Source organism: Salmo salar, chromosome 09 (genome assembly GCF_965601325.2).
Source record: "Salmo salar chromosome 09, fSalSal1, whole genome shotgun sequence".
NCBI lineage: Eukaryota > Metazoa > Chordata > Actinopteri > Salmoniformes > Salmonidae > Salmo > Salmo salar.
The window spans coordinates 76,794,460-76,938,638 of NC_138299.1; the positions used below are offsets into that span (position 1 = coordinate 76,794,460).

General features: G+C 42.5%; 5 protein-coding genes, 1 long non-coding RNA gene and 1 other non-coding gene across 12 annotated transcripts in view; 4 read left to right on the forward strand and 3 right to left on the reverse strand.

The window, feature by feature from the left end:
* The first annotated feature begins 8,455 nt into the window (after nt 1-8,455).
* Nucleotides 8,456-18,779, forward strand: LOC106611714 (endoplasmic reticulum membrane adapter protein XK). The gene is made up of 3 exons (XM_014212212.3): nt 8,456-9,544; nt 15,743-16,002; nt 16,088-18,779. The coding sequence occupies exons 1-3, from the start codon at nt 9,198-9,200 to the stop codon at nt 16,924-16,926; spliced, it is 1,446 nt and encodes a 481-aa protein (XP_014067687.1). The 5' UTR covers nt 8,456-9,197; the 3' UTR covers nt 16,927-18,779.
* A 1,600-nt stretch (nt 18,780-20,379) lies between these two features.
* LOC106611713 (NADPH oxidase 2) lies at nt 20,380-31,898 on the forward strand. The gene is made up of 13 exons (XM_014212211.3): nt 20,380-20,646; nt 20,946-21,041; nt 21,296-21,406; nt 21,675-21,759; nt 23,452-23,597; nt 26,674-26,855; nt 26,946-27,072; nt 27,187-27,279; nt 27,387-27,628; nt 27,868-28,030; nt 28,294-28,440; nt 28,550-28,674; nt 28,847-31,898. The coding sequence occupies exons 1-13, from the start codon at nt 20,602-20,604 to the stop codon at nt 28,971-28,973; spliced, it is 1,689 nt and encodes a 562-aa protein (XP_014067686.1). The 5' UTR covers nt 20,380-20,601; the 3' UTR covers nt 28,974-31,898.
* Nucleotides 31,897-44,197, reverse strand: LOC106611711 (cleavage stimulation factor subunit 2). 2 transcript variants are annotated; one of them, XM_014212207.3, is made up of 14 exons: nt 44,064-44,197; nt 42,544-42,622; nt 41,823-41,992; nt 41,301-41,437; nt 40,994-41,113; nt 40,656-40,778; nt 40,319-40,418; nt 39,494-39,553; nt 36,323-36,422; nt 33,491-33,987; nt 33,166-33,290; nt 33,012-33,086; nt 32,556-32,701; nt 31,897-32,219 (listed from the first exon to the last, which is right to left on the reverse strand). In XM_014212207.3, the coding sequence occupies exons 1-13, from the start codon at nt 44,143-44,145 to the stop codon at nt 32,579-32,581; spliced, it is 1,791 nt and encodes a 596-aa protein (XP_014067682.2). In that variant the 5' UTR covers nt 44,146-44,197; the 3' UTR covers nt 31,897-32,219; nt 32,556-32,578. The 2 variants fall into 2 exon arrangements, with proteins under 2 accessions (XP_014067682.2, XP_014067684.2); XM_014212209.3 differs by lacking the exon at nt 39,494-39,553.
* Nucleotides 44,198-47,674: 3,477 nt separating this feature from the next.
* On the forward strand, nt 47,675-75,840 carry LOC106611712 (BCL-6 corepressor-like protein 1). 5 transcript variants are annotated; one of them, XM_082955917.1, is made up of 13 exons: nt 47,675-47,764; nt 48,267-48,343; nt 65,656-65,743; nt 65,871-68,423; nt 68,777-68,900; nt 69,008-69,487; nt 69,893-70,101; nt 70,383-70,652; nt 72,369-72,535; nt 72,748-72,893; nt 73,016-73,093; nt 73,343-73,505; nt 73,718-75,840. In XM_082955917.1, the coding sequence occupies exons 3-13, from the start codon at nt 65,738-65,740 to the stop codon at nt 74,025-74,027; spliced, it is 4,506 nt and encodes a 1,501-aa protein (XP_082812043.1). In that variant the 5' UTR covers nt 47,675-47,764; nt 48,267-48,343; nt 65,656-65,737; the 3' UTR covers nt 74,028-75,840. The 5 variants fall into 5 exon arrangements, with proteins under 5 accessions (XP_082812043.1, XP_082812044.1, XP_014067685.3 ...); XM_082955918.1 differs by lacking the exons at nt 47,675-47,764; nt 48,267-48,343 and adding exons at nt 54,197-54,406; nt 55,810-55,848; XM_014212210.3 differs by lacking the exons at nt 47,675-47,764; nt 48,267-48,343 and adding an exon at nt 54,205-54,406.
* trnav-uac (transfer RNA valine (anticodon UAC)) lies at nt 49,996-50,068 on the reverse strand. Its single transcript has one exon. It is a non-coding gene; the product is annotated as a tRNA-Val (tRNA).
* A 28,978-nt stretch (nt 75,841-104,818) lies between the features above and the next one.
* Nucleotides 104,819-107,378, reverse strand: LOC106611710 (mid1-interacting protein 1-like). The gene is made up of 2 exons (XM_014212206.3): nt 107,201-107,378; nt 104,819-106,177 (listed from the first exon to the last, which is right to left on the reverse strand). The coding sequence occupies exon 2, from the start codon at nt 106,082-106,084 to the stop codon at nt 105,593-105,595; it is 492 nt and encodes a 163-aa protein (XP_014067681.2). The 5' UTR covers nt 106,085-106,177; nt 107,201-107,378; the 3' UTR covers nt 104,819-105,592.
* Nucleotides 107,379-143,472: 36,094 nt separating this feature from the next.
* LOC106611709 (uncharacterized) overlaps nt 143,473-144,179 on the forward strand; it is a 1,049-nt gene continuing 342 nt past the window's right edge. Inside the window, exons 1-3 of the long non-coding RNA XR_001330145.3 lie at nt 143,473-143,578; nt 143,682-143,786; nt 143,903-144,179. The exon at nt 143,903-144,179 is cut by the window's right edge and continues 342 nt beyond it. This is a non-coding gene — a long non-coding RNA (uncharacterized LOC106611709). The remainder of the gene's footprint in view (nt 143,579-143,681; nt 143,787-143,902) is intronic.

A 144,179-nucleotide genomic window follows, 5' to 3' on the forward strand; every position in this document is an offset into this window, starting at 1 on the left:
CATAGCAGACTTCCACATAGCAGGGTTCCACATAGCAGCGTTCCACATAGCAGCGTTCCACATAGCAGGGTTCAACATAGCAGCGCTCCACATAGCAGGATTCCACATACCAGCGCTCCACATAGCAGACTTCCACATAGCAGGGTTCCACATAGCAGACTTCCACATAGCAGGGTTCCACATAGCAGAGTTCCACATAGCAGGGTTCAACATAGCAGCGCTCCACATAGCAGCGCTCCACATAGCAGACTTCCACATAGCAGCGCTCCACATAGCAGACTTCCACATAGCAGGGTTCCACATAGCAGGGTTCCACATAGCAGCGCTCCACATAGCAGACTTCCACATAGCAGGGTTCCACATAGCAGACTTCCACATAGCAGCGCTCCACATAGCAGGGCTCCACATAGCAGACTTCCACAAAGCAGGGTTCCACATAGCAGACTTCCACATAGCAGCGCTCCACATAGCAGCGCTCCACATAGCAGCGCTCCACATAGCAGACTTCCACATAGCAGGGTTCCACATAGCAGACTTCCACATAGCAGCACTCCACATAGCAGACTTCCACATAGCAGGGTTTCACATAGCAGACTTCCACATAGCAGCGCTCCACATAGCAGACTTCCACATAGCAGCGCTCCACATAGCAGCGCTCCACATAGCAGACTTCCACATAGCAGCGCTCCACATAGCAGGATTCCACATAGCAGCGTTCCACATAGCAGGGTTCCACATAGCAGGGTTCAACATAGCAGGGTTCCACATAGCAGACTTCCACATAGCAGCGCTCCACATAGCAGACTTCCACATAGCAGCGCTCCACATAGCAGGATTCCACATAGCAGCGTTCCACATAGCAGGGTTCCACATAGCAGGGTTCAACATAGCAGGGTTCCACATAGCAGACTTCCACATAGCAGGGTTCCACATAGCAGACTTCCACATAGCAGCGCTCCACATAGAAGGGCTCCACATAGCACACTTCCACATAGCAGGGTTCCACATAGCAGGGTTCAACATAGCAGGGTTCCACATAGCAGACTTCCACATAGCAGGGTTCCACATAGCAGCGTTCCACATAGCAGCGTTCCACATAGCAGGGTTCAACATAGCAGCGCTCCACATAGCAGGATTCCACATACCAGCGCTCCACATAGCAGACTTCCACATAGCAGGGTTCCACATAGCAGACTTCCACATAGCAGGGTTCCACATAGCAGAGTTCCACATAGCAGGGTTCAACATAACAGCGCTCCACATAGCAGGATTCCACATAGCAGCGCTCCACATAGCAGACTTCCACATAGCAGGGTTCCACATAGCAGCGCTCCACATAGCAGACTTCCACATAGCAGGGTTCCACATAGCAGACTTCCACATAGCAGGGTTCAACATAGCAGGGCTCCACATAGCAGGGTTCCACATAGCAGGGTTCCACATAGCAGCGCTCCACATAGCAGACTTCCACATAGCAGGGTTCAACATAGCAGACTTCCACATAGCAGGGCTCCACATAGCAGGGCTCCACATAGCAGCGCTCCACATAGCAGCGTTCCACATAGCAGGATTCCACATAGCAGCGTTCCACATAGCAGGGTTCCACATAGCAGGATTCCACATAGCAGGGTTCCACATAGCAGGCTTCCACATAGCAGGGTGCCACATAGCAGGGTTCCACATAGCAGGGTTCCACATAGCAGCGCTCCACATAGCAGCGCTCCACATAGCAGACTTCCACATAGCAGGGTTCCACATAGCAGCGCTCCACATAGCAGACTTCCACATAGCAGGGTTCCACATAGCAGACTTCCACATAGCAGGGTTCAACATAGCAGGGCTCCACATAGCAGGGTTCCACATAGCAGACTTCCACATAGCAGCGCTCCACATAGCAGACTTCCACATAGCAGGGTTCAACATAGCAGACTTCCACATAGCAGGGCTCCACATAGCAGGGCTCCACATAGCAGCGCTCCACATAGCAGCGTTCCACATAGCAGGATTCCACATAGCAGCGTTCCACATAGCAGGGTTCCACATAGCAGGATTCCACATAGCAGGGTTCCACATAGCAGGCTTCCACATAGCAGGGTGCCACATAGCAGGGTTCCACATAGCAGGGTTCCACATAGCAGCGCTCCACATAGCAGCGCTCCACATAGCAGACTTCCACATAGCAGAGCTCCACATAGCAGACTTCCACATAGCAGGGTTCCACATAGCAGGATTCCAAATAGCAGACTTCCACATAGCAGCGTTCCACATAGCAGGATTCCACATAGCAGACTTCCACATAGCAGGGTTCCACATAGCAGGATTCCACAGAGCAGACTTCCACATAACAGACTTCCACATAGCAGGGCTCCACATAGCAGCGCTCCACATAGCAGAATTCCACATAGCAGACTTCCACATAGCAGCGTTCCACATAGCAGGATTCCACAGAGCAGACTTCCACATAACAGACTTCCACATAGCAGCGCTCCACATAGCAGCGCTCCACATAGCAGACTTCCACATAGCAGGGTTCCACATAGCAGACTTCCACATAGCAGCGCTCCACATAGCAGACTTCCACATAGCAGGGTTCCACATAGCAGACTTCCACATAGCAGGGCTCCACATAGCAGACTTCCACATAGCAGCGCTCCACATAGCAGGGCTCCACATAGCAGACTTCCACATAGCAGCGCTCCACATAGCAGACTTCCACATAGCAGGGTTCCACATAGCAGACTTCCACATAGCAGCGCTCCACATAGCAGACTTCCACATAGCAGCGCTCCACATAGCAGGATTCCACATAGCAGCGTTCCACATAGCAGGGTTCCACATAGCAGGTTTCAACATAGCAGGGTTCCACATAGCAGACTTCCACATAGCAGGGTTCCACATAGCAGACTTCCACATAGCAGCGCTCCACATAGCAGGGCTCCACATAGCACACTTCCACATAGCAGGGTTCCACATAGCAGGGTTCAACATAGCAGGGTTCCACATAGCAGACTTCCACATAGCAGGGTTCCACATAGCAGCGTTCCACATAGCAGCGTTCCACATAGCAGGGTTCCACATAGCAGGGTTCCACATAGCAGACTTCCACATAGCAGCGCTCCACATAGCAGCGTTCCACATAGCAGGGCTCCACATAGCAGGATTCCACATAGCAGGGTTCCACATAGCAGTGCTCCACATAGCAGGGTTCCACATAGCAGGGTTCCACAAAGCAGGGCTCCACATAGCAGCGCTCCACATAGCAGCGCTCCACATAGCAGGGTTCCACATAGCAGCGCTCCACATAGCAGCGCTCCACATAGCAGGGTTCCACATAGCAGGGTTCCACATAGCAGTGCTCCACATAGCAGGGCTCCACATAGCAGGGTTCCACATAGCAGCGCTCCACATAGCAGGGTTACACATAACAGGGTTCCACATAGCAGGGTTCCACATAGCAGACTTCCACATAGCAGGGCTCCACATAGCAGGGCTCCACATAGCAGGGCTCCACATAGCAGACTTCCACATAGCAGGGTTCCACATAGCAGCGCTCCACATAGCAGCGCTCCACATAGCAGGGTTCCACATAGCAGCGCTCCACATAGCAGGGCTCCACATAGCAGGGTTCCACATAGCAGGGTTCAACATAGCAGCGTTCCACATAGCAGGGTTCCACATAGCAGCGCTCCACATAGCAGGGTTCCACATAGCAGGGTTCCACATAGCAGCGCTCCACATAGCAGGGTTCCACATAGCAGCGCTCCACATAGCAGCGCTCCACATAGCAGCGCTCCACATAGCAGGGTTCCACATAGCAGCGTTCCACATAGCAGGGTTCCACATAGCAGCGTTCCACATAGCAGGGTTCCACATAGCAGTGCTCCACATAGCAGGGTTCCACATAGCAGGGTTCCACATAGCAGCGCTCCACATAGCAGCGCTCCACATAGCAGCGTTCCACATTGCTCTGGTGCTGTAACAGGCCAAGTCTGTCCTAGTAGTTGTAGTGGAGCCTAAAAAGAGAAACCGAGGACAACACATCTCTCTGTGCTCCTGCCCTGTACAACACACAGGCACTGTGAAAGAGAAGAACCAAAAAACTGTCTAGTTAATAATGGTTTGCACACAAGCATTCAGTTAATCATGCCTTTCCTGTTCCAGCATGACAATGTCCCCGTGCACAAAGGTCCATACAGAAATAGTTTGACGAGTACGTTGTGGAAGAACTTGACTGGCCTGCACAGAGCCCTGACCTCAATCCCATCGAACACCTTTGGGATGAATTGGACCGCCGACAGCAAACCAGCAATGTTCCAACATCTAGTGGAAAGCCTTCCCAGAAGAGTGGAGGCTGTTATAGAAGCGAAGAGGGGACCAACTCTATCTTAGTGCCCAAGATTTTGGAATGAGATGTTCAATGAGCAGGTGTCCACATACTTTTGGTCATGTAGTGTAGGATTTGTAGTAGCCTCACCTGCTTCAACAACCCTCTGAAATTAATTGCCCAAGAGTTCTACTCTTTTCTATTTATTTTATTTAATCTTTATTTAACTAGGCAAGTCAGTTAAGAACAAATTCTTATTTACAATGACAGCCTAGTGCCTTGTTCAGGGGCAGAACGACAGATTTTTACCTTGTCAGCTCGGGGATTCGATCTAGCAACCTTTCGGTTACTGGCCCAACGCTCTAACCACGAGGCTGCCTGTCGCCCCGCTATCCTGTGATATCCTCTCATTGCCACTGAGTTTTCTATAATCCAAAACAGTGACAAGTATGACACTCTTATTGAAAATAGTGAAGTAAATTGGCTATAAGAATGCACTCTCGATGACATAGGTTTATTAGGCTACATACAGCTGCAACCATTTTCTAACAGTCCTTCCACAACTGTTGAACAAATATTGTGTACTGACAATTACTGTAGTTAACGTTAGCAGCCAGCCTAGTACTGCATGACACATACGAAAAAGGTTTTTTTACAGTCTATGAATGAACCAGTTCCTAGGTTTATTGTACTACATGACATGTACAGTGCATTCGGAAAGTATTCAGACCCCTTGACAGTGAAGAGGCAACTCCGGGATGTTGGCCTTCTAGGCAGAGTTGCAAAGAAAAATACATTTCTCAGACTGGCCAATAAAAAGAAAAGATTAAGATGGGCAAAAGAACACAGACACTGGACAGAGGAACTCTGCCTAGAAGGCCAGCATCCTGGAGTCGCCTCTTCACTGTTGACGTTGAGACTGGTGTTTTGCGGGTACTATTTAATGAAGCTGCCAGTTGAGGACTTGTGAGGCGCCTGTTTCTCAAACTAGAAACTCTAATGTACTTGTCCTCTTGCTCAGTTGTGCACCGGGGTCTCCCACTCCTCTTTCTATTCTGGTTAGAGCCAGTTTGCGCTGTTCTGTGAAGGGAGTAGTACACAGCCATTTTGAGCCTATAATCGAACCTACAAATGATGATTTTCCAAATACTCAACCAGTCTAAAGAAGGCCAGTTTTATTGCTTTTTTAATCAGAACAACAGTTTTCAGCTGTGCTAACATAATTGCAAAAGGGGTTTCTAATGATCAATTAGCCTTTTAAAATTATAAACTTGGATTAGCTAACACAACGTGTCATTGGAACACAGGAGTGATGGTTGCTGATAATGGGCCTCTGTACGCCTGTGTAGATATTCTGTTCAAAATCAGCCGTTTCCAGCTACAATAGTCATTTACAACATTAACAATGTCTACACTGTATTTCTGATCAACTTGATGTTATTTTAATGGACAAAAAAGTTGCTTTTCTTTCAAAAACAATGACATTTCTAAGTGACCCCAAACTTTTGAACGGTAGTGTATGTCCACAGATGATATTAAAGAAAATATGATGGGAGGCAGAGTGATTGAGGCCAAAGGGTTCATCAGTAGGAAAGAGGGTCAAAGAAGTGAAAGCTTATCAGTGATGCTGAGGTAGGAAAAAGTCTTGCTGGGAAAAGTACAGATACAATTCCTTAGTTTCAATGTGAGAGAATTTGTCCCATATGCACTACAATATTTTAAATGTCAGAGAATGGGACATGTACTGTAGTTGCTCAGTGTAAAGGAAAGAAAAGATGTGCCAAGTGTTGATGGGAACATGATGATGGTGAATGTAGAAGCAATGTGAAGGTTAAGTGCTGTACATGTTGGGGATAACAGAGTGCAGCATTTGGTGGATGCCAGGTACAGAGAGAGGCTAGAGAAGCTCAGGGATATAGGATCAGTCATGATGTATCATATGCAGAGGCCGTGAAACAGATTGGTAGAACTACAGTGGTGACTGATGGAGATTACATGGATGTACCTGTAGTTAGTGGACCTACTGTCAGGGCTTCTCATGTGTACCTGTAGTTAGTGGACCTACTGTCAGGGCTTCTCATGTGTACCTGTAGTTAGTGGACCTACTGTCAGGGCTTCTCATGTGTACCTGTAGTTAGTGGACCTACTGTCAGAGCTTCTCATGTGTACCTGTAGTTAGTGGACCTACTGTCAGGGCTTCTCATGTGTACCTGTACTTAGTGGACCTACTGTCAGGGCTGATGCTTCTCATGGTCCTGGCAGGGTTTTGAGGCCTGTTCAGAAATGATGTGCTCATGAATGTGCGGCGTCAAAGGACACTTTAATAATTCATAAAGTTGATTTAATAGCTTCTATTGGTAAGGTTATCAATATCAAAATGCCAGGTTGAAGGTTATTGTGGAGACGGCAAAATAGATATTGGGGGTAACAGATGTTACTGTTGAAATGGTTGTTTATATGCTGAACAATCCTAAGGGTGGAGTGTTTCAGTATCATATAGATAAAGTTTAATGGGGTTGGGGTGGTAGAAGTTAGGGATTTATTTGGGTTTGAATTATTATTATTTATTATTATATACGCTACTGGTCAAAAGTTTTAGAACACCTACTCATTCAAAGGTTTTTCTTTATTTATACTATGTTCTACATTGTAGAATAATAGTGAAGACATTACAACTATGAAATAACACATATGGAATCATGTAGTGACAAAAAAAGTGTTAAACAAATCAAAATATGTTTTATATTTGAGATTCTTCAAAGTAGCCACCCTTTGCCTTGATGACAGCTTTGCACATGCTTGGCATTCTCTCAACCAGCTTCACCTGGAATGCTTTTCCAACAGTCTTGAAGTGCTGAGCACTTGTTGGCTGCTTTTCCTTCACTCTGCAGTCCGACTCATCCCAAACCATCTCAATTGGTTGAGGACGGGGGATTGTGGAGGCCAGGTCATCTAATGCAGCACTCACTGCAAAATGCTGTGATGGCCATGCTGGTTAAGTGTGCCTTGAATTCTAAATAAATCACAGACAATGTCACCAGAAAAGCACCCACACACCATAACACCTCCACCTCCATGCTTTACTGTGGGAAATACACATTCGAAATCATCCGTTCACCCACACCGCATCTCACAAAGACACGGCGGTTGGAACCATAAATCTACAATTTGGACTCCAGACTAAAGAACACATTTCTCGTGTTTCTTGGCCCAAGCAAGTCTCTTCTTCTTCTTGGTGTCCTTTAGTAGGGGTTTCTTTGCAGCAATTTGACCATGAAGGTCTGATTCACACAGTCTCCTCTGAACAGTTGATGTTGAGATGTGTCTGTTACTTGAACTCCGTGAAGCATTTATTTGGGCTGCAATCGGAGGTGCAGTTAACTCTAATGAACTTATCTTATGTAGCAGAGGGAACTCTTGGTCTTCCTTTCCTGTGGCGGTCCTCATGAGAGCCAGTTTCATCATAGCGCTTGATGGTTTTTGCGACTGCACTTGAAGAAACCTTCAAAGCTCTTGAAATTGTCCGTATTCACTGACTTTCATGTCTTAAAGTAATGATGGACTGTCGTTTCTCTTTGCTCAATTGAGCTGTTCTTGCCATAATATCGACTTGGTATTTTACCAAATAAGGCTATCTTCTGTATACCACCCCTACCTTGTCACAACACAACTGATTGGCTCAAACGCATTAATAAGGAAAGAAATTCCACAAATGAACTTTTAAGAAGGCACACCTGTTAATTGAAATGCATTCCAGGTGACTACCTCATGAAGCTGGTTGAGAGAATGCCAAGAGTGTGCACAGCTGTCATCAAGGCAAAGTGTGGCTATTTGAAGAATCTAAAATATAACATATTTTCATTTGTTTAACACTTTTTGGTTATTACATGATTCCATGTGTTATTTCATAATTTTGATGTCTTCACTATTATTATACAATGTAGAAAATAGTCAAACTAAAGAAAAACCCTTGAATGATTAGGTGTTCTAAAAGTTTTTTTAAAATAATTTTGGTTGTGGAGAATTGGGCAGATCATGATTGATCGTACATTTCAGCACAGTAGGTGGCGACATGCACTTACACGATTGTTTGGGGACCGCCATTATATCATAGAAGAAGGAGCTAACGGAGCCTAGGACCCAGGAGCTGTGGTGGGCAGCACTGCCCCTACCATACAAACACGTCCATAGACCAAAAAATAATAATAGGAGAACTGTTCAGACACATGCTTTGCTTTCTTGACCACTAGCGGAGCTAACGAAAACATTCAAATTTGCAATGGGACACTACAGTGGATGGATTGTTTCGGTGTTGATAAGGATACAACATTTGACGTCGCTTTGGGGGTAAATGGGGGGCACTGAGCACAACATTTGCAGGCGGACATCAGCGGCATGCATGTCTTTGGCAAAGAAAGTTTCGAGCGCAATGCAAATCTTTGACATTGACTGGTGTTTACACGCACAACCACCCGGTCTTGACTTGGAAGGCTACCGGAGAGATACGATGCTGTTTTTATTTTATAGTGGCCACGGTGTCGAAACTGTCTGTAAACGGAATGAAAATAAGCACAAGAGAGCGCGTCATGCTGAACTGTAACGAGTTATTGTTGTGTGTTGAAATTTAACGAAAGCACAGGACCTACCGAAGCAAACATTTCACGAGGAAACAATTGTAAACGTTGTTTAACAAACTTGGTATGTTCATGAATGATAAAACTGACCTGCTTTGTTTGAAGAAAAGTATACATTATTTCTGAATAAGGATACAATGTGACACTGCAATCTATCGCCTACTTTCCTGCCTAAAACTGAGCCATCCATCCGCCCTACAGTTCTCAATTGTCTGACGTTGTTTTGTTCAGTGAGAGCCATGGAAGAGGGCGACCAAGTCGAAAATATCTCTGAAGTCGAGCAATCCCATCATGAATCCGCCTCTGAAAACGGAGTCGTGTTGGTTGTCAACCACAGTAACATCCAGCCCCCATTCAGCGTGGTGTTGGCCACATTGTTGTATTGTGCTGAGTTTGTCTGCGCCGCGGTGCTTTGCAACGTTTACCACAAGAGCGATGACGACATCTGGATGGGGTCAACCATCACCTTCATGTTGGTGCCCGCTGTATTGACTCAATTGGCGCTGACATTCATTCATAGAGACTTAGGAAGAGACCGCCCCCTCGTCCTCTTCTTGCATCTACTACTCCTGGGCCCACTCATTAGGTAGGTATAGTACCACAAGTAATCACAGTGCTGAGTAGCTTCGGACCGCAACTAGGATGACTTGAAGCATAGTGCTGAGTTGTACTGTAATGTGAGTTGTCTACTTCCGCCCAGGCTTTCGTGGTACAGGCAGTAGAGCGCTCACCTCTGCACAGCAGAATCTTGCCCCCAATCAGCTGTTCTTTCTCCGGCTCCATTGGTGAGATCATTCCAATCTGGTGGTCTCGGGCGGGGTGTTGGGGAAGCGTACCTGTTGTCAGGTGGGACTGTGCGGGAAGATGCTTCTCGAAGGAGAGAGGGTAATGTGTAAAATGTAAAATGGCTTATATATGAGCGTTCTACTGCCTGACATAGTGTAGAACACTATACCCCCGCCTTACAAAAAGTATTTCAGTTTTGACACTGCAGTAAAAGTGCAGTAACTGCAGTTGACTGTGGTGTTTTGGATGCAGTAATTTAAACAATAACTGCAGTGTACTGCAAAATTACTGCAGTAAAAAAATACTTAATTTGGATGCAGTATTTGCAACATACTGCACTCTGACTGCCTATCTTTTTTCGTAAGTGCCATATAATTGAGCCCTCACGGCATACTAAGAAACGCTCTACAATGTTTACTCAGTTATCCTATAAATTAGGCAGTGTGTTTTCTTGCCTCTTCAAACCTGTTTGACCAGATGTGAAGTTTGCTCAATGTTCAGATGGACCCTCTCATTTACACCTTTGTCAGACATGCGAGTCATGTAGTCTACTGTTGATACAGCTGCTTCTTTGTGTCAACCCACTTCCAATTGGGTTTGAACTGTCACTGCCAAGTGACAAGTTATAAGGAGTGGGACCCCATTTGAGGTCAATGCCATTGGTATACAGAAATGTATGGGCATGTCTTAGTTTTGATCAGACACTTTTTATTTAATTTGTTTCACATATCTAATTGGCTGAAATTAGAGAACCTTATCTCTCATTTTGCTTTGGTGTGAAATACCCACACTTTGAAGGCTTCCATTGCTGCTGAAACACTGAAAGTCCCGTCACTTAATTATTTAAATACAAATCACTCTTAACTAGACCTGTTGAACAAACTGTGAGCCATTTGTCACTTGCAAAATAAAGTTAAAGGGGAGTCTTTGGTATCTGTTTAGAAACTGGGCATATCTTGAGTGACACTGTTGGTGAACTTTGGTTTGTCAACCGTACCTTGGATTTTAATATTTGATCCATTGTAGTAGAGCTGGACGAAATGGGCAAAAACCCATATCACTGTGAATTTATGTGTTAACGATAAGTATATAACATTAATGTGCAAAGATTGTATTTATCTTTTAAACTACTAGTAGTTTGATGGTTGTAGCCATAACTTGTCACATTAATAATCACCCATATAGCAAACTTATTTAATTTCAAACGTCATGTTTCTCTACTTATTGCAATAAACAATATCAGCAAAATGTCTGCGATAAGTGGTCGGTGTTGATAAATGTCAGTTTATCGTCCCAGCTCTACACTGTAGGCCCTGTAGATAGCTGAGGGTGTGGCCCTTTAACACTGCAAGAAGTAGGCCTTTGGCATGTTGGCTTTAGCTCTGCGTGGCTTACCATTCCATATGGTGTACAATGGATAACATTACAGATAACAAAAGACCTAGAAAAGCAGAATAATAGTGTTTCCTATAATTCATTATTGTCGTTCTGCAGCGAATATTTTCCACAACAAGGAACTGCCTTGAATCTGTGAGGTGAATGTGATCCATTTAGTGAAGTGTGACCATCAGCCATGTGTGGAAGAAATCACTGTGTCAAGTATTCAAATTTCTAGTGGAGTCTCTGACTGGGATGTGGAAGCAGTGACCTGTGTCATATTCCTCTAGAGTAGCAGATTTACTGCATGAAAACACACTGTCAATGTTTTTTTAAATTGTTAAATGTTTTAAAGATTTTATATATCCTAAGATTAGAATACATCCCAGAATACCTTACTTTTACAGTGCAAATCTTGTCAATTCAAAGGTCATTTTTGGCATGATCTCTTTGGCTGTACTGGCTGCACCATTTATGGCCCCCATACTCAACTGGTGGACTGGACCCAGAATGGGGTCAATAAGGACCGCGTGTCCCGAGATAGGGGAAAAAAAAAAAAAAAGTAATAATATGACAAGGAAGATTGTGTAATTTTTAATTTTTTTTACTTGGTTGTGCTTCGACCCATGGTATCATATAAGACATGGAAGAATGCATTGAATTCCAGGAAATTAACTTTAAAACTGCAACATTTTCTCTCTTCCAGCTAAAGGGGTGTGAACAGTTTGAGGTTACAAGGTTTGTTGCTATGTCGATAAATTACATTATCCATCCGGACCTTTAATACCTAGGAAATGTGTGACCGGACCTCCTCAAATAGTACTTGAGCACCCCTGCTTTATGACAAATCAAGTGACTGACTTGCAGGCATTTGCCAAGCCAGCACATGACATGACATTGGCACACTGTTAACAGCCCTGCTCCCCCACTCCCTCACTGTAGCAGTGCTAACCAGTGAGAAGCAGCCCTTCAGTTTCCAGTAGAACCAGATCAAGGTTTGGTTTCAGGGTTGTTGTGCTACAGCTACACAGTTCTATAGTTAGGTTGGCTTGTCTGGAGATGTGGTTCCCTTGGGCAGGAAGCTTCATATCATTAACTTCCTGCCTCAAACCCTATTTTATTTCTAAGTGGATGTTTAACTGTGTCAAACAGAGAGGCACTACATTAGCGGTCTCCAACCTTTTGTGGTATGAGAGCTACTTTAAAAAAATTATTTTTTTATATAGCTTTCAAATGGGCACATTCTTCTGCTTGCAGTGTCTGATAGCCTACTTGGGAGATTTGTTTATGTCAGTTTGCAGTAGAACGTGAAAATTGCATATACTTCAGAATTGTTTGGCGAGCTACTCCTAGGTGGGCTGCGAGGTACTGGTAACTCGCGATCGACCTGTTGGAGACCCCTGCACTAGAGAAACAGCTGTGCATTAATTACAGTTACTCCCACTGTCCCCTCAGAGCTTTGCGCTGATCTTGGGGCGGCAGGTAGCCTAGCAGTTAGTGTTGGGTCAGTAACCGAAAGGTCGCTAGTTTGAATACCTGAGCTGACAAAGTGAAAATAATCTCTGTGCCCTTGAGCAAGGCACTTAACCCTAATTTTCTCCGGGGGCGGGGTAGCACTATGGCTGACCCTGTAAAACAGCACATTTCACTGCACCTCTCTTGTGTATGTGACAATAACACTTTTTTTTTTTTTTTTTTATCAGCTGTGCACTTCCTGTGAAGTTTGATGGATGATAAAATCACAGATCATTATCGGTGTTGACGCAGTTCGATATAGCAGGTTTCTTAGCAACTCTAACCAAGGGTTGACATGCTGCTGGCTGCATGGCTTGCTTTACTTTGTAATAGGCAAGGACTCTACCTCACAGGGTAGTGTTTGTCTTGTTACTCGCATATCTGTAAATTAACACAAAGTACAGTTTCACTATATGAATGTGTCTTGCAATCTATATCTTAGATAATCTGTTGACAAGATGTTGTGAAACATGGCCAACTGGGAATCTCTGTGGTGTCAGGTTGGTAAGTTGCTTGAGTGGACCTTGTCACAGCTTGTCTCTGAGAGAATATATTCCTCCCCTGAGGCAGAAGTAGCTACATGCTTACAGTTGATAGCAATCTCCCTTTCCCAGCATGCAGCACTGAAACAATGTTTACAGACAATGAAGAAAGGTTGGTATCTGTATGTCCTTAGGCCCAATGCATCTTGTGGGTCTTATGCCAAATCACGGTTGTTAACCAGAACGAGGTGAGAATCTCTACTGTCTCTCAAGGAGCATGCTGAGAGGATTTCCTGATGATGAAACTACCCTTGTGGCTTTTTTGATGAAAGACCACTGCAACGGTTGCTTGAACTGCATGCAATCAGCAGATGAAACAAAGCAAGCAATCTCACCGCCACTGTTTTGCTAAAAAGCTGAGGAATGAGGCTGGAGAAATGTAACCACTCAAATTCATAGACAGAGCTATGGATGCCAGGACTTGACCATCCATGATATAAAATTATAAAGCTAAACAATGTTTATTTACATTGGAGTAAAACAGGCTTATATTTTGGGTTCTGATGGGGTATGTCAGTTGAACTAAGCTCATGAGGCATTTGTAAGTTATATTCTTCAAGAATCACTGGGTAGGCTACATATCATTAATTTATAGCTACTACAGATTTAAGGTAGTTCCTTATTGCATGTGTGTTTTACTTTGTACTCTTTACAAGTACTGGTAGCCTAAGCAGAGAGCAAAGTGATTTTTATGGCCAGGGAGTAATTACCCGGCAGTAGGCACTTTTTGCTTCACTTGATGGTACCGTTTAGATGCTGCTGTGGACATCAGGCATATTGATTCTGTCAACCAAACTTTTCCCAAGCTGTGCTTTTTCCTCAAAGTGAAATACATTGTTTCTTAGTTATTCAGAACCTGAATTTCTGGCTGGCTGGACTGACTCCAGCACGCATTCTTAGCCGCATTATAATGCCAAGCTTCCCTGGAAATCAATCAGTAAATCATAGTCTTGTCACCGCTACCGCCTCCCATCTGTAGACCAGTCGTAAAACTCTGACAGTTTTTTGCATAGGCTACCAGTAGTACCACTGGAGAGATGAGGGGTGGCTTGTGCCCCTCCCTAATGTCTCTCGGCTCCGAGAGAATTGACGTCAAAGACGAGAGGCTCTTGTTTTGGTTGTGCACTGTAAGGTCACAGCGAACGTGATTCCACCAGCACCACAACAGCCACCGTCTGTAAATGGCTGACGGCTGAATGTGGTGTCCTGTAGCAGCCCACAGCTGAGCTAGCAGGAAGAGAATCCTAGTAGCTAGCCTGTCTGTGTTCTCTCCCCTAAGCCCATGTCCAAAGTAGATGTTTTGGTCTGAAAGACAAGGCAAACACTGTGATTTTACTTGGTTTAGTGTGAATACCTTAGACCAGGGTTCCCCAACTGGTGGCCCGTAGGCCGAATTTGGTTTGCGGGTGGTTTTATTTGGCCTCCCTAGTTTTCTGAACAAAAAATTTAAAATATTGTGTGTAATTTTCATTGTTGTAAAAAAAAAAAAAAAAAAAAAAACACCAGGAAATCAGCTCCAAGTGATTTTCATTTAAGAAATCTCTTACGAAGTATTCCCATGCATAATAGAGACACAACGTGATCGTATGCAAAGTTTGAAAAGTTTGGGCTTCTTACAATCAATTTGCAGTCTACAAAGTATTAGTAATTATGTTCCGGCCCCACCGACCATCCACTCAAGAACAAAACGGCCACGGCTGAAACTAGTTGATGATCCCTGGTTTAGAAGTTATGGATTGCCTTGTATACAGCTATCCACTGCACTGGTACTGCTCAACATAAGCAGGTTAAAGTAGTGCTAAACAACATGTTGGTGCTAATTGTGTGCGGTGTTAATGTCTTTCTGTCGTTTATCTCTGTGAAAGGGAAGGGAACACACTTCTTAGGTTTCAGTACTGAATACACTGAGTGTACAAACCATTAGGAACACCTTCCTAATATTGAGTTGCAACTCCTAATTTTGCCCTCAGAACAGCCTCTTTGTTGGGGCATGGACTACAAGGTGTCGAAGGCGTTCTACAGGAGTGCTGGCCCATGTGGACTCCAAGGCTTCCCATAGTTGGCTGGATGTCTGGACCTACTACCACCATACCTTTTCAAAGGCACTTTAAATATTTTGTCTTGCCCATTCACCCTCTGAATGGCACACATTTGACATGCATAATCTATGTCTCAATTGTCTCAAGGCTTAAAAATCTTTCTTTAACCTGTCTCCTACCCTTTATCTACACTGATTGAAGTGGATCTAACAAGTGACATCAGTAGCTTTCATAGCTTTCTCCTGGTCAGTCTGTCATGGAAAGAGCAGGTGTTCCTAATGTTTTGTACATGCAGTGTCAAAGGCTGTCAGTTTATTTTTTGCCCTCTGGTGGAGCCATATAGCAATGTTGCATTTTTTTACATTTTAAATATGAAGCAAAATGTAATATTTATTGATGAAAATATTGAATGATAATGCAAATCATGTGATTGTTTCTTTACTTTCAATCTTAGTTTTTTTGTTGTCAGCCTGTACTGCCCTCCGGTGGCAGTGGTATTACTCCATTCTGTCCTTTCCTCCTCAGGTGTTTCGAGGCTCTGGTGGTTTTCTTCAAAGCGGGTAAAGAGGAGGAGCCGTATGTGACCATCTCCAGGAAGATCAAGCTGAAGAAGGACCAGGCCACGCCCATGGAGTGGGAGATCGGCCACTCGGAACGCAAGCTGGCCACCCACCGGAACGCCTTCAAACGCACCGCCGTCATCCAGGCCTTCCTGGGATCCACCCCCCAGCTCACCCTGCAGCTGTACGCCAACATCCAGGAGAAGTACTTCCTCCCTGTCAGACGTAAGAGTCCTCTTGATGGCATTCATGGTGAATGCTGTTGTTTTTGGAGGGTCTAACGAGTGCTTTGTCTCTGTGTTCATTCCAGTGACTTTGATGGTCATCTGCCTCATCTCCATCACCTACGGGGCCCTGGTGTGCAGCGTGCTAGCCATCAACATCCGCTACGACGACTACAAGGTGCGGCTGCGCCCAGCCGCCTACCTCTGCATGATCTTGTGGCGGGGCCTGGAGATCGCCACGCGCATCACCTCCCTGGTGTTGTTCAGCTCCGCGCTCACCTATTGGGTGATCCTCGTGGGCCTGGGCAACCTGCTCTTCTTCTTCCTGCAGCCCTGGGCTGAGTTTTGGGCTCGACGCGCCTCGCTGCCCGACAATGTGGAGAAGAACTTCAGCAAGCTGGGCACCACGGTGGTGCTGTCGCTGGTCACCTTCCTGTACGCCTGCATCAACGTCTTCTGCTGGTCGGCCGTGCAGCTAGACCTGGGCCACCGCGACCTCATCGAGATGAAGCAGCACTGGGGCCGCCTGGCTGCATACTACGGCGGACGCTTCCTGGAGAACAGCACGCTCATCGCCCTCTGGTACTTCTACAAGTCAGACTTCTACTCGTACGTGTGCGCCCCGCTGCTGGTGGCCCAGCTGCTCATCTGCTACAGCCTGGCCGTGCTCTTCATGCTACTCTTCTACCAGTTCTGCCACCCATGTCGGCGCCTCTTCAGGCATAACGTGCACGACTGCCTGGCCTGCGTCTGCTGCTGTCGGAGGGGTGTGGGGGGAGCGGGGGAGGGGCATCCCCACTCCTATTCCACCGCTGCCACCATGGTGCTGGTGCCACTGGAGCCGCCAGACCTGCAACCCCCTGACCTCACCAGCCAGCTGGGGGAGCACGAGACGGCAATCGTTGAAGACACGGAGGCGGCTTGAGAAGGCCCCACATGGTGATTTGATGATATGGGGCCACTGCTTGGTGCAGCTACTGAACTAATGGCTATGTACACTCAGGACTGTTATACTGTGAGTGGTGCAGATTAGGAGATGGACAGAGCAGCTCGTTCTGCACTGCGGTGCACAGAGGACAATTTGGTCTCAAGTGGTTAGCTAAGCACATTTCAAATTGGTGCTATGATTTTATCGATGCTTCTTGTTTTAGAATAACACGTGCACACAGAGCCTTGGACTTTAAAAGATAAGCCATGATATAGACAATGTTACATCACTGTTGTTGAATGGGAAATGGGTTACTGACGAGTGCACCGTTTGTACTGGACATCTACTGTACAGGTAGAGAGACAGTGGGTCAAGGGAGTCCAAAGAATGTACTCTGTTAAGATATGCCGGTGTGATGCACAAAGGCAGCCTTGAGAGAGCAGCACAGGGTCAGATACAGTGGGGCCAGGTGTGTGGGAAGCATGCCAAGTGTCTCCGGCCCAAGAGGCCCGACTCGCCCTTTAAACTGGGACTTCCCCTGCTTACGTTCTCGGGGGTTTACTTAATGAACAAACTCCAGATGTTGCATTAGGGCCCTTTTTTCATCTGCACGCCCATATGTAAGATGGGGGAAATAAAAGGTTAGATGAAATCCGAGCTACCTTCCTCATACTCCACTCCACCCACTGTAATGAATGGTTTGTATTATACTGAACAAAAATGTAAACGCAACAGTTTCAACGATTTTACTGAGTTACAGTTCATGTAAGGAAATCAGTCAATTTAACTAAATTAATTAGACTGTAATCTATGGATTTCACATGACTGGGCAGGGGCACAGCCAGGGGTGGTCCTGGGAGGGCATAGGCCCACCCACTGGGAGCCAGTCCCAGCCAATCAGAATTAGTTTTTCCTCACAAAAGGACTTTATTACAGACCAGAAATACTCCTCAGTTTCGTCCCCTGTCCTGGTGGCTGGTCTCAGACGATCCAACAGGTGAAGAAGCCGGATGTGGAGGTCCTGAGCTGACGTGGTTCCACATGGTCTGTGGTTGTGAGGCCGGTTGGACGTACTGCCAAATTCTCTAAAATGACATTGGAGGTGGCTTATGGTAGAGAAATGAACATTAAATTCTCTGGCAACAGCTTTGATAGACATTCCCGCAGTTAGCATGCCAATTGCATACTCCCTCGACATCTGTGGCATTGCGTTGTGACAACTGCACATTTTAGAGGCCGTTTGTCTTCAGCACAAGGTGCACCGGTGTTATGATCATGCTGTTTAATCAGCTTCTTGATATGCCACACCTGTCAGGTGGATGGATTATATCTTGGCAAAGGAGAAATGCTCATTAACAGGGATGTAAACAAATCCGTGCACTTTTTTTAATGAGAAATATGGAACATTTCTGGGATATTTTATTTCAGCTCATGAAACATGGGACCAACGCATTACATGTTGCGTTTATATTTTTGTTCAGTGTCGTATCTGGCTGCTCAGTTTGCCCTTCTTTTTTTCCTTTGCAAACAGTGGTTAAAAGGCAAATTGAGTCTGACAGTGATCCTTTTGAAGTGGGTTAAAGCGCCAATAGATCTTATGTAATCACACTGTCCTTGTAAATATATTGTAATTTAAATGCAATTCAGAACATATCTTTTTACTTTCAATGATGACTTAATATAAAGAACTTGATGCCTTATTGGTACCTTATGTCTGTAGCATTGAAGTGCATTTAATCCCTGCTTTTGTTTTGTATGGTCTGTTTCAATAGTATGTTTAAGTGTATTATCTTTTGCATTGTTACTTGAATGTAAATTTTTTGAATAAAAAATGCTGTTATATATATATATATATCATAATTTGTCTTTAATTATTTTAATAGTAGCCTATGGTATAGCTTTCTGAAAAACCTTATAGATAGGAAGGTAAACATGAAAGGAAAGGGGGATACCTAGTCAGTTGTACAACTGAATGCATTCAACTGAAATATACAGATTTTTACCTTGTCAGTTCAGGGATTCGATCCAGCAACCCTTCGGTTACTGGCCCAATGCTCTGAGGTGTTCATCAGAGCTGGCACCACAGGTCCCAGAATGGTGGGGACATTTTCTTTCTCCTGATTGTAACTTGGCAAAACTCCTGAACCAAGTTGTAGCGGGGACCTTAAGGGTTGCACTATTGCCTGGGGCAAGTGAACTGAGCCGTCGGACAAGTTGAGCCTGCTCTAAAGATGCCCAGCTGAGAGAGAGAGTTGTTTTGTTTTGTTGGTGGAAAAACTGGAAGGAATTCCAGTAGACCTAGCCTGGAACTTATCTTTCTGGTTCATCCCCATTGTTTAAGAGAAAGACGGACAATTTATGGCAGATGGGCTTTTAAAACTGAAAACCACTGCAAATCAATCATACTGTATTTATAGCCTAAGCCAATTGATCTGTGTTAAGATAAAATGTGAATGTGATAAAATGTGGTTTATATTTAAACTTCGGTTGGCTAGGATACCTAGGCCTTTTAAATTCAAAATGATTGACCAATAAATCAAATCAACAAATAGTAATGACAGGCTAGACTATATAGGCCTACACAGGGATGCAAATTAAGGGTTTTGGGCACAGGCCATTCCCATTCCTGGGCCTACATGATGCAACCCTGCTTAAAGCAAGCACAGCCCTGTTAGTTCTATTGACTAATCACAGTTGCCTGTGTAATGGAAAGTCCCCTGTTAGTCTAGTTTTAAAATATAATTCATATAAAAAAGTTCATGGTTTATGCAGTTTTACAGGGTTTACATCCTCTCTACAGGGCAAGGTGTTTTTCCAGGACTTTAAAACTCTGTTTTCATCATAGCCCATATTAAACCGTTTCGCAACTGATTTATCACTTTGGCTGCGTTTACACAGGCAGCCCAGTGTACAGTATCTCGGCTGGAGCAATAGGATAAAGTGGCTCGCGCTCTGCTCACCCTGACCAAAAGTTACTATTCCAGTGTAACAGGTAAAAAACGTATTAAAAAAATCCCCTGCCTAATGGGACAACCACAGAGCAACTTGCTCGGCTGACATAAATTGTCCGTCTTTCACTAAAACAATTGGGATAAACCAGACCTGGCTGGGCCCGCGAAACTGCGGTACTCCACTGTTTTCGAAAGTAGGCCTATATTATAGAATATATGAAGATAGTGCCTTAACCACTGCGTTGTTACATTACTTTAAAATGATGTAATATAAATCATATTTTGTCTTTAAAAAATGTACTAGTACCCTTGATATTGCTTTCCAAAAAACATATGAAAGTTTCCATGGGAAAGTTAACGTGAGGCCTATAGATGCAGACAGAGATGGATATAGTCGGGCGGACTGGCTCTTTCTCAATTGTCCAAAAAACCGCCCTCTTCTTGGAGCCCAAGAGCCAGCTACATTCAGTCAAAAAAATTAAATTCTTCCTCATTCCACAGACGTGAGGAATGGCAGGCTAACATTTCGCTTTCAACAAACACAAAGGATTACTTTACTCCTTGAGTAATGCAATTTTATGGACTGTACTTTTCCTCATGTCATAACTTGGACTAGTGGCTGACTTTAAATAGGCGGGGTGTGAACATACGCTGTATAAAAACAACAGGTAACGATGTAAAGACCAGTAGCGTCACTGGTGGAGGGCGAAAGTCCTTCAAAATGGGCAACTGGATCATTAACCATGGACTGTCATCCTTCATACTGGTAAGAACATGATTATTACCTTAATCATCTTCGACAATGTAGGCTATAGTTGTTGTATAATGTAAATGAATGAGATACATTTATTTGGGCTGTTATCTGGACTGCCAAACAAAGCCCATCTGAGTGATGACCCAGATGCGCAATATCTCTCCAAATGCGCAAAATAATATAACTAGGTTTAGCCTTACTGAAACGCTAAAATATATGTTATTTTTAAGAGTAATAAATACAATTAAATAACATACAATAGTCACGATCCTGCTGTTTGGGTTATGACCTCCTCCTCGCTGGATTTACAGGTGGTCTGGATGGCCATCAACATATTCCTGTTCCTTTGGTTCTATTTCTTCTACGACCTGGGGGATCAGTTTTTCTACACACGCCACATCTTAGGGGTGAGTCTTACCATATTATTTAGGCCTTAGGTAGTATAAACATAGTATGTGCTCAATGATCCATGCATTTGACTTAAATAGGACAAGTATCCAATTTTCTGATGTCCGTTGAGTTTTTTAATACTATATAATTGCAGTTTTAATTGAGTTCTACCTTTAGCTTACACCATTCCTAATGATAGGACATATGTCAACGAGAGTATGTATAGGATAACACATTACACAGGTTGACATGGGTGTCTTTGGGCTTTCAGTCTGCATTGGCCTGGGCCAGAGCCCCTGCAGCCGTCCTCAACTTCAACTGCCTGCTGATTCTGCTGCCCGTGTGTCGTAACCTGCTGTCTCTCATTCGCGGCTCCTTCATGGTAAGACTTTCTAGTGCCAAGGGCTGGGCCGAGGGTGGGGACATTCATTGTGCAAGTGTCTAATTTGTCATCAGAGAATATTGTGGCTGTAATTCCCTGTGTTCTGTAAATGACTGTGTAGTCATATTGTCTGATGAAACCTATAATGGAACAGACTTGTATAGTTGAATTGTTTTCTAATAGATAATAAAGGTTCATGGCCTTTAATTGACTTTGATTCTAATCTTCATTATGATTTTTCTTCAACTTTCTTGTGTTGCTGTTTTAGTGCTGTGGGCGAACTATGAGAAAACAACTGGACAAAAATATCAGTTTCCACAAGCTGGTGGCCTACATGATTGGGCTGATGACAGGTATGGAACACTTGCTTGCTGGTCAGATAACCAGCTGAAAACCCCTAACCTGAAGCCTTTTGCACAGATAAATACTTTACTCAATTTTAGTCAACAGTACTTATGAAACATGCAAGATTTACCAGTTTTATTTAGTCACCACAAAATATGACACTTTCTCATTGTGATGAAGGCATATGCAATAATAAATCTATCTTTGTCTTTTTGACCCATTGACTTATGCTAGATAAAGGGATACTGAAGCTAAATATTGACTTAGGGTGTATTGTATTATATGGGAAAATCCTGGCCAGGAAGAGACTAGAGCCCTCACAAGGTCTGTCTCAAGAAGGACAAAGGAAACAGGCAAGCCTTTAGAAAACATACAGTGCCGTGAAAAAGTATTTGCCCCCTCTCTGATTCTCTACTTTTGCATATTTTTTTATACTGAATGTTAGCAGATCTTCAACCAAAACCTAGTATTAAATAAAGGGAACTTGAGTTTACATATAACAAAAAAGATATATCTATTTTATTTATTTAATTAACAAAGTTATGAAACACTCAATGCCTCTACGTGAAAAGTAATTGCCACCGTACACTCAATAATTGGTTGTGCTACCTTTAGTGGCAATGACTCCAACCAAACACTTCCTGTAGTTGTTGATCAGTCTCTCATATCGCTGTGGAGGAATTTTGTCCCACTCTTGCATGCAGAACTGCTTTAACTCAGTGACATTTGTCGGTTTTCAAGCAAGTCCTGCCACAACATCTCAATTGGGATTAGTTCTGGACTGTGACTAGGCCATTCCAAAACATATATATTGTTGTTGCTTTTTAACCATTTTCATGTAAACTTGATTGTGTATTTTGAATCATTGTCTTGCTGCATGACCCAGCTGCCCTTTAGCTTCAGCTCACAGACAGATGGCCTGACATTTTCCTGTAGAATTATCTGATACAGAGCAGAATTCATGGATTCTTCTATTAAGGCAAGTCATCCAGATCCTGAGGCAGGATCATGCCTGGCGAAAATCAAACACTGCATTCCACCAACGGTCAAACATGGTGGTGGTAGTGTGATGGTTTGGGGATGCTTTGCTGTCTCAGGACCTGGATGACTTGCCTTAATTGTGTGTAAGGGGGCAATTACTTTTCACACAGGGGCAATGGGTGTTACATAACTTTGTTTATGAAATAAATGAAATAAGTATGTAATTGTTGTGTTATCAGTTCCCTCAGGTTCCCTTTATCTAATACCAGGTTTTGGTTGAAGATCTGATGACATTCAGTATCACAAATATACAAAAGTAGAGAAAATTACAAAGGTGGAAAATACTTTTTCACAGCACTGTATGTGACACTTTCGATAGAACATGGGAACATTATTCCTCCAGTATCTTTAGATGTACTATTCAAGATAAACTACATGACCAAAAGTATGTGGACACCTGCTCGTCGAACATCTCATTCCAAAATCATGGGCATTAATATGGAGTTGGTCCCCCTTTGCTGCTATAACAGCCTCCACTCTTCTGGGAAGGCTTTCCACTACATGTTGGAACATTGCTGCAGGGACCAACTAATTAACCTTCATTGTCCTAAATGGATGTCAAATTTGGGTGTGGAATTATCCTGTTGACCAACTATGATGAATCTCTATTCTATGTCCTAATGGAAATGTTGCTGTTTCTTTTCCTTGTTTTGGTGCAGCTGTTCACACCATTGCCCATTTGCTGAATGTGGAGTGGTACTATAATAGCAGGCTTGGAGAGTACGATGACCTCAGCACGGCCCTGTCCAGCCTGGATGACTCAGGAAACACCACCTTCCTGAACCCAATCCGTTCTACAACCACTGTACGGCTTAACATTTTTATTTTATTTAATTTGTATTTTACCAGGTTGGTCTCATTGAGATTAAACATTTCCTTTGCAAGAGACCTGGTCAAAAAAGCAGTACCTAAAGTTTCAAACAATTAAAACACAAAGTACTACAGTTTAAAACATCAGTTTACACATTGTTAAGGGAGGATTGGTTCAGCTAGAAGTCAAAACATTGACAGCCCCCTACATAGCTTTCCACCATAGATTTTACCCTATCAGCTATTGGCCATTGGAATATATATATACACTGCTCAAAAAAATAAAAGGAACACTTAAACAACACAATGTAACTCCAAGTCAATCACACTTCTGTGAAATCAAACTGTCCACTTAGGAAGCAACACTGATTGACAATAAATTTCACGTTGTTGTGCAAATGGAAAAGACAACAGGTGGAAATTATAGGCAATTGGCAAGACACCCCCAATAAAGGAGTGGTTCTGCAGGTGGGGACCACAGACCACTTCTCAGTTCCTATGCTTCCTGGCTGATGTTTTGGTCACTTTTGAATGCTGGCGATGCTTTCACTCTAGTGGTAGCATGAGACGGAGTCTACAACCCACACAAGTGGCTCAGATAGTGCAGCTCATCGAGGATGGCACATCAATGCGAGCTGTGGCAAGAAGGTTTGCTGTGTCTGTCAGCGTAGTGTCCAGAGCATGGAGGCGCTACCAGGAGACAGGCCAGTACATCAAGAGACGTGGAGGAGGCCGTAGGAGGGCAACAACCCAGCAGCAGGACCGCTACCTCCGCCTTTGTGCAAGGAGGAGCAGGAGAAGCACTGCCAGAGCCCTGCAAAATGACCTCCAGCAGGCCACAAATGTGCATGTGTCTGCTCAAACGGTCAGAAACAGACTCCATGAGGGTGGTATGAGGGCCCGACGTCCACAGGTGGGGGTTGTGCTTACAGCCCAACACCGTGCAGGACGTTTGGCATTTGCCAGAGAACACCAAGATTGGCAAATTCGCCACTGGCGCCCTGTGCTCTTCACAGATGAAAGCAGGTTCACACTGAGCACATGTGACAGACGTGACAGAGTCTGGAGACGCCGTGGAGAACGTTCTGCTGCCTGCAACATCCTCCAGCATGACCGGTTTGGCGGTGGGTCAGTGATGGTGTGGGGTGACATTTCTTTGGGGGGCCGCACAGCCCTCCATGTGCTCACCAGAGGTAGCCTGACTGCCATTAGGTACCGAGATGAGATCCTCAGACCCCTTGTGAGACCATATGCTGGTGCGGTTGGCCCTGGGTTCCTCCTAATGCAAGACAATGCTAGACCTCATGTGGCTGGAGTGTGTAAGCAGTTCCTGCAAGAGGAAGGCATTGATGCTATGGACTGGCCCGCCCATTCCCCAGACCTGAATCCAATTGAGCACATCTGGGACATCATGTCTCGCTCCATCCACCAACGCCACGTTGCACCACAGACTGTCCAGGAGTTGGCGGATGCTTTAGTCCAGGTCTGGGAGGAGATCCCTCAGGAGACCATCCGCCACCTCATCAGGAGCATGCCCAGGCGTTGTAGGGAGATCATACAGGCACGTGGAGGCCACACACACTACTGAGCCTCATTTTGACTTGTTTTAACCTCTTACATCTAGACGTTCCGCTAGCGGAACACCTGCTCCAATATCCAATGATAGGCGTGGCGCGAATTACAAATTCCTCTAAAATACAAAAACTTCAATTTTTCAAACATATGACTATTTCACAGCATTTTAAAGACAAGACTCTCCTTTATCTAACCACACTGTCCGATTTCAAAAAGGCTTTACAGCGAAAGCAAAACATTAGATTATGTCAGCAGAGTACCCAGCCAGAAATAATCAGACACCCATTTTTCAAGCTAGCATATAATGTCACAAAAAACAAAACCACAGCTAAATGCAGCACTAACCTTTGATGATCTTCATCAGATGACACACCTAGGACATTATGTTATACAATACATGCATGTTTTGTTCAATCAAGTTCATATTTATATCAAAACTATCAGAACTAGCATACCCCCCGCAAACCTCCGGTGAATTTACTAAATTACTCACGATAAACGTTCACAAAAAACATATTAATTATATTAAGAATTATAGATACAGAACTCCTTTGTGCAATCGAGCATGTCAACCGCTGTTTAAAATCCATTTTTATGCCATTTTTCTCGTAAAAAAGCGATAATATTCCGACCGGGAATGTCCATTTAGCTAAACAGAGGAAAGAAAACAAAGCTTTCGGTCGACGCGGGCACGAGCCTGAGTCTCACAGTACTGTAACCAGCCACTACCCAAACGCGCTACTTTGTTTCAGCCAGAGCCTGCAAAGCCACGATTCAGCATTTTGCCGCCTTCTGAGAGCCTATGGCAGCCGTAGGAAGTGTCACGGGACAGCTAAGATCCTCACTCTTCAATAAACAGAGACAAGAAGAACGACACCTTGTCAGACAGGCCACTTCCTGCATGAAATCTTCTCAGGTTTTTGCCTGCCATATGAGTTCTGTTATACTCACAGACACCATTCAAACAGTTTTAGAAACTTTAGGGTGTTTTCTATCCAAAGCCAATAATTATATGCATATTCTAGTTACTGGGCAGGAGTAGTAACCAGATTAAATCGGGTACGTTTTTTATCCAGCCGTGAAAATACTGCCCCCTAGCCATAACAGGTTAAGGACATTACATCAAAGTTGGATCAGCCTGTAGTGTGGTTTTCCACTTTAATTTTGAGTGTGACTCCAAATCCAGACCTCCATGGGTTGATAAATTGGATTTCCATTGATTATTTTCGTGTGATTTTGTTGTCAGCACATTCAACTATGTAAAGAAAAAAGTATTTAATAAGATTATTTCTTTCATTCAGATCTAGGATGTGTTGTTTAAGTGTTCCCTTTATTTTTTTGAGCAGTATATATAGACATCTAAAATTACTCTGTGCCAGGAGTTTCAGAAGAAATCAGAAGAAACTCCTGGCACAGAGTAATTTTAGATGCCTTATATAGGCATAGAGGTCATGTGACTGACTTGGGTGTATTCTGATTGGCTCCTTCTGTCTCAGACGCCGACCCTCCTGGTGTTCACCACCATTGCGGGGATCACAGGCGTAATCATCACGCTGTCACTCATCCTCATGATCACCTCATCCATGGAGGTCATCAGGCGCAGCTACTTCGAGGTCTTCTGGTTCACACACCACCTTTTCATCGTCTTCTTCGCTGGGCTGGTCATCCATGGAGCTGGGTAAGACTCTCTCAGTCCCAGCTCCTGTTAATTTCATGTAGAAATATTTGTTTTGGATCAAGAGTAAATGGCCTTGTCCTTTGTCTACAGACGCATCGTGCGAAGTCAGACCACCACCAATCCACCACATAATGCCACCTTCTGTAAAGATCGAATAGATGACTGGGGGAAGATTCAGGAGTGTCCCATTCCCCAGTTTGCAGGGGGGTTCCCACAGGTAAGAGATTCCTCATTGACACCTACAACCAAAAATAACTTCTGTGAATCCCAGGCCTCATGGTAAGAGAATTGTCTCTGAAACTGTATATCCTGTGTTCCCTTGTCCCTACAGACCTGGATGTGGGTGATCGGTCCCATGATCCTCTATGTGTGCGAGCGCTTGCTGCGCTTCATCCGCTACATGCAGACCGTCAAATACAGAAAGGTGTGCACTGTAGTAACAAGTAACTTTTCTTTGTAATTGACAATAATTGTGTTTTCCATTCCATTAACAGATAATCAACATCTGTCTCTACAACTCTCCTCTCTTAGATAGTTATACGACCATCCAAAGTGTTGGAGCTGCAGCTGGTGAAGAACGGTTTCAAGATGGACGTGGGTCAGTATGTCTTCCTCAACTGCCCAGCCATCTCCCAGCTGGAGTGGCACCCCTTCACCATGACCTCGGCCCCCGAGGAGGACTTCTTCAGTGTGCACATCCGCTCCGTGGGCGACTGGACCCAGAAACTCATCAGCATTGTGGAGCAGCTTCCTGAGGGGGCTGAGGGACCCAAGTAATTTACTCCTCTTTATAGAAAAGCAGACAATGGCTTATACTGTAGCAGCAAGATCCTCAGCTCAGTGGATAAGGATAAGGCGCATCAATGCAGGATTTCTGTGATAAATCGAAGTTACAGGCACAGATTTTAAATTGGAAACCATTCCTGAATGCATAGGAATTAGGCTTAGCTGGTCAAATCTTTCTGCCCTACCTTCCTGTTTGCCAGTGCTTGACCTTTGACCTGTCCCTCAGAATGGGTGTGGATGGACCGTTTGGTACGGCCAGTGAGGATGTGTTTGACTACGAGGTCGCCATGCTGGTTGGCGCTGGCATTGGAGTCACCCCCTTCGCCTCCATCCTCAAGTCCATCTGGTACAAATTCAAAGACTCCAACCCCAAGCTACGCACCAGAAAGGTAGGGAACACATTGATACTCTATGGCTTTCCATTGAAGTGACTAACCAGACAGCTTTAACGCTGCTAACCAGTCTAGCACGTTTACAAAGTGGAAAGATTCCATGATGCACCTGAATGTTGTCTGACACCAAGCATTTTTTGTTTCTTAAGTAAAGGGTCATGTAAACCTTTGATTCTTTCTATGTGAACATGCTCATGCTCAGCATGAAATGTCATGCCTTTGTTTGAAATCACATTCTCATGTTTACTTCCTGGTTGCAGATCTACTTCTATTGGTTGTGCAGAGAGACGCATGCCTTTGAGTGGTTTGCAGATCTGCTGCAGCTGCTGGAGAGGGAGATGGAGGAAAGAGGCATGGGAAACTTCCTCACCTACAAACTCTACCTCACTGGATGGGATCAGAGCCATGTACGTGAGGCAGCATACATACACCCACCAACAATCTGTATTACCATATTCCACTGTGAGACATGCAGTTGTTGTGGTAGCGTCTGTTCACTATCTTTCTTCCCCATAGGCAAACCATGTGATGGTTCATGCCGATGCGGACACAGATGTGGTCACTGGTTTGAAGCAGAAAACAAACTATGGCAGGCCCAACTGGGATAAGGAGTTTGAACAAGTGCGCAAAGAGAATCCGACGTAAGTTTGTTTACAACACATTTTGACATGACAGTATTCCCTTTATAAATCAATTTTGGACATTGCAGTTGGTAGTTAATAGCAGTGGTATTACTTCTAAAACATATAGCTTGGTGTGTACCCTACATTGACTAAATTACTATATATTTTGGTCTCTTATCAATGTCCACAGGTCAGTGGTGGGCACATTCTTGTGTGGCCCTGCAGTCTTAGCTACTGTCTTGTCAAAGAAATGTGTCAAATACACGGATGTCGATCCCCGAAAGACCAAATTCTACTTCAACAAGGAGAACTTCTGAGCAAAACAATGTCTAATCTGCTCCTCTTGAAGGAAAAGCTGGATCTTTGGTCTTCCAAAATGTTGGCAACATAGATGTTTTTAGACCATTCATCTGAACACAATGGACGATGACCGATCGTGGTACGTTGTCTAATATTTCTTTCACATAGGATTCACAGTATATATTTTTTTATTTGACCTTTATTTAATTAGGCAAGTCAGTTAAGAACATATTCTTAACTTGGCATTTCCACGCCCAGTGGCTAGCAGTGGGAGAAGATGGAATGAGATGGATTTTGTCCGACATTCTCTCGCATTTTCACATCGATGAAACATTTGATCTCAGCACAGTTTTATGTTCCAAATCTGTTACGAACTGAGTGGACTAAGTTTTGTAGATTTTACCCTTTGCCAAAGTTGTAAAAAATTGTGTTGTTTAGAAGGAGCGCAAAGGTGAATTGAGTTATTGCACACGCGCACTTCACAGAGTAGGCGTTCCCTAACGGAAATATGCAAATGTTTGTTAGAACGCACCAATAGGATCTCGCAAGCTCGTGCTTGGCTCTGCCCACCTCCTTCCTTGTTCTGCCCACTATAACTCATTTGGTCCCATTGGAAATGACAGGCTGTGGTTCATCTTGGGTTAGTTTTAATAATCTTTGTTAAACTTCTGGTTCATTCAGTCATTCCTATGCGGAAAATTAATGGGGAAAGAATAGGGTTTTGGGATAAATGCCAGAAATTAGGTTTGAGGTTAACACAGGCTTAGAAGATCTTATACATTTTGTTCTATGATATATTATCAGTCAGTTAACATGACCTTTATGCATCTTGCAGCCTTAATGTGCTTTGTCATAATTTTTGTTATTACATAAATGCTTCAAAATTCACAAAAACTTATGTTTGCTGATGAAGGTTATCTCATTGAACAAAACGTATAAGATCTCATAAGCCTGTGTTTACCACAGACCTTATTTTCAGCATTTATCCCCCCCAAAACATTTCCCCATAGGTGTTGGCCAACGAGCCATGGTGGACTCAGCCTCTGTTAGTGCCTACAAAAGACAACACTACTATTGCGCTCTATTGATCCAAATCTAAATTTCTCCGATAGGACAAACTACAATGCACTGCTTTCATTTGATCACATTCACAAACAGCAGTACCCAATTGTCATACTTGAGTAAAAGTAAAGATAACTTAATTAATAGAAAATGGCTTAAGTAAAAGTCAAAACTTGAGTAAGTTTCAAAGTATTTGGTTTTAAATATACTTAAGTATCAAAAGTAAATGTAATTGTGAAAATATACTGAAGTATCAAAAATAATACATTTCAAATTCCTTATATTAAGCAAACCAGATGGCATTGTTTTGTTTTTTAAATTTACGGATAGCTACGGCCACGCTCCAATACTCAGACATCATTTACAAACGAAGCATGTGTTTAGTGAGTCCGCCAGATCAGAGGCAGTAGGATGACCAGGGATGTTCTCTTGATAAGTGTGTGAATTAGACCATTTTCCTGTCCTGCTAAGCATTCAAAATGTAACACGTACTTTTGGGTGTCAGGGAAAATGGAGTAAATAGTACATAATTGTCATTAGGATTGCAGTGAAGTCAAAGTAGTCAAAAATATAAATAGTAAAATAAAGATACCCTAAAAAACAACTTAAATAAAAATACTTGAAAGTACTACTTAAGTACTTTACACCACTGACAAACAGTAAGTTAGAAGCTCGCCATACTTGTAAATAATTACTTTGTAATGCGTTAATTTTCCTGTTATGGTTAATAAAAAGTTGGCTACAGTTAAACTCAAAACATCAGATATGTTCTAGTAATTATTTGAACTGGCTAGCCAGCTAGAAAAACCCCATTCGTTTCCCTACAGGCTTTGGTCAACAAGCCATGGTGGAGTTGATACCTTTCAGAAAAGTCTGCAAAAAGTTGGGGGCATAAATCTTGGACTGAAAGCTGGCTGCCTCAGTGACTATATGGGTGGGTTTCGGCACTTGAATACCTTTTTGGATTCTACCTCTTCCACAGATAACCAACAAGCCTTGCACACAGAGACAAAAGCTTTGTTATAGCAGCACTACTCAGGGATTGGCTGGCTCCTTTGCTTCCCGCTTTTCACAATGAATCATGATGTATGACGTCACTTACTGTTATTAATCGAAGACCTTTGTACAGAATAGCTCATCTTGTTAAAATGACTGCCATTAAATGACACATGGATGAGTAAGATATTCACTAAAGTGTAGGGAGTGGTTTGGTAGGTTACCTGTGATGGAATGGTGTTATACATGTGGCCCAGGCCAACCATTGGATTTTGTTTGCCCCCCCCACATTATCTAAATATTGGATATTTTGATAAGGGAAATAAGATCTCTAGATAGCAGAGAAATCAAAGTCACTCTTCTTGGGGGCAATTTCTATACTACTTTATGGGGGTGTAACAAAATGTACACTGCCAATGTACCGAAAACTGTTAATTTGCTTTTACAGAAATGGTAGCCTGGGCAAGATAACTGATACACCCACCTTAAGCGTTGTTTTATGCTTTCAAGGGGTGTGGCCACAAAAAGGAAACAATACTCCTACATTAAAGCCCTATAGTATGATCAATCTCCATTTCCTTGTAAATGACAACCTGACTGGAAGGAAAGGAAGGTGAGGCATTGCCAGTCAGCCAGTGAATGTGTTCTAGATCAGATAGGAATGATGTTATTATGAAGTGTACAAAAGATACTTCCCTTACAATTATGTAACAGGGAAAACTCCCTGTTCCCCCTGACCCTGCACAATTATTTCACATTCTTTTTTGTATTGTTTCTGTTTCTTTTATAAGCAAATAGATGACTTTGTAGTCTACAATGACACTTTAATCCTCTTCTGTACATACCAACATCTCATCTGAATAAAATACAGTAATGCAAAAATTTGTGAACAGTATCTTTTGAAATGTTTATTTAATTCAACAAATATCGACAGGCAACAGGTTCCAGCCACAAAATGAAAAGGGTTGGGCATCACGTAACATCCAGCAACACTTCTCTCAGTTGAACTGACTATGAAGTGTTCCCCTTCAAAAGAATAACAGACATTCTTCAAATCACTAACACTCACTTCAGACTTCCATTTTAAAAAAACAACATATAATACAAAAAAACAATCTACAAAATGTTTGAAGTGAGGTGACGTCTTCTGATCAATCCAACGTCGAGGTTACAGGGGGACAGGGATGTTGGGGTCCTGTGACAGTCTTGAAAACACAACCATGGAGATCACGTGTAGATTAATTAGAGGGTGTTCCACAACTGAGCCACAATGCAAAACATGCTGACATCTCCACTGAGAAGACAGACCGCTTGATCAAGGAAAACGGAATCTTGCATCACTCGTCATGGAAAGGGGGAATTACCCCACTTGAGAACCCAATGGTATATTCAGTGATGTAAAATTGTCCTGAATTGTTCAGATAGAAATGCAACGACTAGCGCTGCCACAATGCCCTGTCTATCATATATGTTCTACATCATACAGTTCCATCTGAACGTTCTGCAACGTTACATCTTTGTGAACAAACCCCATGTGTTACCTTGAGCCTATGGGTGTGGGTATTCAGGGTGCCCCGGTGGTCTTCAGGATCTGCTCTTTGAGGACGAGGATGCTCTGCCTCTGTTCTGGGGGCAGCATGGCGATCTGTTCTGGGGTCAGCTGCAGCACCTGCATGATCAAGGCGGCCTGAAGAACATCATAGACAGACTGGTGAACCACACTGCTCTCAGATCAGATAATAACAGTAATGTGAGAACAAAAGACTGCAAAAAGCATGATGCAGATGGAAAGTCCAATCTTTAAAAATAGTTATCAGCTAAAACTAGTTTACAATGAAAATGTTCAGATTTTTCCATGGAATAACTACAGAATCTAGTGCAGACCTTGTCAATCTTGAAAGTCCAGTTTCTCTAGACCGCAGACAATCAGCCATTATCTTTTACCATCTACCCAGGCATTTTGATGTCATTGTGAACCAGTGACAAGCCACACCTACCTTCTCATGGTCCTGTGAGGTCACCTGGCTTTGCCCTGGGCTGAAGCTACCGCCGGACTGTGGCACACCAGGACCCTGAACAAACAGTTATTAGAGCAGTTTTCATTGATATAGCATCTAATGTAGTAAAGACTTAGCTGTAGGTAGGCTGTACCGGTCTGGCAGGTGGAGGGGCATTAGTATTCATGGAGTGAGGGGGGGGGCCCTGCATTCCTTGTGCAGTGGGAACCCTCTGGCCCGACACTGGTCCACGGGGGTCCACCGCTCGGGGGTCCCGACCTTGAGAAACAACAGCCATTCCTCACCAGGTTACTCATTCATTGTTGATCAGACTTAACTAGTCTAAGCACAGGCGCTTGTCCACCTGTTTTGTACATACAGTTCTAAATGATGGCAAAAATGCTTCTTATAAAATGTCTGCTAAGAGAGGAAAAAAAAAAAGTTGTTAATTGGACTAGTTAATACTGCGATTTGGTTACCTCTGTTCTCCATGGGGGGTCCCCTGGGCTCCATCATGGGGGGTCCCCGCTGTTCCATCATGGGGGGTCCCCGGGGCTCTCCCATCATACCTCTGGGTTCACCCATGGGGGGTCCCCGGGGCTCTCCCATCAAGCCTCTGGGTTCGCCCATGGGGGGTCCCCGGGGCTCTCCCATCATGCCCCTGGGTTCGCCCATGGGGGGTCCCCGGGGCTCTCCCATCATGCCCCTGGGTTCGCCCATGGGGGGTCCCCGGGGCTCTCCCATCATGCCCCTGGGTTCGCCCATGGGGGGTCCCCGGGGCTCTCCCATCATGCCCCTGGGTTCGCCCATGGGGGGTCCCCTGGGCTCTCCCATCATGCCCCTGGGTTCACCCATGGGGGGTCCCCTCATGTCATGGGGCGGCCTCATGTCCAGAGGAGGCCCGCCAGCCATCTGGTTCATGTGCATGGGGGGCCCCTGGTGTGGTGGGGGGGCCCCGATGAAGCCTCCTCCTCGACTGGACACAAAAAACATGGAATAAGAGTCATTCAGACATTGAGAGGTGCTATAAGAATACAACAGATTAATTCAAATGACGATCTACACAACGGTGCTTCTGAGTCTATGGCTTTTCCCTAGGGCTGTTATGGTGACCATATTACCGCGTGGTACTCAGCGCTCTATTGTCTCTCTAATCACCGACTTCAAAACAAATTAAATTGAAAATCAAATCAAAAACACGAGAGCCCTGGCATTCAGAGTAATAGGATGACCTGTTGCACAGCGAGAGCCAGCACCTCAGCTAGTTGATGCATGGAATAAAGTGTTCCTGTTGTGCAACATTTCTATAGGCTATGCTCTGCAATGGCGTGAGAAAACAGAGTTTTGATGACCTCTATTAAAAAGAGGATCCATCAGCTTTCTATAGGCTAGACCTACTACATACAGTACCAGTCAAAAGTTTCAATTGACTGATTTCCTTATATGAACTGTAAATCAGTAAAATCATAGAAATTGTTACATGTTGCATTTACATTTTTGTTTGGTATACAAAGTATTGACTCAGGGGAGTGAATACTTACAGTACCAGTCAAAAGTTTGGACACCTACTCATTCAAGGATTTTTCTTTATTTTTATATTTTCTACATTGTAGAATAATAGTGAAGATATCAAAACTATGAAATAACACATATGGAATCATGTAGTAACAAAAAAAAGTGTTAAATCAAAATATATTTTATACTTGAGATTCTTAAAAAATAGCCACCCTTTGCCTTAAAGACAGCTTTGCACACGCTTGACATTCGCTCAACCAACTTCATGATGTCACCTGGAATGCATTTCAATTAACAGGTGTGCCTTGTTAAAAGTTAATTTGTGGTATTTATTTCCTTCTTAATGCATTTGAGCCAATCAGTTGTGTTGTGACGAGGTAGGGGTGGTATACAGAAGATAGCCCTATTTGGTAAAAGACCAAGTCCATATTATGGCAAGAACAGCTCAAATAAGCAAAGAGAACAGTCCATCATTACTTTAAGACATGAACTTTGAATGTTTCCTTCAAGTGCAGTCGCAAAAACCAAGCGCTATGATGAAATTAGCTCTCGAGGCTTGCTTGGGTCAAGAAACACGAGCAATGGACATTAGGCTGCTTTCAAAACAACTAGGAAATCTCAGACTTCAGTGCGTTCAAGACAACTGGGGTCATCCAACTCGGAATTTCAACTTGGGAACTCGGCCACTTTCTATAGCTCCGACCTGAAGATCACAGACGTCAGGGTTTGACCTCTTATTTTCCCCAGAGTTCCACATTTACATTTTAGTCATTTAGCAGACGCTCTTATCCAGAGTGACTTACAGTAGTGAATACAGTTCATTTCATGCATTTTTTTTGTACTGTTCCCAGATGTCTTGAACACACCAGTAGCCTATAGGCCCAAGATCCCAATTGAGAGCCCATAGCCTACAGAGCCTAGTGAAATGTGTGCTTATAAGCCAATCATTGCACAAACGCATGTGAAAACAGTTTTGAATAGCCACTAATATAATAAGTGGATCCCAGCTTTCTCATGCTGCTATATTTATTACATTCAGAATGACAAAACGGTGTAGCCTACCTAGCATATTGAAAAAGTAACTGCAGGTAACCTCTATTCGAGTGCAGGCTATAGACTTTTTTTTTTTAGGGGATGGCCACTAAATCTAAAATAATTCCACACAATAGTTGGCTAATGTAAAGACCAGATTAAAATTGAGAATACTGCATGGGAATATTATCAAGTGCTTGTCAGATTGTGAATGAGAGACTGATGCAGTGGGTGCAGCCTTCAAAAGAAACAGTGCGAAGTGCTTTCCTTTCATGACACTTTTTTCAAAATCACCATTCGTCGCAACATGCAGCCTTATAATGTATTAGGAATCAAAACATATCACAACTAAAGTTACATAAGTAACTATACATTTAGCATGTAGGTGGACCTGTTTCTTTGTTAACCACAGAATAGCCGCATGTGCACACTATGTTCAATTTTATTGTTGTTACTATAAAATGCCACTGGAATTCTAAGCAAATCTTGCCTGCTAAATGAACTAGTGTAGCCTACAGCCATATGGCATAGCCAGGTAGGGACTAGCATAAGGACGACTAGCATAAGGACGACTAGCATAAGGACGACTAGCATAAGGACGACTAGCATAAGGACGACTAGCATAAGGACGACTAGCATAAGGACGACTAGCATAAGGACGACTAGCATAAGGACGACTAGCATAAGGACGACTAGCATAAGGACGACTAGCATAAGGACGACTAGCATAAGGACGACTAGCATAAGGACGACTCTTCCCTCACCTGGGTTCGATGACCTCTCCTGTGACAGAGAGCAGGGTTCCTCCTCTGGGGTCGTTGGGGCCATCGCCAAGCAGGCCTCTGGGAGGGATACCACCTGGTCCTGAGGGGGGAACACACATCAGTCAAACATAGACATGTACGAGGGACACCACATCACTCACTAGACCGTAATGCTTCATTCTATGGTCATATCACATCCCTCCCATAGGTCACACTACAGACAGACACTACAGGTCACACTAACCACAGCAGCGACACCGCTCATGATCACACCACAGACAGGGAGAGGACCGAGGGACAGCGGAACAGGGTAGTACTCTACCAAAGAGGGAGGTCTCGCACAAAAGGAGCACGGCACATCTTTCAAAATTATCTGCATTCAAGTGGTTTGCCTACTTGTGTCTTGTACGTCTGGTCACGTCAACAGAAGATGCGTTAGTGACATAAGACAGACCACGGGGGTGTCCTCATGCAATTACAAAAACAGCAGGTCAACGTCTACAACACAGATACGTGCTAGAAGAAATGCATTAATCCTATTCCTCCAAATGGAAAATATATTTGTTCATACGGACCTTCTTAGGAACATTGTGCAACTACAGCAATCAATCAAATCATTAATCGCCCTTGTACCTTGTGACTAATCAGTCATAATTTGCGGTTGCACCAAACTCATCTCCCTAACTATGACATGAGAGGTTTTAATAACAATGGGTATTGTTAGCCTGAAGCAAACGCATATTTCTGTAACATGACTATGGTTGTGGCGGGTAATTAACATAATATTTAGCGTCTACACAACCTACAAGCCAGTGATACAGATCTATGGAACATCTAGATTTTAAAAAGTCTAATAAATCCATGTAATTCCAGCCTACACCTTCACAATAAATCCATTATTTATTTTAGACAGGTCTAAAGAAACATGATATGAAGAAAATGTAGTCTATTTCAGAAGAACAGAATAGCATACTCAGTTGTCCTTATGTTAGGTCCTGATCTGGCTATGCCATATGGGTGTGGACTACACTAGTTCATTTAGCAGACAAGATTTTCTTAGAATTCCATGCCATTATTTTATAGTATGAAGAACACAATTGAACAACGCTGAATAAAATAGAAAGGATATTTTCTCCAAAACGATTTGAGGGAGTGCGATGTGCTATTCTGTGTTGAGTGGTTAACAAATAAATAGGTACTCATATGCTTAATTTAAAGTTATTAATGTAACTTTAGTTGCGATACAAACGTTTAGATTGTTTATACTTTGTAAGGCTGCATGATGCGACTCATGAGGATTTGGAAAAGGTCGCTTGATAGGCATGAGCTCTACTTTGTTTTTTTGGGGCAGGGTGTACAAACATCAGTCACTCATTCACAATCTGACAAGCACTTGCCTAAAATTTCACTGCGGCATCCCCTTTGTGGCCGTAATGCACCCTAAAAAAAAAAACATGACTTTTGCCGCCAGTGGCCGTTGTGCCCTTCTCCCTGCGCTCCGAATCACCTCTCACTCACATCGCTCTCCTTCGCGTGATCGGGTCTTTCTCACAGGCAACAAATGACAGACATCCGGGACGCAACTGCGCGCGTCCTTATCCAATTCCGAGGTGCATATTGAAGATTTTGTAAGAACTGTCCACATTTACTTTGTCAGCCAACACCGGAAGGCCTAACGAACAGTAAAAGCACTAGCCTATGTCAATCTACTATCCCCATAATACAAAAAAGACGACCTATTCTATTCTGTGTGAGAAATAAATATTCCAAACAGTTGTGACAGTTGTGGGATGCAATAGATCTCAACTTGATACAACCACTAGCATCCCAAAACCTTTTTTTACGCAATGTCGCCCAGATCAAAACGTTTAGCTTAAAATGTTGATAAACTATTAGGCTATTTCTTCACACTATAAGCGCACATGGTAGTAGGCTATAAACGCGAATATTCCATTAGCAGGAAAACACTTATCAAAAGTGACCGCAAATGCAATTATGCATGTAATGCTTTTATTATAAAAAGGTGAATTTTTAAATGGTGAAAATTATCTTCCCCAAACTTTAAACTCACGCGCTGCTTATGTATGCCAGTTAATCCGCTTTACAAGGGGTGTAGAGCCTAAGGTGCTTAATTTTAAGACGTTTTTTGGCCACTTTTGTTGTGATACAAACCTTAACCAAACATAAAGGCCCATGGGTTAGGCTACATGAGGTGTGCAACTATGATTCGGAAGATTGTTTTATACATATTTTTAATCGAGAAAAAAAGGCATTGTTTCTTATGATGGGCATCATTCACAGGTGATAATATATAATTCACAAGTGATAGGCTAATATTGTCACCCATCAGACTAATCTTGATTTAATCTCACTTTACATATACAGTGTGAATTATTATAATTTTTTTAATATATTTTTTAGAATGGACCATTATGCACCTGTATCAAAACAGGGGCAGCGGAAAAAAATGTATGTCATCTATGGACTTTAATAGTGAATGGAGGATGCTTTTCCTGTGGTTCATAAATCATGATAATAAGCAATTTGCTTAATATTAGGAAAGTTAAAAAATAAATATAGTGGGCCTAGCCTATAGAAAGCTGATTGAATCCTCCTCTCTTTACTAGAGGTCATCACTCTGTTTTCTCACACAATTGCATAGCCTATAGAAATGTTGTGCAACATGAACTCTCATCAAGCGATTTTCGATCACATTTGCATTGATGTCACAGTGATTAGAGGGACAATAGAGTGCTGAGAACCAGGCAGTTAGCAAGTTTGGTATGCTACTAATGTCCAGCAGCATCAGAGCTTGGAGATGCCTAATCACCAAATTCACATGGAATTTGACTGCCTTCGTGACAGCCGGTGTGGTGGTAATACGGTCACCGCAACAGCCCTATGCATGACCAGTCAGATTAATAAAACATTTATAAATGACCTAAATGCATTTATTCTGACAGGATGCCTACTCAACTACTGCTCTTGTGAGATGTTCCTCAAGTTCGACGTGCAACTTCTGCCCTCAAAAGTTCCTTGTGTTTTACATAGCAAATATAAGACATAAGAGCGCTCCAGCCCCGGTCGTCAGGCTGTAGCCAGATCATAACAGCCCTGTTGGCCTGGCTGGAGTCTCGGGAGGCAGGCCGGAGCCTAGGGTTAGGGTGATACCTTGAGGTCGCTCGATAGCAGCCTGCCCAGATGATCCTACGGGAGAGTGCTGGAGGTTTCCTGAGCCAGCATTAAGTGAAAAGAACAGGAGACACACAACTCAGAGAGCAAAGCAGCAACACATAGGAGCACACCATCACATGTCACACTGACAGAGAGAAGACCAGACTTCATAGCAACAGTTCAGAGCATACAGAAAGCAGCGCTAAATTGTAACTGATATGGATGGCTGAAGTGGATGAGGTGCATTTAGTGGTGAAAATTTAAACAAATGTATTGCAGAAAGAAATATACCTCAGTAGTACCCCCCCCCCCCCCCGCCCAAAGTCTCATTGATATCTACATAGTTGGACAATCATATCTGATCCATTACGTTATATTTCTAATGGCAATTCTATGAGCATTTCTGACACCTGAGTTAACCCCAGGTCTGAAGCTCTTCAACCACTAGTTCCCACTGCCACCTAGTGTCAACAAAGAGCAATGGAGAAAAGGAAGACATGAAAATAAAATCAGAGGGCAAAATGTGTTTCAAAGCAAAGACTTAATTGGAAAATATTTCAATTGAAGCACTGGGACGCTGACCAGGAATGGATGGGTGGGTGGGTGGATGGCGATGCCAATTATATATATTTTTTTAAATAGCTTAATTGTAGACACAGGTATGTTAGATTACCTTGTCCCCTAACGATAAGAACGGGACCTCCCTGAGGAATTCTCATAGGTGGCTGTATCCCGCCTGGGGTGAAATGGCAAAGGGAAACACAACAGGGGTGCTCCTTTGACTTCCAGATACAGAGAGGCTGTGCGTGTGTGTCTCCTTACCTGGTGGTCCCACAGGTCCCTGTCCTGGCATGGGCCCAGGTCCCCCACCCATGGGAGGGGGCTGCATCATCTGAGGAGCTCCGTTCATGTGCATGCCCGGCTGACCAGCACACACAACCAGACATTAGCACAGGGAACAGCAGACTTGCATCATGTAACAATTATCAAAAAATAAATATTAAATGTGGATCCTAGATTTAGCTTTAGAGATTGTGTAGGTTGATCTAATAGATGTAGAAAACAGCCAGATGACTTAAGTTGATCTAAATTCTATTTAAATGACACAATTTTGCTAGCTATATGACAGTGTGTGAAGGTGTCTGCAAAGTGGATTCACCATGGGCTGTGACTGGGAGACTGGAGCATTGGCCGGGGGAATAGGCTGGTTGGCCACTGGCACAGCTCCAGCTTGACTGTTGGGAACTAATGGCTGCACCGGGGTTTGACGGTGAAGCATTTTCTGCAGCAGGGGTCAAACAAACAAAGGAACATCCAGGTTACACGTTGACACCTCTCTCGACGAGAACATGTGCGACCAATATCAGCTCTGAAGACTTCATGCTCAAAGAGAAAAGCATCTGACCAGTTATGCTCTAAAGTCAGTAAGACATCCACAACACTGATGCTTCCATCTAACCCCAAGTTGAACAATACTTCAGAATAACCAAGTCTCACCAGGGCAATCTCAGGGTCTACGATCCTCATGACAACCTGGGCCTGCAGCAAAGCAAAGGCCAGCTGGGGGTTCTGCAACAGCATGTTCCTGGCCTCCTGGGGACTGTTTTGCACACACAGCTGGAGGGGGTAATTACACCACAATGTGAGTCCAATGTATTCCAATTCATTTGTCTTTGGATTATCCACAAATGACCGTCTGAGCATTGACTGTCCTGCTATAATGTGATTATATACAATCTCAATATAAGGATACTGGGAAAACAGCAGCAGTCACTGTGCATAGAGTCAGAGAGAACAGACTCACCTTCATCTGTTTCATGAGCTCAAACATCTGCTCTGGGGGCAAACTGGCCACAGCTCTGCTAATAGACTCCGGAGCCTCGTCTGGCATGATGTTGTCCCCGTAGGGAGACTCAATAATGGGGGCTCCTGTCCCCAAACCTGGGGGATGACAACAGAAGATATGTCCTAAGAGTTATGCTGAAAGCTAACATCTCTACCAATTATTGAGAAGCAGCAAAACATGGCCCATCCGCTCTTCAAATTCTCTTTGTGGTTAATAGTGCGCTGCAGCGTGGTTAATAGTGCGCTGCAGCGTGGTTAATAGCGCGCTGCAGCGTGGTTAATAGCGCGCTGCAGCGTGGTTAATAGCGCGCTGCAGCGTGGTTAATAGCGCGCTGCAGCTTGGTTAATAGCGCGCTGCAGCGTGGTTAATAGCGCGCTGCAGCGTGGTTAATAGCGCGCTGCAGCGTGGTTAATAGCGCGCTGCAGCGTGGTTAATAGCGCGCTGCAGCGTGGTTAATAGTGCGCAGCAGTGGATACTTACTCTTGAGCTCCTCTTTGTTTTTCTCACTAGCAGCATTGTCGACACGGAGAGCTCGGCCGCTGAACTCTCTTCCGTTCAGGTTCCGCATGGCACTGAGGGCCGTCTCCTGGTCCTGATACTCACAGAAGCCATATCCCTTCGGCTTGCCTGTCTCCCTATCATACACCAACCTAGAAGAGAGCCTAGGCTTACAAACCATTTTCACAGGTATCATAAAAGCTAGCCCCTTCCCTCCGGGGGAGACCTGGGCTCATGTCGCTGAAGGCTAGGTCCTGTATCCCCAAAAACATTTACCGGCTCTTTGGTTTACCTACTTCCGATAAACTTTTCCTGTCACAGAAGGCAAATTACCATCCGGAATACCTTACCAGTTGGTACAGGTTATAACGTGTGAAAATAAGCATTTATATCCAACATTTCCAGAGTTTACAAAAATCTGAGATATCGCATTAATCTCGCCTAGCAACTACTACGGAGAACCAGGACTTGTGAGCGCCCGTTTCGTAAAATGCTGATTTGAACTTTTATTTTACCGTAGTTCACACATCATATAACTCATACCGACTGGTAAGGCCTTCCAGATTATAGAGTCTCCTTCGGTGATGGGAAGTTTCTCAGAAATAGGCCAACCAGAAGGCTGGTAAATATATTTTGGGGGCTAAATCAGGTGTTTAGTGGGGTAAAAAGGAGACAGAGTGACAATTTAAAACTGCTCACTTACCTAAAGCTGACAACGAGACCGACTTCTGAAAAAATGTCTTTCAGTTGCTCCTCTGTGGCCTCATATGGAATGTTTCCCACTGGGAAATTGAGTAAGAGTTCCAGTCAGCAATTTGACTGAGTTGTGGAGAAACTTATAGAATACAAGAATCCTTGGTACCTAGATAACAATAAATGTTAACCAAAAAAAATTGGGTACACAGCTTGGATCGCAGGACTTTGGCTAGTTAACGATTTTGGAAGCGCCAGACCTGTTAGTTCCCGTTACTGTTGTCTGTGAAACCTGGTGCAGACAGCACTGCTAGCTATGTGATATAATTATGACCAAGACTATTATGACACTATTAGCAAGATATATAACTAGCTAGCTAAGTGTAAACCTGTGTTAGCAAACTAACTATACTGAACAAAAATAAACAAAAAGTGTTGGTCCCATGTTTAATGAGCTGAAATAATATCTCAGAAATAAATGTTCCATATGCACAAAAAGCTTATTTCGCTCAAATTTGTTTACTTCCCTGTTAGTGAGCATTTCTCATTTGCAAACACACCCGATAGGTGTGTCATATCAAGAAGATGATTAAACAGCATGGTCATTACACAGGTGCACATTATGCAGGAGTCAATGAAAGGCCACTAAAATGTGCAGTTTTGTCACAACGCCAGAGATGTCTCAAGTTGAGGGCACGTGCAATTGGCATGCTGACTGCAGGAATATCCCCCAGAGCTGTTGCCACAGAATTGAATGTTCATTTCTCTACCATAAGCCATCTCCAATGTCATTTTAGAGAATTTGGCAGTATATCCAACCGGACTAAAAACCACAGACCACACCACGTGTGACCACGCCAGCCCAGGACCTCCACATCCAGCTTCTTCACCCGTGGGATCGTTTGAGACCAGCCACCAGGACAGCTGATGAAACTGAGGAGTATTTCTGTCTGTAATAAAGCCCTTGTGGGAAAAAAAACTCATTCTGATTGGCTGGGACTGGCTCCCCAGTTGGTGGACCTATGCCCTCCCAGGCCCACCCATGGCTATGCCCTCCCAGGCCCACCCATGGCTATGCTCTCCCAGGCCCACCCATGGCTATGCCCTCCCCTGCCCAGTCATGTGCAATCCTGAGATTAGGGCCTAATAAATTAATTTCAATTGACTGATTACCTTACATGTGTAGTTAGCCACAGTTTCGTGTGAACTAGATCATGGGTTTTAGAGGAATCGCCATATAATGTCAACGTCTCCCGTCAACCCTGATTCTGGCTAAGGTTTCGTGATACTGACAGAGATTAATAGTTTAGCTAACGTGAGGCATACTATAAAAATAATGTTGATACAGATCTTGGAAACATTTTAGTGAAAACGCGTTGGCTAAAGGAAGCTAGCTAACGCTACTGTAGCGCTTTTTGCAAACTAGCCAGCTCGCTAGACTAGCGGTCACACAAGTACTAACTTATTCTCCGACATATATATATATATACACTTTTGAAACAACTAGTATTACTCTATAAATAAACGTACCAAAGACAGAGCGCAATGAACGGTCAACAGCGGGATCTCTGCCAGCGGCAGCAACAACAGCAGCAGCTGCTAAAGTCGCCATTTTCGGGAATGATAACGGTGTAACAAACGGAAATTCTACACTTTAAAGTGTAACACCATCCGGTTTATGAGTGGGCCTCGTTTGAATACCTATTTTCAAACGCATCCTTCATTTCTCCTTGCAGTGAGGAGTCATTGATATAATGAATGAAAGGAGCTAAAGGTTTCCAGGGTTGTCCAGATAAAATAAACGATTTCAATAAAAGTACTGTATAAACGCAAATATCTTACTATGACATTTGCATACGTGACTTCACATTTGGCGGGAAAAACACAGCAGTCTATTTGTCCACTAGGGGGCGTCGTTTGTTGCATACGCACGAAAGCTTTAGTTCAGAGACTGGTGTCGAATATTATTTTATTAACTGCTTCATACAAGTGTTTATGTAGCTAGCTAAACAAGTCAAGTGTGCGAACACAGAATGTATACATGTTATTATTTGGTAAGTAGGTAAAGTTCAAACGAATGATATGTGTAGGCATATGTTATTTTAGCGTAGTCCTGACTAGCTAACTTGTTACAGTCCAATCACAGATGAAAGTTATTCTAATCTTTGGGGTAACGTTACCTAACTAACTTCCTAGTAGAGACAAGGAGCTTGAAGTGATAACTTAAATTCAACACTTGTGTCAACTATTCTACACCTAGCAATATGTATCTATCCCAATTTTGCAAACAAGCTAGCTAGATTAGTTTACTTTTTGAATTATTAGATGGTTCCTCCACGTGAACTGGCTAGTACATTGCGAGACTATCACTAGCTGTCAGTATCATACTAACAGTAACGTTACTGTATCAGACAGTGGCAAATATCTTATTAGCAGTTAGCAAGCTAGTTTCAGTCATTGTTTCATTTTGTAAAGGGGCAAACATGTTAACTTGGGTTGAGCTTAGTTTATGAATGGCTGGCTTTTTAAAATGATGTCCTCATAGTTTCTTTATTCCCAAAATTATTTTAAAAATGACTGGCAATGGAGAATTGGTCACTACCTGCAAGATTTATCACATTTAAACGATTTAATGTGAAGTCAGTGTTTAGTCATGTGCTATACATTTATTAGGGCGGAGAGGAGAAAGTCTTTGCGAAAGTTAGAATGTGCATTGTGGCAGCAAAATTGGGAAGTATATCATCCTGCATCAGCTAGAAGTGGGTTCTGAAATCTGTATTACAAGACAGGCCTGAGAAAGTGATGTATCCTTCTTACCTCACCTCTTGGAAAGCCCTTGGACCCTGTAAAGAACAGATTTAACAGTAGGGGGTGCTAACTAACAAGATCAAATCAAATTGTATTTGTCACATGCACTGAATAAAACAGGTGTAGACCTTACAGTGAAATGCTTATTTACAAGCACTTATCCAACAATGCAGTTTTAAGAAAATACAAAAAAAAAGGGTAAGGGATAAGAATAAGAAGTAATTCAAGAGCAGCAGTAAATAACAACAAAGGTTGTCCTTGCACCACACGGTCAGGTCTCTGACCGCCTCCCTATAGGCTGTCCCATATTTGTCAGTGATCAGGCCTACCACTGTTGTGTCATCAGCAAACTTAATGATGGTGTTGAAGTTGTGCCTGGCCTTGCAGTCATGAGTGAACAGGGAGCACAGATTGAACTGAGCACGCACCCCTGAGGGGCCCCCATGTTGAATATCAGCATGGCGGATGTGTTGTTACCTACCCTTACCACCTGGGGGCAGCCCGTCAGGAAGTCCAGGATCCAGTTGCAGAGGGAGGTGTTTAGTCCCAGGGTCCTTAGTGATGAGCTTTGAGGGCACTATGGTGTTGAATGCTGAGCTGTAGTCAATTAATAGCATTCTCACATAGGTGTTCCTTTTGTTCAGGTGTGAAAGGGCAGTGTGGAGTGCAATAGAGATTGCATCATCTGTGGATCTGTTGGTGCGGTATGCAAATTGAGTGGGTCTAGGGTTTCTGGGATAATGGTGTTGATGTGAGCCATGACCAGCCTTTCTAAGCATTTCATGGCTACAGACGTGATTGCTACGGGTCGGTAGTCATTTAGGCAGGTTACCTTAGTGCTCTTGGGCACAGGGACTATGGTGATCTGTTTGAAACATGTTGGTATTACAGACTCGGACAGGGAGAGGTTGAAAATGTCAGTGAAGACACTTGCCAGTTGGTCAACGCATGGTCGGAGTACATGTCCTGGCAATCCGTCTGGCCCTGCGGCCTTGTGAATGTTGACCTGTTTGAAAGTCTTACTCACATCGGCTGCGGAGAGCGTGATCACACAGGTGATGCTCTCGTGCATGCTTCAGTGTTACTTGCCTCGAAGCGAGCATAGAAGTTATTTAGCTCGTCTGGTAGGCTCGTGTCACTGGGAAAATCTCGGCTGTGCTTCCCTTTGTATTCTGTAATAGTTTGCAAGCCCTTCCACATCCGACGAGCGTCAGAGCCGGTGTAGTACGATTCGATCTTAGTCTGTATTGACACTTTGCCTGTTTGATGGTTCGTTGGAGGGAAAAGCGAGATTTCTTGTAAGCTTCCGGGTTAGAGTCCTGCTCCTTTAAAGCGGCAGCTCTAGCCTTTAGCTCAGTGCGGATGTTGCCTGTAATCCATGGCTTCTGGTTGGGATATGTACGTACAGTCACTGTGGGGACGATGTCCTCGATGCACTTATTGATAAAGCCAGTGACTGATGTGGTGTACTCCTCAATGCCATCGGAAGAATCCCGGAACATATTCCAGTCTGTGCTAGCAAAACAGTCTTGTAGTTCAGCATCTGCTTCTCTGACCACTTTTTTATAGACCGAGTCACTGGTGTTTCCTACTTAAATTTTAGCTTGTAAGCAGGAATCAGGAGGATAGATTTATGGTCAGATTTGCCAAATGGAGGGCGAGGGAGAGCTTTGTACACGTCTGTGTGGAGTAAAGGTGGTCTAGAATTGTTTTTCCTCTGGTTGCACGTTTAACATGCTGCTAGAAATTAGGTAAAACTGATTTTAGTTTCCCTGCATTAAAGTCCCCGGCCACTAGGAGCGCCGCCTGTGGATGAGCGTTTTCCTGTTTGCTTATGGTGGTATACAGCTCATTGAGTGTTGATTTAGTGCCAGCATCGGTCTGCGGTGGTATGTAGACAGCTACGAAAAATACAGATGAAAACTCTCTAGGTAGATAGTGTGGTCTACAGCTTATCATGAGATACTCTACCTCAGACGCAAAACCTTGAGACTTCCTTAGATATCGTGCACCAGCTGTTGTTTACATATATGCATAGGCCCCCGCCCCATGTCTTACCAGAGGCTGCTGTTCTATCTTGCCGATAGAGTGTATAACCCGTCAGCTGTATGTTCTTAATGTTTGTTATTCAGCCGCAACTCGGTGAAACATAAGATATTACAGTTTTTAATGTCCCCTTGGTAGTATATCAGTGCTTTTAGTTCATCCCATTTATTTTCCAGCGATTGTACGTTAGCTAGCAGGACAGAAGGCAAAGGCAGATTAGCCACTCGTCGCCTGATCCTCACATGGCACCCTGATCTTTTTCCGCAAAATCTCTGTTTCCTTCTCCAGTGAATGACGGGGATCTGGGCTTGGTCGGGTGTCTGTAGTATATCTCTCCCGTCCGACTCATTGAAGAATAACTCTTTGTCTAATCTGAGGTGAGTAATCGCAGTTCTGATATCCAGAAGCTCTTTTCAGTCATAAGCGACAGTAGCAGCAACATTATGTACAAAACAAGTTACGAACAACGCCAAAAAATATACCAAAAAGAGCATGGTTGGTTAAGAGCCGATAAGACGGCAGCCATCCCCTCCGGCGCCATCATTTGAAGATGAAAAACATGATGAAACAAGATGAAAAACAAACATTGCTTGATCATGACATTGGTTGTTTATTTTAGTCCACAAGGATTCAATTATTGTAACTACTGGTACTTTCTATCTATTGGAAAAACAGTTATACAACCACAATCTTAATACATTACTTGGGGTATAATGTTATTTTTGCTAAAACTTTGTAATAGGGTATTCTCCCTCTTGATATGAAATAAATTTTCAAACATATTTGAGATGACAATAATTGTGTGACAATTTGACAACTTTAATTGCTATTAATGTGGTGGTCTCTTGCGAAATAATTGACAACAGCGTTTCTGTTCAGTGCAGGTTACCTGGACTGCAGCAATGCAACAAAACACCTGGAGTGAAGAAACAAAAGTCACACTGGACAGAAGAGATGTAAGTAGGCTATCAGTTTGTTTTAAAATATCACAAGGTCAAAGCTTGACCTCATGATATTTACAGTATTATGCCATATGACAGATTTCATGTTACATTCTGAAATATGTCACCTGCCTGGACATCTTAAGTGTCATTTATCAGATAAATTGCTATGATTAACGATCTCATCCTGAATCAAGAGTTTAATACAATGCAGTTTACAATAGGCAGCTTGTTTGTTATTGAGATACACTACATGGCCAAAAGTATATGGACACCCCTTCAAATGAGTGGATTTGGCTATTTTAGCCTCACCCATTGTTGACAGGTGTATAAAATATAGCACACCGCCATGCAATCTCCATAGACAAACACTGGCAGTAGAATTGCCTTACTGAAGAGCTCAGTTACTTTCAACGTGGCACCATCATAGGATGCCACCTTTCCAACAAGTCATTTTGTCACATTTTTGCCCTGCTAGAGCTGCCCCGATCAACTGTAAATGCTGTTATTGTGAATTGGAAACGTCTAGGAGCAACAATGTCTCAGCCGCGAAGTGGTAGGCCACACAAGCTCACAGAACGGGACCACCGAGTACTGAAGCACATAGGGCATAAAAATCATCTGTCCTCGGTTGCAACACTCACTACGAGATCCAAACTGCCTCTGTAAGCAATGTTAACACAATAACTGTTTGTCGGGAGCTTCATCAAATGAGTTTCCATGGCCGAGCAGATGCCAAGCGTCGGCTGGAGTGGTGTAAAGCTCGCCACCATTGGACTTTGGAGCAGTGGAAGAGCATTCTCTGGAGTGATGGATCACACTTCACCATCTGGCAGTCCGACGGACGAATCTGGATTTGGCAGATGCCAGAGAACACTACCTGCCCCAATGCATAGTGCCAACTGTAAAGTTTGGTGGAGGAGGAATAATGGACTGTGGCTGTTTTTCATGGTTCGAGCTAGGCCCCTTAGTTCCAGTGAAGGGAAATCTTAACTCTACAGTATACAATGACATTCTAGACGATTCTGTGCTTCCAACTCTTTCTGGAAACAGTTTGGGCAAGGGCCTTTCCTGTTTAAACATGACAATGTTGAAACAAAGTGAGGTCCATACAGAAATGGTTTGTCAAGATTGGTGTGGAAGAACTTGACTGGTCTGCACAGAGCCCTGACCTCAACCCCATCAAACACCTTTGGGATGAATTGGAACGCAGACTGCAAACCAGGCCTAATCGCCCAACATCAGTGCCCGACCTCACTGATGCTCTTGTGGCTGAATGGAAGCAAGTCCCCGCAGCAATGTTGAAACATCTAGTGGAAAGCCTTCTCAGAAGAGTGGAGGCTGTTATAGCAGCAAAGTGGGGACCAACTCCATAATGCCCATGATTTTGAAATTAGATGTTTGACGAGCAGGTGTCCACATACCTTTGGTCATGTAATGTATTACATAGTAGGTTTGGTAACTGGTATGTAGACTAGTGACTGACAACTAAATCTGTAATCATCTGAGAATGTATTTTTAAATTATGTTTTAAATTGTCATTAGATAATAGATCTTAGATATTGGTTTGTGATGAGTGTATTACATTCAGCTGGCATAAAAGCTATCAGTCAAAAACTGTATCAGTATAGAGCATTGAATGTTTTCTTTGGGTCATCAAAAAGTTGTGGTTCCACTGGGGCTCGAACCCAGGACCTTCTGCGTGTAAAGCAGACGTGATAACCACTACACTATGGAACCAGCTGAATTCGTTTGTCAAATGCAAGGGTATTATAGATGAAGAAATCTTGCCCGTTTTTAATGTTTCTCATTACGATGAATATTGTTTGATCTATACTATCTGTATTTAACTGTTAGACATATTATGTGATGTTAATATATTCATTTTTAAGACAAGCGTGGAATTTCAGTCTTGTTGTAATCTATTAGCTGTATAGGCCTATAATGGCGGGGAGTGCAGTCGTGTGTGCAACTGCATTTGCAATGGCAAGATATTTGGTTTACTGCTGAGTTGTGGCATATTAGTATTATCGCTACCTTTCTGCTTTGATCCAGCTCCACCTGCGGCATAGAAAGGGATACTAGTCACCAAATGTGAACTCGATCTAAAAATGACTAAATGTAACCGTTGCATGAACGTTAAAATGCTGGCCTATAATATACCACAGTTAATTCGCACCGATGTGTCTCTCATTGAGGCGGATCCATAATTTTTTGTTTACAATGTTGTGCAAAACCAAAACTTTTAACAGACTCAACTGACATCATGTTTCCGGAATGTCTGGAATGCATTGGTTGTGATTGTGCTATGGATCTGTAGAAATAATTTGAGGCACTTGGTTATTTATTTTACTGTGAATTTACCTATAATAACGGTTTTATAAATTGGAGAACATTTGACAGGCTCTCTATACAACAGGTTCGTCGGACCAACTCGTGCTGGTACGGTATGAAAAACTGTTATCCATTTCCGTCGCCTGTTTTGTTCAAGTGAGGAAAGCAGGGCACAGTGCGACACCCTCGTGACCACAACACAGTCTATCGAAAGGGCTCGCGTTTACCGGGAGGTAAAACTGGTTGTCTACCTACATTCTACTTGACTGGCTTCTTCGATTGCCGCTCTTGTCACTTGCAGCGAGTGTAAGGTTGAGGGTCTCTAATCCAAAGTAACTAAACGAAGTGTCTGTCCTCTCTTCGCAGCACATTGTAATATCGCAATTTTGTGCAATCGCCAATTAGTGTAAACATGACAGCAACATCGAGGGCACTAGACTCCTGACATATAGGAAATAGCAATATTAACTTGACAGAAAATGAAGAAAATGGACACTCCAAATCAAATGTTATTTGTCATATGCTTCGTAGACAACAGGTGTAGACTAAGAGTAAAATGCTTACTTACGGATCATTTTCCAACAATGCAGTTAAAGATAAGATTTTAAAAAATAGAAATAGTGGCACAGTGAATAATGAATAAAAATAACGACTAAAAATAGCATGGCTATACATAGGGAGTAGAAAATAACATGGCTATATATAGTGAGTAGAAAATAACATGATTATATATAGGGAGTAGAAAATAACATGGTTATACATAGGGAGTAGAAAATAACATGGTTATATATAGGGAGTAGAAAAAACATGGTTATATATAGGGAGTAGAAAATAACATGGCTATACACAGGGAGTAAAAAAATAACATGGCTATATATAGGATGTTTAAAATAACATGGTTATATATAGGGAGTAGAAAATAACATGGTTATATATAGGATGTTGAAAATAACATGGTTATACACAGGGAGTAAAAAATAACATGGTTATACACAGGGAGTAAAAAATAACATGGCTATATATAGGGAGTAGAAAATAACATGGTTATATATAGGATGTTGAAAATAACATGGTTATACACAGGGAGTAAAAAATAACATGGCTATACACAGGGAGTAAAAAAATAACATGGCTATATATAGGATGTTGAAAATAACATGGTTATATATAGGGAGTAGAAAATAACATGGTTATATATAGGATGTTGAAAATAACATGGTTATACACAGGGAGTAAAAAATAACATGGCTATACATAGGGAGTAGAAAATAACATGGTTATATATAGGGAGTAGAAAATAACATGGTTATATATAGGGAGTAGAAAATAACATGACTATACACAGGGAGTAAAAAATAACATGGCTATATATAGGGAGTAAAAAATAACATGGCTATACACAGGGAGTAGAAAATAACATGGTTATATATAGGGAGTTGAAAATATCATGGCTATATATAGGATGTTGAAAATAACATGGTTATATATAGGGAGTAACAAAGAACATGGCTATACACAGGGAGTAGAAAATAACATGGCTATATATAGGATGTTGAAAATAACATGGTTATATATAGGATGTTGAAAATAACATGGCTATACACAGGGAGTAAAAAATAACATGGCTATACACAGGGAGTAGAAAATAACATGGCTATACACAGGGAGTAGAAAATAACATGGCTATATATAGGATGTTGAAAATAACATGGTTATATATAGGGTGTAGAAAATAACATGGTTATATATAGGATGTTGAAAATAACATGGCTATACACAGGGAGTAAAAAAATAACATGGCTATATATAGGATGTTGAAAATAACATGGTTATATATAGGGTGTAGAAAATAACATGGCTATACACAGGGAGTAAAAAATAACATGGCTATACACAGGGAGTAGAAAATAACATGGCTATACACAGGGAGTAGAAAATAACATGGCTATACACAGGGAGTAAAAAATAACATGGCTATACACAGGGAGTAAAAAATAACATGGCTATATATAGGATGTTGAAAATAACATGGTTATATATAGGGTGTAGAAAATAACATGGCTATATACAGGGAGTAAAAAAATAACATGGTTATATATAGGATGTTGAAAATAACATGGCTATACACAGGGAGTAAAAAATAACATGGCTATATACAGGGAGTAAAAAATAACATGGCTATACACAGTGAGTAAAAAGTGACATGGCTATATATAGGATGTTGAAAATAACATGGTTATATATAGGGAGTAGAAAATAACATGGTTATATATAGGATGTTGAAAATAACATGGTTATATATAGGGAGTAGAAAATAACATGGCTATATATAGGGAGTAAAAAATAACATGGTTATATATTGGATGTTGAAAATAACATGGTTATATATAGGGAGTAGAAAATAACATGGCTATACACAGGGAGTAAAAAATAACATGGCTATACACAGGGAGTAAAAAATAACATGGCTATATATATATAGGATGTTGAAAATAACATGGTTATATATAGGGAGTAAAAAATAACATGGTTATATATAGGGAGTAAAAAATAACATGGTTATATATAGGGAGTAAAAAATAACATGGTTATATATAGGATGTTGAAAATAACATGGTTATATATAGGGAGTAGAAAATAACATGGCTATTTACAGGGAGTAAAAAATACTATGGCTATACATAGGGAGTAAAAAATAACATGGCTATTTACAGGGAGTAGAAAATAACATGGCTATATATAGGATGTTGAAAATAACATGGTTATATATAGGGTGTTGAAAATAACATGGCTATACATAGGGAGTACCAGTATATAGCCATGTACAAACTCTTATTTACATTTTCGTAATTTAGCAGACGCTCTTATCCAGACGCTCTTATCCATTTCATTTCATGCATTTTTTAAAATGTAATTATTATTATTTTATTCTTTTGTACTGGCCCCCCCTGGGAATTGAACCCACAACCCTGGCGTTGCAAACACCATGCTCTACCAACTGAGCCACAGGTAATGCTCTTATGATAACGAGATAGGCCTATGCTTTTACACCAAAAATATTTTACGTCATCACCATGATGGTCATGTGTTATGCATTTAATTAGAGAAGAAAATCCCAAATTAGTGCCACAATTATTGTATTGTTATAGTTTAGTAACTTTCCTAATATACATGTCATTTTCAGGAAGAAATATCCAGTAGCCAAATATTATGATAGGAATATGATAATATGATATGACATCATATTACATTTACGATTGTCATATTTGTAATTTGACTACCACTCTGTCAGCTATCTAATGATGGTTCAGAAAAAAACACACTTGGAAGCATGCGACCAAAACACCACTTTGGCCACCAGAGTTCGGCTGTAGTGGTAGACCTATTCATTATTTGTAGACCTATTCATTATTGGAAAAGAATGATTCCAAAGATGTCCATGTTTTGAAAAGGAATTTACAATTATATAATAAAAGGCTCGACTACGGTCACCACCTGTTATGCACCTCTAGGCCTCTGTCGGCGCTAGGACCCAGTGTGCGCGATTTTCATCTCCAGCTGCTGCGTTCTGAAAACGGGCGATGAGGGAAGATCGCGAGGAGAAGTCAAAATTTCACTCCGGAATTATTCTACCAAAAATTCATATCAGTGACACCTACAGAAGTCACCAAGTCTCAAGCAATCACTTGTCGCGGTGTGAAAGGCTCTATTTGCAAGCTTTGCGAGGGCAGTTTGGAGCGCAAGGTAAGGCGGTGCGATACCATGCGATTAATAACAAAGGCGTACTGGCGAGCAGGGGGCATTAAGGGGGGCAGGGTACTACGCCATGGAGGGCAACAGTCAACTCTCCCAAACTTTGCTGTCAATAATTGTGTACAGTAAAGTTTGTAAATACATGTACAGACCATAACAACCCTGTCTAAAGGTATTCAAGGTGTGCACTTGGTAATTTAAAGACGTCTTCAAGTCTCATGATAAACATGTCACATGTTTCTTGGGGTGAAATCCTGTCTCAGTAGGCAGTGGTCCATATTCTATTTTGCTAAGGCTACTACATCCCTAAAAAAATCTAAAGTGAATTCTAGTTTCACACTGTATTTTATTATAATATTATTATCCATCTGCCATGAGTTTACACCTCAGTGGCATCCTCAACCTGCCAACTCAGAGCATCGTCTCCAACTTGTTCTCTGCCTCCATGGTATAGGCTAGGATGATTTACTCCATTATCGACGTAAACATTATACCAGGTAAAGACAACCGCGAACTCAGACGTGACAGGACATGCCTTAGGCCTACTCTGTAGGGGCAGTTCCCAGGCCTAGGTTGTTTGGATAAGGCGTTAGAATATTCCATAAATCGACCAAATTTACTCAAAGTAGCCGAAGCCCCGTTTTGAAAGGGAACGATGGTCATTTTCACAAGGCCTTCAACAAAACACTGTGGCTTCATTCACTGTGAACTTGCTGTTTTAAGTGTGATTGTTTTGATCACCAGTCAGATTTACACTGGAATACTGTAATTCACTGTATTTAAGTTGTTTGAACCTATAGCTTCAAACGTCCGCTGGTAGTGGCAGTGACTAAAACTCGTCGATAACTGGAGAAGCCCCGAGCAGCCGGTCACTACCGGGATTGCTTTCGCTCTGTCGTTGAGGTCTCTGGGTAACCCCCGCTCCGACACAATGCAATGTGAACACTGCCGACAACCTGGTTCCGCTTATAGGAAGGCACATTCAAAATCAGGCGTGTTATTATGTAGCTCGGGCGGTGTGACGTTTATATTTGTCCTATTTTGATATTTGGCTATATGTCAATATTAGGCTGACCGCCGACATGCAGCACTCACTGCTGTTCGCGAGTGAACGGTGTTGGGAAATGGGCAAATTATCCTACACACCGAAAGCTATCTTGAGATGAAGCCTGCGAAATAGTTGAAAGACGAACGTGTGTCCGTCCGATGGGGGTGCATCACTGTGCTGCAACGGCTGCGGCCGGGAGACAGTGAAGAAATAGGTCATTGTTAAACAACCAACATAAATGTTTACTTCCATCATCATTTAGACTACCTGATATTTAGACATTTGCTATAACGGAATTTATATTTACAATGTCTGTCATTCATAAGTCGGTGATATTCTTTTCCAGATGGTTACTTCGTTTTTACCTGCATAAGCTATGATGCAGGTAAGAGTCCCGCGCCGGCCTGATTCTAGATAGACGAAATTGTTATAAGCCATGTGCCAAAGGCTTTTCTCTAGATATCAACTGTAAGAGCGAGTGGGCTGCTGAATGTTTTGGGGTAGGCTATTATGTTTATTCTGCATTAAGCAAAACAACCCAGTCTTCGAGACCTGTCTCTAACCGTTTTGACCTTGCAAGGTAATATAACTTATAGGTTCTCAGCCTTATTAAATCGCCCAAGTCTCCAAAGATTCCAATGTATTTTTTAGGACAGGTGCCTGTTCAAATGAACTGTAAGATGTATCCAGATAACCTGACACTCGTTGAAACTTGCATTCAGTGTTATATTGGTTGAACCTTGATCATTCACACCTATTTTACCTCAGCATTCTTTATAACTCTATGAAAACAATTAATCAATGCTCCAAAACTTTTAGTTTACTTGATATATGTGTTGTTAATTGCTAATTACCACCTGTAAAGGCTTATATGAGTTGAGTGCTTATTAACATAATATTTTGTCATAAAAACGTGTAGGTCACTTTACATGTTGAAATAATAGTCTCTTGGCTGATACACTTCTAAAACATCAAGCATGTCTCATTCTTATTGTATGCAGATATATTGATCGGCATGATAATTCTCAGTTAAAAGGCCTTCATGCGGGACACGGTGCCAATATTATATGAGATAAAGGTAGAATTACTCAACACATTATGCACATTTAAAAAAAAAACAGTGATTCATCTCACCTTCTGTAGTATATTTCCAGAATGACACCGTCTTGCATGGCCTACAACCTACAAATTGATGTCCATGGTTGTCTAGAAATCAGTGAGACCAACAGAAGGAAATAGCCTATAGCATGATAAATGTAGGCCTATTGCACGTTTATGAAGGGTCAGATTGTCATGTGTTTCAAATGATGAAATACTGATCAGAGACTGAAATTATAAAATGTGATGCACCTCTATAGGAAATCACTCTTGTCTTATTTGAGTACTCTTGAGTGATGTAAATAAATAATTTTCCATATACACTGAGCGTACAAAACATTAAGAACACATTCCTCAGAACAGCCTCAATTCATCGGGCATGGAATCAACAAGGTGTCGAAAGCATTCCACAGGGATGCTGGCCCAAGTTGACTCGAAGGGTTCCCACAGTTGTGTCAAGTTGGCTGGATGTCCTTTGGGTGGTGGACCATTCATGATACAAGCGGCAAACTGTTGAGCGTGAAAATCCCAGCAGCGTTGCAGTTCTTGACACACTCAAACCTGTGCGCATGGCACCTATTACCATGCCCCGTTCAAAGGCACCTAAATATTTTGTCTTGCCCATTCACCCTTTGAATGGCACACACACACAATCCATGTCTCAATTGTCTCAAAGCTTAAAAATCCTCATTTAACCTGTCTTCTCCCCTTCATCTACACTGATTGAAGTGGATTTAACAGGGGACATCAATAATTCACCTGGATTCACCTGGTCTGTCTATGTCATGGAAAGAGCAGTTGTTGCTAATGTTTTGTACACACAGTGTATATTTGGAATTTTCCCTGTTTAAGTCATGAAGCACAGTGTGAATTCATTCGACCCATTCATCCTCAGAAATTAATTTTAATCTCAGAAAGTTTGTCTAACAGATAAAGCTATCCGCACAGTGATGAAGAAATGAATAACCATGCAAGACGGGTCAAAGAGGGACTGAAGGCCCTATAGGCTGTGCTGTGACTGTATGAATGAATTTGAGAAGGAAGGGACAATGGCATTAAAGAAGTGGAGGAGTTGGGAGGAGAGCAAAGGTCAATGTAAAGAGAATGGGGGAGAGACCAGGTAAATAAACATACAGGATACAGTACCAAGTCAAATAGGGGAGGGGAGACAGATGTGGGGTGTGAGATGGGGAAATTGTGCATTTCTGGATATCAGTCATTTAGGATAATGATTGGGGAGGGGATTGAAATTTAATGTGGATGCCTGGAATAGGCGAGAAAGGGGGTTGTAATTCAGGGAATTGATCAAGGTCAGTGTTTGGATGTTTGAAGTACAAGTTGGTTGGAGGCCTGGTTGTCAAAGGAGAGGCAGTGAGGGGCAATATGCACTGTTAAGTAGTGTAAGCAGGGCGTGTACAACTGGGCCTCGAGGGGTGATCATATAGTGTGGTCGTATTTTTCCTAATTCTTGTCGTCAAAATGTAATGTTTTATGCTTTATATGAAAGTCTGTCCAAATAGATTTCTGCCGCCTACAACAAGGCTATATTCTTAGACCATACATCAAATCCATAAAGGCTACAGTAAGTTGTTATGATAATGATGGGGACTCCATAACATAACTAAACCGTGAAATGTGAGTATTTCCCCTTCACACACCCGACAGGATCTCGGCCCCCTCGTGTTAATTCCTTTGAACCAATACCTCTCTCACTTTTTTTGTTGGCCCTCTTTAGTCCATAATGCAACCATCCGCAAGGGTACTTCCATTCATTGGATTATGAAAGATTGTTATTCCTGCATTCATTCATTATAAATCGGTGTCTTTATGATGAAAATGTCAATTTTCACTTTGTTACTTCGGTAAGCTTTTTCAGTTTAGCGCACCGCTGCGATCCCCCTTTCCCCTTGAGCGGCTGGAGTACCTCGTTGCATGCTGGTACTTGCAGTCCTTACTCCTCCCACCACAGGGTTTGTATAGTTTGCGGGTGGGTAACCAAACACTACAAATCCCAGACTATCAGTCCACCTTCTGCCCCTTCTCTCCCACCAGACCGTAGACCGAGAAACGGTACGGACTGTCTTGACAAAACCCCCCCGGACTTTCAGAACCGAAAACCGTCGAGATTAGTGAACAGCAACCGACAAGAACGAAAGACTTGATTCTCGCTGGAGCCGTGATATATACTGTTCATTTACACCCTGGACGAACGGGTTTGTAATTGTTTGTGCCATTTGACATCGTTATCTTGCTTGCTAAGTACCCTTCGAATTATTCAGTATCAGGGACGAGACGACTCGGTTCGGGTCGGACTCATGCATGTCTTTGAACACAGAAGCGGTTCGGTAAGGGCCGATGAAAGACAGTCAAATCAACATTCTGTGTCGCACGGCCGGAGATAAATACAGTAGCCTGTCTAAACATGCATAGCACTGTGTAATGCAGACCAATACTGGCTTCGCGGAGACTTTGCTGCGCAGCGATCTGACATTTTTTCGTGGTATTTTGAACCTGAGTTACATTTTGTTTTCCTTATTGTGTATGGTGCACGTTACAGTAGCCAACTACAAGTTCTGTGTAGATTGTTGCCCTACACTCTGTTAGTTCTGAAATACTTTTCGTCAGAAAATTAGCAAAGGAAACAGTCAGCTAAAGTGCAATGTATCCCTCATACAATCAATTTCAGTCTATTCAATACAGTCAGTCCAACATTATATCTTTACCTCGTTTCTTCAATTATGTTATTTATCAGTAAAATACGTAATGGACACTGTACCTCGTGGTCTATGGATTGATTAAATAATATGGGCATTGGAGTTTGGAATGTTTGTTCCGTGATATTTGGCTATCGATTGATGTTGGCAAGATTATGTGACGGTAGTTGTCCACATTGTGCAAGTGCGGATGAACGATGTAAGTATTTGATAAGGCAAAATAAATTATCGAGTCAGTGGTTTCGTTCTAGATATTGGAAATGCATGCTTTGTAGCCTATTATGCTGGTTGCTATCGCATCATTCTCGCTTCAAAAATCAAGGATACATTTGGTTCCATTTTGATCATGTGTAGTCTGTTTTGACTGATCACCTGAGAGGCAATAGTGTCGTCCTTTCCTTTTATGATACGACTGCTCTCCAGCTCTTTGGGCGAGTGGGATGCCCGGAGTTTTAGCGTGAATATGTTGTTTTTTATAGAGATTGAACACATTTTTCGATTAGTTGAACTAGTGGAATAAAACGACCCAGCTCGTCGACTGTCATTTCTGCATCATCAAACGCATATAGATTTGACTCACGGATGCGTCTCTTTTGTGCATGAGGGCTGTGCAGTCCATTGACCGGGAGCAGGTAACTAGTCTGGAGTCCGAGGGAGATTATTTTACTCCTCTTTTGGATGTAGCAGATTGACTCTGGGATAGCCACCTCGTTATAGTTGGGACAGATGTGACTCAGTTTTGCCAGCATGGTGTGCAGACTGACAAAATATATGTTTATCAAATACATCCATAGCATTCCAGTTGGATACTCAGCAGATGAGACGATTTAACTGTAGCACAAAGACAAACTAGCAGTATTAGCAAGTAGCAACATGATGTTATGCGATAATGAATGCAGAAGCCTCTCATATTCAGTTATGTACTTGCAACTATATCCAGCCCATGTTTGCCGACTTCAGCGGAGAGACATAGCCGACCTGGGCTGTCATTCACGTTTTACGTTACGGGTATGTTTCGGCAACTACAGTGATCTTAACACCTCGATGCATTGCCCTCATATCTACTGGTGGATAGTTATAAACGGACCCATTTGTAGTCGTCTCATTTATTGTCGGGTGGGGTGGCTCACCCTTTCCTCGCAGGGTGTGTTGACTGGATGTCTGAAAGCATTTGAAGTGTTGCTTTCTGTCAGATATTTTCATTAAGGTGCCATTATTTAGGAATACTACAAGATTCATATGATTGTGGGTGCATATGATACTTACATCCAGGGTTTGAGTTTCAGGGCGGTCCAGAAGGAGGGGTTGGGGGAGGCATTACTGTTCATTGATGTTCGAACAAACAGACATCAATGGAGCACACAGATGATCATATTATCACATTCACATGAATTGTTAGAATATTACTTACGATTCTGTATTAATATCAGTTATGTAGTGGTAAAATTGTTTTGTGTAATTTGCATAATTGCACACATAACAGAAAAAAAACCTCTGTACATGATTGCAAAGAGGCAGGCGAAATTAAAAGTCAGTCAGATCAATAATATAAGCATTATGAGCTTTGATCAACGCTGGGAGCAATATTTACATGTTGACCCGTAATAGATTTTCTTTATTGTGTACAAAATATACACTGAGTATGCAAAACATTAAAAACACCTTCGTAATATTTAGTTGCACCCTCCTTTTTGCCCTCAGAACAGCCTCAATTCATCGGGGCATTGACTCTACATGTTGTCAAGCGTTCCACAGGGATGGTTGTCTATGTTGACTCCGATGCTTCCCACAGTTGGGTCAAGTTGGCTGGATGTCCTTTGGGGGGTGGACCATTCTTGATACACACAGGAAACTGTTGAGCATGAAAAACCCAGCAGCGTTGCAGTTCTTGACACATTCAAACTGGTGCGCCTGGCACCTGCTACCATACCCCAATCAAAGGCACTTCAATCTTTTGTCTTGCCATTTACCCTCTGAATGGCACACATACACAGTCCATGTCTCAATGCTTGAAAATCATTCTTTCGCCTGTCTCCTGCCCTTCTTCTACACTGATTTGAAGTGGATTTAACAAATGACCTCAATAAGGGATCCTAGTTTCACCTGGTCAGTCTATGTCATGGAAAGAGCAGAGGTTCTTAATCTTTTGTACACTCAGTGTATGTAAACTGAACAAAAATATGAACACAACATGTAAAGTGTTGGTCCCATGTTTCATGAGCTGAAATAAAAGATCCATGACTTTTTCCAAAATGCGCAAAAAAGCATATTTTGTAGTTTTGTCACACAACACAATGCCACAGACGTCTCAAGTTTTGAGCGAGCGTGCTATTGGCTTGCTGACTGCAGGAATGTCCACCAGAGCTGTTGCCAGAGAATTTAATGTTCATTTCTCTACCATAAGCCATCTCCAACGTAATTTTAGAGAATTCGGCAGTACGTCCAACCGGCCTCACAACTGCAGACTACATGTATGGCGTTGTGCGGGTGAGCAGTTTGCTGATGTCAACGTTGTGAGTAGAGAGCCCCATGGTGGAGGTGGGGTTATGGTATGGGCACAACACAATTGCATTTTATTGATAACAATTTTAATGCACAGAGATACCGTGACGAGCTCCTGAGGCCTATTGTCGTGCCATTCATCCGCTGCCATCAACTCATGTTTCAGCATGATAATGCACAGCCCCATGCCGCAAGGATCTGTACACAATTCCTGGAAGCTGAAAATGTCCCAGTTCTTACATGACCTGCATACTCACCAGACCTGTCACCTATATACCATGTTTGGGATGCTCTGGATATCCAGCAACTTCACACAGCCATTGAAGAGGAGTGGGACAACATTCCACAGGCCACAATCAACAGCCCGATCAACTCTATGTGAAGGAGATGTGTCGTGCTGCATGAGACAAATGGTTGTTACACCAGATATTGACTGGTTTTCTGAATCATGGTATCTGGTATCTGTAATCCCAGTCTCGTGAAATCCATAGATTATGGCCCAATTCATTTTTTTCAATTGACTGATTTCCTTATTCATATAAGGAAATCAGTCAATTGAAAAAAATGAATTAGGCCATAATCTATGGATTTCACGAGACTGGGAATACAGATACCTGGACCGCCCTGTAACTTAGTAAAATCGTTGAAATTGTTGCATGTTGAGTAAATATTTTTGTTCAGTATACAAGTATTAACTCAAGTGGGAATACTTACAGTACCAGTCAAAAGTTTGGACACACCTACTCATTCAAGGGTTTTTCTTTATTTGTACTATTTTCTACATTGTAGAATAATAGTGAAGACATCAAAACTATGAAATAACACATATGGCATCATGTAGTAACCAAAAAAGTGTTAAACAAATCAAAATATATTTTAGATTTTAGGTTCTTCAAAGTAGCCACCCTTTGCCTTGATGACAGCTTTGCACACTCTTGGCATACTCTCAACCAGTTTCATGATGTAGTCACCTGGAATGCATTTCAATTAACAAGTGTGCCTTGTTAAAAGTAAAATTGTGGAATTTCTTTCCTTCGTAATGCGTTTGAGCCAATCAGTTGTGTTGTTTTAAGGTAGGGGTGGTATACAGAAGATAGCCCAATTTGGTAAAATACCAAGTCCATATTATGGCAAGAACAGCTCAAATAAGCAAAGAGAAACGACAGTCCATCATTGCTTTGAGACATGGTCAGTCAATCTGGAAAATTTCAAGAGCTTTGAAAGTTTCTTCAAGTGCAGTCGCAAAAACCATCAAGCGCAATGATGAAACTGACTCTCATGAGGACCACAACAGGAAAAGGAAGATCCAGAGTTACCTCTCCTGCAAAGGATAAATTAATTACAGTTACCAGCCTCTGAAATTGCAGCCCAAATAAATGCTTCACAGAGTTCAAGTAACAGACACATCTGAACATCAACTGTTCAGATGAGACTGCATGAATCAGGCCTTCATGGTTGAATTGCTGCAAAGAAACCCCTACTAAAGGACACCAATAAGAAGAAGATACTTGCTCGGGCCAAGAAACACAAGCCATGGACATTAGACCGGTGCAAATCTGTCCTTTGGTCTGATGAGTCCAAATGTGAGATTTTTGGTTCCAACTGCCGTGTCTTTCTGAGACGCAGAGTAGGTGAACGGATTATCTCTGCATGTGTGGTTCCCACCGTGAAGAATGGAGGAAGAGGTGTGGGGGTGCTTTGCTAGTGATTTATTTAGAATTCAAGGCACACTCAACCAGCATGGCTACCACAGCATTCTGCAACAATACGCCATCCCATCTGGTTTGCGCTTAGTGGGGCTATCATTTGTTTTTCAACAGGACAATGACCCAACACACCTCCAGGCTGTGTAAGGGCATTTTGACCAAGAAGGAGAGTGATGAAGTGCTGCATCAGATGACCTGGCCTCCACAATCACCCGACCTCAACCCAATTGAGATGGTTTGTGATGAGTTGGACTGCAGAGTGAAGGAAAAACTGCCAACAAGTGCTCAATCCTTCAAGACTGTTGGAAAAACATTCCAGCTGAAGTTGGTTGAGAGAATGCCAAGAGTGTGCAAAGCTGTTATCAAAGCGAAGGGTGGCTACTTTGAAGAATCTAAAATATATTTTGATTTGTTTAACACTTTTTTGGTTACTACATGATTCCATATGTGTTATTTCATAGTTTTGATGTCTTCACTATTATTCTACAATGTAGAAAATAGTAAAAATAAAGAAAAACCTTTGAATGAGTAGGTGTGTCCAAACTATTGACTGGTACTGTATAAATATATTTGTTTTGGGGGGGGGATCCTCATATATATCTACGGCCCTTGTTACTATCTGATGAGATGTCATTGCTAACTGCTCTCTTCACTTTGGAATGTAGGCATCATGGCAGGGAAACAAAGCTTGACGTGCATTTTGAGTCTTCTTTACTCTCCTGTGCTTTGAGATGTATCAACTGTAGGATTCATTCTTCATAATAGAGTATCTGTAGTTAAGAATTTGAATTACATTATATGGCGTTATTCCTCGGGTTCTCTTCTCCTTGACTCTTGGATTGATTTCTTAAATGAGCTGGAAATGGGTTGAGGCCGCTTGAATGAGTTTGGTATAGGGATTTCAGAATGGTACCGCCACCTGCTTCCCATGTTTCTTCATCTCTCTGTGGTCTCAGACAGTCCACTATGCTGCAGCATGCATGGCTTGGTCAGCACTGACCGAGTCCATCCGTTCAACACTAAAGAGAACTGTGAGAGATGTCATAAAATATGGTTTCCATCTTTAAAGCAATATGTGCCAATTGTCCTTGGCTCAGAGTAGGGTTGTGACGATACCAGTATCGTAATATTTTTTCCATGGAATTAAAAAAAATAAAAACCACTGTATGTAAAATGGTGTGTGCTGTAGCTGGGAAAACAAATACATGTGACTCTGGATGACAACATAATGATGTTTTCAACATTAGGGCTGTTCTCCTAAAGAAGTCAAATCCGCTTCGTTGTTTTGTTTCCTTGCCTCGATACTAACGACTTTTATGATACTGGTATCATCAAGGCCCGAGTTAAGAGGGAAAAACATCAATGGCAATGTTCTTTATGTCCATGCAAATAGGCCTACTCATAGCTGAACTACAAAATATAAATATAGAGTAAGTGAAAGTTATTGGCAAATATGCCTTGTACCAATATTGCATTTTTCTTTATAAGGTTAACATACCAAAGAGTGAAAATAAATAAAAATAAAGTAATAATTAACGTATATATTTTTACTTCAACATCCAAGCCTTCCTGGTGTGTGTCACTGAGGACAGTGACACTTTGGGCTGAGACACACTAATAGCGTTTGCTGGCTGAGAGTACTTAGCACCTCTGAATGTAAGTGTGGGTAGTCAGACGTCTAGAACGGGTGGTCCCTAAATGCGTTGAAGGATTGGCAGACGAACGCTACATCCACATTCGATGTGATGCGTGTGCAAGCCTTTACACATAGAAAACAATCAAGCACTTTCTCAATAAATCCTCTGAAAATCGTTAAACAATTATGTCTAGCCTAAATGTGCCAACTTAACATAAATGTGTACTACTTTTATGAATATTTGGTAGCGTTAGCAGTAGGCTGGCTAAACGGTTTCGCAACACTACAAGGTTACTAATATTTTTCTAACCTCTTCAATGACAAGACTCATGAGCTAAAAATAATCAGCCATTTTGACCAGTTTCGGTTGTATTGAGCCAATGTTACCATGATGAAAATGTATGCAATATCTGTGCAATTGTCTCTCTTCCAGAATGTTTGACATTGTTTTTTATAATCTAATGCAGTTACAGCTTTGTTTTATGTTAATGAAAATATGCTCATCACAGATCATATGTCGTCTGTTCATTCAACAGCATAGCATCCTATACAGAGGAAGACCTTGCTGCAGACCTGAGGTCAACTACACCCAAGAAATGTTGTGTTAAGGAAACGCATATGCAGGTAATTGTTGTGCCTGATCACTGACTGAGTGAACTGTAAGCTTCACAGATGATGCTATGGTGCTTTACCTGAGAGATATTTGCATGAGCAGTGAACATGGGCTTTATGTACCTTTCTTGTTATCTAGGTGGATCCCACTCCAATGAATGTAGGGGATGGAGGCACGGTGAGCCGAGAGATCGGTGCTCCCATTAAAGTGTCTGCGAGCATGGTGGGGAATCCCCCTCAGACGCTGCCCCCTGAGCTCAGAGGAGATGTGCCCTTCAGTCAGCCAAATAAGACCATCACAGCAACAGACTGTAAAACGCAGATCAACGTCTGTTCAGACCCTAGCAACTTCAACCATTGCCCAGTGGTCCATCCCCCGCAAGAACACAACAATGCTCCAACGTCAGGCCCTCCCCTCATTAGCTCTGACAAGAGAGCCGACAAGAAGAGATCAGAGGTCCCTAAACCCAAGGCTGATGGTGCTGGGGTCGTTCCCACACATCAGTGGCCGTGTGGTACAAAGAACAGCCCTGAGGACCCAGTTAACCCAAGTCACAGCAGTGTGACGTCCAATATGAAACCACATACTCAGACCCAGCCAGTGATTGGTCTTCCAGCTGGGTTTCAGTGTTCAACACTATTTAAACCAGGCCAGCCTGTTGCTTTTCTTCCCTCCACTAACTTTTCATCCCCACTCTGCAAAATCACTCTTCCACCCGCGTTGGGTCAGATCGCAGCATTGCGAGAAGACACAGGCAGTCAGTTTCAGAAGGGGAGTCAACCACAAAGCGCAGCTGCTGGCGTGGCACCACTGCTGCGGACCTATCCATATCACTTCTCAGTGGGTCGAAGTCCAGCACTTGAAAAGAAAACACCCACCGCAACACACAAACTCAAAAGTAAGTCGACGTCCAGTAGCAAGAGCTCCAAAGCTGGAGGGGAGCAGAAATCGTCCATCGCCTCAGTGGTGGCCTCTCCCACTATCACTCTCCCAGCATTAGGCTCTTCCCCACCAACCCGCTTCACGTTGTCTCCCACCGCTGCCATCTGCTGTGGCCCTTCACTGGCCAGCATCACCACTCAGGGCAGGCTGCTGAACCATGTGGAGAAAGGCCCTCCGCACCGCAGTGCAGACAAGACATCTGTAGGCTTTCTAAAACTGAAGGCTTCGTCTGCTGCTAAGGACCATGCGCTCACTTGCCCGACTGAAGAAAGGGACGTGCCCCTCGACCTGTCCGCCAAGTCGAAGCGGCCAAAAGCGGTCAAAAATCCTCAAAACACGGTTGCCACCACAGAGCATCTCCATAACGAGGCATGTCAGAAAGTTGCCCTCCATCCAAAGAGGCCATACCCAATCCTACCCGACACCCACAGAAATGGAGCTTATCAAAAGCAGAGCAGCAGGCCCCTAAATCACCAGGGTTTGGAACCCAAATCATCCTGGGTCAAAGGTTGCTCTCAAGGCCCTATTAATAACCTCCCAGGAACCTATGTAGGTGTGGCCAGCCCCATACTTGCTTCCACCCTACGTAGCAAAGATGGGAAGGGGTCCTTTGAGGACGAGTTCCAGACTTTCGCTAGACAGGAGACTATCTCTATCATTGACCAAGGGGAACACCTGGCCTCAAGGGGAAAGAAGGCATTGTTCATGACGAAGGGCAACCAGCACGTTCATGTTATCAAGCACCCTAACAGTACCAGCCCAGGTGTAACACAAAGCTGTCCCTTTAAGGGGGCTTTCTCCACAGCTCTGCCCGGCTCTACCAACTCACACTCTTATCAGAAATCTGCAAGTGTCAAAGCAGCAATCCCATACTCCCTCACTGTTGTCAAGCCATTATGGCAGCAACCACCACTTCTTCCTTACCAAGGTGCTTCTGTTCAGAGAAAGATCAGTCCAGGGTCTCCCAAGGTCAAGGGGGCCACAGGTTCAGAAGGTCCCACATTTCAGAGTGCCCATCAAAGCCTGTCCAGAATGTCCCCGCTGTCCAACCTTGAGTCCATAGTGAACCAAAAAGCTCTAGAGACCACTGCATTGACCGGCGAGGGATACTGCCATCTATCGCCTATGGCATCCAGAAAGGCCGTGGTGAGCTCCCACACAATGGTCCAGGACACATTGTTCCGTCAGACTGCTGCCTTTGGATGTCCACCTATCAGATCTGTGGAGAACAAAGAGACACTTTCCTCTAAAGGGTATTCCACACAAGTTATGAACAAACTTGAGAAAACAGGTGTCTCTGAGTGCAGAGAAAAGAGCTCTGAGAAACATGTTAAACTGGGGGAGCAGGTGGGTGGAAAAGAGATACAGGTCTTTGGAAGTAGTGGTTCAGCTAACAGAAACAGGATGGACAGCAAATTAGCCCAGGAGTTAGAGGGAGGAACGGTGAAGGAGGAGAGGAAGGCTACTGCTGGTCTCGATCCCCGTGCTAAATTGGAGGGGATTGCCCTATCCATCCTCACTGGCCAGTGTGCAGGGGTAGCCGAGGTGGAGAAGAAGACTAATGGAACTAAAGAGGAGTCTCCCACCAAACCAAAAGCTGCCTTCACCAAACAGAAGAAGCCCCCTAGTCCAAGGAAGCCGGCAAAAGAGAAGTCATCACTGGACCCTTCAAAGAAGGCTGTGGTGCCAGTGAAGAAAAAGCCAGGCCAGGAGACCACTCCAGTTAAGAAAGAACCACGTCCCAAAAAGGTAAGTTGTTATTCTGCTTTTGTAATATTTACAATCCCATCAAGGTGTGTTTTGATTACGTGTTGTACAATGACATTATTCTCTTTTGTTGGTTGAACAAAGAAAGACGGGTATAACATTCACACACTTGACACACTTGTCCGCATTTATAATGAAGCAGAATTGAAAAAAAGATGTGAAATATCAATATCAACTTACCTGTCTGTATTATGATTCAAGTATACTGATTGAAATACAAAGGCAATTCAGTGCTTATACAGTCCGTATGCTCTCTGTTACCATCAAAGCTTTACGATCAATTGCCTGAATGGCCCATTTAGTGCTCTCACTCTGTCCCTTGTGTGTTGCCACAGAAGAAACCATGTGCACCTGTACTGGAGCACAGTCTGTCGCTGGCTGAACCATCCCCACACAGGGAGGAGGGAGAGAACACTAGCAGCCCCACTGATAACAAGCAGACTGCTCACAACAAACCAGGTATTTCTATCTCTTCTGATAGATTAGAACATCACATACTACATCAGCCAAAGATCTAATCAGAAATCCTTTATTATGATTCCTCTGTCCACGTTGTTTTGGAGTAGGTTTTGAAGTAGGTTTCACAGGTAATGGGAGCAGTCCTCTCCCCAGTCCCCAGTGCTCTGAGACCCCAGTCTCCTTCAGCAGCCCTGGAAGACCCAATAAGCAGCCAGCGTGCTCAGAGAGCTCCACCCCCAGGCTGAGGAGGGGCCGACGGAGGGGTGATGAGACTTGGCTGGACGACTGGGGCTTCGCTCCTTCACCTCCCCCAAATCTCCCCCACCCCCCTACAGCCCCTCCTCTCCAGCCTGCCCGCCGGCCCAGGGGCAGACCGCGCAGCAACCCCCTGCCTGAGAAGGCTGCCCAGGGCAAGGCCAGACCCGCCCCCAGCACTGAGGGAGACGCCCTCAAACACAAGAAACGGTCCCGCTGCCGGAACAGGAAATACCAGAATGGGGAGTACATCACTGGGAAGGACCGGGATGGAGACGGAGAGGGGGAGGAGAGATCTGTCACCACCAGGCAGGGCACTCAATCTGAATCAGGTACTGTTCACCTGGAAATGGAACAAATAGAAGCAGCTGCAGGTTTGTCTGGATGTGGTTAATATAACAGTGGGCCTTACACAAGGAAAAGTTGGTACGAGTTAAATGACTGAATAGAACTGTATACAGTGTAACTGGTTTCATATGCAGTAGCTTCCCATTATTTGCAGCTTATTATGTTAAAACATCCATATATCCTTAAAGTGCTGTTAACCCACAGTTTATTTTGCATGGCATACTTCAGGAGAGATTGAAGGCATGTTTAATGTGATGGGGGCTTTGGTTCTGGTCTCATTGTTTTCTTGTCTTGTAGCTTCATATGAGCCTGTCGGTACACAACATGTTTAAATAACATCCAATACACTGCTTAGAACCATTGAGTAAATATTTGCTGTGTTTCTGTAGATTTGACGGCTGCCATGTACCCACGCCTCAGTGCCACTCTGATCTGCCGTGGCGCCAGCCCAGAGCCTGATCCCAGGAGGCCCTCGTTCACCCGCTCAGGGTCGGTGCGGCGCCCGGACAGAGAGGCCTCCCCAGAGCCCAACGACAAACCCTCTGGGAAGAGGAAGTTCAAGAGCAAGCACTTGAGTGACACAGATGAGCCCAAGAAGGTAGGAAGTTCAGCGGCATCCATCGCAGAGGCCATAGGTCTGGACTTTGTGTTTCCTGCCAAACAGATCCTTGTTGTGAGATACAGCGTGCTGTGATAAGCCTAAAAGCTTAGCTCATGGTTCCCCCTTGTGGCGCAAATCACTACTACAACATATTTTAAAAAAAATTGTGCTCTGGCAGCTGATTTCCTCCAGCGCAGTGTGAGGCCGTTCGTCCTTGCTGTGACTCTCCGTCACACATTACTTTCTCATTACCCTGCAAAATGTTTATTTTTTTTAAGCAGCTCAAGACCAAACGTTGCAGCTTGGGAAAGCGCCCTGCCTCTGTGGCAACGGATGACGACAGCCCCGACGCTAAGAAACCAGCAGGCCTCCAGGCCACCCCTAAGTGCTCGTCCTCCCCTCCAGCCAGTAAGAAGGGGACCTCAGGGAGGGGAGGGGTACCAGAGTCTCCCCCTAGCAGACCTGTTCCTCCAGAGGTTCGCCGGCTCATTGTCAACAAGAACGCCGGGGAGACTCTGCTACAAAGAGCCGCCCGATTGGGCTACCAGGTACTGCTCTACTGCTCCACCCAATCACCTGCCTGCATTCATGCTCAGCGCTTTTCCCCCTACCATTACTCTGGTGTGGTGGGCCCCATACCAGACCCTAACCCAATGATGTTTCAGTTTATCACACATTACATTTACATTTGAATAATTTAGCAGGTGCTCTTATCTAGAGTGACTTACAGTTAGTTAGTGTACTCATCTTAAGATAGCTAGTTATATATCACGGTCATCATAGTAAAGACATTTTTCTCAATTAAATAGTTATCAGCAAAATTCAGTATGTTGTACACTGCATGGCCAAAAGAATGTGGACACCCCATCAAATTAGTGGATTTGGCTATTTCAACCACACCCGTTGCTGACAGGTGTATAAAATCGAGCACACAGCCATGCAATCTCCATAGACAAACAATGGTAGTAGAATGGCCCAAACTGAAGAGCTTAGCGACTTTCAACGTGGCACCGTCATAGGATGCCACCTTTCCAACAAGTAAGTTCATCAAATTTCTGTCCTGCTAGAACTGCCAGAGTCAACTGTAAGTGCTGTTATTGTGAATTGGAAACGTCTAGGAGCAACAGCAGCCCAGCCGCTAAGTGGTAGGCCACACAAGCTCACAGAACGGGACGGCAGAGTGATGTAGCGCTTAAAAAAAGTCTGTCCTCGGTTGCAACACTCACAACCGAGTTCCAAACTGCCTCTGGATGCAACGTCAGCACAAGAACTGTTTGTTGGGAGCTTCATGAAATGGGTTTCCATAGCCAAACAGCCGCACACAAACCTAAGATAACCATGCACAATGCCAAGCGTCGGCTGGAGAGGTGTAAAGCTCGCCGCCAGTGGAAACGCGTTCTCTGTAGTGATAAATCACGCTTCACCATCTGGCAGTCCGACGGACGAATCTGGGTTTGGTGGATGCTAGGAGAACGCTACCTGCCCCAATGCATCGTGCCAACTGTAAAGTTTGATAGAGGAACAATGCTATGGGGCTGTTTTTCATGGTTCGGGCTAGGCTCCTTAGTTACAGTATAGGGAAATATTAACACTACAGCATACAATGACATTCTAGACGATTCTGTGCTTCCAACTTTGTGGCAACAGTTTGGGGAAGGCCTTTTCCTGTTTCAGCATGACAATGCCCCCATGCACAAAGCGAGGTCCATACAGAAATCGTTTGTCAAGATTGGTGTGGAAGAACTTGACTGGTCTGCACAGAGCCCTAACCTCAACCCCACCGAACACCTTTGGGATGAATTGTAACGCCGACTGCAAGCCAGCCCTAATCGCCCAACACCAGTGCCTGACCTCACTGATGATCTTGTGACTGAATGGAAGCAAGTCCCTTCAGCAATGTTCCAACATCTAGTGGAAAGCCTTCCCAGAAGAGTGGAGGCTGTTATAGCAGCAAAGGGTGGACCAACTCCATATTAATGCCCATGATGTTGGAATGAGATGTTCGACCAGCAGGTGTCCACGTACCTTTGGCCATGTAGTGTACATGAACATAAATATACTTCATTTATTTATTTTTGCCACAGCAAATACAGTGTCTTCTTAGTCCAAGTGTGCTGGGCATCCTGAAGATACAGGACAATGTAATAATAACATCAATCAACAACAAAAAATGGATCAGTCAGTGCTAGCAGGAAAAGACAAGTGTTGTTTATATATATTGTATTATTTATTGTGATGTTAAACCCCTGCTGTCCCTCCTGCAGGACGTGGTGCTCTACTGTCTGGAAAAAGATGTGCGGGAGGTCAATCGGCGTGACAACGCAGGTTACACGGCTCTCCACGAGGCGTGCTCTCGAGGCTGGAGCCACATCGTCCAGGTGCTGCTGAAACATGGAGCCGACGTCAACTGCAGCGCCCAGGACGGAACACGGTGGGCGTCTAATGACTTCTGAACACTTAACAAGGGCTCAGACTTGGAGAGCATATTGTATGCCATACACTCCTGAGCTGAAGGGTTATGCCTGCAATAAAGGACTTTCATTCTGGACATTCACGCTTGGCTTATATGAGATCCGTTGTAATGCATTTGATATGTATGTTGATGAAACGAGAAAAGTAACACGTGTTATTGTATGTTTTCAGGCCCATCCATGACGCAGTAGCCAGTGATAACCTACCTGAGCTGTGGATGCTGCTGAACCACGGGGCTGACCCCACCCTGGCTACCTACTCTGGACAGACGGCGGTCAAACTGGCCCAGAGCCCCAGCATGAAGACCTTCCTCAAAGGTACTCTAACCTGTCATCTTCACCTGTGACCCCTGTGACACACATCAGTCTGTCCTTTTGTGAACATCACAGAGGAGTGCTTGGTGGAGTTTTAATCTGACCCGGGATCTGCTTTGTTTCAGAATACTTCACAGACCTGGAGGGGAGAAGTGATCAGGACCCCAGTCTACCATGGGACTTCTACAGCAGCTCCGTGTTTGGTAAAAAGCCTTCGTTTGATTGGTTTCTTTTCCTCACCATTGACCTCTGCATCCACTGCTATGTATCCACTCTTATCTGTGCTATGACTTGTATATGCCATGATTAGAATGCGTAGTGTGGTTGGTATGAACAGGACAGTCCACTAGGGGGAGCCTTAAGCCCATGGTGAACAAGAGGCTTATAGTCCTTAGAACAAAGGTGAATCAAGTTCTCCTGGCCGTCCTGAGCTCACGTCAGTACATTTTCAGAGAATGGCCAGGAGGCATGCTGGGACTTCCTGCTCTCTCAGCGGGAGGAGGAGGAGGACGAGGGGAGGAAGGAGAGAGACTCTGATAGGGACTGTCTCATGTTTGAGTTCTCTTCGGAGCCCCTCTTACCCTGTTACCATATCCAAGTGTCATTAACCCAGGGGTGAGTCAACACCAGAGCAGAAAATCACCTGTCAACACAATCATTCACACACACACAGTCCCAGCTTTTCCACCCATAATCTAGTGCTTTTTGTTCCTTACTATTTTAAACCCTGAAGCACCTTTTGAAATCCTTCAAACCGCTCTTCAGCTATCAGCTTGTTGGATAGGCTCAGCTAGTTCTAATACCAACCCTGCGTTTGTCCCTGACAGCTTTTGCAATTGGTTCCTGTTGACGGACGTCCTGAAGCGGCTGAAGATGTCTTCCCGGATATTCCGGGCGCGGTACCCACACTTGGAGGTGGTGAGCCTGGCGCGAACAGAGATGTGTAGGCAGGTGTCTGTCAGCCAGGTGAGCACAGCCTCCGCACAGCCTCAGGAAGAGGGAGAGGGGCCGGTGGAGCTGGTCCGCTGTGTCCCGGAGCTCCAGGGACTGCTGGGTTCCTCCATTCACATCCTACAGGAGGACGAGGGGGAGGAGGAAGGGGACAGGATGGATACAGCTACGCCCTGCAGTCGGTAGCCCCCCTGCTCTCTCACAGCCCCTCACACATCCCAACTGTTCCCTTACACGTCCCCAGTCTCACCCTAACCTCCCGCAAGCAGCAGATTAAAATTAACAATGTTGGGAGGCTGCAGCTGTTGTAATGGTGGTTGTGGTATGGGAAAACCAAACAATGTCTACGCCACAGGAGGCTGGTGGCACCTTAATTGGGGAGGATGGGCTCGTGATAAAGGCTGGAGTGGAATTCGTGGAATGGTATCAAATGCATCAAACACATGGTTTCCATGTGTTTGATGCCATTCCATTTGCTCCGTTACTGGCCATTATTATGAGCCGTCCTCCCCTCAGTAGCCTCCACTGGTCTACGCCACTAGGAAGAACACACCTCACTAATGACCTGGGACTTCCACATTGAGGAAAAACGGGGGTCAAGGCAGCACCACCTTGAGGATGGGTGTGGGTGCTTGGTGCTGGAGAGCAGATTTCAGGTTCCAATCTGTAGGTCTTTTTCAGGACCCAAGAAATATTCTGGAAAGATCTTTTTTATGATTCTGTATGTATATGGTACTATATGTATATCTTGCCATCAGAGTGATCACATTTGGTATTAATGTATTCTTGTGGCAAGGGATGGATTATGTTTAGGATTTTATTTTTGTGGTTTTGTTCAGTTTGTTTGTTCCTGAAGAAAATATCATATTTTTGGGTGGGAGATAATCCAAGGCTTTTATCTCGGTGAACTCTTGCGTGCAGCTAAAAGGCTTACAGCCAGGCCAGCTAACAGTGGCAGGAAGGCCCCAGGCCAGATGATTCCTCTGTTAAAATGGGAGACCCAGAGACCCACAGAGAAGAGACCACGGACCCACACACACAGACACACAATCTGCCCAGCTAACAGAACCATAGTGATCCATTTCAACCACAAAGCACTCTCAAGTTGCTAAGTAGATGGCCATTCGATTTGTGTTACTTTTCTTTTGTCTTTCATTTTGCAGTGCACATGATTTCACCAAGCATCTACCTGTAGGCTTCTTACCCTCAGATCATGGATTGATTTAGTTGAACTTGAGAATAAATACTTGTTTACAGATCTCAACAGATGGAAAGGTGTCCCTGTAGTTTTCTTCCCTCCTCCTGCTTACCAGATGATGGGAGTGGGAATAGAAGTGCCACATACCGTCTGTGGGGAGACCAGCGTCCTCTGTTCTGACTGCCACCCTTCACTTTGCTGCATAAGAGAGACTCACAGGAGGGATAGGATAGGTATTGTTTTACTGCGCCTTGCTCATCCCTCCTCTGTCCTCCTCATGGGGCTATGGGCGGACTCCAACGTGCTATGTGGCGTGTGTTTTATTTACACTGTTGTTTGTGCTTAATTTAATAGTCATTAATATATTTGACCTCTTGTGTATCTGACAAACAATTTATGAAAAATTGCTTTGTATGTTTGGTGCTTCATTTGAAATGTACAATTCAGGATCCCTTTATCCTTCCTGAGATGTTTTTTTTTTCTCCCCTTATTGCAAACAGTATTTTAACAAGCAAAAGTACAGTTTTATTGTACTGGTGCTAAGCTAGAATTTGTGTTGACAATCAATGAAGTTTTTGTTTGAAGTTAAAACCAATAAATTATATTTAATTAAGATGAAGTGACAGAAATGTAACGAAAAAGTATAGTTTCATTACCTATGATGAAGAAAGTGGAATACATCTAGTCTGGAGAAGAGGACAATGTACTGCTTGTGTGAGTGCTGTTAAAACAGGTTAACCTTCTATTAAATTTTTATTTAATTTTTAAATCAACCAGAATAAAGCATGATTGTGAAGTATTGTTTGGGGGGTATTCATTTGGCTCATCAGAAAGCATATTCTATTTACAGTCGGTTGCTCTGTGCTCTTTTTAAGATAACGGTTACCGCAACCTTTTACATTGTAAACCGTATTATGTAAGGCTGAAGGCAGACGGATGTTAGCTGATCTTAATACTCAGACTGGTGATAAATCAACCTTTTGAAGAGATCATCAGTGTCAGGTATGTATGTATGTAGTCTATCCAATCTTATCATTAGTCATATAATACCCATGATGACCAATAACAGATAAAACCTTTACAGCCTAAATAGAGATTACCTAATCTGAAATGTTGTGCAGAATTTGCACTGTCAAGGAAATATCCATCTTCGTATGAGATTCAAAGGTACACAGCATGACTCAAACCCGAACATGGTGCTGTGATAAGGACGGGATGTCCACAAGAAGGAACCAGTGACCCAGTCTTGTGCCATGAAGTTGTAAAGCCGGAGGGGTGCAAAGTGTAGAAGCCTACATGCGTCAATTCCCTGCCGCCTTGCTCCACTACTTTTATTTAACTGGGATTTGTTTTTCACAATTGAAAATACTTGTATTTTCTGCTGCTGATGATGATATTTGCTCAATACACATTTCTCCTCAAATTCTGCATAACATTGCTACCTGAGTGGTGCAGTGATCTAAGGCATTGGATTGCAGTGCTTGAGGCGTTACTACAGACCCGGAGTCTCATAGGGCAGCGCACAATTGGCCCAGCATCTTCAGGGTTAGGGGAGGGTTTGGCCGGGGGGGCTTTACTTGGCTCATCTTGCTCTAGCACAGAAAAACCTTATTTACATAAGTATTCAGACCCTTTCCTATGAGACTCGAAATTGAGCTCAGGTTCATCCTGTTTCCATTGACTATCTTTGAGATGTTTCTTTGTATTATCTTTCACCAGATCTAATGTGTTATATTGTCCTACATTAATTTCACATTTCCACAAACCTGAAAGTGTTTCCTTTCAAATGGTGTCAAGAATATGTATATGTTTGCTTCAGGTCCTGAGCTACAGGCAGTTAGATTTGGGAGTGTTATTTTAGGCGAAAATTGAAAAAAGTGGCCGATCCTTATGAGGTTTGGTAGAGTGGCCAGACAGAAGCCACTCCTCAGTAAAAGGCACGACAGCCCGCTTGGAGTTTGCCAAAAGGCACCTAATAGACTCTCAAACAAGATTATTTTTCTGATGAAACCAAGATTGAACTCTTTGGCCTGAATGCCAAGCGTCATGTCTGAAGGCAACCTGGCACTATTCCTATGGTGAAGCATGGTGGTGGCAGCGTCATGCTGTGGGGATGTTTTTCAGCGGCAGGGACTGGGAGACTAGTCAGGATCGAGGGAAAGATGAACGGAGCAAAGCACAGAGATCCTTGATGAAAGCCCCAGTCTGAGCAGGTTAAGGTTCACCTTCCAACAGGATAGCGACCCTAAGAACACAGCCAAGATGACGGAGGAGGGGTTTGGAACAAGTCTCTGAATGTCTTTGAGAGGCCCAGCCAGAGCCCGGACTTGAACCCAATCGAACATCTCTGGAGAGACCTGAAAATAGCTGTGCGGCGACGCTCCCAATCCAACCTGACAGAGCTTGAGAGGATCTGCAGAGAAGAATGGGAGAAACTCCCCAAATACAGGTGTGCTAAGCTTGTAGCGTCATACCCAAGACTTGAGGCTGTAATCGCTTCCATAAAGATGCTTCAACAAAGTACTGAGTAAAGGGTCTAAATACTTATGTAAATGTGATATTTTAGTTTTTTATACATTTTATACATTTGCAAAATAATCTAAAAACCTGTTTTTCGCTTTGTCATTATGGGATATTGTGTGTAGATTGATGAGGGGAAAAACTATTTAATCCATTTTAGAATAAGGCTGTAATGTAACAAAATGTGGAAAAAGTCAAGGGGTCTGAATACTTTCCGAATGCACTGTACATCCCTGTTAGTGAGCATTTCTCCTTTGCCAAGATAATCCATCCACCTGACAGGTGTGGCATATCAAGAAGCTGATTAAACAGCATGCTCATTACACAGGTGCACCTTGTGCTGGGGACAAGAAAATGCCACTCTAAAATGTGCAGTTTTGTCACACAACACAATGCCACAGATGTCTCAAGTTTTGAGGGAGTGTGCAATTGGCATGCTGACTGCAGGAATGTCCACCAGAGCTGTTGCCAGAGAATTGAATGTTAATTTCTCTATTATAAGCCGCCTCCAACGGTGTTTTAGAGAATTTGGCAGTTCGTCCAACCGGCCTCACAACCGCAGACCACGTGTAACCACACCAGCCCAGGACCTCCACATCCGGCTTATTCACCTGCGGGATCATCTGAAACCAGTCACCCGGACAGCTGATGAAACAGGAGTATTTCGGTCTCTAATAAAGCCCTTTTGTAGGGAAAGACTCATTTTGATTGGCTGGGCCTGACTCCCAAGTGGGTGGGCCTATGCCCTCCCAGCCCCAACCATGGCTGTGCACCTGCCCATTCATGTGAAATCCATAGATTAGGGCCTGATGAATTTATTTCAATTGACTGATTTCCTTATATGAACTGTAACTCAGTAAAATCGTTGAAATTATTGCATGTTGCGTTTATATTTTTGTTCAGTATAGAATGATCTGACTGGGGCTGTCCCATAGGCTGAATTTAACTCTGTCATTAGTGTACAGGGTTCTCACCAGGATTTTTTAACAAGGTGGTGCTGCTGAATACATCGTGTAAAAAAATTGCCTTTTATTATAATAAATAAAGGGACGCAGTTGCGCAGCCAGTCAAGAAGTCGGCGCAGCGCTCTTACATTATTTGGTTAGAACCCTGGTGTAGCTGAATGGGGGATCTCCGAAATCAAAAGTATAGGATAGCCAATTGAGACAGTGTTTCTATAAATTGAATGTGTACCTTCACCTGATCTGTCTTACTTCTTTCAGAAAGTAAATAGTTATATATATCATGTTTGCATCGTTTGCTTGGAAGCTTTCTAGTAGCAGGGTATAGCTAAAGCTGCCCGTTAATATCTTCCTGTCATGTCAAGTGTTCATCTCACAGTCTCCAAGGGTGCTTTTCCAGACGCCTGGAGCGCCTGACAGCCTGCTGGATGTCATCCTGTTTAGGTTTCCAAGTATGTAATACAGGAAATATTGACTTACAATTAAGCCACGATAGCATATCTCATGAAGACATAAAATAATCTTTACAAGATATAAAATAAATTACAAGACACACCAATCACAATAATATGGAACAGAATTGAAAGCCTAGACCTACATGTCATGCATGTACATGTTCAACACACAGATTTAGCAACCAGCATGGCTGAAACATGACACATGGACATACCAAAAGAGCGAGCCCTTGTGGGCCCCATTGTACATTAAGTACTCTTTGTAACCCCCAAGGTTACTACAGTTCAGCACTTCTAGGCACTCACAGTCTGGCAGAGCCAGAATCAGTCAATTCCTTCTAGAAAGTAGGTTCCTTACAGATATTAAGAGTGACCCCAAGTCTAGGTTTCTTGGGGTACATGCAATGATATGATGATGTGTGATATTTGTTTTAGCTGCTCAAAACTTCTTTGAAGTGGTTTTCTCTACAATCATACTGTAAATATTTACACAATCCATACTGTGGAAATTATTATAGAAAATATGTCATTTGGATGTCAAAAATCACATCCATTTTAATGTTTTGACAAGGTTGAAATGCTCGGCTGCTTATAGCCCTGTAAATTGAGCCTCATGACATACACATACATGAATTCAGAGTTGAGAACCACCCATTCACCGAGCCCCTGGGATCCTGCTGCATTCATTGGCCAGCTGTTTTAAGGCTGTGGATTTTGATTGGTTTAAAACAAGGGCAAGTCTCTCGAAGACCAACTGACTGAGTAACATGGTAAAGAGGAAGAACAGAGAGCGCAGAGGGCACAGTGTTTTTGCATTGTTCCTGTATGCGACCTTGTTGACCCAAAAGGACATGCAGAATAGATAGCTTTTCTACAGAAGATGATGGGATACATGAGTCAAGCTTTAGGGGGAGGCAGATAACGGACTGCTACATCAATGCAATTGTTTAATTTTTACTTATATTCAAACTCAGAATTAAACTGAGATTCCAACTAAGAAAAAAGTTGATAATATCACAAACTCATCAAAATAACACTTTACATTACATTTGACAGTTTAGTCACTTAGCAGACATTCTCATCCAGAGCGACTAACAGTTGGAGCGTTCATCTTAAAATAGCAAGGTGAGACAACCACACATCACAGTCATAGTAAGTACATTTTTACTCAATAAAGAAGTTATCAGCAAACTCAATGCTGGTAGGAAAATACAGGGCTCTGGTCCCATGTTCTTTTTCCAATTGGTGTGGCGATCAACAAATTAGTTATGTATTAACTACATTTAAAACACACACACTCACTCTACTGTTACCTCTGCGAACAATATTATAATGTTAGGAGTCTTTCTCTGCAACTGCGCCCTGTTGTCCATTCCTTCAGAAACATTTGCATGTTTTTCCACACTAGAAGAAAATATTTTTACCCCAAATGTTCCTCTACCTAAACCACCCTTCCCTTTTGCCTCCTTTCTCAAGGTTCAAGGAGGTTGTCTTTAGTTTTTTTCACCAAGCATTGGGTTATGCAACAGTCTTCTTTAAAGCCACAAAGGGGAAGTCCCGTTCACTTGGCTTGTCTCCAGAACTCAGCCTAGATGCTCCTTTTCACCCGTTTCCTATTCAATACGACTTACCATATCACTCTGCTGAGAACCACTCCATGTTGCCCAGAATCTTAAATATGCCAGAGCAGACACTTTAATTAAGATACTGTTCAGTTCTCTTTGGTTTTCAGACATTCATTTTACTCCACCAGTCTGCAATTGAAAACATGAACGTGAAAGTTAAAAACTAGCGAACGAGAACATGAGTGAAAGTTCTATTTGTAGTCAAAATTATTCCTTGACTCATGATTTATAATGTAATTGCGTATTGCTGTCTTATTCTTATGTATTACATGACAAACTATTCCAATTAGAAATATACTTAAAGAGATTGAACAGGATCTTAAATGGGTAGTTCACCCAAATTGCAAAACGACATATTATTACCTTGTAAGCAGTCTATGGACAACGTATGACAGCAATCCATGCTTAAGTTTTGTTTCACAAACAACTTTATATACTTTCGGATGATTTAGACAGGATGCGCAAGAAATGCTAATATCTGTCCCATAATTTGAATGGGATTTGTGCCACAAATGCTAAAACATTAGCATTTGGAAACAGTGGCAGGGAAATAAAACCAAAGCAAGGATTGCTGTCATACCTTGTACATAGATAGACTGCTTACACGGTAAGGAAACCAAGGTGTCATTTTGTAATTTTGGTGAACTATCTCATTAAGCACTTACAAATTTGTTACATAACCATTTTGCAGGACGTAACATATCATATGAAATGGATGACGTTGTGCACAATTGTGGACAATTTCAGGGACCTGTTTTGGCTTGTGAGGGCTACTTTCAAAACCACTGGCAAAAATTATACAAAACCTCTGTAACATCACTTTAATCTTTTGGCATTTCATCTAAGGGTTTGTATGAAGGGGTTGTTTTGAACTTCCATACAGGTATAGGCCATATGGAAGCATAAAAAGCATCTTGCCCATCACCCTCATTATTTCAGAAATATTTCATATTACAGAGTATCCACTACAGATATAGGATCTTGAATTTGAGCCAGTTTGCTACAGCAGAGAAATAATCCTACAGCAACTGGAATTTTGAATTATTATGTGGATTATAATTAATGGAATTTCTTTGTAAGGGTTGGTACATTTTTAGTTAGGGCAACGTCTTTAGAAGCCTTTTTAAACCTCAAATACGCTACAAGTTTGCATTTCCTGTTGTGCAGGGAAATTCTCAGCAACAAAGGAGTAATCAAATTAAGATGCTACATCTGTACTACACAGTTATGCTGAGCAATGCACAGGTGACACTGTTGCTCATCATTGCAGGTATTAATACTCTGACCTCCAATGCTAGCTAGTTAATCTGCTGCAACAGTATCTTTGACTTAACGGACACATATTCTAAGCTCCAGAGGGCTAAATATATCAGGAGACTCAGGAGGGAGAGTAACGGCCTGTCACATATATTTCCACATCAGATTTCATACTGTAATTGACCGGCCTTGGACAGACTATTGCATTCAGATAGTCAATTGCCACGTGCACAGTAGGCTGTCTATAGTCTAGACATTTTTACAACACACCACCAGCAGGTCATGGATCACAGATACACTGTTGAACTTTAGAACTGTATTTCGTTCATGTATTGATGGAGCAAGTTTCCCGCATTTGTTTAAAATCTCACGTGCTACTTATAGCATTCTATTCTCTAATAGCTAGCCTATTCATGGTGGTTTAAATCTTTAAAATGACTTGATTGTGTTTCCTAGAATATAAGGACTAGAATACAACTCTTCCCTCGATGACCTATTTGGATTATCTTACAAGGGGAAAAGTGAGGCTGCAGTGAGAATTCAGGTCTTGTTGGAGAGTTCATGGTGGAGTCACTGACTTGCACAGAGCACACACGTTGCTATCGTGTTGTCCTTGTTTTGCAGATCAGATTAAATGAAATTGCCCTGCCAGGGATGGATGCAAGCACTGACCTGTGGAGAAGTCAGCCAATGAATCTGTCTGTGCATCCCCCAGGTTCTGTCACTGAGAACGAGCCTCCTCTACATGGGGGTTGAAAGGCCAGCGAAACTGATGCTTAACACTTACCTGACAATTACTGTAAGCTGATTCCTAGTAGAAAACAAAGACATTTGTGCTAATGATATATGTGATGGGCAAAGATAACCCTGGGAAATACCAAGAAATACTGAGTTTAAACAACAGGATACATTCCATGTGTATCTACTGTAGTCTGGTATATTTACCTCACATGCGGTACAGAATTGACATAGGATGAACGTAGGTACACAATACCAGTGAGAACGGATATTTTATTGATCTAATTAGATCAAGCTGATAGAGCAGTAGGGCTGAGTGGGCCGTCAGTGTGTGCAGGGCTGAGTGGGGCGTCAGTGTGTGCAGGGCTGAGTGGGGCGTCAGTGTGTGCAGGGCTGAGTGGGCGTCAGTGTGTGCAGGGCTGAGTGGGCGTCAGTGTGTGCAGCGCTGAGAGGGCCGTCAGTGTGTGCAGGGCTGAGTGGGGCGTCAGTGTGTGCAGGGCTGAGTGGGGCGTCAGTGTGTGCAGGGCTGAGTGGGCCGTCAGTGTGTGCAGGGCTGAGTGGGCGTCAGTGTGTGCAGGGCTGAGTGGGGCATCAGTGTGTGCAGGGCTGAGTGGGCGTCAGTGTGTGCAGGGCTGAGTGGGCGTCAGTGTGTGCAGGGCTGAGTGGGGCGTCAGTGTGTGCAGGGCTGAGTGGGCCGTCAGTGTGTGCAGGGCTGAGTGGGGCGTCAGTGTGTGCAGGGCTGAGTGGGGCGTCAGTGTGTGCAGGGCTGAGTGGGGCGTCAGTGTGTGCAGGGCTGAGTGGGGCGTCAGTGTGTGCAGGGCTGAGTAGGGCGTCAGTGTGTGCAGGGCTGAGTGGGGCGTCAGTGTGTGCAGGGCTGAGAGGGCCGTGTTGTGAGAGACACTCTGTGTCAGACACTGGCCGCTAGCATAGCCAGCTGGGCTCCACGCCCACTCGTCTGTTATATAATCTTCAACACTCCGCGCTGATACGTTCTGCACAGAGCAGGCATACTGATCATGCTCAGTCTGTCCAAGGCCGGGGAGAGGCCAAGCTCCTACTCACCTACTCAAATCAAATACAACAGGTGTAGACCTTCCCATGAAATACTTACTTACAAGACATTAACCAACAATACCATTTTTTTTCTAAAATAAATAAAACAACAGCCCAGCCCAGCTCCTATCAAGGCAGAGGGAGAGAAGGGAGGGGATTTGGGGGCATGGCTGGGTGCTGAAGGAGCTCAGTGTGAAAGCACACAGTGTTCCCGACTCCACAGCTGCCTCGCAAGCTGCCAGAACAAAAGATTTAGAATCAATCTGAGTGAAATGAGCAAATATGGCCTTCTCCACCTTTTTACTGATAAAGAAGTAGACAGCTTTCTGCTGCTTGACTTGCTGAAGAAAGTATTTGAATGTAGTATCTTGTGTTTTGTCTAAATGTAACTCAGTCTTGTCGACTACAAGCATGAATGAAATAAATTAAATCAGGAACCCTTCCTTCGCTGGGTTGCATAAATAAATAAAAAATGCCACACAAAAATATTGATCACTGAGGAACGCATAACAGTAGATGAGATCTCTGAGCAATTCATGAGTTAACATTATTATGCAGAATTTATTTTGTATCACCAACCAACATGCATAGTTAGCTAAATTGATGAACATAATCTGATAGTCGAGACAATTACCAGTCAATTTCGAGCATAAAGGCTTGAAATGCATTAACAGGAAAAAGTCATTTTATGGTTATTGTTCTCCACTGTGCATTGCTCAACGACAGGCTCTTTTTATGGCTAAAGATATCATCCAGATGAATAACTTGTAGAATGGACTTTCTGAAAAACTATCCACTCTTGTAAGGGAGGGAAACGCCCTGCAATTTTCCTAGCTATATTTTATGCTAACTTGTTCCTCTATTCACCATTTAAAGGAAAAGTCCACTCAAAAACTGTCTTTTGGTATTTGTTTCATTAGTCCATTGATGACATAGTCCCAAAATGTTTTGCTTGTCAGCAATCAAGATATGCAACTTTCAAAATACAGAAATCATCCCCATATTATGCATTTTGACATTTACATTTGGGACTATGTCAACAATGGACTAATGTAACAAATAGCAAAATATAGTTTTGGGTGGAATTGTCCTTTATGATGTTCCCATTGCCAGGAATGTTAGTAATGACTTGATAGAGCATGCTGGTTCTCATAAGACTGTGCAGTACAAGATAGAGTATTGTAAGGCTAAGCCAGGGCTGTTGTGTCACTCACTCTATAACCAGCTAAATTATTTTACGTAATGGTAATGCCTGGCAACACTAAGAGTAGACAGTCTGCCTGTATACATTACAGTACACAGGAGCACTAAACATGACTTCCAAGTAGAATGACCTGTTTACTTGCTGGTTGACCAATGTACTCCAAAGACCTGATTTGTTTATTTTCTCCCTGTGAACTTCAAAGTTCCATTAAGACGTGCCAGTACGTTTCAAGCAAACACATTCAGTATGCAGGTGTGTACTCTTGGAGCAGCACTGTTGCCATAACAAGGCGGGGACCTACCTGAGCAAGCAGCTGATAAAACCAGAAACAGGCCAGAGGTGTGGTGGCCATGCCAATCAGTTAAAGATAGACACCACTGCTTTGCAACTCAGTAAGGGCCTCTAGGTGTAAAATCTGACCTTCAGAACCAATCCAGGTCAGGTCATCCATTTGATTTGGCCATGCATTCGTCTACTCTACCTCGTAAAGATTGTTATCTGAGAGACCTGTCTGTGTGGTCGTGTGGTTAAAGTCCAGGCAGAAGATAATGGACCCCAACAGATATATACAGTGCCTTCAGAAAGTATTCACACCCCTTGGCTTTTTCCACATTTTGTTGTGTTACAGCCTGAATTCAAAATGTCTTACATTGAGATTTTTGTTGTCACTCTTCTACACACAATACTCCATAATGTCAAAGTGGAATTATGTTTTTAGACATTTAGTTTTATTCATTAAAAATGAAAAGCTTTGAAATCAAATCATGTCTTCATTCAATAAGTAATCCCTTCGTTATGGCAAGCCTAAATACGTTTAGGAGTAAACATTTGCTTAATAAGTCACATAATAACTTTCATGAACTCTGTGTGCAATAATAGTGTGTAGCCCTTTCCTTCAGTCAAATCAACTAGTGGCCTCATGGGTGGAACGTTCTTAATATTTTTCATAATTTCATTATTAATAAACATGATCATGTGTTTCTACTGTATGCCAAACGTTTTTTTATATATATATATTTCAGTCTTCTGTGATGTATATAAAGTGTAATATTGGGATGCAAACTCAAAACTGAATACATTTCAACTCTATATCTGGAATGGTGCAGGTGTCTTCTTATTTTAAGCCCATACAGTGCCTTGCAAAATAATTCATCCTCCTTGGCATTTTTCCTATTTTGTTGAATTAAAACATGTAATTTAAATCGATTTTATTTGGATTTCATGTAATGGACATACACAAAATAGTCCAAATTGGTGAAATGAAATGAAAAAAAATGGATTGTTTCAAAAAATTCTAAAAAATAACAAAGTGGTTCGTGGATATCTATTCACCCCCTTTGCTATGAAGCCCGAAATAAGATCTGGTGCAACCAATTACCATCAGAAGTCACATAATTAGTTAAATACAGTCCACCTGTGTGCAATCTAAGTGTCACATGATCTCAGTATATATACACCTGTTCTGAAAGGCCCCAGAGTCTGCAACACTACTAAGCAAGGGACACCGCTAAGCAAGCGACACCATGAAGATCAAGGAGCTCGCCAAACAGGTCAGGGACAAAGTTGTGGAGAAGTATAGATCAGGGTTGGGTTATAAAAAAGTATCTGAAACTTTGAACATCCCATGGAGCACCATTAAATCCATTATTATGAAATGGAAAGAATGTGGCACCACAACAAACCTGCCAAGAGAGGGCCTCCCACCAAAACTCACGGACCAGGCAAGGAGGGCATTAATCAGATAGGCAACAAAGAGACAAACGATAACCCTGAAGGAGCTGCAAAGCTTCACAGCGGAGATTGGAGTATCTGTCCATAGGACCATTTTCAGCTGTACACTCCACAGAGCTGGGCTTTATGGAGGAGTGTCCAGAAAAAAAGCCATTGCTTAAAGAAAAAAATAAGCATTTAAATGTCTTGGAATGGCCTAGTCAAAGCCCAGACCTCAATCCAATTGAGAATCTGTGGTATGACTTAAAGATTGCTGTACACCAGCGGAACCCATCCAACTTGAAGGAGCTGGAGCAGTTTTGCCTTGAAGAATGGGAAAAATCCCAGTGGCTAGATGTGTCAAGCTTTTAGAGACATACCCCAAGAGACTTACAGCTGTAATTGCTGCAAAAGGTGGATCTACAAAGTATTGACTTTGGGGGGGGGGGGGGGGGTGAATAGTTCTGCATGCTCAAGTTTTCAGTTTTGTCTTTTTTCTAGTTTTTTCACAATAAAAAATATTTTGCATCTTCAAAGTTGATTTATTTTATTTTATTTCACCTTTATTTAACCAGGTAGGCTAGTTGAGAACAAGTTCTCATTTACAACTGCGACCTTGCCAAGATAAAGCAAAGCAGTTCAACACATACAACAACACAGAGTTATATATGGAATAAACAAACATACAGTCAATAATACAGTAGAAAAAGTATATATACAGTGTGTGCAAATGAGGTAAGATAAGGGAGGTAAGGCAATAAATAGGCCATGGTGGCAAAGTAATTACAATATAGCAATTAAACACTGGAGTGATAGATGTGCAGAAGATGAATGTGCAAGTAGAGATAATGGGGTGCAAAGGAGCAAGATAAATAAATAAATACAGTATGGGGATGAGGTAGTTGGATGGGCTATTTACAGATGGGCTATGCACAGGTGCAGTGATCTGTGAGCTGCTCTGACAACTGGTGCTTAAAGCTAGTGAGGGAGATATGAGTCTCCAGCTTCAGTGATTTTTGAAGTTCGTTCCAGTCATTGGCAGCAGAGAACTGGAAGGAAAGGTGGCCAAAGCAGGAATTGGCTTTGGGGTTGACCAGTGAGATATACCTGCTGGAGTGCCTGCTACGGGTGGGTGCCGCTATGGTGACCAGTGAGCTGAGATAAGGCGTGGCTTTACCTAGCAAAGACTTGTAGATGACCTGGAGCCAGTGGGTTTGGCGACGAGTATGAAGCGAGGGTCAGCCAACGAGAGCGTACAGGTTGCAGTGGTGGTTAGTATATGGGGCTTTGGTGACAAGACGGATGGCACTGTGATAGACTGCATCCAATTTGTTGAGCAGAGTGTTGGAGGCTATTTTGTAGATGACATCGCCGAAGTCGAGGATCGGTAGGATGGTCAGTTTTACGAGGGTATGTTTGGCAGCATGAGTGAAGGATGCTTTGTTGTGAAATAGGAAGCCGATTCTAGATTTAATTTTGAATTGTAGATGCTGAATGTGAGTCTGGCGGGAGAGTTTACAGTCTTGCCAGACACCGAGGTATTTGTAGTTGTCCATATACTCTAAGTCAGAACCGTCCAGAGTAGTGATGCTGGATGGGCAGGCAGGCAGGTGCGGGCAGCTATCGGTTGAAGAGCATGCACTTAGTTTTACTTGCATTTAAGAGCAGTTGGAGGGCACGGGTGTAGAGTTGTATGGCATTGAAGCTCGTCTGGAGGTTAGTTAACACAGAGTCCAAAGAAGGGCCAGAAGTATACAGAATGGTGTCGTCTGCCTAGAGGTGGATCAGAGAATCACCAGCAGCAAGAGCGACATCCTTGATGTATACAGAGAAGAGCGTATGCCCGAGAATTGAACCCTGTGGCACCCCCATAGAGACTGCCACAGGTCCCGACAACAGGCCCTCCGATTTGACACACTGAACTCTGTCTGAGAAGTAGTTGGTGAACCAGGCGAGGCAGTCATTTGAGAAACCAAGGCTGTTGAGTCTGCCAATAAGAATGTGGTGATTGACAGAGTCGAAAGCCTTGGCCAGGTCGATGAATACGGCTGCACAGTAATGTCTCTTATCGATGGCGGTTATGATATCGTTTAGGACCTTGAGCGTGGCTGAGGTGCACCCATGACCAGCTCTGAAACCAGATTTCATAGCAGAGAAGGTACGGTGGGATTCAAAATGGTCGGTAATCTGTTTGTTAACTTGGCTTTCGAAGACCTTAGAAAGGGAGGGTAGGATAGATATAGGTCTGTAGCAGTTTGGGTCTAGAGTGTCTCCCCCTTTGAAGAGGGGGATGATCGCGGCAGCTTTCCAATCTTTGGGAATCTCAGACGATACGAAAGAGAGGTTGAACAGGCTAGTAATAGGAGTTGCAACAATTTCGGGCATTACATTTTAGAAAGAGAGGGTCCAGATTGTCTAGCCCAGCTGATTTGTAGGGGTCCAGATTTTGCAGCTCTTTCAGAACATCAGCTATCTGGATTTGGGTGAAGGAGAAATGGGGGAGGCTTGGGCGAGTTGCTGTGGGGGGGTGCAGGGCAGTTGACCGGGGTAGGGGTAGCCAGGTGGAAAGCATGGCCAGCTGTAGAAAAATGCTTATTGAAATTCTCAATTATTGTGGATTTATCGGTGGTGACAATGTTTCCTAGCCTCAGTGCAGTGGGCAGCTGGGAGGAGATGCTCTTATTCTCCATGGACTTTACAGTGTCTCAGAACTTTTTTGAGATTGTGCTACAGGATGCAAATTTCTGTTTGAAAAAGCTAGCCATAGCTTTCCTAACTGCCTGTGTATATTGGTTCCTAACTTCCCTGAAAAGTTGCATATCACGGGGGCTATTCGATGCTAATGCAGTATGCCACAGGATGTTTTTGTGCTGGTCAAGGGCAGTCAGGTCTGGAGTGAACCATGGGCTATATCTGTTCCTGGTTAAAAAAAAATTGAATTGGGCATGCTTATTTAAGATGATGAGGAAGGCTCTTTTAAAGAATAACCAGGCATCCTCTATCGACGGGATGAGGTCAATATCCTTCCAGGATCAATTAGAAAGGCCTGCTCGCTGAAGTGTTTTAGGGAGCGTTTGACAGTGATGAGGGGTGGTTGTTTGACCACAGACCCATTACGGATGCAGGCAATGAGGCAGTGATCGCTGATATCTTGGTTGAAAACAGCAGAGGTGTATTTGGAGGGCAAGTTGGTTAGGATGATATCTATGAGGGTGCCCGTGTTTACGGATTTGGGGTTGTACCTGGTAGGTTCATAGATAATTTGTGTGAGATTGAGGGCATCATTCTTAGATTGTCGGATGGCTGGGGTGTTAAGCATCCCAGTTTAGGTCACCTAGCAGCACGAGCTCTGAAGATAGATGGGGGGCAATCAATTCACATATGGTGTCCAGGGCACAGCTGGGGGCAGAGGGTGGTCTAAGCAAGCGGCAACGGTGAGACTTGTATCTGGAAAGCTCAAGCATTGCTTGAGATGGGAGTATCTAGAGTTGACAATTGATATATGCCATTGGATGAGTTGGTGTTTTTGTACTATGAAGTACCAGGAACGAGATTAGAACCTTGTCAAGGGGACCAAACTGAACAATAATTTATAGCGAATGCTATCTGGCTGTGGATACTCCTCTCTCAAGTAAAAGTCTTTCTTTGTGAACAGTCCCTAAATATCTGTGGTTTGTCATGTCAGAGGGGGGTGGATCTTTGCTATAAAAGATCTCAATAGCCATTGTGTTGACACTCTCAATGGTTCATTAGAAATGGTGAATCGTTGAAAGTAGAGGTCGACCGATTATGATTTTTCAACGCCGATACCGATACCGATTATTGGAGGACCAAAAAAAGCCGATTTGTAATAATGACATTTTCAACAATACTGAATGAACACTTATTTTAACTTAATATAATACATCAATAAAATCAATTTAGCCTCAAATAAATAATGAAACATGTTCAATTTGGTTGAAATAATGCAAAAACAAAGTGTTGGAGAAGAAAGTAAAAGTGCAATATGTGCCATGTAAAAAAGCTAACGTTTAAGTTCCTTGCTCAGAACATGAGAACATATGAAAGCTGGTGATTCCTTTTAACATGAGTCTTCAATATTCCCAGGTAAGATGTTTTAGGTTGTAGTTATTATAGGACTATTTCTCTCTATACGATTTGTATTTCATATACCTTTGACTATTGGATGTTCTTATTGGCACTTTAGTATTGCCAGTGTAGCAATATAGCTTCCGTCCCTCTCCTCGCTCCTACCTGGGCTCGAACCAGGAACACATCGACAACAGCCACCCTCGAAGCAGCGTTACCCATGTAGAGGAAGGGAAAAAACTACTCCAAGTCTCAGAGCGAGTGACGTTTGAAACGCTATTAGCGCGCACCCGGCTAACTAGCTAGCCATTTCATATCGGTTACACCAGCCTAATCTTGAGAGTTGACAGGCTTGAAGTCATAAACAGCGCAATGCATTGCGAAGGGCTGCTGGCAAAACGCACGAAAGTGCTATTTTGAATGACCGCTTACGAGCCTGCTGGTGCCTACCATCGCTCAGTCAGACTGCTCTATCAAATCATAGACTTAATTATAACATAATAACACACAGAAACACGAGCCTTAGGTCATTAATATGGTCGAATCCGGAAACTATCATCTAAAAAAAAAACGTTATTCCTGTTACATTGCACAACCTTCAGTGTTATGTCATAATTACGTAAAATTCAGGCAAATTAGTTCGCAACGAGCCAGGCGGCCCAAACTGTTGCATATACCCTGACTGCGTGCAATGAACGCAAAATGACACCATTTCACCTGGTTAATATTGCCTGATAACCTGGATTTCTTTTAGCTAAATATGCAGGTTTAAAAATATATACTTCTGTGTATTGATTTTAAGAAAGGCATTGATGTTTTTGGTTAGGTACAGTCATGCAACGATTGTGCTTTTTTCGCAAATGCGCTTTTGTTAAATCATCCCTGTTTGGCGAAGTCGGCTGTCTTTGTTAGGAAGAAATAGTCTTCACAGTTCGCAACGAGCCAGGCAGCCCAAACTGCTGCATTTACCCTGACTCTGTTTGCAAGAGAAGTGACACATTTTCCCTAGTTAAAATAAATTCATGTTAGCAGGCAATATTAACTAAATATGCAGGTTTAAAAATATATACTTGTGTATTGATTTTAAGAAAGGCATTGATGTTTATGGTTGGAGCAACGTGTACCTAAGCGATTATATGCAACGCAGGACAGGCTAGATAAACTAGTAATATCATCAACCATGTGTAGTTAACTAGTGATTATGATTGATTGATTGTTTTTTTATAAGATAAGTTTAATGCTAGCTAGCAACTTACCTTAGCTTCTTACTGCATTCGCATAACCTCGTGGAGTGCAATGTAAAGCAGGTGGTTAGAGCGTTGGACTAGTTAACCGTAAGGTTGCAAGATTGAATCCCTGAGCTGACAAGGTAAAAATCTGTCGTTCTGCCCCTGAACAAGACAGTTAACCCACCGTTCCTAGGCCGTCATTGAAAATAAGAATGTGTTCTTAACTGACTTGCCCAGTTAAATAAAGGTAAAAAATATATATATATAATTAAAATAAAAAAAAATACGGCCAAATCGGCATCCAAAAATACCGTTTTCCGATTGTTATGAAAACTTGAAATCAGCCCTAATTAATCGGCCATTCCGATTAATCGGTCAACCTCTAGTTGAAAGTCAAGTGCTAATGCAAAGCTCTTGTAATTAAAGATGTAGTTTAAGTATAACTCTGACTGGTGTGTGAAGTTTGTCTCTCCTCATTTGGTAATACAGAAATTAGCAACCACAATTGGTCACATACACATGGTTAGCAGATGTTATTGCTAGTGTAGCGAAGTGCTTGTGCTTCTAGTTCCGACAGTGCAGCAATATCTAACAAGTAATCTAACAATTCCACAACAACTACCTAATACAAACTGTCACGCCCTGACCTTAGAGATCCTTTAAATTCTCTATTTGGTAGTTCAGGGTGTGACTAGGGTGGGAAACCTATGTTAAAATTTCTTTGTTGGCCGAGTATGGTTCCCAATCAGAAGTAGCTGTCTATCGTTGTCGCTGATTGGGGATCATACTTAGGCAGCCCTTTTTCCCACCTTCAGTTGTGGGATCTTGTCTTTTGTGTTGCATGTGTTTGCACTCCTAGCTTTACGTTCGTTGTATTGTTTATTGTTTTTTGGTGGTACATTTAAAATTAAAGAAAATGTACGCCTACCACGCTGCACCTTGGTCTTCATTGAACGACGGGAGTAACACAAACAAATCTACGTAAAGGAATGGAATAAGAATATATACATATAAATATATGGATGAGCGATGGCCGAGCGGTATAGGCAAGATGCAATAGATGATATAAAATACAGTATATACATATGAGACGAGGAATGCAAGATATGTAAACATTATTAAAGTGGCATTATTAAAGTGACTAGTGACACATTTATTAAAGTGGCCAATCATTTCAAGTCTGTATGTAGGCAGCAGCCTCACTGTGTTAGTGATGGCTGTTTAACAGTCTGATGGCCTTGAGATGGAAGCTATTTTTCAGTCCCAGCTTTGATGCACCTGTACTGATCTCGATTTCTGGATGGTAGCGGGGTGAATCAAATCAAATCAAATCAAATGTATTTATATAGCCCTTCGTACATCAGCTGATATCTCAAAGTGCTGTACAGAAACCCAGCCTAAAACCCCAAACAGCAAGCAATGCAGGTGAAAGAAGCACGGTGGCTAGGAAAAACTCCCTAGGAAAAACTCCCTACAAAGGCAAAAACCTAGGAAGAAACCTAGAGAGGAACCAGGCTATGAGGGGTGGCCAGTCCTCTTCTGGCTGTGCAGGGTGGATATTATAACAGAACATGGTCAAGATGTTAAAATGTTCATAAATGACCAGCATGGTCAAATAATAATAATCATAGTAGTTGTCGAGGGTGCAACAAGCACGTCCGGTGAACAGGTCAGGGTTCCATAGCCGCAGGCAGAACAGTTGAAACTGGAGCAGCAGCACGGCCAGGTGGACTGGGGACAGCAAGGAGTCATCATGCCAGGTAGTCCTGAGGCATGGTCCTAGGGCTCAGGTCCTCCGAGAGAAAGAAAGAAAGAGAGAATTAGAGAGAGCATATTTAAATTCACACAGGACACCGGATAAGACAAGAGAAATACTCCAGATGTAACAGACTGACCCTAGCCCCCCGACACATAAACTACTGCAGCATAAATACTGGAGGCTGAGACAGGAGGGATCAGAAGACACTGTGGCCCCATCCGATGATACCCCCGGACAGGGCCAAACAGGCAGGATATAACCCGACCCACTTTGCCAAAGCACAGCCCCCACACCACTAGAGGGATGTCTCCAACCACCAACTTACCGTCCTAAGACAAGGCCGAGTATAGCCCACAGCGATCTCCGCCATGGCACAAATCAAATCAAATTTCAAATCAAATTTATTTTTATATAGCCCTTCGTACATCAGCTGATATCTCAAAGTGCTGTACAGAAACCCAGCCTAAAACCCCAAACAGCAAGCAAAGCATGTGAAAGAAGCACGGTGGCTAGGAAAAACTCCCTAGGAAAAACTCCCTAGAAAGGCCAAAAACCTAGGAAGAAACCTATAGAGGAACCAGGCTATGAGGGGTGGCCAGTCCTCTTCTGGCTGTGCAGGGTGGATATTATAACAGAACATGGTCAAGATGTTAAAATGTTAAAATGTTCATAAATGACCAGCATGGTCAAATAATAATAATCATAGTAGTTGTCGAGGGTGCAACAAGCACGTCCGGTGAACAGGTCAGGGTTCCATAGCCGCAGGCAGAACAGTTGAAACTGGAGCAGCAGCACGGCCAGGTGGACTGGGGACAGCAAGGAGTCATCATGCCAGGTAGTCCTGAGGCATGGTCCTAGGGCTCAGGTCCTCCGAGAGAAAGACAGAAAGAGAGAAAGAGAGAATTAGAGAGAGCATATTTAAATTCACACAGGACACCGGATAAGACAAGAGAAATACTCCAGATGTAACAGACTGACCCTAGCCCCACGACACATAAACTACTGCAGCATAAATACTGGAGGCTGAGACAGGAGGGATCAGAAGACACTGTGGCCCCATCCGATGATACCCCCGGACAGGGCCAAACAGGCAGGATATAACCCCACCCACTTTGCCAAAGCACAGCCCCCACACCACTAGAGGGATGTCTCCAACCACCAACTTACTGTCCTAAGACAAGGCCGAGTATAGCCCACAACGATCTCCGCCATGGCACAACCCAAGGGGGGGCGCCAACCCAGACAGGAAGACCATGTCAGTGACTCAACCCACTCAAGTGACGCACCCCTCCCATGGACGGCATGGAAGAACACCAGTAAGCCAGTGACTCAGCCCCTGAATAAGGTTAGAGGCAGAGAATCCCAGTGGAAAGAGGGGAACCGGCAAGGCAGAGACAGCAAGGGTGGTTCGTTGCTCCAGCCTTTCCGTTCACCTTCACACTCCTGGGCCAGACTATACTTAATCATAGGACCTACTGAAGAGATAAGTCTTCAGTAAAGACTTAAAGGTTGAGACTGAGTCTGCGTCTCTCACATTGGTAGGCAGACCATTCCATAAAAATGGAGCTCTATAGGAGAAAGCCCTACCTCTAGCCGTTTGCTTACAAATTCTAGGGACAATTAGGAGGCCTGCGTCTTGTGACCGTAGCGTACGTGTAGGTATGTACTGCAGGACCAAATCGGAAAGATAGGTAGGAGCAAGCCCATGTAATGATTTGTAGGTTAGCAGTAAAACCTTGAAATCAGCCCTTGCCTTAACAGGAAGCCAGTGTAGGGAGGCTAGCACTGGAGTAATATGATCAAATTTTTTGGTTCTAGTCAGGATTCTAGCAGCCGTATTTAGCACTAACTGAAGTTTGTTTAGTGCTTTATCCGGGTAGCCGGAAAGTAGAGCATTGCAGTAGTCCAGCCTAGAAGTAACAAAAGCATGGATTAATTTTTCTGCGTCATTTTTGGACAGAAAGTTTCTGATTTTTGCAATGTTACGTAGATGGAAAAAAGCTGTCCTTGAAACAGTCTTGATATGTTCTTCAAAAGAGAGATCAGGGTCCAGAGTAACGCCGAGGTCCTTCACAGTTTTATTTGAGACGACTGTACAACCATCCAGATTAATTGTCAGATTCAACAGAAGATCTCTTTGTTTCTTGGGACCTAGAACAAGCAACTCTGTTTTGTCCGAGTAGGCAGTGGCTCGGGTGGTTGTTGTCCTTGATGATCTTTTTGGCCGTCCTGTGACATCGGGTGCTGTAGGTGTCATGGAGGGCAGGTAGTTTGCCCCTGGTGATGCGTTGTGCAGACCGCACCACCCTCTGGAGAGCCCTGCGCTTATGGGCGGTGCAGTTGCCGTACCTGGTGGTGATGCAGCAGGACAGGATGCTCTCAGGATGCTCCCATGTAAAGGTTTGTGAGGGTTTTAGGTGTCAAGCCAAATTTCTTCAGCCTCCTGAGGTTGAAGAGGCGCTGTTGCGCTTTCTTCACCACACTGTTTGTGTGGGTGGACCATTTCAGTCTGTCCGTGATGTGTACGCAGAGGAACTTAAAAAAATGTTTCATCTTCTCCACTGCTGTCCCGTCGATGTGGACAGGGGGGTGATCCCTCTGCTGTTTCCTGAAGTCCGCGATCATCTTCTTTGTTTTGTTGACGTTGAGTGAGAGGTTGTTTTCCTGACACAACACTCCGAGTGCCCTCACCTCCTCCTTGTAGACTGTCTCGTCGTTGTTGGTAATCAAGCCTGCTACTGTCGTGTCGTCTGCAAACTTGATGATTGAGTTGGAGGCGTGCTTGGCCACGCAGTCATGGGTGAACAGGGAGTACAGAAGGGGGTTGAGCACGCACCCTTGTGGGGCCCCAGTGTTGAGGATCAGCGAAGTGGAGATGTTGTTTCCTACCTTCACCACCTGGGGACGGCCAATCAGAAAGTCCAGGACCCAATTGCACAGGGCAGAGTTGAGACCCAGGCCCTCAAGCTTAATGATGAGCTTGGAGGGTACTATGGTGTTGAATGCTGAGCTGTAGTCAATGAACAGCATTCTTACATAGGTATTCCTCTTGTCCAAGTGCGATAGGGCAGTGTGCAGTGTGATGGTGATTGCATCGTCTGTGGACCTATTGGGGCGGTACAAGATGGCGCCGACATAGAGGTCCGCCTTGCTTCTAGTCCTTAGGAAACTTTGCAGTATTTTGTTTTTTTATGTATTATTTCTTACATTGTTAGCCCAGAAAATCCTAAGTGTTATTACATTCAGCCGGGGAGAACTATTGGATATCAGAGCAACTTACCAGCACTACGACCAGGAATACGACATTCCCGAAGCGGATCCTTTGTCCGAACCACCCAGGGCATCTGAACTGATTCCAGAGGCTGACCCAAAACAACGTCGCCGCAGAAGAGGTAGACTCGCTATATTACTCGCTAATGTCCAGTCTCTAGATAACAAGCTAGATGAAATTAGGGCAAGGGTTGCTTTCCAGAGAGACATCAGGGATTGTAACATACTCTGTTTCACGGAAACATGGCTCTCTCGGGATATGCTGTCGGAGTCGGTACAGCCACCGGGATTCTTTGTGCGTCGTGCCGGGAAGAAGAAGGGCGAGGGTGTATGTTTCATGATTAACGACTCATGGTGTAATTGTAACAACATACAGGAACTCTAGTCCTTTTGTTCACATGACCTAGAATTCCTCACAATCAAATGCCGACCATATTATCTCCCAATTTAATTCTCGGCGGTTATTGTCACAGCCGTGTATATCCCCCCTCAAGCCGATACCACAACTGCCCTCAAGGAACTTCACTGGACTTTATGCAAACTGAAAACCATATATCCTGAGGCTGCATTTATTGTAGCTGCGGATTTTAACAAAGCACATTTGAGAACAAGGCTACCTAAATTCTATCCCCATATTAATTGTAGCACTCGTAATGGCAAAACTCTGCTACTCTAACTTCTGCGATGCATACAAGGCCCTCCCCCGCCCTCCGTTCGACAAATCTGACCATGACTCCATTTTGCTCCTCCCTTCTTATAGGCAGAAACTCAAACAGGATGTTCCCGTGACAAGGACTATTCAATGCTGGTCTGACCAATTGGAATCCACGCTCCAAGATTGTTTTGGTCATGCGGACTGGGACGTGTTCCGGGTAGCCTCAGAGAATAATATTGATTTATACGCTGGTTCGGTGAGTGAATTTATAAGGAAGTGCATAGGAGATGTTGTACCCACTGTGACTATTAAACTTACCCTAACCAGAAACCGTGTATAGATGGCGGCATTCGCGCAAAACTGAAATCGCGACCCACCGCATTTAACCATGGAAAGTTGACTGGGAATATGGCCGAATACAAACAGTGTTGTTATTCCCTCCGCAAGGCAATCAAACAAGCGAAATGTCAGTACAGAGACAAAGTGGAGTCGCAATTCAATGGCTCAGACACGACACGTATGTAGCAGGGTCTAAAGACAATCACGGACTACAAAAAGAAAATCAGCCACGTCAGGGACACCGACGTCTTGCTTCCAGACAAACTAAAGACCTTCTTAGCACACTTTGAGGATAAACTGAGCAATCGGGGAAGAAGGGCCTTGGTCAGGGAGGTGACTAAGAACCCGATGGTCACTCTGACAGAGCTCTAGAGTTCCTCTGTGGAAATTGGAGAATCTTCCAGAAGGATGACCATCTCTGCAGCACTTCACCAATCAGGCCTTTATGATCTGTCGTTCTGCCCCCGAACAAGGCAGTTAACCCACTGTTCCCCGGTAGGCCGTCATTGAAAATAAGAATTTGTTCTTAACTGACCTGCCTAGTTAAATAAATAGTGGCCAGACGGAAGCCACTCCTCAGTAAAAGGCACATGACAGCCCGCTTGGAGTTGGCCAAAAGGCACCTAAAGACTCTCAGACCATGAGAAACAAGATACTCTGGTCTGATGAAACCAAGATTGAACTCTGGCACCATTCCTACGGTGAAGCATGGTGGTAGCAGAATCATGCTGTGGGGATGTTTGTCAGCAGTAGGAAATGGGAGACAAGTCAGGATCGAGGCAAAGATGAACGGAACAAAGTACAGAGAGATCCTTGATGAAAACCTGATCCAGAGCTCTCGGGACCTCAGACTGGGGCGATGGTTCACCTCCAACAGGACAACAACCCTAAGCACACAGCCAAGACAACATAGGTGTGGCTTCGGGACAAGTCTCTGAATGTCCTTGAGTGGCCCAGCCAGAGCCCGGACTTAAACCTGATCGAACATCTCTGGAGAGACCTGAAAATAGCTGTGCAGCAACGCTCCCCATCCAACCTGACAGAGCTTGAGAGGATCTGCAGAAAATAATGGGAGAAACTCCCCAAATACAGGTGTGCCAAGCTTGTAGCGTCATACCCAAGTAGACTCGAGGATGTAGTCTCTGCCAAAGGTGCTTCAACAAAGTACTGAGTAAAGGGTCTGAATACTTATGTAAATATAATATTTCAGTTTTTTAAAATTTTTATAAATGATCGAACATTTATAAAAACCTGTTGTTGCTTTGTCATTATGGGATATTGTGTGGAGATTGATGATGGAAAAAAACAATACAATACATTTTCGGATTCTGTGGGATGGGGCCACAGTGTCTTTTGATCCCTCCTGTCTCAGCCTCCAGTATTTATGCTGCAGTAGTTTATGTGTCGGGGGGCTAGGGTCAGTCTGTTACATCTGGAGTATTTCTCTTGTCTTATCCGGTGTCCTGTGTGAATTTAAATATGCTCTCTCTAATTCTCTCTCTCTTTCTCTCTTTCTTTCTTTCTCTCGGAGGACCTGAGCCCTAGGACCATGCCTCAGGACTACCTGGCATGATGACTCCTTGCTGTCCCCAGTCCACCTGGCCATGCTGCTGCTCCAGTTTCAACTGTTCTGCCTGCGGCTATGGAACCCTGACCTGTTCACCGGACGTGCTTGTTGCACCCTCGACAACTACTATGATTATTATTATTTGACCATGCTGGTCATTTATGAACATTTTAACATCTTGACCATGTTCTGTTATAATATCCACCCGGCACAGCCAGAAGAGGACTGGCCACCCCTCATAGCCTGGTTCCTCTCTAGGTTTCTTCCTAGGTTTTGGCCTTTCTAGGGAGTTTTTCCTAGCCACCGTTCTTCTTTCACATGCATTGCTTGCTGTTTGGGGTTTTAGGCTGGGTTTCTGTACAGCACTTTGAGATATCAGCTGATGTACGAAGGGCTATATAAATACATTTGATTTGATTTGATTTGATGATTTTGGAAAAAAGCTGTAACATAACAAAATGTGGAAAAAGTCAAGGGGTCTGGACACTTTCTGAATGCACTGTATATGCATTTCTGGCATTTAGAAATAAGTGCTACCTTGCTTTTAAATGTCTAGCCCGTGCCAGCTGAAACAGTTGAGCAACCGTCGTCAGCGACTGCCAGAAGGCCAAAGGAGGCACAGCCGGGGCAGCTGGCTGAGATGGGCCAGTCAACTGAACCGCTCCCTGCCAAGTCTCGTCTCAGTGATCACGCCGTCGCACGCTGGCCCACGGCATGGGCAGCAGATTCACCAGTCATGGAGATTCAGGGGGGTCTTGCAACACAGACACTCTGACACTATCACGTGTCTGCTGAAGTCGCGCCCCCATCCAATTCCCCCTTGGTCACATTGCACTGTGTCCATTCCCCTTTACAGAGAGAGAGAGAGTTTGAGAATCACTCATCTCCATAACCTTGACACCAGTATCAAGGGTAGAGTAAGATAGATGGCTTTGTTACTAAAAATACCTAACTCTTAGCTGACACTATCATGATGAATCTCCTGGTTGGATTTGGACAGTCACTGGATTCAACAGTCGCTGCATTTGTTGGACACTCAGTGGTCAAATGTAGACAAGAAATATTGCAGATTTTTTAAACTCAACTCTCGGTTCATAATTGTTTACCGCAAATTGCTGACAGACCATGGTGAAATGTATATAACCAGACCATGGGAAGCCTACACAAATATCAGAGGTAATGAGTGCGATCGCACCTCTTCGCTGTATAGTTTCTGAAGACATTTACAGTGCCTTGCAAAAGTATTCACCCACCCTTGGCATTTTTCCTATTTTGTTGCATTACAACCTGTAATTTAAATATATTTTTATTTGGATTTCATGTAATGGTCATACACAAAATAGTCCAAATTGGTGAAGTGAAATTCTAAAAAATAACTTGTTTAAAGAAATTCTAAAAAATTAAAAACGGAAAAGTGGTGCGTTCATATTTATTCACCCCCTTTGCTATGAAGCCCCTAAATAAGATCTGGTACAACCAATTGCCTTCAGAAGTCACATAATTAGTTAAATACAGTCCACCTGTGTGCAATCTAAGTGTCACATGATCTCAGTATATATACACCTGTTCTGAAAGGCCCCAGAGTCTGCAACACCGCTAAGCAAGCGGCACCATGAAGACCAAGGAGCTCTCCAAACAGCTCAGGGACAAAGTTGTGGAGAAGTACAGATCAGGTTTGGGTTCTAAAAAAGTATCCAAAAACTTTGAACATGGGGAGTTTTCTGAGTGCCATTAAATCCATTATTATAGAATGGAAAGAATATGGCACCACAACAAACCTGCCAACAGAGGGCCGACCACCAAAACTCACAGACCAGGCAAGGAGGGCATTAATCAGAGAGGCAACAAAGAGACCAAAGATAACCCTGAAGGAGCTGCAAAGCTCCACAGCGGAGATTGGAGTATCTGTCCATAGGACCACTTTAAGCCATAGACTCCACAGAGCTGGGCTTTACGGAAGAGTTGCCAGAAAAAAAAGCCATTGCTTTACGAAAAAAATAAGCAAACACGTTTGGTGTTCACCAAAAGTCATGTGGGAGAATCCCCAAACATATGGAAGAAGGTACTCTGGTCAGATGAGACTAAAATTGATCTTTTTGGCCATCAAGGAAAACGCTATGTCTGGGGCAAACCCATAACCCCGAGAACACCATCCCACAGTGAAGCATGGTAGTGGCAGCATCATGCTGTGGAGGTGTTTTTCATCAGCAGGGACTGGGAAACTGGTCAGAATTGAAGGAATGATGGATGGCGCTAAATACAGGGAAATTCTTGAGGGAAACCTGTTTCAGTCTTCCAGAGATTTGAGACTGGGACGGAGGTTCACCTTACAGCAGGACAATGACCCTAAGCATACTGCTAAAGCAACACTCGAGTGGTTTAAGGGGAAGCATTTAAATGTCTTGGAATGGCCTAGTCAAAGCCCAGACCTCAATCCAATTGAGAATCTGTGGTATGACTTAAAGATTGCTGTACACCAGCGGAACCCATCCAACTTGAAGGAGCTGGAGCAGTTTTGCCTTGAAGAATGGGAAAAATCCCAGTGGCTAGATGTGCCAAGCTTATAGAGACATACCCCAAGAGACTTGCAACTGTAATTGCTGCAAAAGGTGGCTCTACAAAGTTTTGACTTTGGGGGGGGTGAATAGTTCTGCGCGTTCAAGTTTTCAGTTTTTTTGTATTTTTTCTTGTTTGTTTCACAATGAAAAATATTTTGCATCTTCAAAGTGGTAGGTATGTTGTGTAAATCAAATGATAAAAATAAATAAATAAATAATGAATTTTAATTCCAGGTTGTAAGGCAACAAAATAGGAAAAATGCCAAGGGGGGTGAATACTTTCGCAAGCCACTGTAGGTGGTCCAAACAATCACTGCGTAGCAACGTGACTATATGGGCCTCATTCATTTTCAATTCATTAAAGTAATTTTCAATGAATTAATTGAATTTCAGTTCTCTTCCTGAATTGACTGAATAAGAAATTAACCCCATTTTGTTTAGATCAATGGATTAATCCAGTCACGCACCAAAGATAAAGGTAAAAAAGAATCTCTACATGAGTGATCAGTCCATTGATTATATAAATAAATGGTGCTAAACTGTGTCTCCCGCCGACAGACAACTTATCCTCTCTGATAGCCAACAGTTGTGGGGCGTAATATGTAGAAATCCAATTTCCATTCACATCAAGAGCCTGACCAGCTGTCCCACAATTGGTGGTTAACCCAGTTCACTTGAGAGGGCTGAAAGATTGACCAACTTTGCTACAGCGATTTTGTTGTTTGGATATTTCCCGGCATACATTGAGAGCATCTACAGAGAAGACTCAGGGACCCTGCCTTACACAACTGTGCTCTCGTAGGCATCCCCAAGTGCTTGGTGTTGGGTCAGAGCTGCCCTTGGAGCAGTGCTCTTTCACCCCTCCTGTCCCTCTCCGTCCTCCACTCTGCCATGTTTTAATCACTGCTGTGCCTTTGAAAGAGGAAAAAAAAGCTTTGTTAGCCTATTGGCTGCTGTTGGTGGAGCTGTTGCTAAGGGGAGGGGTTGAGAGAGTGATGGAGGTGGGAATGGGAGATGGCCATTTGAGGACGCTATAATTTGTGTTTGATATGCATGTCATGCATAGATTCAGATCTTATCTGTTGATTTTATAAATAATTGCAATTAATGGCTTAGTGTTGATTACTTTACTGACCCATATTTTCTGAAGAAAATTCTGAAAGTAAATGCTGTTGATTTAGAGCTTTGAGAATGGTGTCCTGAATGATAAAACAGAGTCAAAAACGTTATAATTGTGGATTTATGGTAAATTCCATGCTAATTTATTTCTTTATAGCTGCAAGCTACTTATTATTCATATCTCTCTGCTCAATTAGCTCTGCTCAATCAACCTAGATGCCCACAATGTGATGTGCAGGTTGAACAATTGCCAGCTGAATAGTGGCTTATGAGGTAGCCTACTTGTTAAACATTCAGCTATTGATTTAACTGTGGAACAAGAAAAACATACACTATATTTAAAAAAGTGTGTGGATTCCCTGTCAAATTAGTGGATTCTGCTATTTCAGCCACACCCATTGCTGATAGGTGTGTAAAATCGAGCACACAGCCATCCAATCTCCATAGACAAACATTGGCAGTAGACTGGCCTTACTGAAGAGCTCAGTGATTTTCATCATGGCACCGTCATAGGATGCCACCTTTCCAACAAGTCAATTTCTTCCCTAGTCAACTGTAAGTGCTGTTATTATGAAGTGGAAACATCTAGGAGCAACAACAGTTTGGTGGAGGAATAATGGTTCGGGCTAGGCCCTTTAGTTCCAGTGAAGGGAAATCTTAACACTACAGCATACAATGACATTCTAGACAATTATGTGCTTCCAACTTCGCGGCAACAGTTTGGGGAAGGTCCTTCCATTTCAGCATGACACAGCCCCCGTGCACAAAGTGAGGGCCATACAGAAAATGTTTATTGAGATCGGTGTTGAAAAACTTGACTGGCATGCAGAGCCCTGACCTCAACCCCATCAAACACCTTTGGGATGAATTGGAACGCTGATTGTGAGCCAGGTCTAATTGCCAAACATCAGTTCCGACCTCACTACTGCGCTTGTGGCTAAATGGAAGCAAGTCCCTGCAGCAATGTTCCTACATCTAGTGGAAAGCCTTCCCAAAAGAGTGGAGGCTGTTATAGCAAAAGTCCATACTAATGCCCATGATTTTGGAATGATGTTCAACAAGCAGGTGTCCACATACTTTTGGTCTTGTAGTGTATACCAAAGTTCATGAACTCATTAGTGGTCATACTTTGACTCAATGGCATACAAAAGCACTACATCCATTATAAAGCTCAGTTTCCTTAACCTGGTCCACTTCAGCAGAAATGTTGCCATCATTTGCATGAGAAATCAGGGATTAAACTATGAACTCAAAGCAGGAAAATGTCAAATTTTCCTCATCTAAATATTACTGAAAGATTGACAATCTACTGCATCAAGTTTTTTTTTTTACCCAAGGTATTTTCTAGGGCAAGTGCCAGGGCTCTTACCACTTTCATAATGGTAAGTCAATTCCAAGACTTGCCCAATCTTACTTTACACCCACAAGGAGCCTGTAGTGGAATTAAAGTGCATCATGCAATTGTACTGCGCTGACAAATCAGTGCTCATGTTGGAGCACGTCACCCTCACATTCCTACCAGGAATCCGCAACAGAAAGTACAAGTGCGATCATACATTAAAACCTATATAGACAATTATATAAACCAGGGCTGATATGAAAATGGTATACACAGACCCTTGGCAATTACTCAATCAACACCCCTTGAGGTTAAGACATTGCAACACAAATTTGAACAAGTGAAGTTTAATTATTTTAGTTGTACTGCATTTCTGCCCAATATAAAAATTGAAATATCCAAGGACAATACATAGAAATTAAGTGCTGTTACAGTAGTTTGACAAATTTTAAAAAGTAGGTTGCCATTCAAACAATGTGGACCAAACAGTAGGGGGCATCTGAGCAGGACTTTGAGTTGTAAAAATGCAAGGCACACCATGCATCATGAGCAATACAATGAATAAACTATTTTTTGAAATAAAGGTGCTTAGACAAGCCCCGACATTAAAGTGTCCTTTAAATGTTGAGGGACAGAAGAACCAGCATTCCAAATACTCCTAGTCAAACCTTTCGAGACAGACATCCAGTTCCACTGACATACATGTGAATCCACAAATTAATGTTCGGATTTGAAATGAAGACTATGGGAAGTTTGTACATCTACCAGAGCCAACTAGACTCCAAATACAATAACAGAAAATTCTAACAGGCAATAATCATAAAATATCAACCTGATGAACTTACAATCCACTGTTTACAGAATCAGATATGACCTTACAGTCAGGAACATATGCAAGTGTCAGATTGCTATACATTTATGATTAGCGGAGGTTTGGGAAGCAAGTGACAGAGAGGGGGGTGGAGTGTTACTACTCAAGACAGGATTCAAAGAAATCATAAGGTAGTTGCTCTGGTCAGTCCACCACCCAGTTGCACTAGGGGCAAAGGGTCTTCCATGACACCACTGTTTGAGAAAAGCAGACCAGGTTCGGGCAGATGTGACCCTATCTCATGAAGTTAGCACCTCCGATTTCCCTCTTGTAGCGGTTGGTGAGGTGGTCTGCTTGCACTGTGAGTTTTGACAGGACTCCAAACAGTCCCCTGAGGTGGTAGTGGAACTGGCCCTCCAGATCTGAGCTCTCGTCGACAGGGAGCCCCCTGGTTAACGACTGCTGCTCCTCTTGCTTGACTGCCATTTCCAGGAAGCTGGCCCCGCCGCTCATCTCCCTCTTCAGCAGGCCCCACTCCATGTCGTTTTTTATGGACTTGAGGAGGAGGTAGTGCTCATACATGTCCCTCTGCTTGTTAGGGTACGAAGGTTCATTGTTGTTCACCACCTCAACCTGCTGGCTCTCCTGTTCCTCCAGGGGCACGTCCCTCAACAGGCTGGGCACCATGATAGTTTCATCCATGTTGTTGGTTGCAGCAATGAAGCGGTGCATCACATTGATGAGGGAGTTCTTGTTGCTGGCTGGGTCACTGCTAATTTGCATCATTGCAGAGGTTTAGGGTAGACTTGGGTTTGCAGTTAACAGGTGGAGTAAGGCAGTGTTTCTTGATGTTAAGGCCGACTGAGGAGCCAAATGTCACTATGGGAATAGAAGCCATGAGAAAAAAGTTAGAAGAAAATTGCATCCTAGCACTGCGAAAACCCGACGTTGAATTGCAGAAATTAGCGTTTTGTGATCAGTTCTCGGTAGGCGTTTTGATCAGTAAAGTTCACTCACGAACGCCAAATATAAATATTTTTACTTTACCGGTTGTCCGTGTGGTCGGTCCTTTTGATGGGTAGGAATGTGACTACTGCCACAGGAAAGTAGAATTACGTCGACTTCTCAAAGCACTGTTAACCGTAGTTAGTTCAGATTTGTCTCCCGAAGAATGCGCACAAGATGGAAAATATATGCACGAGAAGAATGCATACTTACAGAGGGTGTGCTTCAGTACTGCACAGGCCTTAGGTGATAAATCTGAACGTACTACCAGCGCTTCGTAAAGTTGATGTAGCCCAATTTTACTTTCTTGTGGATACATAGTCTCACATTACTCCATGCAAAAGGACCAACCGGTAAAGAGTTAAATTACATTTTATTCGACATTCTGGCTCGTAGAGTTTCCGAGAGGATTTTCCAGACAAATGTATGGCATTAATCCAGATGTATCAGTCTTGGCAAATTGCGTCCTAGAGCTATAACAAAAGGCCTTTGGTCATAATAGGCATCTGTCTACGGAGAACGCAGTTAGTGCACGGCGCAGGATAATTTCAGCTGGTCAAACAGGAGCTAGCCCATGTCGTCTAGTTAACAGTTAATGGCGGAATGAACAGAATGAAGATAACCTGACTACCGCATCCCATCCCAGAGTAGGCTAAAACTATGGCGTAGGCTGCTAAAGATACAGAATATAACGTCTGCACTAGAGACATATTTCGATATGGCTCTGGTCAGCACTAAAACGAAGCAAGATAGCCTACGCTATCGAAAGCACTTTGTTCCTGCAATGTAACTAACCAGCAAGGCAAAGCATCATTTAGCGCTTCCTGTAAACGCTTGTCTAGCATCCATTTTGCAAAAAACTGAAACAAACAGTCTGTCTAAAACCAAAATACGGACCTGAATCAAACGGTGACCTGAGCAAATGTTTTCTTGATGGTGCGTTGGAAAATGACAATTCCAGTACTTGCTCAGGCTCCACCAGCCTGGAAGAAAAGTATAAACTTTCTCAGTTGTTGCGCTGACAGACAAGGCCCTTTATAGTGTAGGCGCGCCGGGCAGAAAAAAAAAGATATTTTCCCCTTCACGTTATCAATGGTACAATAGGATAGTATTGAGGAAATGGGGCGTTAACTTTAGGTGATTGACTGTGACAAAAACCAATCAGAGACCACATATTATTTCGTGAGCCTGCAACTAACCTAACGTAGCAGGCGTAAAGTAAACTGCAACTGTCGTCAGCAACAGACGCCCAGTAATGTTGTTACCATAGACATCCTACCTTGGGGTTACCATATCTAAGGATCAACAGGAAAGATGCTCATTAAATGTTATACCTATTATTGAAAAAAACGAAAAGAAGTTGAACCATTGGTTGCAGAGGGATTTATCCTTGAAAGGTCGAGTATTGCTTTCTAAAGCTGAAGGTATCTCCAGACTGACTTATGCAGCCCAGTCCCTATATCTTGACAACAAAATAGGCAAAGCGGTTGACCAGGTGCTTTTCAACTTCATCTGGAAAACTCGTACACATTATAATAGGAAATCTGTCATTATGAACTCATATGAATATGGTGGACTCAATTTTTTAGATTTTCCTACTTTGAATAATACTTTTAAGATAAATTGGGCTAAACATTTTTTAAAGAATCCAACTTCAATTTGGAATTTCATCCCTCATTATATCTTCTCCCGTTTTGGTGGCCTCAATTTTATGTTACTTTGTAACTATAACATTGATAAGATTCTTGCAAAATGATCTGCTTTTCACAGACAAGTATTCTTAGCGTGGTCGTTAATATATAAACATAATTTTTCCCCGCATAGGTATTTCATTTGGAACAATAAGGACATTTTATATAGAAACAAGTCTTTATTTTTTAAGAACTGGTTCAATAATCATATCCTACTGGTGAGTCAACTTTTTATCTCGTTACAATATCCCTGTAACACCTAGAGAGTTCACCATAGTCTTTGATGCTATTCCATCTGGAAGTCTCATGTTATTTAGAGGTGTAGCCAGACCTCACCTTCTTGACCTACCCTTGCTTAATCCAGTTGACTCTCCAATAGGGAAAATATGTTTCTCCTTGCTCCCTCAGAACAATAGGTCTATACGTGCTTTATTTCAAAGGGATATTGCATCCATGCCTTATGTCACAAATTACTGGAATACATTGGTCACTAATACCTGTTGGAAAAAAGTCTGGTTATTACCACACAAATACTTGCTTGTTAACAAGGTCAAAGAGGTCTCTTTCAGAATGATCCATAAGTATTACCCTGCGAATCATTACCTGAAGAAACTTAAAAAAGACATTAACATTGATTGTACTTTTTGTGTTGAGCATCCAGAAACAGTCTCACATATATTTTGGCATTGTCTACATGTAAAATAATTATGGAAAGATATTCACAGTTTTATAATTGTTAATATTCTTGATGACTTTTGTTTTTTATGGGACAATGTGCTGCTCGGTTTCCTTAACCATAATAAAGATAAAGAAAAACAATTTTACCTTATAAATCTAATTGTGCTAATAGCAAAATTTCATATTCATAAATGTAAATTCACTAATAAAAAAAACACGCTTCTGTGTTTTCTAGAAGGAATTCGAGCACTACATTAAGACCATTTTACATTCTTCTAATAAGAAAGCTGTTAAAACAATCAATATGTGTGCATCTTTTAAGGTCTTTGTATAATCTGTCATTTGTTGTACCCCCTAGCATATGTTATCATTGTCTGTTTGTATACTTCTTATATGTATACTGATTTCTCTCCAATAAAAAAAATATATAAAGTAAAAAATAACATAGACATCCTATACAAATATGTTATAGCATATTTTTTTCGATAAAAAAAAAAACAACCTTTTTTATATTTTTTTCTATAAAATTATTAGAGGGTTTATGGCATGAACCCTTAACATTTTGAAATGAGGTCAAAATGGCAGCCATATTGGTCAGGGAGAAATCCAAACCAGTCTAATTGGAATGAATGGCAGTAGAGGCATAATCCAGATTTTACTTATGCAAGAAAATAGAAGACATGTATATCAGAAATTGTGTAATACAGTGGTCACCAACCTTTTGAGTCAAGATCACATTCTGAGTCAAAATGCAAGACTAGATCTACCACTCAGATTTTTTTTAAATGATTCAGAACATTTTGAAATTATATTTAATAGTTATATGATCACACTGTAATATATCATTTGTTTTATTACTTGTGAGGCACAGCTAAGTGAGCATAATCATTTGTGTCTTTTCTTTTTACAGGACTGATGGCCTGCTTCTGATGGACAGTCTGAGTGGAGGGAGGGAGCAGCGGTGAGGCTGCCTCTCATCCGCCTCAGTGTCCCTCCGCCTTCCTTCCCTGCGCTATAAAAAGGGGACACAGTCTTCCAATTGATGGCGAAACTCAAGTTGCACTGCATTATTTTTGTTTCATGCACCAATTCATGTTGTTACTCCTATGACCAGAGAAAGTGAAATATTCCTTGAAATTAAAAAAGACAAGCCACTAATACTTTACTATACTCATTCATTGCAGCTGCAGTTTATTTTTATGTATTTTTATTTCACCTTTATTTAACCAGGTAGGCCAGTTGAGAACAAGTTCTCATTTACAACTGCGACCTGGCCAAGATAAAGCAAAGCAGTGCGACAAAAACAACAACACAGGCAATAAATAGGCCATAGAGGTGAAATAATGACAATTTAACATTAATACTGGAGTGATAGATATGTGCAGATGATGATGTGCAATTAGAGATACTGGGGTGCAAAAGATCGAGAGGGTAAGTAATAATATGAGGATGAGGTAGTTGGGTGTGCTATTTACAGATTGGCTGTGTACACGTACAGTGATCGGTAAGCTGCTCTGACAGCTGATGCTAAAAGTTAGAGAGGGAGATATAAGACTCCAGCTAACAGTGACATTTTTGCAATTCGTTCCAGTCATTGGCAGCAGAGAACTGGAAGGAAAGGTGGCCAATGGAAGTGTTGGCTTTGGGGATGACCAGTGCTGCTGGAGCGCGTGCTACGGGTGGGTGTTGCTATGGTGACCAGTGAGCTGAGATAAGGCGGGACTTTACCTAGCAAAGACTTATAGATGACCTGGAGCCAGTGGGTTTGGCGACGGATATGTAGTGAGTGCCCGCCAACGAGAGCAAACAGGTCACATTGGTGTGTAGTATATGGGGCTTTGGTGACAAAACGGATGGCACTGTGATAGACTACATCCAGTTTGCTGAGTAGAGTGTTGGGGGCTATTTTGTAAATGACATCGCCAAAGTCAAAGATCGGTAGGATAGTCAGTTTTACGAGGGTATGTTTGGCGGCATGAGTGAAGGAGGCTTTGTTGCGAAATAGGAAGCCAATTCTAGATTTAATTTTGGATTGGAGATGCTTAATGTGAGTCTGGAAGGAGAGTTTACAGTCTAACCAGACACCTTGGTATTTGTAGTGGTCCACATATTCTAGGTCAAAACCGTCCAGAGTAGTGATGCTAGTCGGGCGGGAGGGTGCGAGCAGCAATCGGTTGAAGAGCATGCACTTAGTTTTACTTGCATTTAAGAGCAGTTGGAGGCCACGGAAGGAGAGTTGTATGGCATTGAAGCTCGTCTGGAGTTTAGTTAACACAGTGTCCAAAGAAGGGCCAGATGTATACAGAATGGTGTCATCTGCGTAGAGGTGGATCAGAGAATCACCAGCAGCAAGAGCGACATAATTGATATATACAGTGCTGGTTGTAGCGTGTGGAAGTAGGGAGAACTCATATTTTATGGCTTATAAAGGTTTTGAACAAAGTGTTGACAGTGCTGAATAACAACTTAAACATGAACTTACACATAAAAACAGCAGCTCTTTGCTGTATCCGTTGAGTCTTTCTCGTCATGGTTTTAAAAGTTTTAAAATCTCACAGTAACTTTGCTGTGGTTCAAGGTAGGCCTATAGGTGCAATTGATTTGTTCTCCGGGCCTGCTGGGTAAGTGGAGTTCTACCTTCAGACACACGAAATTGTTCAAAATGGGAACACTTTGTTTTTCCGGCACCAGGGCTGCACCTACCACCAACAGCGAAATGAATCAAAAAAATAGGAACGCAAGGCTTTATTGTTGGGTTTTTTACAGAAATGTTTGGTGATTGACTAGGAATGCCTTGGAGATCGACCGGTTTGTGATCGACCGTTTGGTGACCACTGTTGTAATAGAATAATTGTCAACCTAAAATATTGTCATATAATTATAAATGCAGTTTACACAGGTTTTATATACATTTTCTGTATAAATAGCTTTTAAAATACATGTAAACAGACCATAAATGCCAACATTTCTGTTTTCTTGAAAAGTTATATGATACAACATCAGTACTTGTTGCATTTACAACTTGTCTAAGTCCTAACATCAATTAATTTCAGCCAGATATGGCTGTGATTTGACTGAATTGTTTTAATGGAATGTTGGCATTTTGGCAGTTAATTTGAAAACAATGTATGGAGTCATTCCTCTAAAACTCGCTGGCTATCTGTCACAACATCCACAGAAGGTGGCGCCGCTCCTCGGTCGAGCGGCGCTCGGCGGTCGTCGTCGCCGGCCTACTAGCTGCCACCGATCTGTGTTTCAGTGTCTATTAGTTATGTCTGTTTTTTGTTTGCACCTGTTTTGTGTTTGTCTTTAGTCTGTCTGTGTTTAGCTAGGATTTGTGCGGGATTGTTCGTTGTTACGTGTGGTGTTACTTATTATTATATAGGCATTAGGGTTGCCGGGCTGCGCCCCGTCTGCCTTTTGAGCGGAGCTTCTTTTTGTCATTTTTCCTGACTGTTATGCTCCCAGCCGTATGTGAAACTTACCCGTGGATTTATTAAATTAAGATTGTTCCAACGGACCTCAGTCTCCTGCGCTTGACTCACTCCTTAAACTGTTCATTCCGCTCGTGACACTATCTAACAAACACACTGTGCAGATGAATTCTTCAAATTCATTATTTTACACAAGCTTATTACAGCACTGGAAAAACATGGTTGACCAACTCCCTGACCAAAATGGCTGACATTTATCCCATCGTCAGAAGGTTAATGTCCAATCTAGTATTCTAATTCTATGGTTGTTACCATATTTTTAAGCTTGATACATTGATACAGAAGTCATAATGAGTGAATGCGGTATGTGTCCACTATATAAGGACAATGTAACTCCAGTCTGTTTTCATGAATGGTCATTGCAATCTACTTTTTTTTTTGTATATTTTATTATTGTTACCCCAGCATTACCTTTATGTAATAGTCTATACTGTAGGCCTTATATGACTATTTAGCATTAGCATACTTCTGCTCTAATAGGCTACTAAATAAGCACAAAAAGAAACAGCTGACAAAGTTAACTCCATAACCACAGGCCAAGCTACCCATATCCTTCCTAAATAATTAATGACATGCTGTAGTATGGTGGACTGACTTGAAAAGTTACCTTGGCGACAACTGGACGCCTAGGATGATTAGGTTCTATTTTCTAAAGGCTCTGTGAGTCACATCTTTTTACAAATCACTAGTGCTAGGCTTTCCAATACTGTCATCTGCTGTTCAGTTCAACACATGCCACATCCATGCTGAAAGGAAACTGGTAAGTTCAAGCATAGATGTATAATATGGTAGAAATAAGTCCAAAAAACGATTGAGCTTTGCATTTTATTAACATTTCATGGATTTAAACATGATATTCGTCAATTTTAATATTTCCAGACAGAGTAGCTATTTTTGTATAATATAATAACAAAAAGTGATTATTTATGAACAGTGGTTAGTTCTGATACTGTAGTTAGGTATTCATAGCTGAATTTAGTAAGAGATTAACATAAAAACCAGTGGTCAGGTTACATTTGCTTGATATTAAGTGGAGGGGTTTGGTTAGTACTTTATGCCATGTGGTTATATCTTTTGCTCCCTCTGTTTTCGTTCTTCAAACTTATTATGAGGGCGTCGTTCACTCACTTGTCTCCTCTACATCCTCTGAGGTCCTGTCCTGAGTTACTGAATGTCTATCGTTCTCATTCAGTTTCCTTCTCTTCCTCTTCTTCCTCTACTTTAGGTTGAGAAGTTAAGCCCTGGAGAGGTGCGTCCTCTTCTTGCATTTCTATTGTGTCTTTCCCCATTTCCGTAGCTCTATCACTGCTGTCTTTCCCTCTCTGTCCCCTCTTCCTCTTTCTATGGACCAAAGCTATTACCAAGATAATACCAGGTAAAACGGCAAGTAGAAGGATTAATGTAACAGTTGCCACGACTCTTTGCATGTTATATCTCAACTCACACTCCTGCATGAGTTTATCTACAGATATTTCACCCTCACTGAGGACCAGCAGAAGATGGCCACACTCATGACTGAAGTTGACCCAGTTTCGCAGCTCTATGTCAACAGTAGTGTCGCCTAGTCCATAAAATATCAGAAACACTCCATCAAGTAGATATGAACAGTCAACAGACTTCTCAGACAGAGAGCGCAGGTACACAATGTCCGTGGCATTATCTGTGGCACAGTTGTCTATGATCACTGAGCCATGGTGGGAAACCATCATGTAAATGTCACTTCCTTCTCCTCCAATCAAGTAATCTCCTCCCACAAGGGACACTAGAATGTCGTTGCCGTCAGAGCCTTTGAGTAGGGCAGGTTCGTAGCCAGACACCAAGATATCTGAGTAGATAGTGCCAATCACATTCTCAACATCCTTCAACACGTCTCCCTCAGCATCTGCCTGACGGCATTCTCCGCTCAGCAGGTTGACGTAAACGCCCTCCCCCCTCTCATGATCCCCCTGGTACAGCACGGTGTCTCTCCCTGGGCCCCCGTCCACTAGATCAGCCCCTGGTCCGGGAACGAAGGTGTCAGAGCCTGAGCCGCCCATCATGGTGTCACTCCCTTCCTCTCCATAAAGAGTGTCATCTCCTATATTCCCAATCAGGATGTCATTGCCCTGACCCCCCAGCAAGGTGTCATGGCCGGCCCCTCCATCCAGTGCATCATCCTTGATGCCACCGAAGAGTACGTTTTCCTGCTCATTACCTGTAATGTAATTGGAGTCATGGGGACAGCCCTGCACAGTGTGAACCAATGATACATTTGATTGAGAACTCAGATCTATTTGGCAATCTCCCAGTTTTCCTTTCATTGTCACTTTGTAAGCTTCAATCCAAGGCTTTTGAAAGCTACGCGTTTTGTTTCCAACTGAAGATCTCACCCAAAAATGCACTCCATCAGAGCTCTGGAAGCTAAGGTGTTGGTGTTGTTGCCCTGAATTATAGTTGAGCACTCTGACCTGAATTTTATGCCCCTGTGTACCTGTGCTCACAAGTACATCATGCTTGTCAGACTGAACTGTGAGTTGACCACCACCAAGGAAATCCATCTCTGTCACGGTTGTTGTCGGTGAATGAGGACCAAAACGCAGCAGGTACGTGAATGCTCATCTTGATATTTAATTATCTTTCAAAACGAACATACAAAATAACAAAAACACGAACGATCAACAAAAACAGTCTGGTAAGGCACAAGGCTATACACAGAATAATCACCCACAAATCACACATACAAACACACCCTAATATATGGAACTCTCAATCAAAGGCAGATAGACAACACCTGCCTTCAACTGAGAGTCCCAACCCCAATCAACCAAACATAGAAACACACAACCTAGACTAACCATAGAATACTAAACATAAACCAAAACCCGGAATTACTAAATCAAACACCCTTTACCCAAAACACACCACCCCGAACCACATAAAACAAATACCCCCTGCCACGCCCTGACCAAACTACAAAACAATTAACCTTATATACTGGCCAGGACGTGACAATCTCAAACAACACAGTATCCATTCTTTCATCCTCTGCAAAGTTTTCAATCATGATGTTGGTTCCATATCCAGTGTTCACTACGTAGGTATCCTCCCCATCTCCTCACACCATGCTACCACCTCCAGTAAAAGGATCCAGCATGTTATTTTTGTCATTTCCTTCCATGCTGTCGAAACCAGATGAGCCATACATTTCCACCACTGAGGCAAAGTCGGTGTTATTCAACTTCATGATTTCTCCAGTCACCCTATTTCGGAAATCCACAGACTGAGGCAGCTTTAAGGAGCCATCGCAACTGCTGGCTTTGGACTCCAGTTTAAATGTTATTCCATCAGCTGATTGGATGTGGAGGTGTTGAGAGTTCCTTGAGTGAAACCAGCCCTTCAATAGGACTTCCTGTGAGCCATTTATCCAGAGATAAATGTCTGGTCCATTACATTTACAATTGATGAAATCATATTTTTCTCTAAGGAAAAGTACGTCAGTAGCCAGATCGGGCGACTGGTTCTCAATGGTTTTCAAGCCTTGACCTGGAGTTACAACATACCAGTCCTCCCCTCCTCGCCCCTGAAGAAAGTCTGTTCCTCGCCCTGGTACAATTGTGTTGCGTTGTGCGTTCCCTTTGATGATGTCATTGAAGGCTGAGCCTCGCACCTCTGTTACACTTTGGAAAGCCTCATCCTCCTGCAGATCCACATGTAGGGCAGCTGTGGACTTTCTGTAATCTAGATTCTGACTTATGAGGCATTTGCTCTTAAATGAGTCAATCTGCTCACAGGCAGCCTTGTTCTCAGAGATGCTGAAGGTGACCAGATCCTTTGTGATAACAAGCAAGTGCCTGTCCGCTTCTGAACGGAACCAGTTCATTAAGGTCACATCAGAGCTTTTATCATCAAAAGGCATCAGTTTGAGATGTTTTCCATCCACTTTAGCTTTGAATTCATGAAGGTTTGCCTCTATCACCAGTAGGTCTGTTTCATTGTCATTGGAGTGATTTTCGATGAATATCTTTGACTGTTTTTTCTCATAAACCATATATATGTCCTCTCCTTCTCCTCCCCTCAGGTGGTCCTGACCCCCTCCACCCTCAATCAGATTCTTCTGTCTATTTCCTATTAGTATGTCATTGTAAGGAGACCCCATGATATTAGTAACGCTAAGGAGAAGTGGTTCGGAAGCGTTCACTGTCTGGCCGAGAGTTTTAGACATTCTATTGATACCTCTGGCAATCAGTTGGACAGAGGAAATCACTGTGGTGGAGATGTCGAACAGGACTCCGTCCTCTGACATCATGTTCATGTGGCGATATTCGTCCCCCAAAAACCAGTTTATAATCCTAATGTTATGGTTACCAAGATATCTTAAAACAATATCATTTCCTGACTTACTGACAGAAATCTGACTGTAGTTAACGCCGAGGAGTAGGACATCTGTTGATTTGAAAGGATCATAGTTATTAATAATCGTGTTTCCTCCATAGACAGGAATGATGAAAGTGTCTTTGCCGCCACACCCCTCCACATAGCTTTTTTGAGGTCCCAAATAGAACACGTCATCACCATTTTTTCCATAAAGCTTGTAGTAATAGCTCAACATGACTTCAATGCCATGGTCGTCATCTGCCTTCTGAACGGCAAAAAAATTATTTGCTTCATTGTTTCCCCAATATGTTCCAAATCTTGTGTCTGACAAAGCCTCATAACCAGAAACGACAGACATAGAGCCAACTTTTATGAATAGGAATATTTTTATATCTATGTTTTTGTAAGTTAATCTATGTGATTCTCCAATGCCTAGAACAATGTCTTTAGTTCCATCTGTGTCAATAGTCCAACACCTTTTCCCCAAGTTTTCGTCACTGGATACAAAATAATCCATGCAGAAGTCAGATGGTCCCTGGTCTGAGAGACAAAAAGTGATACTCCCTCCATTCCAAGAATCCTCACCAGCTGTGAAATCAATGGCCTTTCTCCCATCCTGTACCTCCGTAAAAGAATAGTACTTTTGGTGGTCTGAAATTTGTTGAACAAGCCTTCGTCCCTCTTCAATCTCACGATAAGGAATGGTATAAAAAAAACTTGCCACATCAAGGATAAAGTTTAAAAGTCCTTTCCCAAAGCCAACAAAGAACGCTCTTATTTTTGCCAAAACTCCAACATTTGGTGGTAAATGAATGAGTTCAGTCTGAATTTCAAGATATACATCATCAAAGATCATTCGTATGGTATTTAGTGCCAGGTTGATTTGCACAATAAATGGCGCCAGTTCTGGTTGAACGATTTCAAGAAAATCCAAAGCAACTATTGCAGCATCGGAGGTGGCATCAATATACCCCAATGCATCTTTCCTCTTAAAGTCTTCCACAATATTGTAAATTCCAAAACCAACCCCTATGACTGGCATAACTACCAGGGCACGTTTCACCACACGGCTTTTGATTAATGTTACCATGGCTCTCATTGCCTTGCGCTTTAAAAGCTGGGGAACTTGTTTTCCAACTGCAGCCAAGGTCATTCCTGTGACTCCATGTACAGTCTGTAACGTGGCTATTGTACCATGTTCAATGTCTCCCTCTTCAAAAGCATGAACAGCTCCTTGCATCCCCAACATGAGTCCCACTGCTCCAATTGCCATCCCTGTGTGCTCTAGGTGCTTCAAGACCTGATGAGAATGGGTCCCCTCTGGAATCTCCAGGCCATGAACTGTCTCCATGTTTTTCCACATTTTCTCTGTGTATAGTTGTCCCTCTGGATGCAACTCCACCTTAAATTCAATTGTTTCCAGGAGATTTTTCTCTGATGTAAGCTGGCATCGAAATTGTCCATCCTCCAGCCTAATACTGCCTTCTTTGACATGTATTCCCTCCGAGTCCAGCCTGTCACCAAATTCTCTCCTCAACTGATTGTGAATCTGTTCAGCAAACATAGCAGACGACCTGGCATAATATGAAGAGAGCTTGAGTGAATGCTCTACTTCTGAAGCAGAATGTAGATCTTTCAATGTCACAGAGCCATCATGGGACCCACCCAAAAGTCCAGTGACCTCATTTAGGGTTGATTTTTTGCCAATTTCATTTAAGAAATGATTATAATCCTTTATGAATGAACTTTTAGAAATCTCATTCACTAGTGCATACTCATTTGCAAGATTGAAGATCTCATCTGCTACCTTGTTGTTATCAATGTTTTTCCAGTTCCACCATTCTTCAAACACATTATTCTCTTTTTCTGTAAGGTCCATAAGATTCTTTTTTAATTCCTCTGGGGTCTTACGTTTATTTTTGGATTTGTTTTTTAATTTGCTAGAATCTATGTCTGAGGACGAACCCAAAAATCCTCGCCTACTTGGATCCACCCAAGAACCACCTGTTGCCATTGGATGATTCTCCATGAGAAAACTCAAACCTCTCTCTTTGACATTATTGTCTGTGCTCTTGGCCATATCCAAGGCCATCAGGACAAGAGGAAATGTACGGAAATTTCTGGAGGACTCTGATATTATTGATGCCAAGAAATATGTTCTGTACCATGCCTCCTTCATCATACCTTGTGAGCCTTTATTAATGTATTCTCCTTGAAGAGTTTCTTTCACAAAATTAGGATAACTTTCTTTGCCATCCCCTATATTTTCATGGATGGCTGGATAATGTTCTTTGCCAATCTGTGCCTCAACACAACTTTTTATCTCATCTATTCGGTTTTGATTTCCCTCTTCATTGTTGTCAAGCTTTTTTCCCACTGGATACACATATAAAGTTTGGGGGTTTATCTCATAAATCCAGTCATGTAACATCAGGTATGTGGTCTTATCTTCTCCAAGCTTTGCATTGTGATGGATCACACTTAGGATATCCTCACCTGACTTCATTTCAAAGCAGTTATCAAGAATACCTTTAATGACATTCTTATCTTCAATCCATTTTTTCTCCTTTATTGTTCTTTTTCCGTCTATCATTTGCCTCTCAATATTGCATATCCGATACTCTTCATTGTCCAAATTTGTCTGTAACTTTTTGGAATTCTTATCACTTTTCATTGGTTCAAAAATTGCCCAGGTTAAGGCTTCAAGTTCATCAGTATATTTTCTACGTGCATAAGATTCAACAAATCTCTTTGGATTGTCTGGCCATGTGCCTCTGTATTTTTTTAAACGTTCTTGAACAGAAGTTTCCCCTAGAAAGTTTCTCTCATTTGAAAAAATCCCATCCCCCCTGTTGCCAATCTGTTCTCTAGTGACAACATTTCCATCTCTGTCCAACATTGCCACCACTTTCTTGCTGTCATCCTTATGTCTTATTTCCAATCCAGTGGGGGTTATTTCTACAGTTATCTTCTCCCCAGAGTGGCTGACTTGGAGCAAAGAGCTCCTCAGGTGTAGTTCTGTCTCAATAGACCTGGTGTGGAGCTCTTTTAACAGGGTGTTCTTGAAGGCTTCATCGGACCCAACTTCACAGGCCACCACACTTGTGGTTTTAATATGGTCACTAGTCCTGGCAGTACGTCCAATGATGTCAGCCACGTCTTCGGCTTTGTACCCTCCAACCCTCATCTGTCCTTCACTGTCTCTGCTCCCATGGCCTACAAGGACCAGTCTGCTCTCTTCTGACAGTGGCACCGGGTCGCCTTTGATCAATTTAGGCTGTTGGTTTTCGAGGATGTACACAGAGGTCACAGTGGGATGTTTCTCACATAGAAATTTAGCAGCTTCCCGAACAATGGGGTTATCTTCCAGTATTAGGATGTGTTGTTTATCATACTGTGTGGTGTGATCAATGGGTCTCTTTGGAGCATGGTACTCAGCTGCAGTGTCGGTGTGATCCATGATTTGGTAGCTGAGAAGATCTTCCGGGCTGGTAGTTTCCAAGACAGCATTATTGTCATGATACTTAAAAACCCTCATGAAGTCATTGTGAAATACAGAAGTGGTATTGATGTCAAGGGAGAAAACGGATGCTGCTCTCAATGATGGTGTCAACATTAGATTTGCTAGTGAGGAACCAGAGTAACCGGACAGAGTATGTCCATCCTCTGAGGCAGTACCAAATATCTTCACAACTGTGCCACTGTTAACGGTTGGGAGACATGAATCATTGTATATACAAGCATCACTGACCATTACTGAATAATGAGGATCTATGCTGTACTCCTGTTCTACTCTCTGACGAGTCCACTCTTCCTTGTCCATTATAAGGAGAAGTTTGTTGCTGTAGGTGTAAGACATTTCAGAAGCAGACAGCAGCAAATCTTGAATCTTTTGTCCATCAATTTCTTCCAGAAACCTTTCAAAATCCTGAGAAAAAAAAAACAAAAAAAACCAAATTAAGATTAAATGGGCAATCTGGGATTCGAAAGATTTAACCACTCTAAAATGCATAGACAGAGGAAGGACTGACCATCCATGGATGTGAAGACTGACCCTCCATGAGATAAAAATGTGTGTTTTAACCATGTTTTGAAACTACAGTGGGGTCCGAAATGATTGACATCTTTGATAGGTAGCCTAGCGGTTAAGAGTGTTGGGCCAGTAACCAAAAGGTTTCTGGTTTGAATCCCTTCGCCAAGTAGGTGAAAAATCTGTGCCTTGAGCACGGCACTTAACCCTAATTGCTCCTGTAGGTCGCTGTGGATAAGAGTTTCTACTAAAATATAAAATGTAGAAAGATGAGCAATAATGACTGTACTCAAATACTGAGCTATATTGTATGCTCAAAATTAATAATTGTTTTTCTCAAAAAGGTAGGCGTCAAAATGATTGCCACCCCAAAAGATTTTTATGAATAAAATAGTAAAAAGTTTAGTATTTGGTCCCATATTCCTATCACACAATAACTACATCAAGCTTGTGAAAGTTGTTGGATGCATTTGATATTCGTTTTTGTTTTTTTCAGATAATTTTGTGCCCAATAAAAATGTATGTAAATAATGTATTGTGTCATTTTGGTGTCACTTTTATTGTAAATAAAACGTGAATATGTTTCTAAACACTTCTACATTAATGTGGATGCTACCATGATTACGGATCATCCTGAATGAATCATGACATGCTAACCTCCCTGTTATTGGGAATGGTGAGAGGTTAGCATGTCAAGTGGGTATGATCTTCGACCCTCTGTAACGTTCTCATTCATCATTGCTCATGATTCAATCAGGATGATCAGTTTTTGCTCATCTTTATCAAGGTTGTCAATAATTTCAGACACTATGGTTTACAATTGCATTGTTTACAAACAATGGAGTACAGCCAGGCTGAACAAGATTATATTTTGGGTTCTGTTGGACTACGACAGTTTGTTTAACACTTTTCTTGGTTACTACATGATTCCACGTGTGTTATTTCATAGTTTTGATGTCATAGGTGGCTCGTTTCAGCTAGTTGTATCTTGTTCTTGATACTATGTCTTGTTTTGTGGTGGTTTGACTGATTTCATGTCTATACTAATATGTCAAAAATTTGTTAGCTAGCTATTCAACAACTGTAACGATGTATTTAAGAGACTTCAAGTAATCATTGTGCAAATGTAATCATCTTTTCATTAAACATTTGCAGACTAAATATAGTTTACAAACCAACTGACATTCACTCCTGAGGTATCGAACTGTTACACCCTCTATAACCACTGTGGTTATTATTTGACCCTTCTGGTCATCTGTGAACATTTGAACGTCTTGAAGAACAATCTGACCTAAATGGCCATGTACTTTTTGGGGTGGGGGCCCCCTGAAGGTAGGTGCCAAAAAGAGTAGAAAAATCTCTCCCACTTTTACTCTATGATTTGACTATTAGATGTTCAATGTTTCTTTTGAAAAAAATATTTTAATAGGAATAGTTTCACCATATCAAAAGGAGAGTTCTGTTCACGTATCAGGGTTGACCTTAAAATGAGGGACAGACGTAAATTAATCAGTAATCCCATGAAATGAATAATAAACTTCAGAAATGACTTTGCCAAAGTTACAAACTAACTAGGGCTTTACACTGATGATGATAACATGGATACATTTTTGGGTTAAGTGTGTTATGTCAAATCAAATCAGGTGTAGACCTTACCGTGAAATGCTTACTTACAAGCCCTTAACCAGCAATGCAGTTCAAGAAAGACAACAAGTAAGTTGGTCCACAATTGTGTAATTATCTTGTATTTTTCAGAAGCATCCAGCTGCAGATGGAGCATGCTGAGGGCGCCTGGTCTGCGAATGTCTCAGATGGTATTTGCCTGTTAGATTTGTGGTTTGCTGTGATGTACTTTTGAATGTTATTGCTGAACAAATGAGTTAGCTAGCATGCTCTAAATGTAATGGTCGCATTAGCTCACTGCTAATACAGAATTGTTGTTACAGATTCATGCTATCTACAGCCATCAACAACATCTAGCCTTGCACATCTAATTTGCTGTCTCTTATCTACAGTGCCTCCGGAAAGTATTCAGACCCCTTGAGTTTTTCAACATTTTGTTACGTTACAGCCTTATTCTAAAATGGATCAAATAAAAACAAATCTTCAGCAATCTACACACAATACCCCATAATGACAAAGGCAAAACAGGTTTTTAGACATTTTTGCTAATTTATTACAAATAAAAAACTGAAATATCACATCTACATAAGTATTTAGAACCTTTACTCAGTCAGTACTTCGTTGAAACATCTTTGGCAGCGATTACAGCATCGAGTCTTCTTTGGTATGGCACTACAAGCTTGGCACACCTTTCTTTTGGGAAGTTTCTCCCATTCTTCTCTGCAGATCCTCTCAAGCTCTGTGAGGTTAGATGGGGAGCGTTGCTGCACAAGTATTTTCAGGTCTCTCCAGAGATGTTTGATCGGGTTCAAGTTCAAGCTCTGGCTAGGCCACTCAAGGACTTGTCCCGAAGCCACTCCTGCGTTGTCTTAGCTGTATGCTTAGGGTCATTGTCCTTTTGGAAGGTGAACGTTCGCCCCAGTCTGTTGTCCTGAGCGCTCTGGAGCAGGTTTTCATCAAGGATATCTCTCTGTACTTTGCTCCGTTCATCTTTGCCTCGATCCTGACTAGTCTCCCAGTCCCTGTCGCTGAAAAACATCCCCACAGTATGATGCTGGTGCCAGGTTTCCTCCAGACGTGATGCTTGGCATTCAGGCCAAAGAGTTCAGTCTTGGTTTCATCAGACCAAAGAATCTGTTTTCTCATGCTACCCACCACTGCGACCTGTATGCTCTCGTTGGCTGGCCTTCGCTTCATACTCGTCGCCAAACCCACTGGCTCCAGGTCATCTACAAGTCTCTGCCAGGTAAAGCCCCGCCTTATCTCAGCTCACTAGTCACCTTAGCAGCACCCACCCGTAGCACGCGCTCCAGCAGGTATATCTCACCGGTCACCCCCAAAGCCAATTCGTCCTTCGGCCGCCTCTCTGAAGCTGGAGATTCTTACCTCCCTCAATAGCTTTAAGCACCAGCTGTCAGAGCAGCTCACAGATCACTGCACCTGTACATAGCTCATCTGTAAATAGCCCATCCAATCTACCTCATCCCCATACTGTATTTACTTATTTATCTTGCTACTTTGCACCCCAGTATCTCTACTTGCACATTCATCTTCTGCACACCCTACCATTCCAGTGTTTATTTGCTATATTGTAATTACTTCGCCACCATGGACTATTTATTGCCTTACCTCTCTTATCCTACCTCCTTTGCACATGCTGTATATAGATTTTTGTACTGTATTATTGATTGTATGTTTGTTTATTCCATGTGTAACTCTGTGTTGTTGTATGTGTCAAACTGCTTTGCTTTATCTTGGCCAGGTCGCAGTTGTAAATGAGAACTTGTTCTCAACTAGCCTACCAGGTTAAATAAAGGTGAACTAAAATAAAATATATGGTCTGAGAGTCTTTAGGTGCCTTTTGGCAAACTCCAAACAGGCTGTCATGTTCCTTTTACTGAGGAGTGGCTTCCATCTGGCAACTATAACATAAATGCTTGATTGGTGGAGTGCTGCAGAGATGGTTGTCCTTCTGGAAGGTTCTCCCATCTTCACAGAGGAACCCTAGAGCTATGTCAGAGTGACCATCAGATTCTTGGTCACCTCCCTGACCAAGGCCCTTCTCCCCTGTTTGCTCAGTTTGGACGGGCGGCCAGCTCTAGAAAGAGTCTTGGTGGTTCCAAACATCTTCCATTTAAGAATGATGGAGGCCACTGTGTTCTTAGGGACCTTCAATGATGCAGACATTTTTTGGTACCCTTCCCCAGATCTGTGCCTTGACACAATCCTGTCTCGGAGCTCTACGGACAATTCCTTCGACCTCATGGCTTGGTTTTTGCTCTGACATGCACTGTCAACTGTGGGACCTTGTATAGACAGGTGTGTGTCTTTTCAAATCATGTCCAATCAATTGAATTTACCACAGGTGGACTCCAATCAAGTTGTAGAAAAATCTCAAGGATGATCAATGCTCCTGAGCTCAATTTCAAGTCTCATAGCAAAGGGTCTGAATACGTATGTAAATACTTTTTTCCCGTTTTTTTATTTTATTAATTTGCATAAATGTACAAAAACCTGTTTTTGCTTTGTCATTATAGGGTATTGTGTGTAGAGTGCTGAGGATTTGTATTTATTTTATCCATTTTAGAATTAGCTGTAACATAACAAAATGTAGAAAAAGTCAAGGGGTCTGAATACTTTCCGAAGGCACTATATTATCATGTTCTTGTATTTTGTCATTGTTGTCACTGTTTATGTCCTACGCCAGGACATGGAAATCGATTCTATAGTAGTCCATTTGGGTTTTAATGGCATTATGAAGGGCAGCTCTGTTGAAACACTAATAGAAGACCCATCATATCTGGCCCTGTGCCCTCTCTGAATCGTGGCATTGAACGCTTTAGTGGGATTATTTTTCTTCACAACTGGCTAAGTGATTATTGTTGACAATTTCGATACCTTTTGGAAACAAAACACGTTTTATAAGGAGGATGGGATCCACCCGGATAATTTGGGTTCCTGGATCCTTTCACAGCATTATATGGCTGCGTTGAGACAATGACTTATCAATGAACCAAGCCCAGCTCAGTTAATCTCTACCATTGTGTCGTTGAGTTGTCATAATGCTTCAGCAAATGTACATTAAACCAGGGGCCTTGGTAGACACAATGTAAGTAACCTAATTTATCTCCCTCTGTCACGAATCCCACCGAAGGTGGCTCCCCTGCCTGCTCGGGCGGCGCTCGGCGGTCGTCGTCGCCGGCCTACTAGCCGCCGCTGATCCCTTTTTCCTTTTCGTTTGGTATGTCTGATTGTTTGCACCTGTTCCTCATTTGGTTCTCTTGATTTATGGTTATTTAAGCCTGTGTAGCCCGCCCAGGTTTGTGCGGAATTATTTGCGTCAGAGTGTGTTTTTGTTATTGGATGTGCTGGCGATCGACTAGTGTTGTTTTATGTGCGTGCTGTGTACCTGTTGTTTTGGGCACTTCGCATTTCACGCCGGTTGTGTTGGCGTCGACCGTTTTTGTTGTGTTACGGAATAAACACATTACTTCCTTACCTCTGCTTTCTGCACCTGACTCCTACACCACTCCGAGCATTTACTGACACCCTTTAACTGCCGTGAACGCTTCTGCTGATCCTACAGCTATCGTATACAGGTATCATGTGCCTATGAACCAGAGTTATACTGTTAGCAATGAGAAGGTGTGTACTAGCAGGAAATCCACTGTGTGCAGCTCACCCTGCACTAACATAAATAACATGAGTATTTCTACTTCTGTTGAGCTTCCAAGTAAAGTAATGAAAACAATCAAGCATTCCAGAAAGGTGATAAAAAAAGCCCACATTAACATATGTATCTTAAGAAACATGGTTCATGAAATTAATAACTTGCTATTAACAGATGACATTCATATTCTGATTATCTCTGACACTCACATAGATAATACCTTTGATGATACAGTGGTAGCAATACATTGTTATAACATCTACAGAAAAGACAGAAATGCCAATGGTGGAGGTGTTGCTGTTTATATTCAGTACCACATTCCTTAGAGAGGATCTCATGTTAAATACTGTTGAAGTAATATGGCTACAGGTTAATCTGCCTCACCTAAAGCCCATTCTTGTGGGAAGCTGCTATAGACCACCAAGTGCTAACAGTCACTATCTGGAGAACATGTGTGAAATGCTTGATAATGTATGTGATATCAACAGAGAGGTATGTTTTCTGGGTGATTTAAATATTGACTGGCTTTCATCAAGCTGCCCACTCAAGAAAAAGCTTCAAACTGTAACCAATGCCTGCAACCTGGTTCAGGTTCAGTCAACCTACCAGGGTATTGATCACATGTATTGATCACATCCTTACTAATGCCTTCCCTGTAGCTCAGTTGGTAGAGCATGGTGTTTGCAACACCAGGGTTGTGGGTTCGATTCCCACGGGGGGCCAGCACAGAAGAAAAAAAAATGTATGAAATGTATGCATTCACTACTGTAAGTCGCTCTGGATAAGAGCGTCTGCTAAATGACGTAAAAATGTAAAAAAATGTAATGCTGCAGCCACATCAGACCTCAACTCGTCCCAGTCTTTGTCCTCAAGTTCTACGGAAAGAAGTTAATTATTGTTAATATTTTACACAGTTTTTAAAATGTGGAATACAAAACAACTACACTAAATTAAACCCACTTTTAAACTTGCATTGTATTGTGAAAACAGCACTTCTTACCAAACTCTTTTGTTAGTCCAAGGAGACACACAAGGAGCATGATCCTCAGTGCACCGTGAAATCCTTGTCCCGCCATTACAACTCCTACCAAAACATTTGACAGTGAAACATACAGGTCGAATACACTCTTAGTAAAAAGTGTTCTTCCACTGTCCCCATAGGAGAACTCTTTTAGCTTATACCAGGAACCAAAAGGCTCTTAAAAGTGTTTTCCTATGGGGACAGCCTGAAGAACCCTTTTAGGTTCTAGATTGCACTTTTTTTTCAAGAGTGTAGGCAGTGGGATCTGTCGTGGACGAATCAGAATTAGTTGGGTAACATAGATAATTAAGATGTTTTATTAGTATAATATGCTTATTTGAGGTACTTGTCATTAGAAAGTGTCCATTGGACTCTGGTGTCTTTTCAGGTGCACGTCTACCTTAGCTGGGGCTCAGACACTTGGGGCCCAGAGAGGGGAGAGGTCAGACTTGTCGTCATGGGAATGTGTCTTTACCTATTTTTTAAACCATGTGAAGGGATGGTGTGATTAATGGGGAACCAATGACTTGTCTCCACAATGTCTGTGAGCAAGTCACTCCCTCCTTTTCTTTATTGTGGGGAGGATTATGGTAGTGTCTGGACCCTTGTATGTCCTCTGTTAGATCTCGCACTTATCCTGGGATATTATATGGCCTAGAGGCTCACTCCCTCCAGTGAGCCTGTCCAGGAGTGGGGTCAAGAGGGGGTTTGCTTGAGATGGGAGTATCTAGAGTTGACAATTGATATATGCCATTGGATGAAATAGTTCTGTTCAATACCGTACCAGGGAGGGACGGTTCTAAGGAGACCAGATACTGGGCTATACCATTAATCCTGTTGACATAGCAGTTACTGTCTGATGTGTTTTATGGATATCTGTCATACAAAACTTAACCTTTGTGAACTGTTACTAAGTATCTGTGGTTTGTCAATGTACGTTGAAGGGGATGGATCTTGCTATAAAGATCTCTGTAGCCGTTGTGTAATTACCTTTTTCAATGGCATCATTGAGGGTCAAGTGCTTTTGCAAAAGTATCTTAAGTATTAAAGATGTAGCTTAACTCGGACTGGTGTGTTTGTAACGCTCCTCATTTGGTAATGCAGAAATTAGCCACCACAGATCACAATTTGTTAAACTCAAAGCAATCATTTTCACTGTAGTCCACAGATATCCCTTAGAACGTTGGTTTCACGTTTGGTTTATGTGGGAAATCCTCCAAAACCGGAAATAACACATTGTCTCTGAAGTGTGAGTAACACCTTAAAGTCCAGTCCAGTCACATACACCCCTTTTCTTTTTTTGTCTTCAGTTATGGTTGCAAAGTCAAATGATAAAGTTCAACAAAAAGTTTGGGTTACGGAAGTAACCTTGTTTCTCTAAGTAGAGTAACGGGTTGCCAATTGACCTATGGAATCTTGTAATATACATCTACAATTTATGCACAGTGGTGGAAAAAGTACCCAGTTGTCATACTTGAGTAAAATTAAAGATACTTTAATAGAAAATGACTCAAGTGAAAGTCACCCAGTAAAATACTACTTGAGCAAAAGTACTTGGTTTTAAATATACTTAAGTATCAAAAGTAAATGTAATTGCTAATATATACTTTGTATCAAAAGTAAAAGTATAAATAATTTCAAATTCCTTATTTTAAGCAAACCAGAAGGCACCGTTTTTTTGTTTTAAAAATTTATGGATAGCCAGGGGCACATTCCAACACCCAGACATCATTTTCAAATGAAGCATGTGTGTTTAGTGAGTCCGCCAGATCAGAAGCAGTAGGGATGATCAGGGATGTTCTCTTGATAAGTGCGTGAATTTGACAATTTTGCTGTCCTGCTAAGCATTCAAAATGTAACGAGTACTTTTGGGTGTCGAATATGTATGGAGTAAAAAGTACATTATTTTCATTAGGACTGTAGTGAAGTAAAAGTAAAAGTTGTAAAAATTCTAAATAGTAAAGTGCAGATACCCCAAAAAAACGACTTACGTAGTTATGTAAACAGAGAGGTGTACTTTCTTGGGGACCTTAATATTGACTGGGTTTCATCAAGCTGCCCATTCAAGAGAAAGCTTCTCACTGTAACCAGGTTATTAATCAACCTACCAGGATGTTTACAAACACTCCAGGAACAAGATCATCCACATGTATCGGATCACATTTTTACTAATACTGGAGAACTTTTTTCTAAAGCTGTATCCGTACCTATTGGATGCAGTGATCACAATATTGTGGCTATATCCAGGAAGCCAAAGTTCCAAAAGCTGGGCCTAAAATAATGTATAAGTGATCATAAAAAATATTTTGCTGTGACTCTTATGTGGATGATGTTAAAAAAAAAACATGTGGGTCTGATGTGATTAATAAGGAGCATCCAGATGCTGCACTTGATGAATTTATGAAATCACCTCTTCCAATTATTGATAAACATGCACCTGTTAAGAAACTGACTGTTAGAACTGTTAAGGCTCCATGGATTGATGGGAATTGAAAAACCGTATGGTTGAAAGAGATGAGGCTAAATGAGTGGCTAATAAGTCTGGCTGACTAAACTCAACAACAAAAAAGAAGAATCTGGTTTATGTGCTAACTGTGCCACTAGAGATCCTGGTTCGAGTCCAGCCTCTGTCGCAGCCAGCCGCGACCGGGAGACCCATGGGGCGGGGCACAATTGGCCCAGTGTCGTCCAGGTTAGGGGAGGGTTTGGCTGGCCGGGATGTCCATGTCCCATCGCTCTCTAGCGACTCCTGTGGCGGGCCGGGCTCATGCACGCTGACACGGTCGCCAGGTGTACGGTGTTTCCTCCGACACATTGGTGCGGTTGGCTTCCGGTTTTAAGCAGGCATTGTGTCAAGAAGCAGTGCGGCTTGGCTGGGTCGTGTTTCGGAGGACACATGGCTCACAACCTTCGCCTCTCCCGAGTCCGTACGGGAGTTGCAGTGATGGGACAAGACTGTAACTACCAATTGGATACAACGAAATTGGGGAGAAAAAGGGATTAAAAAATATTGAAAAAATAAAAAAGGAAGAGAAATTCAACTCCATCTTTCATCGAATCAGATGGCTTATTCATCACAAAACCATTTGATGTTGCCAATTATTTTAATGATTACTTAATTGGCAAAGTGGGAAAACTTAGGCAGGAAATGCAAACAACGAACAGTGAGCCATTGTATTCATGCATAAAAAAACAAATAATGAAAGAAAAGAATTGCAAATTTGAATTTTGTCAAGTTAGTGTGGGAGAGGTGTAAAAATGATTGTTAACGATCAATAATGACAAACCTCCTGGAATTGACCTCTTAGATGGAAAGCTACTGAGGATGGAAGCTGACTCTATAGCCACTCCTATCTGTCATATCTTTAATCTGAGCCTAGAAGAAAGTCTTTGTCCCCAGGCTTTGAGGGAAGCTAAAGTAATTCCTCTACCCAAAAGTGGTAAAGCGGCCTATACTAGTTCTAACAGCAGAACTATAAGCATGCTGCCAGCCCTTAGCAAACTGTTGAAAAAAATGGTGTTTGACCAAATGCAATGCTATTTCTCTGTAAACAAATTAACAACAGACTTTCAGCATGCTTATAGAGAAGGGCACTCAACATGTACTGCGCTGACACAAGTGACTGAAGATTGTTTGAAAGAAATTGTTAATAAGAAGATTGTGGGACCTGTACTGTTAGATTTCAGTGCAGCCTTTGATATTATTGGCCATAACCTGTTGTTGAAAAAACATATGTGTTATGGCTTTTCAACCTCTGCCATATCGTGGATTCAGAGCTATCTACAGTGAGAAGTTTACATACACCTTAGCCAAATACCTTTAAACACAGTTTTTCACAATTCCTGACATTTAATACTAGTACAAATTCCCTGTCTTAACTCAGTTCAGATCGCCACTTTATTTTAAGAAGGTGAAATGTCAGAATAATAGTAGAGAGAATGATTTATTTCAGCTTTTATTTCATCACATTCCCAGTGGGTCAGAAGTTTACATACACTCAATTAGCATTTGGTAGCATTGCCTTTAAATTGTTTAACTTCCCACAGTAAGTTGGGTGAATTTTGGCCCAATCCTCCTGACAGAGCTGGTGTATCTGAGTCAGGTACATTTACATTTTAGTCATGTAGCAGACACTCTTATCCAGAGCGACTTACAGTAGTGAATGCATACATTTCATACATTTTTTTTCTCCGTACTGGTCCCCCGTGGGAATTAAACCCACAACCCTGGCGTTGCAAATACCATTCTCTACCAACTGAGCCACACAGGACTAGGTATGTAGGCCTCCTTGCTCCCACAAATTTTCTATAGGATTGAGGTCAGGGCTTTGTGATGGCCACTCCAATACCTTGACTTTGTTGTCCTTAAGCCATTTTGCCACAACTTTGGAAGTATGCTTGGGGTCATTGTCCATTTGGAAGACCCATTTGCGACCAAGCTTTAACTTCCTGACTGATGTCTTGAGATGTTGCTTCAATATATCCACATAATTTTCCTTCCATGTGATGCCATCTATTTTGTGAAGTGCACCAGTCCCTCCTGCAGCAGAGCACCCCCACAACATGATGCTGCCCCCCCCCCATGCTTCACGGTTGGGATGGTGTTCTTCGGCTTGCAAGCCTCCCTCTTTTTCCTCCAAACATAACGATGGTCATTATGGCCAAACAGTTCTATTTTTGTTTCATCAGACCAGAGGACATTTCTCCAAAAAGTACGATCTTTGTCCCCATGTGCAATTGCAAACCGTAGTCTGGGTTTTTTTATGGGGTTTTGGAGCAGTGGCTTCTTCCTTGATGAGGCCTTTCAGGTTATGTCGACATAGGTCTCGTTTTACTGTGGATATAGATACTTTTTATGCGAGTAAAGTACATGTCGGATAAAAAATGTAGACCAAAATGTCGACATTACAAAATGCGCTAGACAAGGTGCGATTTTTTGGTCTCTGTAAAATTAATTATGTGTGAAATGGCGGTGGAAATTATTTAATGCACAAATATTGAGATAACAGCCATCATATCGAAGTAAACTTGGATGGTCCTTCCACTACGACTCAGGAAAGCATGCAGTTTATTAGGCTGCAGATGAAATAAATTATAGTTCACTTCACAGGGTGGTGAAAATGCACAGTGATGAGCTTGATGCTCCTTTCAATAAATATCAAGGGTCTTATTCTGGTGACGTGATGATCGATTCTTGGCTGCCGTTTGACAAATAAAAATAATCTCGCACTTTTGTGCATAATAATCTCATCATGAAGTAGGCTATACAGTACAGTATACAGTACACTACAGTACAGTATCTGCAAGCTGTTGGCTAAAGTGCACATGCCAGTAGCAGAGTGGGCACATTGGCTATACCTATGCAACATTTTTTGTGACAACAATCAGTAGGCCTAGTTGAAAATGTGATGGAAACACATTTAACTTGTATTATTTATTCGTGCACTACATATTTACGCACATACTTTATCCTGAACAAGTCAGTTAGATAGAAACAGAACGCTGATGGGAAATTGCGCATATTTTTTTATGCAGATTTTAAAATATTCACATAAAAATAATCTGTTGCCAATCAGATGGAAACCTACCTATAGACCCTAAAGACTCTGGCAAGTGCGCTAGTCCAGTGTCACTTTGATTATGCGTGCACATCATGGTTCACCAGCAGCACTAAACATCTAAAGAATAAGCTACAAACCCGCCAAAACAAGCTTGTAAGAATTGTCCTTAAACTCCTCCCTCATACTCATCTGGAGGTCGACCATTTTAAGCAGCTAGGCTGGTTATCTAGGGTCAAAAAAGAGTAGTATTAATTCAACGTGGTCTGATCCACAAAATTATCACGTACTCAGCCCCCAGGTACCTATCCAACTATTTTTTATTTGTCAGAGATGTCCACCAGCATAATACCACAGAAGATACTCTAATATTCACTGTTTTAAATTAGTCTATCTGGTAAGAACACATTTTTATATACCGCCGCTTTTTAAAACAATGTAAAAAGTGAACAGTAGAACCTTTTATTGTCTGTATCTGTAACGGCCGTTGTCAAAATGAGACCAAGGTGCAGCGGAGGATGTGTTCATCATGAATAATTTTAATGGACCGAATGAACACTTTACAAAAATAAACCAAAAACGACCAGCAACAGTTCTGTCAGGTTTAACAAAACTAAACAGGAAATATTCACCCACAAAACCCAAAGGAAAAACAGGCTGCCTAAGTATGACTCCCAATCAGCAACAACGATGTACAGCTGTTCCTGATTGGGAGCCATACCCGGCCGAAACAAAGCAATCCCAAACATAGAAAAACAGACATAGAATGCCCACCCAAATCACACCCTGACCAAACCTAAATAGAGACATAAAAAGGATCTCTCAGGTCAGGGCGTGACAGTATCTCTGTAATGTGTCTATATATATGCAATTGTATATGTATTTATGCCAAAAAAATATGGACCAAAATGAAAATAAGTCCCTGACTTTATTGTGCAATCCCAGTCACTTTTAAAAATCTTTGTACAGTGTATATATATATACTACCAGTCCAAAGTTTTAGAACACTGACTCATTCAAGGGTTTTTCTTTATTTGTACTATTTTCTATATTGTAGAATAATAGTGAAGGCATCAAAACTATGAATCAACACATATGGAATCATGTAGTAAGCAAAAAAGTATTCAACAAATCAAAATATATTTTATATTAGAGATTCTTCAAATAGCCACCCTTTCCCTTGATGACAGCTTTGCACGCTCTTGGCACTCTCAACCATCTTCACCTGGAATGCTTTTTCAACAGTCTTGAAGGAGTCCCCACATATGCTTAGCACTTGTTGGCTGTTTTTCCTTCACTCTGCGGTCCGACTCATCCCAAACCATCTCAATTTGGTTGAGGTCGGGGGATTGTGGAGGCCAGGTCATGCAACACTCCATCACTCTCCTTCTTGGTCAAATAGCCCTTACACAGCCTGGAGGTGTGTTGGGTCATATTCAGGTAGAAAAGTCTCAACGTCAACAGTGAAGAGGCGAATGCGGGATGCTGGCCTTCTAGGCAGAGATGCAAAGAAAAAGCCATATCTCAGACTGGCCAATAAAAATAACAGATTAAAATGGGCAAAAGAACACAGACACTGGACAGAGGAACTCTGCCTAGAAGGCCAGCATCCAGGAGTCGCCTCTTCACTGTTGATGTTGAGACTGGTGTTTTGCGGCTACTATTTAATGAAGTTGCCAGTTGAGGACTTGTGAGGCGTCTGTTTCTCAAAGTAGACACTCTAATGTACTTGTCCTCTTGCTCAGTTGTGCACCAGGGCCTCCCACTCCTCTTTCTATTCTGGTTAGAGCCAGTTTGCGCTGTTCTGTGAAGGGAGCAGTACACAGCGTTGTACGAGATCTTCAGTTTCTTGGCATTTTCTAGCATGGAATAGCCTCCATTTCTCAGAACAAGAATAGACTGACGAGTTTCAGAAGAAAGTTCTTTGTTTCTGGCCATTTTGAGCCTGTAATTGAACCCACAAATGCTGATGCTCCAGATACTCAACCAGTCTGAAGAAGGCCAGTTTTATTGCTTCTTTAATCAGAACAACAGTTTTCAGCTGTGCTAACATAATTGCAAAAGGGTTTTCTAATGATCAATTAGCCTTTTAAAATTATAAACTTAGATTAGCTAACACAACGTGCCATTGGAACACAGGAGTGATGGTTTCTGATAATGGGCCTCTGTACACCTATGTAGATATTCCATAAAAAATCTGCAGTTTCCAGCTACAATAGTAATTTACAACATTAACAATGTCTACACTGTATTTCTGATCAATTTGATGTTATTTTAATGGACAAAAAATGTGCTTTTCTTTCAAAAACAAGGACATTTCCAAGTGACCCCAAACTTTTGAACGGTAGTGTATATGGCATAAAAAGTTTGAAAATCTGATTTCCCCTTTTCAATTTCCCCTTATTTTTATGACAAGTAAATAAAATATGTCTTGATTGCGTATGTCTTCATACCCCAGAGGTAATACTTGGTGGAAACACCCTTGGCAGCCATTAAAGCTGTGAATCATTTTGAATAAGATTCTTAGGGCAACATTTATCCATTGTTTTTGTAAAAATTGCTCAAGCTCATTCAATTTGGTTAGGAGTCATTGATGGACAGCAATATTCAAACCTTGTCTCTGATTTTCAAGCAAATTTACGTCAAGACTGAGATTAGACCCCTCAGGAATGTGTATGGGTATCCTCGTCACCAGCAGGGACTGGGGAGCTGGTCAGGATCAAAATAAATATGAAAGGAGCAAAGCCCAGATAAAAAGTTAGAGAACCTTGCCTCAGTCTTCTGAATACTTACCCCTGGGATAGAGTTTTATTTTTAAGCAGGACAATTACACACATTTTAATGCCAAGGACATATCAGAATGGCTTTCTAAGAAGCAGCAGTTGCATGTATTCATGGATGCCAAAAGAAGCCAGGCTTTCCCCAAAAATGTAACAATATATATATATTTTAAATAATATTTTGTTTATCTGTGTTTCAGAATTTTCTTTCAATTCGCAAGAGGCTGAATGTATCTCACCGAAGAAAGCATCCGGGGTTAGCAAAACCGCGCCCCTCTCTTACATTCAAAACCGCGCATTGAATGTAAGGGAAGCCTGCGAGCATTTGGCCTCCATTGCTAAAAAAGTGTAAAATAATAGCCAATCAGCGTTGAGCTAAACTGGGTGAGCTCAGCTGTGAATAGTCCTGGCGCACCCCCCAAAAAAAGACAACCAAAACTAAAAGCCGTATGACGAAGTCATAGACCACTTCGTCAACATGAAAGAGAGGAGGATGGCATTGGCGTTTCTCTACAAGTGGGGTGAGTTGACATGTTTTTTCTGCTTGCATGAAAGCACACACACAGAAATCAGAACACACACACACACACACAGAAATCAGAACCCACACACAGACACACACACACACACACACACAGAAATTCGAACCATGGACAGCCAAATCATATTTAGCTTACATTGATTGAACTAAATTGTTTTTGGTATCTTTTAGTTGTCACTGTATTATATTAAGCATAGGTGATTTGATTGATGTTGAAATGTTGAAGTTGAAATGATGCTGGAATAGTGGAGGCAGCTCCTGTTTTCTTTGAGACTCCGTGGTTGTAAATCAATAGTTGTTTAGTAGTTAATAAATGTTGGAAATATTTACTTGGTTGACCATGTAATATGCTTTGTGGACTTCAATGGACAGAGGTTGCTCTCTGGTTTTGTCATGAAACAAAGGTGTGGGTGAATTTATTCTGCCACTGTCTTCTTATTGTCTTGGCCTTTAGGACTATATATCACAGTCGCAAGGCATATGAACTAAAAGGTTATAGAGCAAACAACGTAATTGTCACAACACATAGGTTGTAATATGGCTTTCCCTGGTGATTTTACCCACAGTTACTGAGAGGTCGTAAGTGTTCCTAAGTGGTCTATAATTTCATTCCTGACAAAGTTTAAATAATGCTATCCATCAATGACTCCCAACCAAATTTACTGAGCTCAAGCAATTTTGACATAAACAATGGATATAGGCGGAGTCAATCACCACCTTCCGGAGACACATGAAACCCCACCTCTTTAAGGAACACCTGGGATAGGATTAAGTCTAACCCTACCCTCCCCCCAAAAAATATATAGATGTACTATTGTAAAGTGGTTGTTCCACTGGATATCATAAGGTGAATGCACCAATTTGTAAGTCGCTCTGGATAAGAGCGTCTGCTAAATGACGTAAATGTAAATGTAAATGTAAATATTTGTTGCCCTAAAGAGTTTAGCAAAGTTGTTAGAATTTATTCAAAATAATTCACAGCTATAATGGCTGCCAAAGCCATTACTCAGATTTGAGTACGTTAACTCTGATTTCCACACATTGACTCTGTACCGGTACCCGTGTGTATAGCCTCGCTATTGTTATTTACTGCTGCTCTTTAATTATTTGTTGCTTTTATTTTCTATTTTTTACTTATCTATTTTTTACTTAAACACTTTTTTTTCTTTAAACTTCTTAAAGCATTGTTGGTTTAGGACTTGTAAGTAAGCATTTCACCTGTTGTATTCGGCGCATGTGACAAATAACATTTGATTTGATTCAAAGGTGTTTCCACCTAGTATTAACTCTGGGGTGTGAAGAAATATGCATTCAAGACTGCATTTTTATTAATTTGGACATTTTCTATAATTTTTCTTTCACTTTGGAAATGTGGAGTAGGTTGTGTATATCTGTAGAAAAACAATTTAATATTTCTTGGTTTTTTTTAAGCAGCTGACTTTCACTAGGCACTGCAGTAGCATAGAGATTCCCATTGAAGTTGATATTCAACGGTGGGTGGACCGGCGGCCATCTTTCTGGTGGTAATTGGAAGTTGAAATTTCAATTCAAATTGCAGTGGTCTGAAGGGATAGGTCCGTTCTATTGCTATTATTGAAATGACACCCAACATGTATTCAATAGCATGCTGTGTCTCAACCAATGACGGGCACAACAAAAACACCTCAGATTATGTGAAATAGCGTCTAAACTACAACATATCTGAAAAATACACAAATCTGAGTTTACACATTTTAAGATCATTGATGTCCAAAAAACAACAACATTGAAAACAATCTAGAATTCAAAAATAGTTTGACAACCCTGTTTGAAAGCTTTCAAATGATATCAAACTCAACTGTTTATCTTTTTCAGTGATGAAGACATGTCTCGTGGTGGCGTGGGGTATGCAAAATGGGTCAGCTTTGAGCACCTTTATCTCCTGAGTGTTTTGGCATTCAGGTCCAAAAAGTATCTTTCTGACCTCTTCGCAGTTTCTCTGAATAAGCCTCCCGCAAACCATGCACTTACTTTATACTGTTCAGTCAAAACAGAAGTGAAAGTGGGAACCTAAAATAGAGCACACAGCGATGTAATCTCCATAGACAAACATTGGCAGTACAATTGCCTAACTAAAGAGCTCAGTGACTTTCAACGTGGCACCTTTCCAACAAATCAGTTCGTCAATATCTGTCTTGGTAGAGATGCCCCGGTCAACTGTAAGTGCTGTTATTGTGAAGTGGAAACAACTCAGTCGCAAAGTGGTAGGCCACAAAATTTCACAGAACGGGACAGCTGAATTCTGAAGCACGTAGCGCTTAAAAATCATCTGTCCTTGGTTGCAACAGTCACTACCGAGTTCTCTGAAGTGATGAATCACGCCTCACCACTTGGCAGTCCGACAGACGAATCTGGGTTTGGCGTAGACCAAACATTTGCCAGCAATCAGTCATCACTTCTTCCATGTCTTTTAAAATCATCCCTTGGTGTGGACATTCTTCCGTCTTATGAGAGGGGTGAAAGGGGCATTCCTATTGGAGCATTATCTTTGGAGTGGATTGCTTTTGGTGATGGAGTTATGGTGTGACTGTCACGATCTTCAAAATGAGTGGACCAAGGCGCAGCATGTGTTGAGTTCCACATCTTTTTAATAGAAAGTGAAACTAAAAACAAAACAACAAAACTTACAAAGAACGTGACGTCGTAGTGCCCAAACATATTAACACAAACAATATCCCACAACCCAGGTGGGAACAATGGAGAACTTAAGTATGATCCCCAATTAGAGACAACGATAATCAGCTGCCTCTAATTGGGAACCATACCAAGCTCACCAACATAGAAAATTTAAACTAGAACACCCCCTAGTCACGCCCTGACCTACCACACCATAGAGAACCAAGGGCTCTTTATGGTCATGGCGTGACAGTGACAAAGAGAATACAGTAGACGGCATGTGTCAAAAAGTGATTGACAAGGTATTTTATGGGTCACGTGTTTATGCCCATATATGTACATCCTGTCTGGAAGTTCTCACGGTATCGAGTGAATGTTTATGTAACCTGAGTGCAGCTGTTCCTTTGAAGTAAAGCCTGTGTTTACATTAAAGTTGTCAAGGTGATTGATGGGTAGTGACCTCGTTGAACTGTGGAATGCATTTGAAGCAATGTTTTTTTCTAATCAATTCAGCAGTAGGGGGCTATATGTACATAAGGAAAGCCATAAACAGTTGTTTTTTCCCAAGGATGTCATGACCTCTGTCTATCCCCCATGTGAGGGGGATGTGTGTGTGTGTGTGTGTGTGGGGGTGTGGGTGTGGGTGTGGGGGTGTGGGTGTGTGTGTGTGTCTGCAGGGGTGTTTGAAACAATGTTTTTTTCTAAACAATTGAACAATAGGAGGGCATATATACATAACGATACCCAAACAACAGGTGAGTTTTCCTACGGTGGGGATCAACAAAAAAAGGTTTATACCCCTTACACCCCAAGGAGAGCTGCTCTCCAGGGGGAGGCTGTCGCAGTCAATCATGCCATCTTCTTTTTGAAAGGGAAATTGTACTCTTTAAGTTGGGCCCTTATGACTTAAACAGATTCATTTTTACCCCCTTAGTAATTAATGCAGTGGGCTAAATCAGGTGTTTCTTGGTGGTCTTAAACAAATCTACTGTGAAACAAAAGCGTACACTTTACACACATGGTAATTGACTTAAAAAAAGACACCAGTAACATGTCAGATATAGTTTAAATGTATTCATTTTTGAGTTTGCAACCCAATATGCCACTTTAAATACATCACAGAAGACTGAAATGTAACAAAATGCCTATAGAGCTGTACACTAAGATGCTCAGTTGGTCAATATTCCCCCTCGAGTGATTCCCCAACATCTTGTCAACATGTCCCCCAAAAATGGAACAAATATCTCATACCAATCCATCTTTATAGACATTTGTACTTAACAAGGCCTAGGAGGCCCCTATAGTGTCCAAACATCTCTCCAGAATGTCAAATATTTTAAGCATCTTTATTTTCATGCATATAACTTGTCAACAAGTATTTTTATGACCAAATTCACATTCTTTAGTGTTGACATTAATTTTTGTATGATTTCATGACTGTTTGGTAGTAGATCCCTGAATGGTCAAAAATCTCTTCAAATAGAAGTATGTTTGTAGCACAAAATATCTTACAGGTAGGCCCTCTTTCACTCTCTCATCATGTCACAAGCTGACAGGCTCCCAGAGGCAGGGCCATAAAAGGCACACTCTCCAACAGCCAACAGCCCTGAACAGCATGAAGACAGAACAGATAAAAGATCATCTGGGAATCCTTCCTTCCTCATGGAGCTTTTTGAAGGTGAGTTGAATATTCAATGTGATGTTTGTAAATAGATATATATTATCTAAGAATGATATGTCTTAATTGTTTTCATTGACATGTATGTTTAAAAAAAATGAAGGCTATTTATCCTTTGAACCATTGTTTTTATTCATACTGTTTGTAAACAATAGCTTCTGCCCTCTTAGGGTCTATTTGACCCTCTTATTATATCAAACCTCTCAGACTAGAAAGTATGATTAGAAAGTATGATTAGAAACCATGGCCAACTATGTTCAAACTGTGATTAGAAATGATAATTAGAAAGTATGTCAAACTATGATAATAAACTACGAACAATTATGAAGACATGACTGTGTGAGTGAGGATCTATTATTTAATTGTGTAATATTACTCTCTCTCTCTCTCTCTCTCTCTCTCAATGTATACCATTTCACTCAATACCTAAGTAACAAATATTTAACAATGTTTAAACATTTTGTATTGCAACAGTTCTGAAAGACAATGACATACAATTTTTAGGCAATTATTAATATAATGTGTTACATAGTGTACATATGTGATAACTTTATGTAATATATTCTCTCTCTCTCTCTCTCTCTCTCTCTCTCTCTCTCTCTCCTCTCTCTCTCTCTCTCTCTCTCTCTCTCAGGCTATGAAAAAGACAAAAGACATGACATTGACTCCTGAGTGTTGAACTTTTGCCCACTCTACAGCCGCCCTGGTTATTATATGACCCTGAGGGTCATCTACGAACGTTGGAACATCTTGAATAACAATAAGGGGCACAAGAGAGAATAAAGTAAACGGCATTGGTCAAAATCGTGATTTATGACCCTATGTCCGGATGACTCCTCCATGCCCAAATAAGGGCATCCGGTCAGGACATCCTGGCGGGAAGGTGTCTCGTGGTTAGGGCCATATAGTTGCATCCTGTTCTGTCAAGTGTTAGAGTGTGTGTTATTTTATATCTATATTGCATCTATTCCTTTGAAGTTGTCATAATGATTGATGTGTAGGGACCTCGTTAAACTGGGGGGGTTGTGTTTGAACATTTCAAAGAGGATGGCCCCACACCCCACCTATTTTATTGCTCTTAGGGTTGTTGTCTATAAAGTAGGAATGTCCGGGGGGGATTGTGTTGGCGGCAGACGCCTTATAAATAAGACCCAAAACAACACATGTGGCCTCAGAACACTAAACAAGATTTTGAAAATAAAACCCTGAACATTAAACAGAAAAATATGTCTCCTAGGCCAATTCTCGGGGTACTATGCGCCTCTTGCCGCGAGGCCAATGATAATAGCATCGAGGACCTATTGGGTGAGGCACCAGGATGTTTTAAAGCAGTTTTGGACACGAATGATTGCCATATGACTTACATATTCCAACCTGAGGATTCAACTGTGAAGATTTTCACAGACAGCGGTCCCAAGCCCCCTTTATCATGCAAAACCCGGGAGTTTTTCTCCTGCGCTGCGTATGAGAGAATGGCTTAAGATACGGCTGGCGCTCTGTCAAATTGAACAGGCCCTGAGTGGTACAACCGTGCCAGGCTATGCATTGGAAGAGCTTGTGGGTAGGCGCAATGATTTGAAAGCCCTAAGGATCTCTTCAGTGGCTTATAGCCCCGACTCCAAAGTGACAATTTTAGAATGTGAACAATTTGATAGTACAAATGCGACGAAGTCTGTCAGTTCATATGTATTTTCCAAAGCCTGCAAGGATGTGAACTTTTTTATGCCTGTGTTTAGCTTTAAATGGAGGGATTACCCTATATTCATAACCTTGATGAAAAACCTGGATAGTCTTTTCCAAAATCGTGAACAATTACGTCGCTGGCCGCTTCTATCCTTATTAAGACATACACAGAGTCTACATGCAAGACGTTTGATCTATCCATGGAGTGAAAACTTACGGAGTCTTGATGAGGGGGAATTGGAAACTGATGGGAGGGGTTAGGGACAATCCTATAACCGGGGCCCTTTATCTGTAAGAAAGGAACAGTAAAAATATATAAATTTTTTAAATAAACATGTTTTGTATTAATTATTAAAAGGTCTGTACTAAAGATTTAGAATTAAATAAAGGGTATTAATGCTACCCCTTAACGAACGGGAATCTGTCATTTCTCTCTCGCCCCGGTCTATCGCGGAGAAATGCAATGTCTTATGTTATACAAATAGTCTTTCAAATAGGGGGTGGGGATGTGTGTCTCTGCATGGGTGGCTTTTGAAACCAGAAAAAGTATGTGTGAGCCTGTTTAGGATTGTGTGCGTCTCTTCAATTGTGCTTGGGCACTTTCGATTTTATTACCACACAAGCCTTTCAAATGCGTATTTATCTCACCCCCAAGGATGTGGGGGCTAAAAAGTCAAACAGCCCAGGCAGAATATATATGGTCTAGGCAACCTCCTACGGTTTAAAACATATGTTATTTGTAATCAGCGCATATACTAACGGTCCCCCCACCCCGGGATATAAATTTACAACGGACACCCCCAAGCGGTGCAATGAAGCATAAATGCAGTACCGGCAGACAGAATATGTCGAGACACCCGCCTGTGGTTTTTGGATCTCTAGACATTCGTGGGTACTTTATATGACAATTTTTGCATACAGGATGTCGCCCGAAAAAACTGCAACCCCGCTCTGTAAGCTCATTACAGAATATTTCTCGTTAGAGACACGACCTCGGAGCGAGGCTAGGCGAAACAGATACTAGCCATACTGTACGACCGGCTAAAGCGCAACTCCAGACACCAGGCCAACAACCCCCGAAGAGTTATAACCCCCGGACAGCTAAAAGATCAGCTGTGAAACCGTCATCAGGAGCTTTCTGAAGGTGAGCTAGTGAAAATAATATATTCGATTTGGAGAGGTATTTTCAGGGAATTGTAAGGATATTAAAATTTGATATCGATATTCTAAAACGGATGGACAACCATTTTTTAGGTAATATGTCAAATGCACGTATTCGTATATTTAAAAAATGTATATACAGTATAAATATATGTTATTATTAGTTTAACGTTTGTAGGGTCTCAATCCTTTACACAGCTTCTGAGGGGAATAGATGATTTGGAACAGCCTTCGTTAGAGGGGGCTTCAGCGGAGCAAAACGCGTGCAGCCAGTCCCCATCACACTATTGTCGACGTAAGTCCAATAATAAAATCCATAAGAATGTTTATACATTAAAAACAAAAAAGTGTGAACCCTATATTAAAAGCATTTTTTGTGTGTTTACAGCTGACAGACCACAAAGAAGGATCCCTGCTGCATTATGTACTCTGAACGATGACATAGATGCTATTCTCCCGTTCTGTACGACCGGCTTTCAAACGCACGAGAATCGTCACATCAACTCCCCCGGGAACCACCACACGCACGCTCCATACTTCAGACCCAAACAAGCAACGTACAACATGTGCGCAAGTGCATTGCGCAGAATCACCCCAGCCCGAAAAGTGTTACTGGTCCGGAAACTTACTGCTTCAAGAAACGGCGCTACATGGACAAGGTATGAAGCAATTATATATGTTATTAGTTATACATATTTTATTATAATTTATACATTTTTATGATTGAATATGTTAAAACAATGACAAATAATGTTTTTTCAGACTCCAACGAGACATGCCCGGCAGAATCTGGAAGGCCTGGTGAAAAAAGTCTAGAGCCCACGGTTTCCGCGATTCGTCAGAACAGCCCGCGTCAAAAAAGCCGAGGTAATTTAATTATGTATTGTTAATATATAGTATTATGTCTGAAATGTATTTGACATTTTTTACCTAAGATATTTCAATGTTTAATAATCTATTTTGTATATATTATTTTCTTTCAGACTCCTCCCCGGCGTATAACGGCACAGAAGACCATACACACCGAGAGCCCGCGGAGGATTTCGGCAGCGCCGGACATTCACAATAAAACAACGAAACCGGATGATTTCACCGTTTTAAATGACATTCCCGAGGTAGACGACTTGCTCCTCTGCGAATTGGCGAACCTTCTTGATTCCCCCATTTCTTATGTAGAAACACCCAAACCTGAAATAGAACAAGCTAGGTTTATTACTGCCTTTTCCAGGGCTCTAAAATCCAGAAATGTCTTGCTACACA

Excerpts from the sequence above, each read along its gene's own strand:
- LOC106611714 (XM_014212212.3), top strand. The coding sequence starts at position 9,198 with ATGGAAGAGGGCGACCAAGTCGAAAATATCTCTGAAGTCGAGCAATCC. Across the intron at positions 9,545-15,742 it reads CTCCTGGGCCCACTCATTAG|GTGTTTCGAGGCTCTGGTGG; the intron begins GTAGGTATAGTA and ends TTTCCTCCTCAG. Across the intron at positions 16,003-16,087 it reads GTACTTCCTCCCTGTCAGAC|TGACTTTGATGGTCATCTGC; the intron begins GTAAGAGTCCTC and ends TGTTCATTCCAG.
- LOC106611713 (XM_014212211.3), top strand. The coding sequence starts at position 20,602 with ATGGGCAACTGGATCATTAACCATGGACTGTCATCCTTCATACTG. Across the intron at positions 27,073-27,186 it reads TTGCAGGGGGGTTCCCACAG|ACCTGGATGTGGGTGATCGG; the intron begins GTAAGAGATTCC and ends TTGTCCCTACAG. Across the intron at positions 27,280-27,386 it reads AGACCGTCAAATACAGAAAG|ATAGTTATACGACCATCCAA; the intron begins GTGTGCACTGTA and ends CTCCTCTCTTAG.
- LOC106611711 (XM_014212207.3), bottom strand. The coding sequence starts at position 44,145 with ATGGCGACTTTAGCAGCTGCTGCTGTTGTTGCTGCCGCTGGCAGAGAT. Across the intron at positions 39,554-40,318 it reads GGGACCTGTGGGACCACCAG|GAAACCTCCAGCACTCTCCC; the intron begins GTAAGGAGACAC and ends ATGCTGGCTCAG. Across the intron at positions 33,988-36,322 it reads GGAGAGGTCATCGAACCCAG|TCGAGGAGGAGGCTTCATCG; the intron begins GTGAGGGAAGAG and ends TTTTGTGTCCAG.
- LOC106611712 (XM_082955917.1), top strand. Across the intron at positions 72,894-73,015 it reads CATGAAGACCTTCCTCAAAG|AATACTTCACAGACCTGGAG; the intron begins GTACTCTAACCT and ends GCTTTGTTTCAG. Across the intron at positions 73,094-73,342 it reads CTACAGCAGCTCCGTGTTTG|AGAATGGCCAGGAGGCATGC; the intron begins GTAAAAAGCCTT and ends GTACATTTTCAG.
- LOC106611710 (XM_014212206.3), bottom strand. The coding sequence starts at position 106,084 with ATGATGCAAATTAGCAGTGACCCAGCCAGCAACAAGAACTCCCTCATC.